The 112519-nt window shown below is 41.8% G+C and overlaps 8 protein-coding genes across 9 annotated transcripts; 6 read left to right on the top strand and 2 right to left on the bottom strand.

The window, feature by feature from the left end:
* The first annotated feature begins 13744 nt into the window (after positions 1 to 13744).
* On the top strand, positions 13745 to 30597 carry LOC131890701 (uncharacterized). The gene is made up of 27 exons (XM_059240108.1): positions 13745 to 13842; positions 13907 to 14285; positions 14436 to 14608; positions 14805 to 15257; positions 15331 to 15777; positions 15834 to 16304; positions 17029 to 17487; positions 17559 to 17787; positions 17849 to 18102; positions 18167 to 19096; positions 19152 to 19616; positions 19692 to 20165; positions 20240 to 20695; positions 20765 to 21685; positions 21750 to 22205; positions 22282 to 22734; positions 22799 to 23257; positions 23319 to 23768; positions 23829 to 24278; positions 24347 to 25258; positions 25325 to 25765; positions 26403 to 26870; positions 26934 to 27365; positions 27426 to 27881; positions 27950 to 28408; positions 28704 to 29162; positions 29226 to 30597. The coding sequence occupies exons 1-27, from the start codon at positions 13786 to 13788 to the stop codon at positions 30456 to 30458; spliced, it is 13296 nt and encodes a 4431-aa protein (XP_059096091.1). The 5' UTR covers positions 13745 to 13785; the 3' UTR covers positions 30459 to 30597.
* Positions 30588 to 32449, bottom strand: LOC131889773 (axoneme-associated protein mst101(2)-like). The gene has a single exon (XM_059238947.1). It carries the CDS (start codon positions 32343 to 32345, stop codon positions 30621 to 30623), a length of 1725 nt encoding a protein of 574 aa, XP_059094930.1. The 5' UTR covers positions 32346 to 32449; the 3' UTR covers positions 30588 to 30620.
* A 1895-nt stretch (positions 32450 to 34344) lies between these two features.
* Positions 34345 to 72815, bottom strand: LOC131889772 (roundabout homolog 1-like). The gene is made up of 7 exons (XM_059238946.1): positions 72549 to 72815; positions 54564 to 54890; positions 51186 to 51339; positions 49836 to 49966; positions 46155 to 47266; positions 41472 to 42233; positions 34345 to 35528 (listed from the first exon to the last, which is right to left on the bottom strand). The coding sequence occupies exons 1-7, from the start codon at positions 72643 to 72645 to the stop codon at positions 34659 to 34661; spliced, it is 3453 nt and encodes a 1150-aa protein (XP_059094929.1). The 5' UTR covers positions 72646 to 72815; the 3' UTR covers positions 34345 to 34658.
* A 15953-nt stretch (positions 72816 to 88768) lies between these two features.
* On the top strand, positions 88769 to 91930 carry LOC131890544 (uncharacterized). The gene is made up of 4 exons (XM_059239908.1): positions 88769 to 89152; positions 90589 to 90727; positions 90803 to 91097; positions 91157 to 91930. The coding sequence occupies exons 1-4, from the start codon at positions 88848 to 88850 to the stop codon at positions 91558 to 91560; spliced, it is 1143 nt and encodes a 380-aa protein (XP_059095891.1). The 5' UTR covers positions 88769 to 88847; the 3' UTR covers positions 91561 to 91930.
* A 2559-nt stretch (positions 91931 to 94489) lies between these two features.
* Positions 94490 to 96785, top strand: LOC131890449 (uncharacterized). The gene is made up of 3 exons (XM_059239789.1): positions 94490 to 95554; positions 95878 to 96172; positions 96294 to 96785. Exons 1-3 carry the CDS (start codon positions 95489 to 95491, stop codon positions 96701 to 96703), a joined length of 771 nt encoding a protein of 256 aa, XP_059095772.1. The 5' UTR covers positions 94490 to 95488; the 3' UTR covers positions 96704 to 96785.
* Positions 96786 to 97897: 1112 nt separating this feature from the next.
* On the top strand, positions 97898 to 101967 carry LOC131890900 (uncharacterized). Its single transcript, XM_059240346.1, has 8 exons — positions 97898 to 98228; positions 98668 to 98803; positions 98863 to 99157; positions 100149 to 100837; positions 100911 to 101279; positions 101343 to 101468; positions 101541 to 101747; positions 101813 to 101967. Exons 1-4 carry the CDS (start codon positions 97921 to 97923, stop codon positions 100553 to 100555), a joined length of 1146 nt encoding a protein of 381 aa, XP_059096329.1. The 5' UTR covers positions 97898 to 97920; the 3' UTR covers positions 100556 to 100837; positions 100911 to 101279; positions 101343 to 101468; positions 101541 to 101747; positions 101813 to 101967.
* LOC131890901 (uncharacterized) lies at positions 101963 to 103928 on the top strand. The gene is made up of 2 exons (XM_059240347.1): positions 101963 to 102153; positions 103613 to 103928. The coding sequence occupies exons 1-2, from the start codon at positions 101963 to 101965 to the stop codon at positions 103770 to 103772; spliced, it is 351 nt and encodes a 116-aa protein (XP_059096330.1). The 3' UTR covers positions 103773 to 103928.
* Positions 103929 to 108780: 4852 nt separating this feature from the next.
* LOC131890832 (N-acetyllactosaminide beta-1,6-N-acetylglucosaminyl-transferase-like) lies at positions 108781 to 110626 on the top strand. 2 transcript variants are annotated; one of them, XM_059240270.1, is made up of 4 exons: positions 108781 to 109338; positions 109430 to 109727; positions 109787 to 110064; positions 110128 to 110626. In XM_059240270.1, exons 1-4 carry the CDS (start codon positions 108849 to 108851, stop codon positions 110505 to 110507), a joined length of 1446 nt encoding a protein of 481 aa, XP_059096253.1. In that variant the 5' UTR covers positions 108781 to 108848; the 3' UTR covers positions 110508 to 110626. The 2 variants fall into 2 exon arrangements, with proteins under 2 accessions (XP_059096253.1, XP_059096254.1); XM_059240271.1 differs by having other exon boundaries at positions 110156 to 110577.
* The last annotated feature ends 1893 nt before the right edge of the window (positions 110627 to 112519 follow it).

The following is a 112519-nucleotide window of genomic DNA, read 5'->3' as shown; positions in this document are numbered from 1 at the left end:
GTTACCCGTAGCGTTCCTTAAGCCCTGCATAAGGGTTAGAAAGAGTCCAGAAATATGCACCATCTGGTCACTGGATAACTCAACCTAGGGGACATCTCGACCTAGTGGGACATCTCGACTTAGGGGGACATCTCGACCTAGTAGAAAAACCCAAAAGTGAATTTGATGAATTTCAGACACCCTTGAATTTCATCACATCCTTAAAAAACGTACCTCCTCTAAAGAGCCCATAACTCCTTAACAAACTTGATGCTGTTGGAGTGCCTATGGAGTAAAACTAAGAACGAGCTTGATCTGTAGCAGTTTTCTAAGCCATGGTGTAATGTAATTAGTAAATTTCTACCTTGAAAATAATAACATCACTCAGAGTCAGTCCAACAAAACCTCTACAGTAGAGCTTCAATTTGTTCTTCAGTTCCCCTTTACGGTTTGTTTGCTTTTTTCTGCTTTTTTGAAATTATTTGCTTGTTTTTATTTGTTTGAATCCGTTTATAAGTTCGTTTTCCTTGTTTGTTCCCATCAGTACAAGGTAACAGTGATGGGAAATTGATACTGATTTTTCATCTATTAGCTCTTGAGCCACACACTTGAGCCGATCTTGTCTTAGATCGAATGGAATCAGAACCGATGCACTATTCCTGATGTATGTATATTTTTTCTTAAGTGTTAGTACACTTTTAATTGCAAAATTTGTCGTTAGAATTCGACCAAGGTATTGAAGGTGACCACTCCTGTTTTCATACTCGCGAAGACAATACTGTAAAATGCAATAAGGCTTAAATGATTACGCCAAGCTTCAATATCAGTTTTTATTGGAACAACATTTTGACAAGAAATGATAAAGTGTTGGGAGTGTTTGAGCTTAAAAAAATGCCGCTGCAGATCCTTGGACAAAAACACTCATGTATTGAGAAATGCCCCAAAACTTTTTAGGGTTCTCCATACATCAGAATAAGAAAAGTTTGCATAAGAAATAGCAGAGTCTAGAGCAGTCCAAAAATGCTAATGTATCATTTTGCACTTTTTATGTTATTTGCATAATTTTGTGCATTTTGCAAATTTTTGCATTTTTCATCATTTTGGCACAAAGATCGAGTTTTTATCATCGATTTTACTTGAAAATTAAAAAGTAAAATCAAATTCCATTCGACTATTTCATGATATTTGCTTTTTTGCTTCAAACAACTTTCTTTTACAAAATACAGTGATTATCTTACTTTTTTGGACAACACAACCGTTCAAGAATACGTCTCTTCAGCTTTCAAAAGCAAATTGCCCTAAATGCTTCACTTTTTTAGAACATAGCCAAGGTATCCAAAAACAAAAAAGATTGATTTCCGTTCCAATGGGATACTTACTTGCAAGCACAGCATAGTTGATACACCGCTTAAGCACAAATGTTTTGCCAAGACGCGAGCTTCTTTTCTCCAAAGCACATACAGGCTTAAGAGTTTATTTAGTAACCTAGCATGCCCTAATCTGTTTGGCTTTGGCTGTGCGGCTAACTTTAGGTAAGAAATAAGGCCTGCTACAACCATTCAGTAGAGTATAGTGCTTATAGAAAAAGTTTGTGCGCCCTGTTTTTGATATGCTCTTGAATTTTAGCCTACCATGCAGGGGCAGGTCAGACAAGGCTCTCCGTTTGAATTTCGAGCACTTTTTATGACGCCAATCTACAAGCGATGTCCTCCTGGAGACGCAGTTGCCTTCGAGCCAATTTTTGTTTTAAAATTTGGAAAAAAATGCGAAAAAAGTGACAAAACTTGAAAAAAGGTGAGAAAATGCAAAAAAGGTATAAATATGCAAAAACAAGTAGCACTAATGACAAACAAAATGTTACAAAGAGGCAAGAAGAACTCAAGGAGGAGCTCTTGAATGAGTAAATGGTCATTTTTTGCCCATTTTAGCCTCTTTGGCTCATATTTAGCTCTTGCAAAATCGAGCCACCCAACTGCATTTTCCAGACTTTCTATTGTGTTCACAAGAAATAACTTTATCATATGTTCCTTGAAATATGCCATTTTGAGGGAATTTGCCTAACTGCCTCAAATAGAAAAACCGTATTCTCAGCCATGACATTATTGGTCATTTGAAGCAAAGTCATTTTTTATTATTATGTAATAAATTTCAAAAAAACTCGTGTTTTGGTGATTTTGGCAAGAGTAGTGTCTATACTATTATTTTAAGATTTTTTCAACTCACAAACCCAACAATATGAAGCTAAGTTGGCTACGTTCAAGTTCAAATATTGATCTATTTTCAATGCTGAAAAAGGAATCGTCCATAGATGTAGCCTAAGACAAAATGATTCTAGTTTTTGAGGACGTCTGTTCCACTTCACTTAACTGCTGGGATTCCAATTCCAGTAGCGGTAAGAAAGTCCGCAAAAAAGATACATGAAGTCTTGGACCTGATCAATCTAAAATGAACTGTAAATTATGATTTCATTATAAATTGTATTGCTAATGGCACTTTTCTTCTTAGCTTTGAATAAATGACAAGAATTTGCATAGCAAAGTACAGGTATTTGTTATTTTCTCAGAGTAGATTCATGTTAATGAGCACTTTTTCATTAGTTTTTTGAAGTGTAGCAATGAACATAGCTACATCATCAGCATAAGAACTACTGACATTACAATAAAGCTTCTAAAGTGGAGCAATAAAGATAATGAAAAGAAGACGACCTAACATGGAGCCCTGCGGCACTCCTGACTTGACATCATACAAGTCACTAAGCGACCCCTAGGCCATCTCCTAACACCCGAAACACGTGCTGACTAGGAGAGAGGACTTCATCAACTTTATCATATTCTTTAAATTTGAGACAGGATTCGAGCTAACGCAGTAGCTCGCATTTCCCTAGAGAGTTCAAATAGATCAAGTTAACTTCCAGCTCGTAATCCTGAGCGCAAAAATGTCAGTGGTATGATATTGATCCTGACCCAGGCCTGTCGTCCGTCATTTCTTAATAAGGATGCACCAAATGCGAGTAGTACATAGAGTTCCTTTTCGTTGCCATTGGTTCGATCCCACTAGGATCCCCTGGACTAGGGTCCAGGGTTAGCTTCTTTGTAACGTTCGATTACGTAACAAGCTGTTGCATAAAAACCGATTGAATGAGCAAATATGCGCTCTCTTATGGGGTTGGTGTGGTACTTCATGATGCTTATGCTAAAGGAACGGTCAATATCTCTGTATTGGGACATTCATTACCAAATGAAAGTACAAGAGAAGATACTGCCATCTGACTCTCCAACCAACAAAATAAGGTCACAAACACGTATTAAAGTGCCAAAACTTCCAGCTTGTTATTTTCGTAGTGTTACAGGCGAGCAAGCTAATACTTCGAATTTTTTGGATAATCAATCGTTTTGTTGGGTACAAAATTTTGAAAATCTTATTCCATTGCAAGGGGGTGGTGGTCCAACATACGATTTAAAACACTTGCACACAACTTGTGCAAGTCTTTGTTTACTAGCTTTACATAATGGATTGCTACCTCTGGAATACTTTCATGAACTTTTCCTTTTCTATCATAGTTATCGCTTTATCCAGCACGCAACATTTGCTTATGATTACAAAACCTACCATAATCTCTGTTTCTAATTTTTAGTAACAATTACGAATTTCTAATAGCTCCCTGAGTCCTGAAAAGATTTTTTTTTTTATCAATTAACGTTTCTGTCTTTTGTGTTTTAAGGCAAAGAAACGAAAATAAAAAAATCAGAGATGTACCTTGAAATACAAAATAGTGAATATTCAATGCCTGGCCACAGAATGAAAAGGCAATAATAAACCCTAAAAATCACTCATTTTAAATTGTTACTGAAAAAAATACGGTACATTTTGATACCACATAAAAGATAAGCGCTAATGTGTGTAACCACTCAAACGGGGAGTGATAAACAGACCACGAAAAAATTTTTCAACTTTTTCGGCCTGATTGGTTGGAAAAAAAATTGTTTGAGCCAAATTTCCAATTTTTTCACTTTTAAGCCTTTTTCTACTTTCTCGACTCTTTTTCGACAGAGCTGTTGCTTGTTTGGGGACCTTTTTCAATAGAAAACCTCAAAAAAAGCTATAGCCTGAAAATAGCTTTTTAACTCTTTTGGGCCTTTTTGGCTGAAAAATTATTTTTTGAGCAAATCTCAATGTTTTTTAACTTTGAAAACCATTTTTCACTCTCTTGATTCTTTTTGACTTTTACTTACTATTTTTCATACTTTGGACATTTCTTGTCTTGTTACTGTTATTTGGGTCTATATTTGCTTCCCTCTCAACTTGTTATTCCTTTCTTGGGACATTTGCAACATGGTCAGATAAAAGATTAATCCTCAAACGGAACCTTGTTGTGATTTGGGTTTTCACGGACTTTACTAACCGCTGCAAAGGATGTAATCCCCGGCATAATCAAAATGAAAGGTTATGGTTTGTCTAGCTGTTGCCACTTAAACTCTATACAATATTTGGTCTACCAACGAAATGGATACATCAAATTCAACTCTTTTTTTTCGGTTTGGGAAAGCCTGCAAAAAAGGAGAGCTCGCATTTGATCCGTATATGCTGTCATGGGTTTGATCCAATCCAAAATTATTTTGTGAACAAAAGCACCCTTAGCACAAAAAACAATAAGCCCCAGAAGAGAGTCAATTGTTCACCATGACATCTTTATCAATTGAAGACGTATCCTAAAGTCGAACATTGCAAGAAAAACATACCAATTTCTTGTAAACTCAATGCATAGCCTAGAAAATGCAGTTGGGTGCCTAGATTTTGTAAACAATGAAAATGCAGCAAAGATGCTAAAAAGTGCCTAAGCCGACCTTACCTTTTCCTCATTGTAATGATTCTTTTTTCATTATTACAATTTGTTTTTGCATATTTCCACCTTTTTCGTATTTTCCTAACTTTTTTCCAAGGTTTGATAACTTTTTTCTTTTTTTCTCAACTTTTTTCCTATTTTTCTCATCTTTAAGGAATCATTTTGGCTAAAAAGGCAACTTTTTTCGCGAGGTCTAATGATGAAAGACAGCAACAAAAAAAAATCGAATTTTGAATAAAGATGTTGAGGGGTAACTTGTCCACCAGCACTAAATCCTTTTTTAGTCAATTTACCCCTCGTTATATATGAAATGTTGATTGTTTAAAAAAAACTAAGCAATTATACTTAATGAAATGAATTGTTCGTTAGGACTGTTTGGCACAAACATTTTGGAACATTTTGAATAACTTCTTCCCCTTTTTTTTAAAGATCAAGACAGGTCAAACTTTGGGTGAAAAACAATCATACTTTGTGTTGGTTTAGGTTAGTTTCCTGCCATTCAGGATTGCCTGTTTTAAGGAATATGATGTTTGACTTTTAACAACAGTCCTATGCAGTTAACGCTCTGCAAGAAAACTCGAAAACAAATCATGGAAACCATCATTTCCATCTTCTAGAAAACAATCAACCTCCACTAAGTAATACAAATGCAAATCTGCCAACTCTAATTCTTTGGTGTATCAGATATGATATGAATATAAAATGTATTAAAATGAATACCATTTTCGTCTTGAACTTCTAGGAATTCCGTTTGGAGTAGCGGTAAGGCAGCCCGCTCAAAAACACGTCCGATACCTTTCAGGAGCTGATTATTTGTTATATGAAAATGTAGGCTAACATTATAACTTGTTAGGCATAAGTCCTCTCGAGATCGGTGGCTATGGTTAGCTAATGAGGAGTTTATAACCTTCCGCTAAAATTCAATTGCTTAAAGTTGCCATAACTCTGTTTCAACATTCTATCAAATATATACAGTTTATTGTTATTAAAAACGCTCGAGTTAAGGATAGCTATCACTCAAGAATTCTCAGCTTTTCCCGCAAAACTATTCAATAATGCTTTTTTTTCATAGCTAATGCATTCTAATTCATTTCCATTCCTCGTTACTCAAATTGGTTTTGTTGGTCTGACTTTACAAAGTGGTGGGCATCGTTATCTAGGTATAAATTCGCCCGATGTTGAATGCTCATTCAAAAAAACTCAGGTAAGTTTCCTATTAAGAACAAACGATGAAATAAATACAAAGATAAATAGCAAAGACGAAAAGGATAACTCACAAACATATTGGGCCTCACATCTTAAAATGGCGAAAGGTATGAATCTGAGTCAGATGAATCAACCGAATCAACGAACACTTGCTCAAAAGAGCACGTCGAGATATTGAGAGGGGCACTGCCTTAAATTTCCGATCTTTACATTAGGTATGAGGCCGGCTAAAACGGCAATGAGGCCCGCAAAAAATGGGGAAAAACAGAGAGTCACCACGCCCTAAAAAATAACAATAACACAAGCGTTCTCGTTGAGGAAAAAACTTGAGGTTGCGAATTATCAGTTATCGATTATAGTCTGGTGCTTTGACGCCCATCTGTGCCTTCACGTCATCCTCACCGACTTGTTGACCCCTCCCCAGCGGCTTCCCGATCAGTATTCATCTATCTACTTCAATTTACCAACACAATACAATGGTTTCAGGAAACTAATACTGGTTTCATTCCCGAACAAGTGCCTCAAAGCAACCCAATTTCCGTATCATGGGCAAAACAATGTTTTTTTTCCTCACCCTTGGTTGGACCCGCCTTTAGAATAACTTCAGCCTAAATCTATCCATCAATAACGGAGGCACATTTGAACGCTCCCTATCATCATCATCATCATCATCAGAGCTCCAACAATGGTTTTCCTCTCTGATGTAAGACATCAGAGTATCAGAGTACAAGAAGGAATCAATTCCATCTCAGATCAATCCCATCCCCTGTCTTGCTTTCGTGAGAACGGGAATGAAGTCAACCCAAAGAGAAGGAGGGTGCCACCAATGCAATGAGCAGGGCCATTCAAAGGTGTCCCTTCGTCGCAAAACGAGGGTTGAGTGGGAGTAAAAGAAGCTGACGGATACTTGTCTTGGGAGATTGGCACGTGCTTCCCTCAATCAAACCACCCCCTCATCGAAGATCTGCGACAGAAAAAGGCACCACCATTCGACCAGAGCTGAGCTCAAGTAAGACCTCAGCTTACATCTGATCAACTTGTCGCCATGCCTTGATCATAGAAGGGAGTCCAACGAGTCCAACGAGTCTAACGGAGGCGGTGGAACATGTATGTATCATAGTATTATAGGGGTGTAGGTTGTAGGTCTGAGAACACCATCCCGCTGGTCCCAAGGGCTGGCTGGAGAGCGAGCGACTTAGAGCCTTGATTAATCTGGATTCCCATGAAAAACTAATTTCGGGCGATTTACTTCCGCTAGAGAAAGTCTGGAAAAGGAAAAGAAGATAGAAGAATGGAAGCAAGGAGAGAAGTAAAGCAAGCAATCAAAGAGAACCTCCAATAATAATTACATCGATTGAGTAAAATATGTGACTTTGACGTTACCTTATTTAGAAAAAAATGATGCTTTGATTTTACGTATTATATGGAGAATTTGAACCAACTCAAAAGGAGACGATATTTCAAGGAGCCAGATCAATTCATGTTGTAATGTTTACAGGGATAAAACACACATTGATTCCATATTTGGGAATTGAAAACTTTCCAGCCCTGATTAGATGCACATTTGGTTTGTTGTTTTACACTTTAAGCACAAACACATCGGAGCCAATGATGAATAACGACCAGATATTTCATGACTTAAAGATAGCCTCTTTCACAAACATTGTCACAAACGAATTTGAATCCATTGAATGCGATTCGTGCTCAAGTGGTCAATTAAAAAAATCCAACTCATTAACGTTAGGACTATGAGACAGGTCGAGATTTAAAATCTCATTTTTTCGAAAACGAGCCTTGTCTTCGGCCTTTCTTCTTTTGGCACTTTATGTATTCTAATTTCAGGAAGCAGGAAAAGAGGGCAGAGAGGAAGGCAAGGTTCGTTGTTCCATTTGGAATCTGATTCAAATGTAATTGCCAAGAGCTAAGAAATTCCTGGTCTGTCCTTGGGATGTGGAGAAACAGACACCGAAAGAGAAAGGCACAACCGGAAGAGACGTGCTTGAAGAGAGAGAGAGACAGAGAGAGATTTGAGAATCTGGGAGATTAGATCTTCCACAAATTGCTTTCTAAGGGAGGAGAACCAATCTCATTGTGAATTCCAAATGTCCCCCCGTCTCATTTTTGCTCAACTGCTCCGTACCAATAAAAGACGACGACCACGGCGAAGATGTGCAGCCACGTTTCACCCACAGAGGTCCAATTACCTTGGCCCAATCAAATAGTGCTGCCGCAAAGAGAAACAAACTCGAGGTAGCCAAGTGTGAAATGTATTCACCAGAACGCTCAAATTAACGGAACTGATATCGGGCCATTCCTGTTGGAGAAACACGTGTCACACCGACCAAAAAAAAACAGCCTTCGACCGCTTGGCTCTACCTTGTGTATTGAGATATCCTGGAAACAAAAACCTCGGATAGAGGTACGATATGGTCACGCCGGTTAGAGTGGAGAAATCTAGAATGGAACGAGAAAGTTTGTTTGTTATTCTCTATAAAGGCCAAAGGCCGGTGTGAGGCCAGTGCGAGCTATCAACATCAAGGCCAGCTTGAATAGGCTCCATTACTCACGCCCGATTTAACTTAGGCACGCTATTCTGATCCTTGTTGGAACACTGACAGGGCTCCTACCATCCGTCCCACGAGCCCTTTGAAGGTTGGATCATCTACAGACTTTGTTTGAGCCTGGCTCCATATTTGAAGACCCTTGAAAATGATCTTGGGAAAATGTGAACTTTCACGTCTCAGTGGCGTTGGTAACAACAACGAAAAGCATGAAAGATCGGTCATTGCCACTCTCGCTTGGGTTGAACCAACAAATGCAAATGGTTTGCCCACATATGTTCCACAGAACTCTTGCACCAACTGATTAATCTCAGCCAAATGTTTGTATCATGCTACAAAACTCCTCGATTTGAATCAACGAAGAAGACAGAAGAGCAATGTGAACTGTAGCGCACCGAAATCGAATCGAACGAATCGCTATTCCTCCCCTCTGATAATATCCTCGAACATTAGCAATAAAAGATGAACCGTCCCATCCCCTCTCACTCACTCCCCACTCTATTTCCTGGTAGCGCTACGACAATGAAGAGGGAAACCAACAACGGGCACACCAACCAACCAACCATCTATGGATGGAATCGCGTGATTCACGCGGAGCCAACCCAATCAGAGTCTTCCCTTTGAAGCAACGAAACGAGCAATGGTGACAGCTTGGCTTAACCATGAGCAACCTACGAGTACGTATCTACGAGCGACAAAGCGATTCAGGACATTCCATCTGGGTTGTCTTAGTGCTGTACTGTACACATGTAGGATGTATTGTACTGTACCAGGAAGAGTGTCTGGAGTTAATAGAAGAAAAAACAGAAAGGGGCCCTCGCAAATGTGTACTGTCCACGTGAGAGTTGAACTATGATAATGACATTATAGAAAAAGAAGATCGACAATGAATAAGAAGTTCGAAGTTGATTATTGAGCACATTAAAGAACCCGATTTTAGGGAAATAGAAGAACATTTTCTTCGTATTTTACTGATTAGATGCTAAGATCATAAAAAAAGGAAGAGCGCGTTACCTAGTTAATGGTATAAAAGTAGGCTTAGGATGCAACTGAAGAAATTCGAAGAAACGCAACTCATTACAACCTTTTAGTGATAGATTGCTCATCGCTATTAACCTTGACTTTCGAAATTTCTATATGGTTTGTTTGTTTATTTGCAACATTGCGTATTAGACGTCATTATCGTTGGTGTTAAGGCATAAGTCGTATATCAAGTGGTAGGGGTGGTTTGGTTGAGAGCAAATCTTTCAAATGCATAGCTTATAATAGTAATCGTGTTTGGCAGATTTGGGCTGCTTTGAGGGGCCTAAATCTGGTGATGCCATCAACATCATGTTGATGCAATTGACGAACAACTTCAAAATACTTCAGAAAATAAAAAGTGAATGTGTTCACCATTGAGTATGTTATCTAGTTCCTCAGATCTTTTGTCAGCATCTAAAACGTTTGGCGTCCAACAGAAAAGCGAATGTGGAACGAAATGTCGCCCAAGACCTGTCATGGATGGTTACATAAACAACGCTCACTTCCTCAAAAGGCTTTTCACTTTTTGTCTGTCTCAATGGTTCCTTGTTTTGCTTTCTTAACCTTACACAAGCGCTCACAACATGCTAGGAAGATCCAAACATCGAGCTCAATGAGCCATGTCAACCAGACATGGCCCATCTCAATCTCGAACCTCCGCAAAACCATCTCCATGTCACCGAAGGAACATGCCTGACCTTTTTTGAACCCTCATTGGTTCAGGTTCTCAAAATCTGTCACTCTCGCCAGAGATGCAAACTTGATCCAAGTCAATGGAACACTTTTGCCATCAATACCAAGTCCATGGTACAGAGATGACACATCCCACCAAGGAACCAAGGAACTGTTCCATTGTTTGGCAGGCGTGGGGGTTGGCAACCAGGAAGAGTTCCTTCGATGACTCACACTGCTCCAAATTTGATCAGAGAATGACTTCCATCATGCTCAATGCACGAGCACCAAAACCTCATTCGATAAGCCATATCCTCGTGTGTTTTCTTATCCACAGCCCCGAGTTCTAGAAATAACAACCCTCTATCTTCAAAGTCTCGCATCCTTAAAACCAGACACCTTGATTGGGTTCCAAATTCTAGATTGGATCGATAATGTTCGGAAATATTCATGGAAGTGTCACGTAACAATGATTCTGTCCAGCCAAATAGATCTGGTCATGTGTGTGGGCTCTTCGTCACTAATCCCCATCGGATTTCGAGCGAGCTACTAAAAAAGAGTCGTAATTTTGGTCGCTTGACATTAATCTGTTGACGATGCAAAACCAACGACGTGGGACGGGACTGAACTGATTACGATACACACATGTGTGTGAGTGTGTGTGTGCGCCATTGTTGACATAGAGAGCAAGCAGCAAGTGTATCTCGGAAAAAAAACGTAATCTGATAGTTGACTTTGGGACACTTTGGGACCAACTTAATGACTGGAGTTCGTATCTATTCATTACTGCTACAGAATGGTGATGGTCTTTTGCAGGATGTCGAGGTGTTGACTTAAACCCTAAGAGAATGTCATTGTATTGGTACTGCAATTCAAAATACTGAATAAAAATTATAACCGATTATGCAACGATCAATGGCGACAAACGGCCTCCGAGGCATTGTGAACCAGGCCAGAATCTTGTCTCCATGTACCGTGGGTTCAAACCCGGTACCACCCTGTAAAAGAAAGGACCCAGGTTCGATTCTCCTCCTCGACCTTTTCCGGGGAAATATTTTTAGTCTAAATCCACACCTTACCTGATTTAGACTATTGGCTATCGGATAATCTGACACTGGGCTTGGCTGGTCTCAAATAAGATATTTGAAAAATCTAACAGAAAAAAACCTCACTAAAAATCAAACCCAAACCCGGAAATAATTCAGATTGAATTGAACAAATCCGCTTTGTTACGAACGTTTGAAGAGTGATATGAAGGAAATAGGAGTGGTTCCCATTTTAGCCGAGAACAGTTCAATCTTGGTTTCTTTGAAATACAATCCCATCCCCTCGCTTTGGTTCTTCAGTGAGAGGCTACTCGCTAACAAAGGGCAAATATTGAACCATCTCTAATTAACCCCGCCAAAGTTTGCCGACCATCTTTGATCCCTCTCATCCAAGATTCTAGACACAAAAAACATTTTAATGAGCCCCACTCTCCAATGAGTAATGTTGTCATGGATTGGAAACGGTCCCCGAAAACCCTCGAGCATGACCAATTTAGTGCTTGATTTATGGTTCTGGCATGCGCCGATATTGTTGGGAATTGAGGAATCTCGGGGAGAAACGAACGACTTTCGAATTGTCTTGCTTTTACTCTTCAGACAACTTGGTTCAACTCTTTTGACTGTTCCACCAAGATATCAAGGATTAACGAATTCCCTTTTTTGGCGGCCCTTCGAGACCGTTGTTCCCCGTACTACACAGACGTCGTATACTCTATATCATCAAGGCAACGCGTCGACAAATCTCAAAGTTCCCCTCGTCTCGTCTCTCTCTTCTTGCTGTCCTGTTCCCGAAAATGGACAGTTGGGAGACGGGACCATGGACCAGGGCTTCTAGGTGGAATGAGATGAAAAGGGAAATCGCAATTCTGATCCCAGCTCCAAGCGAGCCTTGCCGATCATTCGTTCCAAATACGGACGGACGGAAAAGTGGAAGTTGCTCACTCGTGGTGAGAGTGAGACGGAATGGACGGGAATAGTACATAGTACTATGTTAGAGTTGCAAAGGGCCATGGGGGTGGCTCGATAGACTCGAGCTTTTCCGTTAGTTTTCGTACTTTCTGAGAGACTCGTTTGGCCAGAGCCTTGAATAGTGATATGAATGCATTTTGAGTCATTGGTTTTCAACCGATAGCTTTGGGAAGATCTCGGGTCATTTCGGTTTTTTTCTCAAAGATTCGAATTACTTTCAAATACCTTCCTTCTCATAAAAGAATTAACTTTTTGGCTGTACTTCTTTTTAGGCAAGGCAAAAGACATGAGCCATGCTTCAACATCTTTCGTTTCCTAAAGACTCAAATGACTGACACTATGCATGTACTTTTTATTTAAATTTCAAATGCCAAAAGACTCGGGAGACTCGAGTCTCAGTTTCATGACTCGTTTCAACCCTACACGATGTACAAAGGGGTTTGAAATGAATTGGACGTGAAACGTTAGCGCCTTTCTTCAAAGAGACTCTAATCCCATCCCTCAAAGTCGGGATGGTGGGCTGACATTCGTCTTGCATTCAGGAAATGGAGAGTAATTTCATGAATGATACATTTACGTACATCTGGTTTCCAACTCGTTCAGCATTATGGTATTTCAAGGAAAAGGAAAAAATTCCGTCTTCTGATGTATTATACAGAACCCTAATCCTAGTCATAAAGCTCACCGATTTCAGATTCTAGTCCGTAGAAATAAGCTCATAGGCGGAAGTTCTTGCTTTTATTATGTTTAATCTCGGTTGAAAATGTCATTTCAATTTGGCAGACATTTGCATAAAAAGAGAGGAAAAATTTTCAATGCACAAATCCAACTCGTGAACCTTTCATCCTTAGTCTCCACGTGAAAGTACTAAATGTGAAACGAACAAAAGGCATGAGATTTGATGCGATGGTAAAACGATTAAAAGTGGAACTCTTGGCTAGGGCTTAATTTAGGCAATCTGTGTGTCTTTCTATGCTACTTTTTAACGACACATCCCCCCCCAAAACCCGTCTTGATATATCAAAATGAACCCGAACCTGGCATCATCAAAATTCATGCTGAGCAATGGCAATTCGTCCAGTTGAACGGCAGATCGGCATTTTTCAAATAAGACATTTGCCATTGAAATCAAGCAACCTATTGCAAAGTCCCTTGTTTCTCTGTTGCCACGAAACGAGGGGGAGCCATAAATTACGATGCCATTGGCAAGAGTTTGCTTGTCAAAACGTTATTGCCAATAAGTCCCTTGATAATTACGATTACACCCTACCCTCTACAGCATACGCACCTATCGATTAAAGCAATTAATGAATGACTTTAATGGTCCGTAAGACGAAAATTTGATCCATGGCCTCCTCGAGACAAACATAAACATCCCAGTCAGCTCTACGATTGTTTTTTGTTGCCCTATAAATGGACCAGGGCCTTCAGGAAAATGTCCAATTCCAGCTTCTTCTTCCGGAGAAGTAGGAGTTTCCTTCCAAAGATGGAACTCAATATCAATCCACGATATTTGTTTCTTTTCTTAGCCCTTGTCGCTTTGGTAAGTGTTCCCGGAATCTCTCTTCATCAACCTAGATATTCGAAATATGCCCTTAATACGACAGACTCGCGGTTCTCGGAGCCCCTACACAATCATGGAACTGAGACATGATTGCTCGGATTCGAACCCGAACCCTTTGATAGAGAAAGACCTGTGGACCACCGTGGTCTATCGGTTAAAAGCACCCATTTTGGAGAAGTGCCAGGGCAAGATGGACCGGCAATTCACTTGGCGTTTTCGACTTGATCCGGACATGAAGTGTTTGGCCATGTTGGGATGCCACGAACTGGACGGCATGTACGACCAAGTCCTGGGCAAGGAGGTCTTCGACGTGAATGTGACCGTTAACCGTGTGGTTCGGGATGATGTGACCGGGGACCATGAGCACTTGGACACCTTCCAAATCACCCAGGATGGCCATCAAAAGTTTTACAGTCTCACGGGTGAGTGAGGCAAAGATATTGTTGGCGAGAAATGTCAAGGGCCGTTAAGGTTGATTGTTATGGCCTCTGGGAGAAGGACATAAATCTGGATGGCCGAGGCTGTTTTAATAACTGCTGTGTCGACAAATTCAGGCCATTTCATATTTCTAGGTGGGGAATCGATCCAGATGAATCTCCAATACCGACCTGACGTGGAAGACCAACAAAAGCCTACCGATTTGCTATGTTTTGCTTGGTGTAATGAGGATTTTGACAAGAAGGCTCCGGTTCGAACCACAACGCCTACCCCGACCACGCCATCTACCAATTGGATTGAGGACATTGTAAGATTAACAAGACTTTTATGACAGGTTAGATCAAGATTGGCGACAGAATGTCTTCCGAGTTGAGGATTTGAGTCAGACCTTTTTTTCTCTTTTCATTGAGATAGTTAAAACGAACAAAATCTCCAAATGTCAAGGAAGCTTTGAATCTAAGCTTGATCCCAAATCCAATGAATTATTATGGATTAATTTACAGGAAAACAGCGCAGAAATTACGATGGATTTGGGGCACAAGAACGAAGATATCCAGGTCTCACCCGCCGCCATCTACAGAATGACCGAACCCAACGAGATCTGTCAGGATGAGCAATGCCAAATCAGATATTCGTTCTTCTGGTTGGCTGAGAACTCCACATGTTATTCCAAGTTCCTTTGCACCAAAATGGAGGGCCGAGTTTGCGACACGTTCGGGGTCAAGTTGACCCATGCCAATGCTGATGAGTCTGTCATTCAACATGACCAGGTTTGCCAAGCCAAGATGCTGATCCGTGGATCTCTGACCACTTCCCAGCGAGCTCACATCGACCTTTGGTACCAAAAGAAGAACCCCAACTATCAAGCCGTGTGCTTCTTTTGGTGCACTAAAGATGGGCAACTACCCAATCCAGAGAATGACAACGACATTGACCACGAGTTGAAAGGACGAATCGTAAGAGGATTGCATCCATAAATACAATCCTATGACCTTCTTATTGATTGATTGGCCCTTCCCTGGGGTTTAGGTTCAAGGCCAATGGAAAACGCACTTCGTTCAACCCCAAGTTACGACAAAGACCATCCTGATCTCACCGGTGGCTCATTATAACATCACAGAGCCGATTACTGGCAACCAATGCGATGAAGGCCAAAAATGCCAAATGGAAACAGTGTTCCGATGGAAGGGATCCATGCAATGCCAAGGCAAGTTCATCTGCTCAACTTTGGGTGGAAACATTTGCGGCCAATATGGATTGAAGGCCTCTTGCCTGAAAGCCTCTGAGGATATTTGCTACGAAGCTCAAACGCATTCGTTTACCTTGAACAAGGATGAGACCTTCAGATTGAAGTATTGGTACACTAACAGCGCCACTACCAACAAGTTAGTCTGCCATCTTTGGTGCAATGAAGGAGGCGAGGAACCGGTTCCTTTGCCCGAGTCAAATGTTCAAGAAGGTCTCATTGACACTCTAGTGAGTACCAAAATAATTCAACGAGATTTGTATCAATTGTCACGTATTCCCATTAGCTTTCTTCGACCCATCAAGTCCGGTCCATAGACTTGAAATCCAAACCAGTGGAGTCAGATATAGTCCCGATCTCTCCTAGTCTCATCTACAAGTTCAAGATTGACAGCCAAGGTCCAAATGAGGATTGCAGGGACAAGCCATGCAGGAAATCCCTTGGCTTGTCATGGAAACGAGACTTCCAATGTCAAGCCAGGTTCATCTGTACTCTGCTCAACAACAACGTGTGCGGCGATTATGGTCTCAATATTGACATGGATGCCAATTCTGAGCTGGACAAAAGAGGCGATATTTGCTATCGAAATCGAATGCAGACCTGGACTATGAGTCAAGGGCATAATTCGACCCTGGATTTGTGGTGGTACCTGGACACTGAGTTTCAAGCTACTTGCTATTTGTGGTGTTCCAAAGATGGAAATGCGCCAATGGCTCCCAAAAATGGTCCAATCAGTAAGGAATTGCTACAAAGCTTGGTGAGCAGAACAAGTTATTTCAATTGGAGTAATGGAGGCAGAGTTGCGGATTTCCCAGACAAAGTTTTGCCATCGGGAAAGGAAGATTCGCCAAAATGTTCACGTGAAATCTCGAGAAATCCAGAAATATTCAAAATACTTAAAAGACGAACTTTTTGATGTTGAAAGCATTACAAATTTTATTCCTATTAACTTTGGCGAGCTATCGACGTCAAAACGAGTACTTGCTTGAATAATAGGAACATAACTTAAAATGTCAACCATATTTTGAGCATCGTAAAAACAGGTCTCAAGCTTATTGTGGGCTATATAAGTGCAGGAGGTTGGAATTATCAGTTCGAAACTGTAACGAAAATATAGCTAATTGGTCTTGGAATTTTATAAAAGTCATTTAAAGGAAGTTTTAAAAAACATGGGACCAACCTGGGCTCAATATTTTTTGTTCTTTTTTTGTTCCGAGAAATTCTCGGGAAAGTTGAATCCCAGTGGCAAATTCTCGATTATGACTCGGACCTTTTAATCTTTATCGCTTTCCCGCGAATAAAAACTCGGGTCAGAGAACAGAATCTCGACCTGCCAACGAAGCCAAATATCTAATGGTCCGAATCAATTTTATCATAAGCCGGTATCAGATTGGTTCCTCATCTGTGGGTGTGGATTTGGCTGTAATTGAGCCGATGTAAATTTTACCATATTCAAAAAGTGTTTTCATTTGCTTTCGCAGGCCAGTGGAGAAACCAAAATCGTTCAACTGCCTAATGGCTTCACCAAAGAAATACCAAGACCAGAATCAAAGTCTTTGTCCTTCATCTCGGTCTACAGCTTAAACTTTGGCTTGACCAACAGCAATTGCGATCAGAGCATTTGCACAAAAACCTGGAAGTTACAATGGATGGGAGGACACTCGATCTCGATGGGTTTCTTCATAAGCTCTGTCACAGGGTTCATCGGTGGCAACTATGGCCTCCAAATCGGAAACGGAAACTCAGATGAAGATTTGGAGGCTTACTTTGTAAACCGGTTTCACGAAGTCAACCTTGAATCCGGACAAACCTTCACAATCACTTTGTGGTTTACAGAGGGTAGTTCCTTCAGTTTTCAGCTCTATACGTGGGCCCATGCCAACGGCAACTTCCAAAGAGTCCCCGAGAAGAAGCTCGAAAACCAGTTGCTCATGAATCTCGTAAGGTTTTGCTTCATGAACAACCAATGTGACTCGAAAATTAAGTGCTTTTATGAATATTTCTTGGATAGATCAATGGGTCGCTTCATATTGAATCCACTACCTTGGACAAACCTCACGGCGAAGACATTCTGAACGCAGTAGCATTTTCCAAGGTCTACCATTTCAGTATTACTAGCTCGGATCTTCAGATCAAGGACAAGACCCATTGCCATGGAGATCGTTGTCACATGGATTACGAATTCACTTGGTTTGTCAGCCAGAAATGCTACTCGAATTTCCTCTGCACCAAACTTGAAGGTATTGAGGAAGAAATTAATATTATGGGCGTTAAGTTCAAAGTGAGGCTGTCACTTTTAAGGGAACGTTTGTGGAAGTTACGGCATTAATCTCAAATTTGAGAGCCAATTCAAGGCATTGAGCGTAGATCAACATGTTTGCTACAACAACCATATTTACTCGGACCATTTGAACTACCAAGACAAACTAGGAGTGGATTTGTGGTACATGGATGGAACTGGATATGCTGTCGATTGTTACTTGTGGTGCACACCTGATGGAAAACTTCCCACTTCCATCAACTCTAGGGTGGATGCGAATCAAATATCTTCCTTGGTAAATATAGGTATAATGGTGAAGCATGTCCACTCAGATGACTCGATGTTCCAATGTGTTTTAGGTTGGCGGTGGTGGAACATTGTACGAATTCTCTCTCGTGCCTGGATCTGATTCAGGAAATGCCAAGGCTCTGTCGCCTGTGGTCGTCTACCAGACAACCATTGGCAAAGTTGACTTCAGCGGGTGCAAGGCTGACAAATGCTACAGAAGTTTCATGTTCCAATCACGATCCAAAGAAGGCTGTCAATTCGCTTTTGTATGTTCCCGCCTGGAAGACCAACCTTGCGGGAATTTCGGGATCGATCTCCAATATCCGGCCATGGGTTCATCAGTGGATCAAGTCTGTCATTCTGGAGCAATCCACCGATCAAATATGGAATCTGGAGACACCGCCAATATCACCGTATGGCACATGGCGGATGCCAATGTGGATGCTCAATGTTTTGCCTGGTGCACCCCTGATGGCCAGATCCCGTTCCTGCCCGATTCCAATGGACAAGGAGCGTCAGCATTGCTCCAAGATTTGCTGAGCGCCACCGAAAATGTTGTTGAAGTCGAGTTAAAAGCAAATCAAGAGTCGTCAACCCTATCGCCTGTCAACATTTATCACTTCTCAAGCCAAACGTCTGAAGTCACTTGTTCAACAGATGCGGGCAATGAAGAGAGATGCTCGATTTCCAGGAGGTTCACTTCAGTCAACGACATGCCTTTGAAGCTCTCTATTATTTTCAGCCAGTTGGAAGGTAATGTTTGCGGGGATTTCGGCATTGAAGTCTCTCGTGGCAATGGTGCTATCTTGGAAAGCACTCGAGACGTGTGCCAACAAGGCCAAATCAAGGTTTTACGGATTGGTGAATATGACTTCATAACCGTTACCTTGTGGTTCTACCGCGACTCATCGGTGGCTTTCTCGGGGTACTTGTGGGCCACAAGTGATGGCAAACTACCATCAACTGGCGGCACAACGAATGACCAGACCTTGCTATCCATCGTAAGTGAATAATTCAGAGCTTCAGATAATGCGGTACAATGACATCTAATCATAGGGCAACCGAGATAATCAAGTCCAAATGGTTCAACTCGGTGGGGTTGAATCCGGCACTACCTCATTCTCACCCGTCCAGATCTACCGCTTTTCTTCCAACAATGACGACAGTAATTGTACGGAGACGAAGTGTTTGATGCATCATAATTTTGATTGGTTGTACTCGGATGAGATCTGTTTGGCCAACATTCTTTGCTCGAAATTAAGCGGCAATGCTTGCGGGGATTTCGGGATCCGGATGACGGCCAAGAATATGAACTCGAAGCAATCGCAAATCAGAGAGATTTGTTACCCGGATGTCATGTATCAAACCATAATGGAGAGCTCAAAGTTACTTGATGTGGCCCTCTGGCACACAAAGGGGGCTGAGTTCGAGGCCGAATGCTACCTTTGGTGCAGCGACGATGGATACTTACCCGATGAGCAATTGCAAGACAACAGGAACGACCTTCTCGTCCAATCATTGGTATGTTAATATGTCCGGCGAGTACGATCGATCATTCTTGAGCTTGTAGGCTAAGCACTTATGATCTTGCTCCAGATCAACGGCTCAACTCTGATTCAGACTATCAGCTTGACCACTATCCCTAATGGTCGGGTTGTTTCCCCGGTGTATGTGTATCACACATCAAACGCCAAGAGCACTCTTCCATCTTGCTTGCACGACCGGTGTTCCGTCTCCTATTCCTTTACCAACATGGGGCGTAAACCTTGCCAAGCCTCCATGATCTGCAGCTCTCTCAACGGCAACGTTTGTGGAGATTTCGGCATGTACTTCAATGTGGTGAACAGTGATGCCAATGGCAATCCCGATCCTGGGCCAAAATTTCAGGTTTGCCAAAAGGGACAACTATTTAGGACTTCCCTCCCGAAATCCTCAAGTGTGGAACTGAACTTGTGGTACGACGGAGATGCGGATCTTTTGGCTAGTTGCTTCTTTTGGTGCACGGCAGACGGCACCCTACCCCAAAGACAATCCACCAACTCCATCAACGACAATCTCATTCTTCAATTGGTCAGTTTGATGACTTGAATGACATGGTGTAGATAAATAGTCTTGCTCAATATTCAAGCTCTCATCCTTTTTAGTTGAGAGGCCGATTTCATGTCAACAGGATCCAAATGGCATCATCCAACGAAACCCACTCCGTCTCACCACAAACCGTGTACTTTACGAACCAAACCGCTTCGGACAAGTTTGATTTCTGCGCCAATGGGAACTGCTTCCAACGGTACCGATTCGACTACCACGGAGAAAGTACATGCACCTCCAAGTTCATTTGCACCAAATTGACCGAAAATATCTGCGGGGATTACGGCCTGACCTTGCTCTACTCTCTCCGCAACCAAGGCGATCAAGTCAAAGATCTGTGTCACGAAAACGAGCTTATCGTTCAACAACTCAATGAGGGTGAATCAGCAGAGCTGATCTTATGGTCTGTTCCTGATTCTGACTATAACATGCAATGTTACTTCTGGTGCACAAGCGACGGCGAACTGCCTGGTGTCCGACCTCAACCAGATAGTAGGCTCCTTGAATCATTGGTGAGTTCAGATAGTTGATGGGAAGCTTTTTATGGTTATTGATGATGTGATGGGGTAATTGTTGCACAGGTGAATGGTACTGCAAATGTCAAGCGATTTGACTTGGTAGAGGATGTCTCGACCAAACCATTATCACCTGTCCTTGTTTATTCTACCCTACACGATTCCACGGACCAAACAGTGTGCTCAACCGACAAATGTTACCAATACTACAAGTTCCAATGGAACAACGACGAACCTTGTCTGAGCAATTTCATCTGCAACCAATTGAACGGTAACCCTTGTGGAGACTACGGATTGGTTCTGAGTTACTCCAATGACGAATCTGACCTTCAAAGCTCATCTGTTTGCCATAGAGGGCACACCTACAGACAAGAACTCAAGCCTTTCCAGCACTTAGATTTGACTCTTTGGTCAGTCGAGAATGCGACTTTTTCTTATTCATGCTATTTTTGGTGCACCGGTGATGGTAGCATTCCAAGAAAGCCTCAAACTTATACAATCCAGAGCGAGACCTTGGAAAGCATCGCCAATGGTTCCACATCGGTTCAAACGGTTAAAATATTGCCCTCTGAAGACCAATCACCACTCTATGTGTCTCCAACAACCATTTACAAAACCATCCAAATGCAGAATGATACCTCTGGCTCTTCTTGCCAAGGAGATAAGTGCCAATTAACCTATCGATTTTCGTGGTTAGGCGAAGAGCCTTGCAATTCTTCATTTGTGTGTCACAAACTCGATGGAAATCCTTGTGCCGATTATGGCCTTCAACTACGCTTTAATGGCCAAGAGGACAGGGTGCCAGTGTGCTATGAAGGCCAACTCCATATGGGACAGCTGGATACAAATGATTTTATTGACATTTCACTTTGGCATCTTCCCCATTCAATTTTTGATTCCAATTGTTACCTCTGGTGCACCGACAATGGAAAACTACCACAACCAAGAAGCACCTCTGAAGCCTATGAAGACCTTGTCTTGGCCTTTGTAAGTGCAATTAATTGTTTGTTCTAACTTTGAATACTTCTTCACATGATGATTAATGTTCTAGATGAACGGCTCAAGGACCATGGAACAACTTAGCATGTCTCAAAGTGACGCCCCTGACACGAAATTTGTCTCCCCAAATATCGCTTACAAGATTCAAGAACAAAATGTCCTGAATGAACAAGATAGTAAGGATACCTCAATTTCCAATCGCTCTTTGAAGTTTGGATGGTTGGGTCAAGAAACCTGTTACGCCCATCTGCTGTGTTTGGTTTTGGATGGAAACATTTGCGGCAATTACGGACTGAGCTTCAGTGTCAATGGGCAAGATGAACCAGTTTGTTATGAAAGAGAGATCTTGGAAGGAACCATGAACCAAGAAGAAACGACCGAGATCTCCTTGTGGCACGCCAATAACGCGGAATTCGGGACAGACTGTTATTTCTGGTGTACAACAGATGGTGACATTCCAAATCCTGAACCTGATACGACCAAGAACGACGAGCTTGTCGCTCAATTGGTAACTCATAATTTGCATCATATCTTGCCTAAACATTAGTCGGAGTTAATACATAGGGTTCGTGCATTATTTGCAGATCGAGCAAACCAATCCGGTTAAGAAACTGGAATTGTCTCTTATTGAAGACACAACTCTAACCATCTCCCAAGTGAATGTGTATGAGCTCAATGTGGTCCAAAATAGTTTTGGAACATGCAAAGAGGAGGATCGATGTAAAGCTACCATCCAACTAGACTGGCTCGCCAAAGAACCAGAGCAATGGAACTTCATTTGCACCAAATTGAAAGGCAACATCTGCGGCGATTATGGAGTCCAAATAAATGAAAACGACGGCACACCCATAGATATTTGCTATGAGGGCGAAATCCATAAAGGCCGAATGAAGAGTCCCAGTTCCTTGAACATTTCCGTTTGGTTTGCGCCTGAGGCTCTCTACGAGGTTCGATGCTATTTCTGGGCCACCAAAGATGGTCATTTGCCCAAAACTATATCCAAGGGCAATAACAACGAAGACATTATTCAGGCTCTGGTAAGCTTCCCTAAAATACAGTTTCATGTGAACGAGCTTAATCTCTTTGGGTTTCCATTTATAGGTTCAAGGCAGTGACATCTTGAGAGAAGTGAGAATTGGAGCACAAGAGACCACATCGAGTTCTCTCTCGACAGCTTTTGTCTATCGCTTATCAGTGGATAGCTCTGTCTTCAAAGCAGACCCGTCTACTTACCAAGATGGCACATGTTCCCACTCATTCACCTTCAACTATCATCGGAACCATTTGTGCCACCTTCACTTTATTTGTCCCACCTTGGGAGAAACAATTTGCGGTGATCACGGATTGGAATTGGAGCATTCAGGCTCAACCCAAGACGTCTGCTATCAGGGTCAAGTGTATCGCGAGGATTTGGAACAAAGCGACTCTCTGGAAATTGAAGTTTGGTACAGACGAGGCATTGAGCTTCAAGCCAGTTGTTACCTATGGTGTGCTCAAGAACCGGATTCTCTTTTGGTAGTGGATAACATCGAAGAGGATGATACAGTTCTAATGCAAGTGGTAGGAGCATTCTGAATTAGTCCTCTCATTGGATACATCTAATGAAAATGACCTTTCTTAGATCAATGGAAGTACCAGAGTCAAACGGAACGTTGAAGATTTCGAAGGACAAGATCAAATCATCTCGCCCAATATGATCTATAACATAGATCTAACGAATGACATGTTTGACAATTCCTTGGAGGGTCAACAATCTTATGATTACACGTTCCAATGGTTCGGAGATGAGACCTGTGTCGCTTCGTTCATGTGCAGCGAGCTTACGGGGCACACATGTGGAGATTATGGATTGGAATTGACCTCTGGCAATGGAACTGAATCAGACTACTGCTATCCCAAAGATAGGCGTCGAGCCCATCTAAGTTATAGAGAACGAGCACGGATCACTTTGTGGAGGATGCCCGAGGCCGAATTTGGACTCAAATGTTTCTTTTGGTGCACTGGTAAGGGAACACCACCCACTTTGGATCAGAATAATGAGTCGGTGAACCCACAATTTATCGATGAAATGGTAAGTACTTTGACCTTGAGTTGGAACCATGAATGTATTTTGGACATTGTTTTTTTTTAGATTAACTCCGCTCTGATGGTCAAGATTGATTTGGAATCTTCTTCGTTGCAAGACCATTATCTCTCCCCCGTTAATATCTACCAAGGACAACTGACCTCTGATAACCTTCCAAAATGCGAAGAGGATAAATGTCGAGCATCATATCAATGGAAGTATGCCTATCCCAAGGATTGTCACTTCAAGCTCGTTTGCACTCTTCTCTCCGGGAATCCTTGTGGAGACTTCGGATTGGAATTAGTCGATGATTCGTTGAATGAGATTCAGATATGTAGTGCAAACTCAATCTACAAAACCACGTTGAAATCAGGCCAATCTCTGGACATAAACATGTGGTGGATCTCTCAAGCCGAGTTTGAGACCAATTGTTATGCGTGGTGCTCACATCGAGGATCTCTTCCTGCCACCAATGGAGAAGACACGGAGTTAGACGACATGATCATGGAGAAGGCGGTTAGTTCGGATGGAATTTTTGCTTTGATAGTACCTTACTACTGTAAATCAGTTATTATCTCACATAGATGTCTGGCAGCTTGAAACTAGAATCCACAAACTTATTGGAGACGGCTTTGGAGCCTCAAGTGATCTCATTTGGCGTGGTTTATCATTTCAAAGTCGATGGAAGTGTTCTCGTAAACGAGGAAGGTAACCTTGTTGAACGTTCTCGGGACTTCTTGTGGCTTGGAGAGGAAAGATGCCAGGCTTCCTTGGTGTGTTCCAAGATGAATGGGAACACGTGTGGGTCTTATGGTCTTTCGGTCAAATATGGAGACTCTGAAGACAACATCAATATATGCTCTTCTTCCAAAATGGTCTCGGGATTCTTAGAACACAATCAGAAGGCCACCATCGGCTCGTGGAATATCGCGAATACTCAAGACATGGAAATGACGTGTTTCTTTTGGTGCAATCCAAATGGAACTCTCCCTATGATCTCGTCTGATAGTGAGGGGGGAGATGAGCTGATCGAAGAACTTGTCAGCTCCACCCATAACGTTAAAGACATCATCTTGACCAATGATCTGAAACAAGGCTCGCTTTCCTCAGCACTGATTTATCACATAACCGGAAAAGAGCAAGAGTTCCAGGACTGTTCCACTGTCAAATGTCGAATGGCTTTCCGCTTCCAATATCTCGCGAGCAGTTCTTGTGACTATGGTTTTGTTTGCAGTAGCATGAAGGGAAATCCTTGTGGATCTTATGGTATCAAGCTGAAGCCCTTGAACGAGGACCAGACACCAATCAATGTTTGCCATGCTGGCCAAGTTGCTCTTGGGACCTTGAGGTTTCAAGAGGAGCTCGAAGTGAGATTGTGGCACAACCATGAGATCAAAGAGAACCCAACTTGTTATTTCTGGTGCACGGAAGATGGTTCCTTACCACAAGCTAGAGATGCATGGTCCAAACCCGACGACGGGATCCTTTCAGAACTGGTAGGGTTTTTTTCATTTTAAAAGTGTTTCTAGATGTTTTCTCACAATGTGCCCTTTAACTCTCAGACAAGTGGAACATCAAATACGAAGATCTTGGTCATCAACGGAAATGGATCCAGTCAAGCCTTGGCACCTAGTAACATTTACCAGGTTCACGTTGATGTGCCAAAATGCTCGCAGGATAGATGTTCCGTTTCCGAGTCTTTGGAATGGTTTGGGGACCAGACATGCCAAGCTAAGTTGCTTTGTTCCAATCTGAATGAAAACGCGTGTGCTGAGTTTGGACTCAATCTGAGATTTGGACATTCAAAAACACTTAAAGTGTGCCAAAATGATACCATCTACCAAGCCAGTCTGACTTATCCCGAGAAGTTGGACTTGGAATTCTGGTATGTCGGTTCTGCCAACCCTGGTGTATTCAATTGTTACTTTTGGTGCACTATGAATGGGAGTCTTCCACAAACAATTTCTGGAAACAAAGCAGAAGAGGAGCTCATTGGGGCTTTGGTGAGCAATCGTTTTGCAATTTTACGCCAACATTGATACACCACTTTATATTAACATTTGAATATCCCTTTCCTAAATAGTTTTTTACTTACTTTTGTTGATTTACACATGAAATTTTTAAATTTGCAAGACTTTTAAGAAAGATAGAAACCAAATAGGTCGACTGTTTTTGCTATCCAAATGAGCCTCGCTCGGCCAGCGAAATTCTACCACACCATTTTTGAATTTGTAAATTTTTCCGACAGACAATGCCAAAGTTCAATATCATAGTGGTTGTTGGCCTGTGGGTGTGGATTTAGCTTTAAAAACTTTCATGTGAAAATAGGGAGGAGACGCGGCGTAGCGGTTTGCACAGATTCCAAGCATGACAGAGGTCCCGGTTCGGGCCTCCTCCCCGACCTTTCTCCAAAGAAACTTTTCAGACGCTTTGCACACTCACAGATGGAAAACCATTCTGACACCGTACATGACACTGCCTATCGAAACTAAATTGGACGATGTGATGGCTAGATTCGCTGGCCGGGTGAGGTTTAACCCTTCGACCCTAGTACCTTAAATATAGAATAAAAATCCTACGCTCCAGGACACTAAACAAACCATAACCTATCCTAAACCCGATAATTTAACCATGTTTTAGATCAGTGGAGCTAAAAATGAGCGGAAAGTCTCTTTCGGACAAAGTGGTTCCGGCAATGTCTCCAATGTGATCATTCCACTGGCCCCCAATTACATCTATCAAGTCAATGCCAACAGCCTCGAAATCAACCATAACTCCAACGACACCCAAAAAAATATCACGAGTCTCTCGTTTGGTTGGCTTTGGCCCAAAACATGTCAAGCTCGTTTCGCCTGTCAAACCTTGAACGGGAATCCTTGTGGCGATTACGGCCTGAAGATATTCACTTCGAATCAAAACCATAGCGTTTGTCAAGCTGGTGACAAGTTCAAAGACCAACTAGACTTTAATGAGATCCTTCAGCTGAGGTTATGGTACATGAGTGAGGCCCAATTCGATTTCAAGTGCTTCCTTTGGTGCACTGAGAATGGACAACTGCCCGAAGATAAACCCTCGGCCACGGTCAAGAAAGAGCTGATTGTGAAAATTGTAAGAAAAAATACATATCTTGGGCACCAACCACACTAACATCTTTTTAAATCCCAATCGTAGATGAATGGTTCTGAGATCACCAAACAAGTGACTGATGAAGACACGCCAGTAGCACCCAGCACCATCTACAAAGCAATTGGAAATTCGTCCCAGTTGCAGGTTTGTCAGGAGACAACATGTTCCAAGACTTTCAAATTCACTTGGTATGGAGATGCCATTTGCCAAGCCAAATTGGTTTGTCCAACTCTTACCGGGAATACTTGCGGAGACTACGGAATGAGCTTGACTTTCCCCGACAATCAACTAAAGGTTTGCCAAGAAAGCTATCTCTACGAAGGAGACTTGACCACCAATCAAGGCCTGGAACTCGAGTTGTGGTACTCTCAAAGCAGTCTGTTCACCTACGAATGCTATTTATGGTGCACCGAGAATGGCGTGGTTCCCCAACCTCATCATGACAGTCAAGACTCTTCGGTCCAAATATCCACCTTGGTACGCATGTGCACCTTTTTTTGGTATTCAGACGACCTTGACTGGATTCATGTCTTTCAGGTAAATGGCTCTTCAAATACGGAAGTTCTGGATATCACTCAAAGTAAACCAGTAATTGTGTCGACCTCTAAAATCTACGCCGTGGGTTTGAACTCGAAATCCCTGGAGACTTGTGACACCATCAAGTGTTGGCTAAGCCAAAGGATTGAGTACTTTGGAGACGAACCGTGTCAGACCCAATTCGTGTGTCCATTGTTGTCGGGAAGTCCTTGTGGAGATTACCAATTGACTCTTCAATTCCCCAACCACTCGCAATCAGTTTGCCACGAGTCCACCATTTATGACGGGGTCCTGGAATTCAACACTGATTTGGAGCTGTCACTTTGGTACACGGAATCCGCTCAATTCGACTTGTCCTGTTACATGTGGTGTTCAATCAACGGTCAAATCCCAACCACAACCTCTTCCCAGGCATCCGATCAAAGTGATTCAACGAGCTCTTTAATTACGGATTTGGTGAGAGTAACGAAGCCATAACAGGAATTAATCCTTGTCAATCGGGATTTGTTGCGATCTTTTTCCAGATCAATGGGAATGAGACTTCGGAAACTCTGGATCCGCCCATGGAGAACGGAGACTCCACCCCGTTGTCACCCACTGCCATCTACCACTTTAAGCTCAATGAGTCAGATTTGCCCCAATGTCAGGATCAATTAAGATGTGATGCCCATTACCAATTCCAATGGTTGTGGGAGGAACCCTGTCACGTCATGTTCGTTTGTAATCAGCTGACCGATAATATATGCGGTGACTATGGGCTAGAGCTGGAGCAAGCTGATGCCTCTGAAAACCGAGAGATCTGCTTCCCGCAACGGATCTATGAATCCCAGCTCGGTTTTTACTACAATCTCAAGGTGTCCTTCTGGTACTTACAAAAGGCAAAATTCAATGTCGAGTGTCACTTCTGGTGCGCTCATGAAGGCTCGACTCCAGCCAAGCCTGGTCCAAACTCGACCATCGAACAAGAAACTGTGGATGCGTTGGTAATATTTTTGACTTGGTTCAATATTCTGTACAACAAAGGTCAAATTGAAAGATGACTTCCATGTGCCGACTGATATACTAAGCTTATATCTATTGTCGTGCATACTGGGCTTGTTGTTCATTATAGTAATTCACACTCCAAGAACATTGGAGTATCGTTTTTTTTTTATCTATGTACTCAATTTTTTTCAGAGTCCTGAAAAAGCTGATTATGGACTATTTTTCTAGTGCCTTTAACTCATGTACTTGCACCAATGTATGTAACAGTCGACTTATTGAGTTGCTTTTCCCCAGATGGAGGCTACGACTAATATGAGAAAATTGGAATGCTCGGTTGGCATGAATGATACCGTCCCAATGGCTGCCAACAAGGTGTACAAGATCAAGCAATCTCCAAACACCTTCCCGAAGTGTTCAAACGATAGCAAATGTTCACTTAGTCATAATTTCGCGTGGCTCAACCCAGACACCACTTGCAACTTCACAATGGTTTGTGGCGAGATGACCAGCCAACCTTGTTCCAACTATGGTCTAACGATCAAAAGATCCGAGGAAGATCAAGAGGCCAAGATGTGTCATGCGAACGAGAAGTTTTTCTTCCAACTCAGAAGTGGACAGGTATTGAACTATAAACAATGGTATGTGGGGACGTGGAAAGCTTCAGTGACTTGTTATGCATGGTGTACATCCAATGGAAAAGTTCCGACTAGATCGTTTCCTGGAACTGTGGATGAAGGATTATTTGAGTCCATGGTGAGGTTACTTCAAATATCATCAAGTTATTCCAATTTTCTTGATTCAAAATATTTCCGATAGTTGGATCGAGAAGAGATCATCAGTCAAATCAGAATTCCGTCCACTAAGTCCAGCGTCAGAATTAATCCTAACAAGGTGTACCATATCAAGCAAGGATTGCAAACCTGCCAAGAAGGCGCTATCTGCCAGTCTCAACTCAATTTCCGATGGGATGGTCCGGTGAATGGTTGCAATGGTACCTTCATTTGTCCCAAACTGAATGGTCATCCTTGCGGGGACTATCAGATCTCTTGGCGACCCAATGGATCAAATACATCATACCAGGCTTGCGAAGTGAATCAGGCACAAAACAGTTACCTTGATCCAGGACAAAGGGCTCATGTGAATTTGTGGTATACGTCTCGGTCTAGTCAGGAGTGGGAGTGCTTCTTCCAATGCAAAGAAAACAGAAGGACCACGGATAAATGTGATTGTGGAAGAAACAATGTCAAAAAAAGACGCGAGGAGGATTCGTCTTATCCTTGGCAAGTCCAGATCATTCGACAAGAACGTGATGGTTTTGAATTCGTTTGTAGCGGGGCTCTTGTCAGCAAGAACTCGGTGATCACCTCAGCTCACTGCTTCGGTTCTTGTCCTGAGAGTATTCTAAAGAATGGCACCAATGCGTTCAAGGTTGTCATCGGCAAGTCCCGGATGAGCGATCCCAAAGATAATGAAGTCATCTCCAATATCAATAGCCTGTATATCCATCCCAAATTTCAATTGCAACCCACTAGAAAGAGGTATTTCCATCCTCAATACGATTTGGCCATCGCCATCCTAGAAGAATCCGCCACTCGATCGAAACCAATCTGCTTGCCAATGGATGAGCATGATCATATGGATCTGAACCAAACCATGATGGTTGGTTGGGGTGCCCGAAACGCCGATCAAGGATGTGGCTATGCCTGGTTCGATAAGCAAAGCAATGAATGGCTTCACACTCCATCCAAAGTCATTTACTCAGACGAAGTCAGAGGTGTCCCCATGGTGCTTCACAAACCCAATCGATCCATCGGTCCCGATGTGGTTTTGGGACAAGTCAAGTCTCGAGCAGACATGAATGAATTTGGCTCTTGCCAAGGAAACAGTGGATCGCCGTTGATGACTCGAAGTCCCAATGGGAAGCTTTCCTTGGTTGGCATCGCTAGTTTTGGATCGCCAAGTTGTGACCCAAATGAACCAGTGGGCTTCATCAAGATTGCTTATAATATCAAATGGATCGAGGAGATACTTGGCCGACAATGCCCTTGAAGAAATATAAGTACAAATTAATGTTACGCCCAACGGCACGGGGTAGTGTCTCTATTTCTAACTGAAATCCGGACTCTACCTTGTCCCTAAAAGATTTATTGCACTTAAAATAAAATTAGCACAGGAATATGACAGAAGATCAAGTTGGTTTTATTTTCATAATTAAATCTCGTAACAGATTTCAACAGGAACAGGATAAACCATGGGCGTAATCACCTCCTCGCAGACCTCTTCCGGCATCATGTCGCAGGTTTCCTGGGGAACATCATGACAAATATCGGTACAGACCTCCTTGGGCACTTGCTCGAAGACTTCCTTAGAGACATCCTGGCAGACCTCCTTGGGCACCCAATCGCATTTGGTCACTTGGACGGTTTTGCAACTCTTTTCCTCTTCATAAGTCGTGGTCGATTTGGGCACTTGTTCGCATTTCTCCCGGTGTTCCTCTCGACACTTTTGGACAGTGATATCTTCACAATGCTCCTTGGCGATAGTTTCGCACTCTTCCTTGGTAGTTTGCTCCTCGACGTAGCTCATTTGATCCTCACATTTCTCGACAGGGACATCGTGACACACCTTCTTGGGAACCTCCTCGCACACTTCGGTCTGGAAATATTCGACCTTGTCTACGTAGACCTCGGTGCACTCGTTGTGAGGAACATCATGACAGACCTCATGGGGCACGGTGGTACATTCAGAGTGGTAAACAGTTTTGCAGACCTGGACATCCACATAGGTGATGACTGGCTTGGAATAATCCTCGCATTTCTCGGTCGACACGGGTTTGCACTCTTCTTTGGGAACGCTTTCGCAGACATAGGGCGTGTAAGAGTCAAACTTACTTCCAGTGCAAACTTCTTCGTACACAGTCTTACAGATGGTCGATTCCACGGTGTGGCAAGCCGTCTCGGTCACATGGGTGGTGGTGGGCTTGGAAATGGTATGGCACTCCTCTTTGGGAACATCATGGCACACCTGCTTGCCCACATCCTTACATTCCATCTTGTAGACCTCCTTGCATTGCTCAGTAGGCACTTGGACCACCTTGGAATCGTCCACTAATTTGCAGACATTTTCCGTAGTCTCCGTGCATTGCTCCTCATACTCAGTTTTGCAGACATTGTTCCAAACGGGCCTGCTCACGGTATGTGGGACATCTTGGCACACGACCTCATCGTACCAGTTGCAGACAGGCGACGTCTCATTATGACACACTTGCTCGGTGTAGGGGGTGCACTCTTCAACATGAACCACAGTGGTGACGGGGACCCAATCAGTGGTGCATTCCTCGGTGGGAACATCGTGGCACTCCTCCACGTACTCAGTCTTGCATTCCTCTTCTGTGGTCCAATGAGAGACGGTCTCGTACTCGGTGGTGCATTTGGGCTTGCACTCACTCTCATAAGTGGTGGTGCAATGCTCGTTGTAAATGGTATCGCAAATGGTATCCACTTTGTCTTCAGTTCGGTTCTCATAGACAGTTTCGCAGATGGGAACCTCGTAAGTCGCGGGAGGTTCGTAGGTATCGGGAAGCTCGGGCACCTCGGGCACATCTGGGATCTTGGGTGGAACACAAACATTGACGCAACCATCAAAGCAGCAAGGGTCCGTGGATTTGCAATCCACATCATACGAATCAGGAGACCAACAGGTTGACTTTCGCCCAACACATTGATCTTTGGGCAACCTGTAGATTACTGGGCACAAAGTGGAGGCTTGGTTGGGGTCGGTTTTGACGAAAGGGATGTTGGGTGAATGGAGACTCTGGAGTTCGTCCTCATGGACATTACTCTCAATACGGGTAGCGGCCAAAAGATCTTTCAAGCTGGTGGTAGGAAGGCCTTGGCAGCCACAAAGAGCCAACAAGATGGGAATGAGGACCTGCATGGTTGTCGATTTGGGCAAAAGATAAAGATTGGACAGCGTTATGATGGCTCAATGTTATCTTGTGATCAATTCAATCTTAATATCAAGAAGTGACTGAAGCTGACCCGGAAGCTGACCGCTATTTATACATGTTGATCAATCCCTTCTTATCCCTCCCCCTTCCCTCCCCTTATTCGGCTCAGCTGGTTCTAGTCGTTTGTTGGTTAAAGGTCCCTAGAGAGAGTGGTCAGAGGGTCAGCCTAAATAGAGACATGTTTGACATAAACGTTTCACCCGACGCCAATTCATTTCCAAGAATCGCAAAATTCAGTTGGCTAATAATATGATTGGAGGACTTCTATTGATGTGGACGGTTTTTGATGAGATTTTTAAAGACAAATATCAATACCCAACGGGAAAGGATCTCAGTAGAGTTGCAATCAAAATGCCTAATTCAACACTGTTTTTTGGGAAGTCTTCATGTCTTCCAAAGGCAAGGATACTCATCTTCCGTCGGAAATTGTTTATTTTGTAACATGACGAGTATCACCTTAAAACAAAAGATTGATGTCCACAGTACCAAGATGTCCCTTGAAATAATGTCACCCAAATTTTGTTGAATGGTCTCATCTTGTAATCATATGACCATTGGCTTCTCCAGATTTTCCCTCTTTGTTAAATGGACGCTTCCGTTCAAATTATTTCCGAATCAAACAATTCTTCGTGTCCACGTTTCGTGTTCGATCACGCTGGATAAACCATTTTAAATCTGCCTATTCATGTTAGGCAGGTGGGATAGAAACGAGGCATAATAACAACTCTTTTGAAGGCTCATGGAAGAATTGCGCAGTGGGTTTGCAAAAATCTGTGTCACGCAAATTCGGAAGTTTTATCCATTCGAAGGCGTTTGAAATAGCAGCCCAATATAAATTCCAAAGCTATTAGTCAATATTCGAAACTCATCCATTCTGACACGCCATGATCATTAGTCCAAATTTCAGTGGGGCTCTCAATTGTTCTGTAAACGATGCATCCATCGTCGATCGAATCCTATCCTACTGTGTACAGGGTGTAGGGTCACACTCCTCAAGAAGATAGTTGTATTTATAAGACCAGAAATGACATGAAAAGGTTGACCGTATTCTCTGTCAAATCTGACACACATTTATTCTGACCACAAATAAATGCATGCATTTCCTTTTTGAGGCACCCTGATGTGCATATACAAGCGTTCACACCGATTATATGGATGAGCTCAAGAGTGGAAAAGCAATCGGAATTGCTTGGCACTTGGAATATTACGGCAAATTGGGCCAACAGCAGTCTCCTTCCCTATTCTGCTCGTCCTTATCCTCCTCTGTCAATGACAGAGGCCGCAACATCCAAGACTCAACGAAATGGATGTCAATTGATTGGATTAACATGATCTCCAAGGATTGCTTCTTCTTGCCCTATTTTGATAATGATTCTCAAGACAACGAGGAAGGCAATCCTCAAGATCACAAACATCTGGGACGTCTTCTGCTAACCAGGCATCCAGTCAGATGAATTGCCACGAAGCTCTCCAATATACTGTAGGCCAGAGCTCGATTATTTGTAAGTATTTTTGTTTTATGAAGGGAAGACAATCCATAACATAATAAGCTTGAGTGATTGGTTTTTCATTATTCATGTCTTGAATTTTTAAGGCAATGGAAAGAAATATATCATGTAATTTACAATTAAATACAAATCTATTTTGACACGTTTTGTGCTACCTGTTTCAACTGAACTAATTTAGTGGCCAGAATATTTTTCAGTGTCTTTTTCTCAAATATTTGTGACGTAATATCATACGAATAAACAGACGGCGAATTATCAATAATATGACATGTCCCCTTCCTTCTCCCCTATTATGACCTTTGATATTGCCCAAGAAACATTTCTTTCTTTCAAAAACCTTGCAATGAGAGGTTGAGATTGACATGATGAATCATCGTTCAGTTGCAAGCGTAATAAATGGCAGCACTAATAATTGAGAATCATTTATTATTGACAAAGGTAACATAGTTCGTCGAGGAAATTCCCTAAGGATGTAATATTTATCAATACTGGTGAAACACGTGTGAGCATTGGGTCGTCCGAATTGGATCCTTATTGAAACGAGGGTTGTTAATAATTATCATCATGATTTGGTTTAGTATCACAAGAACCATGGGAAGAGAGTCAGGGAGAGGGAGGTTACAGTTGTTAGTATTTATGCATTAAGTATTGCTTTTCAGTGAAGACATAAAAAGGTTTGTTTTCAACCATCACTATCATAATTATTGTTGTCACATGTATCATGTACTGATATTATCTCTCTGATAACGACGAACCCGACAATGGGTCATCTCCTCCGTGATTTTGGAGTGAGGGAAGAATGAGCGGCTTCAATTGATTCAATGACTTGGGCGACTCGTCCTCATCCGAACAGGAATGACTCAAATAAGATTCAGGGTCCGAATCCACCGAGTATTCATGGCCCTGATTAAAGCTTGTGACGCCTTCATTCCCCCTGGTGGAGGGCTGCAAGGACTCATAGATACCCGAGGGCTGACTAGCAACATGATTGGTAGACTCATTCAACAGGAATGGCGTACTCTCACTATTAGAAAAAGTTGAACATGACGATCGGCTATTGCGGTTCTTCCTTGGGTGAACCTGGGCGGTGACAGCCTGCCCAGGGAGGGCCGGATAGGCGTCAGTTAGGCGCAGGGGCGGAGGCAGCTGATGCGTCAGCTGTTGTTGAAAAGCTGACCCTGCTGACGGGAAGCTGTATTCCTTGGGCTGAACGCGGTGGCATTTGCCCGGACTCATCTGACCGGTTTGAACTTGACGGGAGAGGTTGGAGTAAACCGTGTTACTCGCCTTGGGTTGGAATAGGTATTGGGGTGAGGGGACGAATTGGCCTTTGCCGTAAATATGAGAGCCTTGGTAGTTGGGCATAAAGCGGTCGTTGGTCTTGATCTTGTCCAAGGATACTTTGGCATAGGCCTGGACTCCGTTGTTACCGTATCGATAAGGGGATTGGCCATGATCAAGTTCGTCGATATTGTCGCAACTCCTGGCATCCCTGGCGTTCCTTTGGTAGATTTTGTGCCGCTTGTCACTTCTCGTGGTCCTTGAATGTAGCATTGGAGTCACGGACAGAGGCATGATGTACCGTTGGGATTTCAGGTTGACCTGCAATCAGAAGTGAGTGTGTCTATAAGATGACGAAGTATGTCAAGTGATTCCCAGACAATGCTTCACAAACGATCAAGCTCATCCATTTTTATGGGCGCCTATCGTAAGTGCCAAGTTTCTCGCTCCCCTCTTTTGCTTTTGTCATCATAATCACCAACCACTTTATGATTGGGAGCTTCCTCAAGAGTTGGCACATTTTCTTTAAAGAATCTCGAATCAATCAGGTAGCATAAAAACGAGTCAGAAGATGATTGAAAAATTCCTTTCTTAAAAGACACCCACGACACCTTTTTTTGAGTGTCGTTCGTCACCATGGCGTGAGCACAAAAAGTCAATCAAATCCTTCCCAAGTTTGAAGAGCAATAAGAATTTCATGAAGAAATAAAAATGGCACTTCAGAGCTCATACAAGCACTCCCGAAACGTAGTCGTCGGAATCATGCATTTTGCTTCAAGACAACCGAACTTCCTGCATTAGTCGAGGATTATCTCTCATGGAATGGTTCGACTCTCGCAGTGAATGGTATTCTCGCCACGTTGATCCGTCGGGTCCGCTTAAGAGAAGCGATTTACTGATCGGAATGTCTAACCTGGATTTGAATCTGGGGTAGACAACCCCAAGGAATGGTGTGAAATGAAGGGTTAAAGGTGATTTCAAGAAAATCATCCACCACATGGGAGACAGTCTGGTTTAAAATAAAAAAAAGTAGGCTACGAGTAAGCATTGCAAACTCATAGCCATTTAATCAGGTTCGTGAATCAGAATACTCGAAAGTGTTTTCATGCCGAGCAGCGATGCCAAGAAGCACTTTATCGCCAAAAAGCCAGCCGGAGGTTCGCATTCATGTGCAAGATGTTAATCTTGTCGAATGATTAAATGACCATTCAATGACTATGCAAGGTAATCATATTTTTTGGCAACCTCTGAAAGAGTAGATCTCCACGTGATCGATCGAGGGCAAGGGGAAAAACGCGTTTCCTGAAGAGAGGGAAAATGGACAATTTTTGCCTGAGCAGGGACATATTTCCTCTTGGGCTGACATCGACACACTTTCAGGGGTCTCTCACGTAAATAGCTTGCCAAACTTGATTGCGTCCAAGATGAAGATAAAGAAGTCGATATTTTGTGAGTTCCCGCTTCAATATTAAGATGGGTCTCTCTAAGAACACCATACGACTTACGAGAGCTCGATGGGGCTATCTCGATGGGTTTTCCCCCCCATAAACAAAGCTTGGGACAATATCGAGCTTGCAAACTCAGATCTAGACATAAAATGCGGGTATGGACTCCTTGAAACTGAATACAGCCCCAAAATTAGCGTCTGTCTTGTACCAACACAAGCATATATGACCTATTCTGCACGAGCGTGCTGACTTTTCTCATGCGCTATGTTTGCCATAGCATTATCATGGGATCCCGTTTTAATTTGCTACTTGTCTTTCCAACTCGAAACAATGAGAAAGACAACAAACGTATGCCATGTGTACTACAACGAGTCTACCATAGGATGGCTTTTAAAGCAAATTGTCTAGTTTGTTTCATCCCCTAAGTACTGGCTTGGCTGTTCAGAAGCAACCCCTTGTTCTAAGCAGTCCATGTTGGTGGGGGATCATGATCAAAAGAAAGAGCCCAGCGTACGTATTGCAGTAGAGTGAGAAGATGTGCAAAATCTGGGTCGTTATCAGCGAACCAAAACGAGTAGTAGACGTACGCACAGTGTGTATGTAGTCTTCGTCTTCGTCCTCCCTACGTCTCTGCATTTTCGTTCCATGGCTCATGGGTCCTATTTAGCCTTTAGATGCGCTTCCAGTTTGATACATCCAGTCAAAAGGAAGAAGGAAGTAACGTGGAACGTGGAACACCCGCGACCCTGTTATGCTTGATGAACTTGTACCCATCTCTCGTGGCAAAGGGAAAACGTTCCAAAGGGAGGTGGTCTCCTTTCTGGTTGTTCAAGATTCGTATCACTCCAAAGGGGATGGTTAATGACTCCTACTTCCTGAACTCATGTTATCTTCATATTTTTGGCCATGGAATAAATACTCCATGTTCGTTTAGCAATATTTTGATGCTTTGTATGTGGCTAGGGAATCGGCATTCCGGTCCAGAGAGCAGGAAGTCCTGGAAACTTTTCCATGGAAGGTGGCAAACTCTCAATCATCGTCAACGTTGCTAGCAACGCTGCACCTTTTTATGTGCCAAATTATGGCTAATACAAAATTGGGCCAGACATGTCATTACCCAACTTTTGAGCTTTTCTTAATTTGATGTGAACCCACAAAATGCGAAGCGTTCCGTCTCAACTCAAGGTGCATCACAAACGCAAGCGGATAAAAAAGGAATGCATTTTTCATCCGTTTTTCCCACCAAATCGATACACCATTCTAGTCGGGAGGTCCCTCCCTGTTACCCGCTGAAAAGCCCTATGAATGCATTTTGAGCTACCTAAAAAAAGCAGTATTCAAGACACACGTGGACAAGAGTGGGATCTAATCGAATTCCATGGATGTACGCGTACATCCAAGAGATGAGAGAAATTTTCCACTCCTTAGAGCAAGTTATTCTGCGCTTGAGGACCAATTCCAGCAGTCTTGTGCATGTCTTGAAATCTGCACTGACACCTTCCACCAGAGCATTTATCATCATAGAGCCCGTAAAGTCTCAAAATTTGTGCACAACTTGACAAGCAAGCTCAACGTTCGTTCGTTCGTTGGTAGGTTCGTTCACTAGTTCGCTCATTTGGGGTGGAGTCCCAATAAAAACTCTCATAAACCTCACATGCAACCCCTTCGTCTTCGTCGTCTTCTTTTGTCTCCAGCTTTTCGTTGGTGGTGGTTGCAAATGCATCATCCGCCACAATAAAGGCATCCAAATTTTAGGAAAATGAGAAAACTTGCTCGTCCCCGGATTCAGCAGCAGTGCCAAAGATTACTTGTACCAACATGGAAAAGTATTCCACAGTCAGCCCACATCTAACATTAGAATATCAATCACAGTGGCCATGGAAATATCTTATAATTTTACGTTTTATTAACAATCTATTCGCCAGGTAAATAAACATTGAAAATAGCCTCAAAATGCTTCCAACCAAGGTAATGCACCATAGCGCCTAAATTAAATTAGGGAGTCCAGATTGGCCACTTTTCCCTTGGCCTAATACTCGGGGATGTAGGAAGTGAGACCATTTTGGGGATTTATCTAGAGAAGTGGGGTAGTTCCTTCAGGGTCGAACTTCGACGACCATCGAACCATTACAAGGGTGGTTGGATAAGGGAAAAAAACTTCATGATTCCCCCTCTCGTCGTCCGTTCCCGATCCCCCTTTAAACAAAGGAGAAGAAATAGCAAAGCTGAATCTGCAGTTCCAACTTTCAAAGTTATGGAATAAGGAGAGCCATGGATCACCCGGGAAACGAACACGGAGAATTTACTCTACCGCCATATGTGGATGCGTTTAACTCTCATAGGTGGGCATGTGAAACTAAAAGGTCAATTGGCTATGTAAATATTTGGATTGCAGCACTAGTTTCTGGGACAATTTCCGGATTTTCACGCATCACTTCTTTTCATTTCCTACTTCTTGAAAACTATGCATTTTAAGAGTCTGCTTTCTTGAATTGCTGATTTCATTTTTACAACAGAATTATGAATATGCCACAGGGATTGATTTTTTTCATGCCTTAATATCGGTAAAAACTCCTTTCGTTTACAGTAGATTTTGATCTTGCTTGTCGAACTATGTTTCACAAGAGAAATGCCTCTCTTTTTTTGGTTCTGGACTCTGGGGGCATTTCTATGAATAACGTTCGTGGGCGTTTTGAGAGTGAATCCCGGACCAGTTGGTCGGACTTCGAGACAGAGAGTTAGGACCTCGAAATTTCCTGGGGTTTCTGGTTTCAATCAAGTTAACGACCAAATGGTGGCAAGCCACCCTCGCCCTCCTTGCTTTCCATGTTCCTCCTCCTTGCAGCTTCCTCCCTATTCTGGCTGCTTCTTTCTTGGAGCACTGGAACATTATATATCGGAAACTTTCCCCGAGAGCGAATTGAAACTTTCGACGAGCGAATCCGTCCTGGGAACTTCAAATCTGGGCCTCCAGCTCCAAACTCCAAGTGTTAACTCGTTCTTACCCAATGATATAGGAATAAGTTTGAACACGAGATTGGCCCCTCGAGGATCTTGGATTTAATTAGATTCATTGAGTGTGGAAGAAAAACCACCTCTTGCGATGTGATGTGATGTGATGGAAGAAGCCATTTCAAACATTGCACGGATCGTCTTGGGTGTTGAGCGACTCGATGGTTGGTTTGGCCCTCGTCCTCGAGGCAATATTTGGATGCGGGTGTTATACCTTCATCACTATCCCCCTCCTCATGCCTCCGCCAACCAGCAACCAGCAACCAACAACCAACTACTCCCCCCTTGAAAGACATATGGAGCAAAAGATATCTCTGCACGTTTGGAAGCGTCTCTGGATATAGGCGAAAAGACACGACCGAACCTGAAGTCCAGCTACACCGATGATATAAGATCTGGGGTAGATGTAAATTGAAAATGTGACATGCATCAGTTTCTGGGCTTGGGCTTATATTTAGATTAGACTCCGTTGAAACCCTTTTCGTTTGACGTTTATGCTGTGAATCTGTGGTTAGAGATAATGAACCAATTTCAAATGTGTGTGGCGGGAGTATCGTGTTGATTGAGGTGGAGGGGAATGAGCATTTTTCCCATTAGCTGGTGCGCGCTTTAGGGCTAAAAAAGACATTACTCCGAGCAATAAATTAATGTTGGATCGCGAGATCTTGGACATGTCTTAAACGGGCTCTCATATTTAGTTACTCTATCTCATAACCAAGCTTCTACTCAGTACAAAATTCTCGCTTCCAAGCAAGTAAAAAGAAAATCTAGTTTGCTCGTCGCAAAAGGCGTTAATTACATTATGAGCACCTTTACGACAAAACAAGATGGAGGGAGCTCTCAAAAAAAGAGTTATAAAACCAGTGGAATTGCCCCTGTTAGACTCATTTACGATTTTGTGGAGGAAGCGTGCTGCAGTGGGTATATCTCTTTATCGAGCTACAACGTACAGTAGAGTCCTACTTCAAATGGCTGATTTAGGGGACTTCGCAGACTTCGATGGGACCTGGGAGGGACGTTAGACCTCAAGAGTTGGGCGATTAAAACCAGCCCAAACTTTGTTGACGTTTCAAGGTCCAAATTAGATCCATTTCACGGCCTCTGGGTCCACCATTCCGTACCTCTCACTGCCAAAAGTTGCATATATTTATTCATCCATCCATCCATCCGTTCCAACCTAACCAAAGAGCATCATGTACTCAAGATCCAGGCAGATTTAATTGAAGGTCTGGATTTCACGGACGTAGCAAGGAAATCAAATTCAGGAGATTGGGAAGTGTCACCCTGGGTGGATCCAAAGCCGGGCTGTGCAAAGATCTAGGCCATCAATTTCATGCTCTGGAGAGCCTTAAAATTGGATCTCATTGCAAATTGGATCCCACCAATCTGGGCCGTGGATTTGTTTTGATTCGGCATAACTATCTCTTTTTTTCTATTGCCAGGGATCAATAATGTCCCAATTTAGGGCGCGATCCTTTTACTGAAGAGCGATCAGGCCCAAGTTCCCATCAAGACGTTCCATCTCACTCCCAAAAATGTCCTATTGTGGGGGAAGGCTCGCAAATCCTGCCTTCCTTCAACGCAAAAAGGCCAACGACCTTGGCACGATTGAGGCCAATAAATGCCAAAAACATCCCCTCTTCCCAAATGAACGGCAATCTCAAGGGAGTCCACACCCTCCGAATTGGAAATGAGCCTCGAGTCATTAGGCGAACTTCCCTTCATTTGTTTCCCTAAATATCATGAATATGAAACTATCTTGTGTACAGTATATAGTGCGCGATACAATGACGAATCTACTCACTGGAACGTTTCCGTTGAAGGCTTGCTGCCGCAGAATGTCCGTACTCGCGTAGGGCTCCAATTCGTCCATCCCATTATTGAGTGCATTCATTCTTTGCTGTTGTTTTACCAGGCCTTCATACACCGACGAGTTGCCCGAATTGAAAGTCCCGAGTTTGTGACGATCAATGTATGCATATTCGTTCTCATCCGAGTTGGAAGCAGACCCATTTCCGCTTCCATTCCCAGGGTTACGAAGGGTCGCCAGAAGTTTCTTCTCACTGCCATTCGAGCCCACGTCCTTCAGGGTTGCCGTTGGCCATCGCCGATCAATCCACAAGGGTTGTTGGGCTTTGGACAGTGAATTGGCCGTGCTCGAGATCATCATCCGGGATTGGGACACGGATGCATCATCAGCCGTATTGGCTGCCAGATAGCCTCCTTTGGCATGGGTGTGGGTCTTGGTGGCTCTTCGATGGTAATAGAGCATAACGCCCGATATCAGAATCAGGACAAATGCCAATGATCCTAGTAGAACAATCAGCCAAGTGTATCCAATGACATCAGAGGACGACGAGGACGAGGACAAGTGCCCGACCACCATGCTCGGGTCGAGCCTCAATTTGGCCGAAGTGAAGGGTCCCGCGCCCATCGTGTTGACAGCGGCAATTCTGACCGGATATTCTCGACCAGGTAGCATCCCTGAAACGAGCAGAATCACCTCGGAGACGTCAGGTTTCACCGTCACGTTGGCTTTGGACGTGCTTTGGTCTCGGATCTCGATCTGGAAGTGGACGAAGAGAAATAGGTTATTTTCTGTTTGAAAAAAAAGGTAACATGTCCATTGACACATCAGTCAATAGGTTCATTTCTCAAGGTAGATAATGATCACAGCCTGAGAGAGCCATAAAATATCGGCCCTCGGACCTCAGGTGTTGGAGTTCTCACCTTTTGGCTCGTTACCAATTTTCAATGGTACCCTCTACCATGGTGCTGAGTTGGATTCGAGTTTTCAGACCGATGTAGTCATCTTTGTAAATTTCTTGTAAGTGGAAAGTGTTGTGACAAGTCAATTCAAAGCCAAAGGAGGGAAACCCTCTGAGAAGCTCATTTAGAATTCCTTTGATTGAGTGGCAGGCCATAAGTTGTCGTTTTGTGTTCGGCCGACCTATTCGGTCCAAAAACTCAGGAGGAGCCGCTCATAAATTGGCTTAAAGGGGCAAAATTATATCTTTCTCAACATGTCTGGTATCCAAGAAGGAGCCAACTTTTCCCATCCATCTAGTACTAGTGTGTTTAGAGCCCTCTGTACCGATTCCTCATCAGCTCATCCTTTGTTAAACATGCGGCATGACTCGTGGGCAATGGGCACCCTCTCATTCCCAACTTCCTCCCCTAATCTATTGTCCAAACAATCCCCTTGACTTCAAAATCAGAGGCCAGTTTCCACTTTCCACCCTCACCCAAAACAATCCACCCCACTTGCCTGTCTCAGTTTGTCCCCTTATAGAGCCTGTTCGTTTCAGGGGGAGGGTGACGTCGATGACACATGGCTTGCCGCCGGAGAAAATGGCGAAAAAAAGCATTTGCATTTTTAATGAAAAAGGGATATTCCCGGATGATATGATCAAAAGTAGGCAAGTTCTTAGCAAATACTTGTTCAACTGGGGATATTTATACGCAGATATTTACCCAGCCATTAGGAATCCAACCCTTTTTTAGTGAGCTAATCCTAACAAAGATGACGATGACGGCAAAAAAGAAGGCGATCATCAAATATTCAATAAAAAGCCGAATAATATGCCAATGGAACTTGTGCCCAGTTCTCGTCATCTTGTGCTCCTTCTTCATCTTTTCCCTTTGATCAGACCAAACAAAGGGAAATGCAAATCAACATCGAAATTTCAGACGAGAATGGAGGGAGCAACATGAAATTTCAAATTTTGCCTCTGTTCACTCTTCCAAATTGAATTTCTTTCCCACAAGGCCCTCCCAAATTGAAACCAAAGGGAAGTAGATTCTGGAGTTTTCCAAATACATGCAATGAATAATCCATAAGCTCCAATTGATCCTCACCAGCCCTTATCATGGTCCAGCGGTGTGAGTGGTATGTTACATGGCAAAAAAATATTGGTGTTATAATTTGCAACGATCCCGCCCCAATGTCAAGTGGCCGTCATTTTTGGTTGGTAAAATACCGTTCGTTGCCTTTGGATCTCAACTTGCCAACTTATGAGTTGAAAAATATTTGGCGAAGGCGAGACGTGTCTTCAATAGAGAGCTGTTCAAAAAGAGAGACAGCATTCTTAGATTCTTTTTGAGAGCAGTGGTACAGTTTTCAAGAATCAAACCAAGATGAAAGTTCAGACTGAATTACTTTTCAAGGGAATCAAATTTCGGTAGTCAATAGTGCTTTAAAGAGCACAGACCTGTGTTACGTTTGCTTCTAAGGCAATTCATTTTTATGACTTGGTTTTCTAATGTCCTACACCCAATATGGATCTGTTTAATAGTTTCATTACATTCGCACTTTTTCAAGTTATTTGTGTCTTAATTGCTTAACATCTTAACAAAACGAGAACAAAAATGAAAGCTCTCCTTTGGTTCTCATGTTAACTAATGCATAAACAAGATCAAGATATACATGCCTCTCTCGTTTTGTTAGACCTCTATTTGTTGTTAGTAATTAAAGATGAAATGATCTAGCCCTGCCTTCCTAACTCATGCTTTGCTACACATCACATGAGATAACAAAAAATCGCCTCAATGGTAACGCTTTTCAAGCAAACACAATGAACAACTCTGAACAAAATATAAAGTTGATTCAGCGGCTTCGTTTTGAATTTTTGCTCAGGGCCGAGTTGAATTTTGCATTCCAATCATTGACATTGAGTTCGATAAGACTGGTCTTCTCCAATGAAGATGTTTATCAGCCACACCAAATTCTGGCGAATGAGGGCGTTGGAGGTTGTCTTATTTTGGCTTTGTAACGAGAACAGTCTCATCAATCACCAAATGTGCCTCATTACCGTACATTTACAATGAACCACCTCGCCTCGCCATCATTTGATTGATTCCCACCGCAATCATTTCCAATTTGGTGCTTTTAGCCGACTGGCTCTAAAAAGGGATCTTCGTACCTTGTATCATGATCCCAAGCAGATTCGTCTATGAGTGATGAAGTCATGAAAAAGTATGCTAATGAATATGAAAATAAATCACTCTTATGTGGTCATTTATGCTTTTGTCATGGAAATCCTGGCAAAAAAGCCTTACGGGCTCACTGAGCTCAGATGGCAGGCGCAACACTGATAGAAAAAGTACAACTTTTATTTCCCTCTTTTGTCGAGGATAAAGCGGCAAATTCAAAGGACACAATTGAACGTTTGCACAAAGACGATTGATTTTTAATGCTCAGGGAAGGTTATATATGCCATCATACTTACTCGCCAATGAAGATGACAACAGTCAACCGGAGACCAAAACTCATCAGTGTGGATTGCGCTAATACTTAAAATTTGGGCCGAGAGGAGGCTTTGTTTTTAAAGAATATTTTCAACCAATCCACCTTCACGAGCTTGACAGACAACAAAAGAAGCATTATTTTTTCTCTCCTCCTTCTCATCTTGTCTCTACGTTGATTTGGAGGCTTGATGAGCCAAGACGAGGCAAAGAGGGATTCTTCACATTTTTTTCCGTCTTTTGAATAGAACTGACTCTTCAAAGAGCGACGGGCGATGAATAGGGACCGACAGCGTTTAACGTCGATTCTAATTGTCCACATTTCCAACACCCAGAAATTACATTTCTGAGATTGACATGAATGCCCTGAAGATGATAAGGGGTCTCAATTCCATTACGAAAAGTCGAGCCTCACATGAAAATGTGCTGTGAATTCCTTTTTCTACATCGAATGTAGTGTTACAATTTGTTGTAAACGGGGCCTGTTTTCCGAAGCTGCCATTTCTGTTCGTTCATCCCATGTTCTTGGCAAAACAATTAAAAACCGTACAATTTACACGATTAGATTGCACTTTTCTTTTTTAACGTCAGCTCAAATTGGTTCTTCGTTTCGTTACATTTTTGTCATTTATCGATAAGTGTAAATGCATGGCTGATAGTGGACGAATACATGCACGTTTTTTATCATCCTTCCTCAGATGGGCTGATACTTACCTACCTAAATGTCTTGGCCAGATTAACCATTAAGAGAGATTAGGCATTTGAGAAGCTACCAGTTCGTCCCCCAAGTGGTTCTGGATTTTTTTTAATATCTTTATTGGCTAGTGATGCTCCTCATCAAAGTGTATTTGAATGTTATCGAAAGAAAGGTCGTTTGGGAGTCAACATGTTGTGACAAAGGCGACACGGCGACAAGAGAAGGCAAATGTTCCCTTGATTAGAACCATCTAGGTCAAGGCTCGAATGAAAGATCATTTATTAAGCTGAGAGTTGTTTCCCCTCCTCCCCTCTTCCCGTTTCGTCTTTTTTTCCTCGCAACTGTTCCACTCGGTCCTAGTGTTCCCAATCTACTCGAATGGCCTTCAGGTCTTCAAGCCAAGAAAAGTAGGGACAAACATATGGAAGAGTCATGTCGCAGTCAACTTTGCTTTGGCCCAGTTTTGGCCTTTCCAAAGGTAGGATACATGTAATATACTGAGTCTATAGAGCCATCCTGTCCACCTTGTCCGTGAAAGATTCTTACCTGATAACCCAGGAGAAGGCCATTATGATCCTCATTGGCCAAAGGACCCCAGACGAGGAAGGCCGCGGTCGCATTGACCATTTCGGCCTTGATGAGCGTGGGTGGAGACGCGGGCACATCTTGATGAGTCCTGACCCTGGCCATATGGGACGGGAGGCCGACCACATGGTCATAAAAGGGCTGTATAAACACTTCATACTCGACGTACTCGCCCAGGCTGTGGATGGCAAATGAGTCTTTGGTGGCCGTCTTGAGGCGAACCACTTCAAAGTCTTCATAACGGTCCGTGCGTCTTTGCCGATAGAACAGTCGAATTCCCTCCGTGTACAACTTCGTGGCCGGAAGTAGAGGTGAGAGCTCCCAGTTGACCTTGATCGAGGTGGGTCCAAGTGCTATGACCTCTAATGATCTCACACTTTGCTCAAGCAAAGCCAGTCGTGCTTGATCTTCATCGGTTCTCGGCTCAGACACGGCCAGATATTCTCTTGTGTGGTCCAGGGATGAGGTGTCGTTAAGATCCAGTGGATCATAGATAACCACGTGGGCTCTGGCCATAAACGACCCCACTACATTCACCACGGAGCACACATAATGGCCACTATCGGCCACACTGGGCTCCTCGATCTTCAGGGCTCCGTCACTGGTCACGTACATGTTGTTGATTCGCATCCCGGGCATGATCATGACCGGCTTATTACGACCTTTTTTCATGGTCACATTGCTCTCGAGGGTCCAGAACAAGGCCGGTTTGGGAGTACCAGTGGACAGACACTCGAGGGTGACGGGCTCTTTGCCCTCGGCGTTGACCACGTGGGCTTGAGGTTTGACTGAGATGACCGGTTTCTCTCTCACTGCCAATCTAGCCGAGGTCACGATCTTACCCATGGCATTGGAGGCCTCGCAAATATAGGTGCCTTCGTCCGACGGATGGACACTCTCGATGCGAAGGCCACGGCCATGAACGATCTTGACCTTGTTGATGTCTATGTCCTGGCCTTCGCGACTCCATTGGATGTCGGGAAATGGATCTCCTTTAGCTTGACAGGTTAAAAGCACATCTTCACCAGCCAAGGCGTCAGTATTCTGAGGTCTTGTCAAAAATGTGGGCGGCTCTGTAATGGATGGAAAAAGAAATGATTATTTCACGCCCTTGGTGGCCGTACACTTGCCAGAGAACGAAACCATTGAATCGTTTCTCGAATGGGGTGTTCAAATTTATGAGGCCTACGTAGGGCTTTGGCTAATACCAAGGCATATTTCTTCCCCTTTACGCACATTCTTCGGGGAGAGGAAGCAAGGCCAGCCAACTTGTTCCGAAGCAAAATGATTAGGGCTCCATGTTTTAGCAAATTCAGCCAAGGGCCAGAATTTGATTACAGAATTGGTTTTGTGTACTTTCCCTTTGAAAATATAACACGAATTGTTGTGGTTGGTCAATCATACCACTGTAAAATAACTTGACGGGTAACCCTGGTTTTTCCATTTTCTGCTCTTCTCCAGAAATGCCGCGTTGGATCAAAATAGACTCAGCCAAGTGGAACGAAATAACAAGGTCAAAACCTCTCCATTTTATGTAATAGAAAGTGGCATACCCTCAAACCCAAGTAAGGAGAAGGCACTTAAGCTAACAATTTCCTTACAATGACAACTGGGTCTTGGAAACTTGTGATCCCACCAAAGAGAACCCCCCTCAGCTGGGGCCTCCTTGGGACAATAAGAGACCCATCCATCTCCAGAGAACTTTCTCTTGAGCGAAAGTGTTCCATCCAATGAACTGACGGAATCTCAAGGGTGGTTACTGGCTAGTAATAGCTAGCTAGTATTCTTCCACTATCATCAACTTTTAGAATATCGTTTGGCTTTCGCAAGGGCATTTGCAAATTCACGAAGCCAACATCAATTGGAAGTTGTGAGTGGGGCTCAACCCTCTCAATTTTAGCATCCCGGGGTTTATCACTGTACTAGAAGGACCCCAATGGGCAGTCTCTCACTGGCCTTAGTTGAGAATGAAGAGAGTAAAAGACCTTCTTTTTCATCCTCTTCCCTACTTTTCACGATGGAAGTCTCTTGGGGTCCATGTCAAGTTGGGGCAAATGGCCAGAAGCCAGCAAAAAGAAAAAGTTTCATTCGATCTCCAGGGAAATACTCCACTTTTTGGACCCACTTCCTGGTTCCTGGTTCATAACTCGGTCCGACTGACTCGACAACTGTCTGACTGTCTGACTGACTGGTTGTTTCGAGCTATTTGTCTATTGGAGTTACCCAAGCACTTTGGGGGGTCTTGCTCAATCTGGTAGTTTGAATGGATTTCCCGATATTTGGGCTTGGGCAAAGTCCGAAAGACGAGCGAGAGCGAGGCTTGTGTCATCAAAGTGCTATTATGTAAATTGTACTTGAACCCCGAGGCATGACGAGGTCGCCTCTGACTTTGTTCTCCTCAAGATATGCATGAAACTCAATTTTGAGACAGAAGCATGAGTAATGAACTTATCTCTTGTTTCAGTACAGACAGCACAGAGTGGCGAGGGGAGTTCTTTTGAGCTCAATTTCTTTCAACCATCCACCACTCCTGCAGAATGCTGTGGAGTATCTACACTTGGTATTGTGCAGTCCGTGCGAGTACCGAGATAAGTAAGAGGGAGGGGCGAGGGACTTCTTGGACAACTCAATTGAAACCTGGAACTTTTACACCTCTTTCAAATTGGAATTACATGGACTCAGCCCTGAAGCTACGGAGCTTTGGAAAGGGATACGGAGGCTTGGGAGTATTTGCTCATATCATGGAGTACGTATGTATGTGCACTTCGACGAAAAAGAAGATCAAAAGACTTTTTCCCCCTTTCCGCCATTTAGCACTAATGCTGGCTGGATAAAAAGTCAGACGGACTTAAGGTGTTGGAACCTGAAACCAACACCCTCTCGTTAATCAATGGAAGAAGAGAAAAAACATCGAGGTAATGTAAGTACAATGTAGTTATTGCTAAAGAAAGTTTGTTCGATAAAAGTTATCCGAACGGTCAAACTTGATAAAGATAATGAAATGGCTAGCTGATATGGTTCTTGAGTATAAGGTTGGTTAGGAATAATATTGCAGTGATTACAAAGTTGCATAAGTATGCTTTGAGACTATTAAGTGGATCGTCTAATAAGTAGAATCGTCATTACAAAAACTTTCAACTCAGCATTTTATCGTTTGCTTTAGATTTTACGGTGACTTCGAAAGCTATCCCACTTGTTGGTCATAACTGTGAAAAACAGTGTTTGCCTGAAGTTTAGACTGAAATGTGGATTAACAATTTGAATGGGCGACACAAGACATCACTTTATGGATTTGCCATTAGAATTAGATAAGACCATGGAGACTGCTAATAAATACTATTGAAAAATGTCGAGCATTAATTAACTATTTACTCCCGTCATTTGATTTACTTATTTCCAAACTCATCGGTATCTGAGCTAAGATCGGCAAGATCCAAATTAAGATAGCAAAAATCTCTGGGAGCATTTTAAGCATTTATACATGTGAATGCATATGCAGCTATTGAATATTGATGAAAGTGGTTAGCAGTCTAATCCAATAGGTAAAAGAGGTTTTCTAAGTAATTTAGATCTTCCAAATGAAAAAGTGGTCCAATAATACTTTGATTGACTTAGAAATGATCCCCAAAGAATTTGTCTTACCATAGACTTTCAGGTGAACAGTGTCGGTTTCTCTGACTGAGACCTTATTGAAAGCCGAGCACTGGTATTGGCCTCGATCTTCCTTAATTATGGGCGAGAAAATCAAATTTCCCCATTCATCAATCCGGATCCTGGAAGCAAAAAGGGGGAGAAAATGGTGCGATGAGCAAAGTTAGTTTGGGTATTTTTTTCTACCGGGAACCGAACACAAGGGGAGTGTTGATCCGGATAAATTGGATCAGAAAATGGCACATTGGAACTTGGGCCGTCTTTATTCGTTTGTGCTCAGGAGGGACGGGAGCCTCCATAAAGCATTGAGAGGTACCCAATAAAACCAAAAGAATGTGATGGAAATTGCTCCGAAGAACACGTCTCACGTGGATTAAGGTAGTCCAATTATCGTGGAGGCCCTTTTTGTGGGCATCAATTGGCCCACTCAAAACGTTTTTTGTGGCGTGACTGTGAGATAATTTGATTAGGAAATTCCTTTTTCTTCATCTTCAACTTTGGAGGGAGAAATTGGAAGGGACAATTTGAAGGCTCAAAAGGGCAGAAGTTTGCCTTCTTCTTCTGGTGGTCCTCAATCAGATTGGGAAAATTATGGTCTTGTTTGGAACCAACAAGAAACCATTCTTGGATTTTTATGCCTTTTTCAAGTCTTAGTCTAGAAATTGTCCTAAGACACAATTATAAGTGTTCCCAGTCCAGATGAAAAAAAAACATTGTTCCAATTAAATCGTGGCAAAGTTCTAAATAACGACATTCTAAAACAGGAGCAGAATGATCGTTGGCCAAGCAATATATAGTGCTCTTTTGAGCCAAGGCATTTCATATAACGACGTTATAATCGAACCATTGGTTTATTTATCTCATCCTCTAACCGGTCTGATCCTCTGGCTTTGTGCCAAGAAAACCGAGAAATATTCAATGCACAACAAATGTACCTTTCCAAGTTAGAGAAGAGATTCTTCGTGAGCTCAAAAGTAATCCATTGGCCACACTCGGAGACACAATTTGAAGTGCATCCCAAGTTAAGAGATCAAAGCCCGGAACCATTTGCCAGCTAGGATTGCGCCTCGTACCTAACAAGCCTTACTTGGGCACAAAATGACCGAAAATCGTGCCTGATCCTGGCAACCCTGAGGCAGCTAGCTCCGAACTTGAGGCCGATTTGGATGCGGAGTCAATGATCGCAATTTGGCGTAAATGCATTCGGCAAATCGATTTGGAGACTCTTTGAACTCGTCGTCCAAATCAAAACAAGCGATCTCGTATAGCCATTTTGTGTGTCAAGATGCCATTGAAATATAAATGCTTCGGCGTCATGCATCTTTCAATGTTGGCACTCACCGTTTGGACGAGGATAAATCCAGCATCTCTCCATTCTTCTTCCACCGAATCACCGGGTTGGGATTTCCCTTGGGAGGTGAGCATTTCAGGATCACTTCCTCGCCTTGGCTGGCATCCGTGTCCGATGGACTCACTCGGAAGTCATCACGCAAATCTATGGAGCGAGAAAATAAACGATGCTTCAGTTCACTTTAATCCGTGTTTATGCATGGAATGACATCAAACATCATCAAACGAACGAATGAACAGCATCATCTCTCGTTCCAGCCTCGCTTGAAAAACAGTTTTTTCAACCCAGATCGGAAAAAGGTCTATTTTGCATTTCCTCAGTTTTGGAAAACAAAATAGAAAAGTTGCGAGTTCATTGGTCAAGACTGATCGATGGCTGAATTCGACTTTTGAAGTAATTGCAAGACGTATGTATAAGTGCTGATAAGAGTTATTTTTTCTTCTTAATTTCTAAGTTGAGAGCAATCCGATCTCGGTTTCTGCTTTGGTATATAGCTAATCATTTTTTTCTTTACTCCTTTCTTTCATTAGATACGAACTTAAGATTAGTTTCTATTTTGTGGAATGCTCTCCCTTCACTTATTAACTGATTTGTTTCTGTCTTTAAAGTCACATCAATCAATTCCCAAAAGATAGAAGGACCCTACTCTCAGTGTTGCAAAAAAAGTGTGTTTATTTGCACCCACGTATTTCCGCCATTAACTGGCATTTTTGTTAAGGATCGCTGTAATCTGTTTTTTGTTGCTTGGTGACAACCAGAAATGGTTTGTCGGTAATGCTTTACTTCACTGCTTTACTTCATTCCTAAAAGGGGACGATGATTTACCTTTGCTAATCCGTTATATATTGGAATTTGAAACGGTTGAAACTTACTTTAATTACAAATATACAAAAAATGCGTTAGTCTGAAAGCAAAATACTTAGAGCTCGGAATAAAGGTAGAAAATATCAACAAAAAGGTAGTAAAATTAGCCATAAAAAGTTAAAAACATTAAAATTTGCCCTAAAATGTAAACATTAGTGAGAGCAATTTAAATGACAGATCATTTTCATTAAGATAATTTCTTTTCAAGTTGAGAGGTCGCTCTGAAAGTATATAATTGTAGCATGAGAGGGAGCGTTTCTACATGAACGTTTACTAGGGAGCAAAGCTTTAGCTTCTCTACATCAGCAGGAATGACATCACTGGGTAATGTGCACCCTTTACCTAGAAATACGGCCTATTTTATCTTAACGCTTTTCACAAAGGGATTCTTGGCCAACAATAAATTCATCTTTCGTGGTTTGCAAATCAAAAAAAAAGATTCAATCCTCCCAATATTAAGCAAATTTAGACGGGTTTTATTGAGGCTTGGCTCCTTTTTTTTCATTGCAATGCCTGTTTTTTTTTGTTTTCATCCGGGATTTTTTTCCTTTACTCTATTTTATCTAATTTTATGCTTGAGTGGACAAAAAAAAAACCATAAGCCTGAAAACCGCCCAAAAACGGTAAAAAATGAGGTTTGAGGTTTTCAACTTGTTTTGCTAGCTCTAATCTCGGCCTCTCATTTTTAGTCATAATCTTTCACGCGACGGAAGCGTGGATCTTTGAAAGTTGTCATATCTTTGGATTATGCCATTCCTTAAACAATGCATTAAACATAATTAATCGTTGTGTCATGAATCTTTGCCAATGTGATTTATGCTTGCCGTCCCAAGAAAAAATCACTCTTGGGCAAATTAAGTCGGCTATGGTACAAAAACAAAGATGCATATATGTAGTACAACATTAATTTCATAAAGCACGGACAAAAGCGAGGCCACCAGATCCATTTGCGCTCGCCAAGTCAGCTTCAATTCCATCTCTGATCTCGTTTTGGACATGTAGCAAACAATTCATGGCCAATAAAAAGTCGACCCATCCGATGAACACACAATTCTGACTTTTGCTTTTGACCGTTTTTTTGGGGGGGTGGCCCACCAATCGGGCCAGAAGAAATGCATCACTGCACATTCATTCAAGATCAAGTCGGACTGACAACTTTCCCGTTCTGCGAAAGGATCGGCCTCACTTCCAACTTCCAACTCTCTGTGCGTCTTAAAAAAAGGCCAATATTTCCACCAACACAGTAATGCACGTGCAAAAAAATGGCCAGAGTTTCTGCGATTCATTTTGCACGCATGACTTTTTACCACAGTTCTTTCAAGAATAAGGCTTCTTTCATCTAGGTCGACCACGAATTATTCTGACTTGGAAAGAAGGTGCGATCTCTAAAATTTGGCAAAATACCTTATTGGTCCCGACAATCTGGTTTGACCTGACATTCCTCCAAACTAGGACCTTAGAATTTCTAAATCAGGTTTGAGTGATTTCGAGCATCTTTTTTCGGGTATAATAATTGAAGTTGTCCAGATGGAATCGTGTTTGGGATTGAGAAAAACTAAACGGGATCATTTATGGGTTTTTAAAACCTCTCTTCCATTGTTTGACTTGTCAATCAAATCGTCAGTTCAAAGGCAGCAAATCATTGCATGTGTCATTGTGAGTTTTCTCGATAAGAAGGGCCCATTTGTGCACTGTTTATTTATCCCGGAGCTCAGATTCTCGCTCAACAAGGAGTTCTCCTATTGTTTTGAAGCCATTTGCACCCAATGACAGTGACCAGAATCAGGGGTTTTGACTTGAGCTCATATTTGCCGAGCACTTCTCAGTTTGAACTGGGAATTCTCGAGTGCATGCCAGCAGAACAACTTACTGATAAGGGCTTAGTCAATCATCGGCAATCGAGTTCGTAAAGTTGACGCCAAACGTGTTGATCCGTAATTTTTAAAAATGTTTATAGCTTCATATTCAAAATGAATCGAACAATTTATCAGATGGTAATCAGAACAAAATGGCAAACATGATTAATTAAATATTATTACTTCTTTCAAAGGCCTCTCTGTATCATGAAAGTTAAACAAAATTATAATTGCAGCAAAAAAAAACAATATCGGAATTTTCAACTTTAATTGAGCCACTATGCTGTGAATGAATGCAATTGACCTTTTTCCGTCAGTCAGCAAAGTCGGATGTACGGTACAGCAGCACTATGCTGTGAATGAATGCAATTGACCTTTTTCCGTCAGTCAGCAAAGTAAATGAAAAGTCGGTCGCTCGTAGACATTAAGTTGTAAAAGAAGGTAACAATCGATAATTGGTTATATGAATGTGCTGAGTAACAGAGAACACAACACTGACAAATGCTGTTTGAATATTATTCTCTAATTCCTGTTCAACGTGAAAATCAAATGATAACCGGATTTATCAACCTTTATAAGCAAAGTAGAATATACATTCACATCAACATAAGTTGGAACTGTGATGTACGTCCTTGAATAATAACTCACAAGCAATGTCCATGGTTGCATTCGTGCTTCGTGCCACGCCCTCGGTGTTCTTGGCCACACACCAGTACACGCCCCCATCTTGTTCCTTCTTACTTTGGACCGCTCGAAGAAAGAAGAGGGATCCATCGGGTAGAAGGATCCGATGGGAGGACGGATCTTGAGGCGCGGCCAAGACGCGCTCACCGTTGCGGAACCACTCGATAGTGGGTTTGGGCACGCCTTTGCCCTTGCATTTTATGGTCACGGGTTCGTTTCTCTCCACTGTGATGTCTAGTGGATGTTCCACTATGATTGGTCCTTCACCACATTGGACCAATTGGAACAGACCTGCAAGAGAGATGAAATGTGCATGTGTACATATAAGGACGTTGGAACACTCGGTGCCAAGAACCCGGGGATGTTTGAGTATGCAAAACCTCTTCTCATTTCCTTAGCAAAACATTAAACACATATCTTTTTGGCAAGACTTTCACTGGCGTTCTTTTCCCCCAGGAAAGTTTGGGCCCATCTTTTGGCAAGTTTTGCTTGAAATGATGTTGTTTTATTGACACTTGTCGTGCTTAAGTTTGCAAGAGAGTTGGGCTCTCAGAGAGACAATATGAGGGAAATATTACGCATTTAAAGCTTCTCTGGTTGCATTAAGAGAACTTGATCCATTTTAAAAGACTTTTGGTTTCTCTGAGAACAACAACCTTGGCCGCAATATGAATGTGAAAGCTCTTAATAGGTCCAGAATAAGCATAAAAAATCATCTTGAGAGCAATTCTTCATAATCCCCCTTTTTTCTTGGTTCTCTCTCTTTTTAGGTGCTTTTTTCACGATTAATTGATTGTGCTACTTCTTCACGAACAGAAAGAACATCTCCGTTGTTATATTTCATTGCCCAAGTAGTATGCTTTTTATAAATGAATTTTTTGTAAAGAAAAGCGGAATGAAAGTAGAAAGAAGTTTCGCCTTTTTAATGAAACGTTTGAACGCTTCTTAACAAGTTCAGATTATGTTTAAGGGTGGAATACATCTACAGATTCCAAGGCAAAAATTGAAATTACGATGAACTTAAAGCTGCCTTTGAATTAAACCATAGAACTTTTAATATCAGCAATGTTTCCAATCGAAAAAGAGGCAAAAGCAAAAAAGGGGTGTGCTCCAACGTGCAAACATCATTTTTTTTTTTTTTTTTGAGCATCTGTCAAGCTATTGATTGAATGCGCCATTTTAAGATTCTCCTCAAAGAAACGGGGAGAGGGCACAAAAACACGTGCTTCATTTGAAGTAAATCTCGAACCATTTTCCCTCTCCAAAGCATCAAAGTAAGGCCTCCAAGTCTCTGGCGGGTTCTTGGACAAAATGACCAGGGTGGCCACAAAAAGGACAACGCTACCACCCTTACGTATACGTACGTAGTATACATTCTACCCACTTCAAAGGCAAATGCACAAAAAAGTCCCCCAAGGAATTTTCTCCTTTCTCGAGACTCAAAAAAGAGATTGTGAGCTTTGATTGACAGCTCCCACTTGATGACTTGACGAAAGTGCCACAAAAACTCAGTGACATGAGATTACCAAGAAACTCGGGCGTCACGTCAAAGTCAAGTGGCCTTCGACAACAACCCAGCCACGAGAAAGAAGGATGGGCTCGCTCTTGGGACAGACACAAGGGACCAAAATCACAATCCAGTTAAGGGGATTGTGGAAATCGATGGAATACAGTGAACAAGAGTCCAGAGCTTCTTTGTTCATTGAATGTTATCCTTTTTTCTCTTCTTTTAGTTTGATGTAGTTTTGATTCGCACAGCAATTTGATGATGACTTATTAACATGTCTAGGGTTTATACATGAGTTTTTATTGTCACCACATCTGGCAATTATGACTTCCGACAACTCAATTTGAACACATGGCTTCTCCGTTTGAGGTTGAGTAGTCCTTTTCATTGAGCGGAGACAGCGCCCTCTGCTTTGTCTAGGTATGGACAAACAAACGTAGAAACGAGAGAACACGCTCTAAGATGCTAAATTTTATCAAGTGATCGTTCGATGAACAATTTAGCGGTAAAGTATCGTGATACAATGAATAATCCAACAACTCATCTGGGAGACCTTTCAAATCCTCTATGGGTAACATTCCGAGTTATTATGACATGATAAATAAGAACTAAAGAGGAAGCTGCATACTGTACGGTTGATAATAGAAGAAGACGCATGCAATCATCATTTCTAACAAACTAGGAGCACAAAGTTCTTGATGACTAACTTTAAAAACATCTCTTTCTCTAGATTTAAATTCAGTTTTAGGGCACTTTAATGAAAGAAGGTGACCACAAAAAGTCGCTGGTATGCTACAAGTATTCAATATATAGCTCCTTGTATATTTCAATCTGGAGGTAAAACTTGTCTATAATTGTACTCTTTTAGGATTTGAAAGGTCTCTCAGAAAAGTTAGTGGTCCATTTATGGTGTTGGAATGTATCAAGAATTAGTTGTTCAAATCAGACATCTTATGGAGAGCGTACTCTCTTTGCTTTTACGTTTGTACCCGTATGTCCGCAAAGAGAGAAGGTAAAGGAGAATGAAGAATGAAAAGGACTGTATGGTTTTATCATAAATCATCGGTCGTAGTTTTTGCTTGTGATATCATTTCAAATCATTGCAATAAGTATCTACTGTCATTTCATTGAAGAACAATTCCATAAAGTTGTCATGTGAAATAGTATCAGGGTCCACACACGTCCAGAATATGAAAACAAAGCATATTTCTCTTCGCTACTCAAGCGCTAGTTAGGAAATGTGCCCGTTTAAACTCCTAATGACATTCATTTCTAGTGTTCAGCTCATACAAAGTGTGTCCATTAACAACTAGCGTGCAGTCCGCGCTCACTCGGAAATGTTCGCTATTCTTTTAATGATCTGCAAAGTCATTACAACTAGGGCTTCCCCCTTCATAATCCCACGACCACTTGAACCCCATGGAAAATATGGTTTTCAAACACATGTTTTCAGACATTCCGCAGAGCTTGATTTCTATGTTGCCTCATCGTGGCAAATCGGCCTGACCTTGAGCTGGTCTTGGTGCTTTGAGGGCTCAAGAGTTGCTGATGACAAGAAAAGAAATTGGGTGCAAGCCACAGGCCCCAATCCCAGAAACACAGACTCCCCTTTGAGGGCATTATTGTTATTATTACGGCGAGAGAAAGCCTCTTTGTGTCTGTGCTGACGAGATTCTGTCCAAGTCAGACCCCGATCTTTGCAACTCCCACACACATTCATCCACATCATGAGCAAAAGCAGCCATATAAGACACCAGATGAGAACCTCGGGATGGAGACTTATTTCATACACACAAAGGATGGATCAAGGTTGATCATATCGATGGGGGATTTACAGATATATCAAACTATATATCTATGTGAAGCTTGATACAATTAACGAGAGTAATTTGCATTTTTGGTTTGTTTTTTCACGGGCTTTTCCCAAACCGCTACAGAGAATGTAATCCCCAGTAGATTGCAGTGAAGAACGGGTATCGACGACCAGAGAGCTTCGAGAACTGATATTCAGAGTACTGTACGAAGGCGATTTCTGGTTGGAACAAGATCTTGAGTACTTAAGTATTCCCCCACATTCCAAGTAACTCCTATAAAATAGTCACCCTTAATTTGAAGATCCAGCCACTGAAATGCACATTTTGGGGTTGATATGTGGTGGTGTTCAGAATGGAATGAAACGAGATTTCATCCCAAGATCTCGCCAAAGATGGCTGGAAAAGAGCTCTTCTTGGGGCTGAATTAAAGTGCAAATATTTTAGTTTTTCGAGTAGAATTCGAGACCGAACGACGGTTTAGTCGTTTTTGGAGTTGTCTCTTTTAATTCGATTTGGAACACTTTCATTCGTCGAAATCGGCATCGTATTGGGACTAATCTAAAGCAAAAGCTCTGAAGGGATTGCCCTTTTTCATCATGGAGGATTCTAGTAATTGAACCAAGTATTGGAAAACTGCAAAAGCCTTTCTTCAACAAGGCAACTTTACTGGCCCCTAAAGTGAAAAACCGTGCCCTTCTCGTATTTGTAGTATAAATGCATTTCCGTTCCAACGTCGTGACTTCTCGCTGGGAGATGAATGATCTTCCTTGTTTCCCTGATCTAATTTTCTATCTCCGAACTACAGCGTGAAAGTCCTTCAAATGGCCTTCCTCTGACCTTGAAAGATGGGACTTCAGGGTGGTTTTCGACACAAGATTTGTCTTAGTTTTCTCACGCCATGATGAATGGACCAAATCTGGTTGCGAATTTTATTCCATTTCACATGCAACTACTACTCCCAACTACAGAGTGTTAGAAAATGGAAGAAAGAGTGAAAATCCAGTCACATTGTAAATTTTAAACTTTCCCTTTCAAGATTGTCAAGTTGCGTTCCGAGTTCTAATTCCAACCTATGCGCCATGCTGTTCTATCTGAAAGAAAAAGTTTCCCCTGAAGGGAAAAGACGACGGCTTTTCAAGTCCGGACTTGTTTTAAGACCCAAGTCATCACGAAAAACGAAAAACTTTCTCCCCCAACAACTGTTTAAATGTTTATGGAAGGACCCAGAATCTCTTCGATCTTTGGTCCTTGGCTAATAATATAGAAATTTGGACCCAAAGGTGATTGGGGAACAAAGTCCAGGGGACCCAGGAGATTCTCCAGAGTGATATCCCAGGAACCTTTGTCTCCAAGCCCACCTCTGAGGCAACTCCTTACTTCTACTACTACCAATACTACTGCCACAGAGACTCTTGAGTTCCAAAAGTGGAACTGATCAAGACTTGGTGAACTTCTTCTTGTTCTCTTTTCCTCCCTAGGCAAGCACAAAACCCGTGGCAGTTGATAAAAAGCCCTCGTCTGATAAGGAGGGGCATTAAAACAATGGGATTCGGAGGGTAAAGAACCCACTGCACTCAGAAAAGACCCAAGGGAGAAGATTGCCTGGTGGAGTTTTTGTCGAGCCACGCACTACTACAGCATAGTCGCACTAGAATTACAATAGGTTGGAGAGGCTTGAACAGTAAAAAAAACAACGCACCGTATACTCATCTGTTTTTCTCATTTCATCAGCCATGATAAGAGTGTAATTTGGTTCGTTCTAGATACCATGTTATATACAATATCCTGTTGAATCTGTCGCGAACCGGTTTGGTTTGGAGGCAATGTTGTAGTTCAACAGTCACTCAACCTTAGTGCGTGTATGTTTATTTCAAAGTGATCGAGAGAGGGTGAAACAACGACTTTTATGCAAGTTAAGGAGGAAACTTTTGACTGACTCAAAGTTAACCTACCTTTTTGTTAGAATTCTCAACACTTGGACGTGAACTTTTATTTGGTAGGGGGGCGTTTCTTTCAAAAACGTGTTTGGAACTTGTAGTTTGTCATAGTACAGACATACAAAAGAAAATGAGCGTGGTTGTATTTTTGCTTAAACTGGTGGCGGAGACGCAATTTCAAGCTACAATAGCGCCAATTCAAACTCAAAGAAACCAATACCACGCCAAAGAAAGGGAGAAAAAGGGAACAGGAATGGTTGGTGGTTTCCATTTTGCTCTCGGGACGGCTTCCAGATTGTCCAAATATTGTCCTTCAAGAAGGGAAAGGGGGGGTGGGGAAGAGTTGTCGATAAAGTCAAGGCGGGATATTCATCTTCCTGTTATGAAGGCCCTTCCAACACCTTCTTCATTCATGGTTGAAAGAGTTTTTGGAACATATCCCCCTCGAAAGTCTGCCTTTGCTCCCCTAACGTGCTTGGGTCGGCCGTGTTCCATTTCTTGCACATGGCTTGACTTCTTTTGAAACCAATTCGAAGTGATCCCTGTTTCCTCTCTCCCCCTTTTCCATCGTGAGAATTGTTCCTGGGCTGCCAATTGAGTGGTTCTGATCAAACTTTCCAGGGCTCGAGGATCAACATTGAGCAAGTCTTTAGATAAATGTCATTGATAGGCATGTTCCAAATGGCTTTGGAAGCACCTTTCTCTTGATTTGTTGCTATTGTGGAGCAATGGCTCTTTGGGAGGGAATGAGAACGGGTTCCAAACCTCTTCTTGTTTCCCTGGAGCTTCACCAAATGAATGAGTGGGTTTACGGGGAACCAAAAGAATATATCAATTTAGAGTGACAATGCAAGAGGAAGCCTCTTTTTGTAGCATGCTATTTTTGCCTCTAGAGCAAATGCTGGGAACCATTTGTTCCAAATTGAGCCGGAATGGGGGAACCTCGGTTAGAACGTCTCTTTCTTTAACCCTAACAATATTGAGCTACTTCCAACCAACGAAGACTTGTCTTCTTCTTTGTGTCCGAGTTTTTTCCTCTTTTGAGGTTAGCAAAACCAAATGGCTGCTCTACCGGAGCATTGGGTCCATGTTCCTATTCTTCGAGATCTTCAGTAGTGCGGTTCTCAGGAACCACAACTTCATTGAAAGTCCTTTGATTCAAGTTTATAATCAATGTACTACTTGTAACTGGAGTTTTCTCTTTTTTTAATGCGTTCCACCTCAACTTTTGCCAAGGTATGACATGTTTCTTGTTGGTTCTAAATCCCCCATTTGTAGCTTCTCGTGTGGATGGGAGTATGTTCCACAAATTGCCAAGGGCTACAAGACCAAGTCGACCACGATGCTTTTGTCATATTTCTTGTTCTGTTCCTCGGTAAACCATTTCATCTGTCGACAACAAGCTTAACCTGAGGCTAGCTACTCTAACCACTCTGCTGCTCTAGTTCAGATGATATAGAAAAAAAAAGAATGGGGACCACATGCGAAACTGAAAAATGGATCATGCGGAACGCTTCACTATCTGGTCTTAGACCGAGGAAGTCCCTTTCGGATTTGGTTTGTGAGGCGAGTAAAAAGACGTCATTTATCTCCAAAGAGAGCAAAAATGGAGGTCGGTTTTTCGTTGCTCAATTACATGTCCTGGCCATTCAGGAACATAGAATAATGGCCAAATCCCATTTCGGTAACACAAAAGGCCAATGGAAGAATGCCTCTAGAGCAATCTTGATGCTCTTGTCAATGAGCTGATATCGCTTCTTGGCAATCACAAAGACTTGTCTTGATTGTTTTCCTCAGAAAGATGCTTTTATATGATATTGAAAATAAACTAGCATTACCTTTTTGTAATACCTTTGTTGGATTTTCATCTACTAATTAAGCGTTTTTATTAGGTAAATGTTCCACCAAGAGCCTAGGGCATGTTGTTTTTTGTCTTCCGTTATTTTTGACCCATGTGAACTTACGTTTTGTCAGAATGCTCCATGTTCCAGGGTCAATCTGGAAAATCGAGTGTATTAATGGTCGGCAGCAATGAGCCAAGGCTAAAATGAGACCCTGTCTGAAGGACAAACGACTGGATTGCATGACTTGGACTCCGTAATCGTCTTCAAGATGGTTGGGCCACTGTCTATAATTCTTGGCTAACTTCCCTTGGCAGTTTGAAGGATTTGATTTTCGCCCCTCAAGAAACAACTTTCTTGAGGGGTCTCAAACGTGAATTAAGCGGTCCTTTTTTCTGGATTAGGAGCTGTTCTCCAATGTTCCAATGTTCCAGTCATTCAGCTTGAAGGAGGGACACGTAGGAAGTCCCGATGAGCCATCATCGTGATTATGGTTCATTAGCCTATTCATGATTGATTGATTGCCAGTAGTCACGAAGGGTGGTGGTAAATGGCACCATACGCCTTCGTCGGTATCAGCTCTGGAACTGATCGTGTTGTCTGGAGGTTCCAAATTCTTGACTTGATTACATTTGAACAACCAAAGTCTGCGGTGCTTTGTGACACAAGAGAAACTCATTTTCAGGCTGAAATGAGCAAACTTCCTCGAGGATCGAGTCGTCCACAAAGTAGTAGTACTACAGTGTATGTACGTAGATGTGGAGAGAGGGAAGCGGGAATCTGCACCATCTTCAAGGACTGGTTCCCATTCTGTTCCATTGACAACAAGCCGTTTATTTCTGAAGTTGACAAGAGATCCACTCTCCACTTCTTGAGCAGCTACAGCTACCTTCTCCTCCGTTTCCAGACTAGGACATTAAACTCCGGATTGGGGCCCTACAATCCTAGATGAGCTGCAGTTTATTATGCCGCAGGGTTTTGGAACGAGGACGGTGTTCGTAATGTTAGGTGCACCATTGGTTTTGGAGCTACTGGAAAACTTCACCCATGTAGGACTGTAGAGCCATGGATTAACTTTCCATGTGTAATGTTGTGACAAGATTACAAGAATGTCTAACTTTCTCAAGGATATTGCAAAGCCCGGGTTTTTTGAAGTGGAACAAAGTGTTTCACTTACGGGGAAATGGATCGGAACCGTCTTTTGCAATGGAGTTTTGATCATAGCTCTCTCCGACAAAACCAGAGACCTTTTTTCGGGTCAATTTGGAGGGTTCTTTGTTCACTCTCAAACCTGAGATTGAGTACAGTGGCGGGAATATTGAACTTTATCTGCATTGGCACCATTTTTCCAAGACTCGGTCGGATTGTACTTTACGTGCTAGAGTGGAAAGTGGAAGTGACCCTGATCCAAGTGAAAGTGATAAATCGCCGGCGGGAGAAAATAGGGATCGTTTGACAAACCAGAATCTGATCGCGTGCTTGATATTCAGGATGCATCGTGTCGCGAAAGGTCTTCCAAGAAAGCCGGAGAGAGCCCTAAATTTCATCGAAAGCTGAGCCGAAGCGAAGATACTTCAGATGCATTTTCAACGAGAAATCGAGATTTATCGTCTCAAGCAGATTTGGAGACGTTTCCCAAACGGAATGTCTTCATTTCAGGGATAAATCTCGACCAAAGGGATTTATGTGTTTTCTAAGCTGTCCCTGAAAGACCAGATGAACTTTTTTTTGACCCAGATTTCCTCCCTATCATTTTCTCGCATTCTCGCATCTGTGATCTCTCGATGATAGATTCCAGACCATCGAGAAAAGCGATCTTGGTGATCATTCCGTGTTCCATGATATCCCAGGGTGGCCAAAATTACCTAAATCCGACTAACAGTAAGGCTACTATTACCCACTGGTTTCACTACACCCCTGATATACGTAGGTAGTCGAGGCTGGGTCCGAACTTGGCAGCCCTGATCGGGAATGTGCCAAGATCAGCTACCTCCCTTTGATTCGTACCACCTAATCTATTACTTCCGATTTTCTGCCGCTTTGAACGTGTTCTTATCTTTTTGTGAGAGTTGGACGTGATCAGTATTGGGAGTAGAACTTGGATCCTATCATCCGCCTTCATCTGAGATGGCCTCAATAAAATGAACTACTCCCTGGGCGAGATCAACCATGTCTTGCAACCTTGCCCAAGGCATTATGAGCCATTCCCTACCATCGTTCTTCAATTGAGCGGCTGTTATATCCCATTCCCGATTGATTAAGATTGAACACACCACAACACAAGGGTTTTAAATGAACTGACTGTCAAAAAAAAAGAACCGCAAAAATCGATTGATCTAGGTGAAAGTAGCTCTCAGCTTTCCAGGATTGGTTTACCGAGCACCGCAAAACTGATTCTTCAAAGTTGAAACAGAGTCCTAAAGCGAGATTATCTTCTTGAAAGACGTTTATGGTATGATATCATTTATCTTCACTGGACACCGTCAAAAGGGACCCTGAGTGGAGGAGAGTGCTTTTGACCCATTTAAGTCCGGATATGAGATCCATCTACTGTGTGTTTTCCCTCCCTTGGGTTCACTGCTTGTAATGAGGAGGGATTACTTTGAACAGATTGACTGGCTTTCAAAGGAATTTGTCGCCTAATGACGAGATGGAATTCCGGCTTTAATCCCAGTCTGAGCCAAAATAGCGTGCCACTCATCTTCCTTGAAATGTCTTTGTGGCTTGGGAATTGTAGGTCTAAGATGGAGAAGACTCGTTCCCCAAAAGCCGTATATCCTCTCAATCTCCAAATGTGGAAACCAATGTGCCAAACCACGTCCTTTCCACTGTTCCACACACCTTCCACAAAAGCTTCATCGGGAGCTCCAAAGACAACCGCTACACAAAATTTAGGACTCCATTCGCGAGGGTTCCTAGGATCGTTAATACCTGCATTTGTACTGGGACAACATCCAGGCCAAAGATGTTGGTTGGGACAATCCAAAACACGAATTATGAAGTTAATCGTCAAGAAAGGCCAGTAAAGCCCATTGGTGGGAATTTTCCATCGGTCACTCTCGCAACCATGTCCTCATCCTCTTTGCCGTTTAAGCCTTTGCTTTGAAGGTTCAAGCCCCAAAAAGTCACCGCATTTAGACCCTTCATGTCGTCTTTGGTAACTAATTGCTGAGTAAAGAGGTTGATCCACAACTGTTTGTTGTTCTTTATGGGTAGTTTGAGAACTCCTAATCCTTTGTTTGCCAGTGATTCCGGAGCTTCCGTTGTTGGTATCTTTCTCTTTGGGCCCTCACACGATCCTTTGGAGGAGCCAAGATGAAGAGACTCGGAATCGAAGAAATAAATCCTGCTCAGAATGGGAACATTCTTCGGATCAAGCCGGTCCCATTTATAACAACGGAACATATTGGAGAGAAAAGGAACGCCTTCGGTTCCTTTTTCCCTGGGCATCTGTTTTTTTTTTGTACCTTCTTCAAAATCGAACCGTGATATTGAATTGTACCGCACTAAAACCAAAGTAGGTGGGATGGAAGTTTTCTCTCGGATCGATTGAAAAACCTCCATAAAGTTTACTTCGCCCACTTGGTCAACTTAAAAAGCTCTTGAAGTGGTCCAACTTTCCTCTCGCTCTCTCTCTCTCCTTTCCCTCTGCCTTTGAAAGAGAGTTCTTGTCCTGACCAAAAGAAAAATCGTTATCCCAGATTTCGTTTTGATGTATGATTCTAAGCGAGGCCGAATTTCAATCTGTTCCACGTCTCTCTTTTCTACATTCTTTGAATTTGAATGAGAAAACCCAAACTATTTTTCCCATTTCTTACGCCAAACAGATTATATGAGTGAGTGGGCCAAAAGATGCGAGTATGAGACAAAAAAGGGTCAAAACAATTCAGACTGTTCTCAGCCACAGTTCTTCTTACTCTAGAGTTCTCGTCTTAGTACAAAGAGTCTTTGTTCCAACCTGATGGTAGATAAATGGCCCGCCATCATATCCCACCCCTTAATTTCTACACCCTACGAACCTCACAATAAAGTGGGCCAAGACCGATTCCCTCATCAACTGTACAAGAGGACAGGGAAGACTTGAAGCATGGAAATGCCAAAGACTATCTATTAATTTGTCAAAATCTGGTTTGTTCGAGATCTACGCAATAAGTCGAAAAGCATTACCTTAAACTGTAAGAAATACTATTCAGGTATTGCTACTTTGACAGTCCACCTGTTATGATAAAGAAATATCAATGTGGGTCATAATTATCGAGTGCCACCTTTAAGAGACGACTTAGATAAGTTTTCAAACACAATTCCAGAACAGCCTTATGTACAAGGCCTATCTCGAGCTGCCAATTCTAATTTATTACAGGATCAGATATTTTACTGTACTTGACCTTGCCCACTACCTCAGTGGGCAATTCATGAATTTTAATATTTTACCGGGGATTCCATCCCCTGTACCTGTGGAAATCTGAAAGTAGTTAAAAAATATTTCTACAAATTGACCAAAAGTGAGGGATTCTTGGGGCAACTTTTTTTCGAGGTTTGAAAACAGAGTAGCAAATCTATGACTCCAAATGAAGAAATAAATCAGACAAGTGCAAAGTTCAAGCAGAATTTCAATACATATTGCGACAATAACCTGAACTTTGTAATTGAATCTTAAATTAATGACGTATATCATAATTACTACACGTAGATCAATCGACAGTATTGGAAAAAGAAAGGCACTCGGTCTAAGGACAAACAGCAAGGCAAAATATGTTCCAAAACATTCTGATAACTGTCTCTAAGGCTAGTCATTTATCACATGGATGTGGCCTTGGGGTTTCGTGTTTTCAGGGTATAGGTCTTCCATGTCCAAGTGAAGCAATGACAAGTTGTAACTTTAGAGGCAAAGGAAAGGTCTCGTTTGTGGGACACAGGTGACACTCCCGCCTGGATCCAATTTTCGCGCGTGCGCTAGTTCCGTGTTCCATTTCATGGTTGCTTCAGGGACAAAATGATCCCGGAAACGTGAAGAGGAACGACCCAAAACTGAGGGAGGGTTGTAGAACGAGACTGGTGGTGGAACGAGCCTGATTTATGAAGAGGGTTAATTAATTGCGTCGCAGTAGGAGTACCAGATTGGAACCACCATCCAAATTGAAGACAAAGGAGCCTGGTGCCCTAATACTTCTTAGAGGGAGGGGAAACCGAGGGTTCTGAAGGAGGAGGAGGAGGAGGGAACCTGAGTAACTGATTGGCTCAATATTTGTGGAACCAACATATGGATTCCTTAGTTAGGTACTTGCACACAAAACACACCCTTAGGTTACCGGTAACTAGTGCGCGGAAATCTTTCCCAAGAGAGAAAGAGAGAAGGAAATGGGGTTGTGAGCACGGAACAACTGTATCTGAACCAAACTGCACGGCACATACTGTACATACTACATTACAGGAAAGACCCACCACCCTTTGGGCCATTTGTAACAGCCAACAGAGGCACATTTTTTCCAATGACTTAACAATGGACCACCCTCAATCCTCTCAAGAAGGCCAGTTACACCAGAGTAGGGCGCTTGCTATACTCTTGGACCACTTTTGGAACGTCAACATTTTTGCTGATCCATCAATAGCGAACTCTCCCTTGTCCCTTTCACGTCTGCAGATGATGATCGCTCTCATCCCTCTTGACGTACCCGAGAAAGGGTTTCTTGATGGTGTCCCGACCATCAACTCACGGCCAAAAACCATCGACCATCAGCCAACTGGGACGAAGTACCCTTTCTCTTAAAGCCATTGCTCAAGCTACCCCAACCTGGGAACGCTCAAGTCTCTCCATGAGGGAATCTTTGAAGTGCCAAAAACGAGGAGATGCGATGAAGGTTCCCTTCCCTAACACTACCTTATGGTAGCCCACTATCCAAACTGTACACTTCTACAATTTCCAGGTTCAACGAGGATAACTGCACCGTCAAATAACCAATATGCATGGACACCATGGTGCTCATGAGCCAGTTTCCTTGGAAAATGTTTTTGATGAGTATGAGACATCGCCCAGATGGTGTTGAACATTTGGTTATAATGGGTCCCAATCGCCTCAACTGATCCCGAAGAGAATCTTGCCAGTCACCAAGTGGTAATGGTGTCTGGTGCTGAAGGTTCTCCCAAGGGATTTGACGCGACCATTTGTTGTCAATGACACTCGCTGACTCTCGGAGGTCTCCAGTCCATTCCATCCAACGATTGGATCGGTTTACAAGCTCAAGCATTGCTCTCCTACCTCTGGCTTGGGCTCTTCTATTCAAATACGGCATGGGTGTAATCTGAGTCAGGCCAGACCAGTACCATATTTTATGTATTTGATGGCCCTGGTCTCTGTGGAATATGAGGAATATTGGCTATTGGCATGACCCAATTACATGCATTTCCTCCCTGGGTTTTCTATTCAGAGGACTTTCAGGAATCATTGAGCGTGAAAAGTGTTTGAGGATCGGGACATGTGAAATGGGATTCCATGGCAAAACAGAGGATCTCTCAGACAAGCTTGCCTGTGAAGTTTAATCTCCAAAGGAAAACTAGGTCTGATCCCAAAGGCTCAAATGCAGATACCACCTCAGATAAAAAGCTAGTTCCACTGAGGGGAAACACGCATGAGCAAATGTCCCTACTTATGATGTTCAAGTGGTCCCTTGGAATCAGGTATCAGGTTCTAGAGCTCTAGATTCACCCCGGTGTCTTCGTCTGTTTGCGTGGCGGAATGGTTTGAAATATGAACCCCACATTTCGGTGTCACTCTCAGGAAAAGAACCGGAGAAAAAGCTTGATCCCAAGGTTTGTTGGATTGTGTGAGAGGCCAAGAAAAACTTGTTCCAAAAGGAAGGCAAATGTCATGGTAATGGCTCAAAGGTGTCGCCTCCAGATTGGCGCTATACCCAACACGATAGATAAACTTTCATCTCTACGTGGAACACAATCAAGACCGGTGGCACAAAGTTCTCAAATTCCCAACAGAGCATCGAGACAATGAGACGGAAATTTTCAATAGCGCCTCATTAACCTCGTCTTAATGTGACCTTTGATGCTATTTTCGAAGATCCATTTATTGGACCTTTTCCAAGTTCCTTTCATGTCCTTGGACTTCTTGAAGGAGTAATGAAAGATTTTAGACCATGTGATTTTTTTTTCAACGGGGAGAAACGTTTTGCGTTGAATTTGGTTTATCTGTGATTTTGTCGTGGATTTGTTTAACGGGGAGAAACGTTTTGCGTTGAATTTGGTTTATCTGTGATTTTGTCGTGGATTTGTTTGGTTCCCAAATGGTTATGCCTTCCAACCTTAGCTCAGTGGTTCAAAAATGATGACAGACGAAAGCAAGGTTAATTAGATCTGCTTCACGCAACGGCAATCCGTCTTGGAAAGCTCCAAGTTCCAAGTTCCAACCTCGATTCAGTCTCTAATTTTCAATTATTTATTCTATCCACATACGGTCGTAACAATTGGTCCACTTTTCTTGAGGTGCAATAGAACATTTTTGCAAAGCCTTGGGAACAAATGTTATGGCTTGGAAGTGCCGGGCTCCAAGGACATTATATATATAAAATAAAAAATGGTAAATGGGAAGGAAAAAGATTATCCAATTTTGAGGAAAGATCCCTTATTCCTTACTTTATGGGAACAATGGAACTCTAAGCAATTCAAGTTTAAATATTCTGGTAAGGGAGAAAAATGTAGCAGAGCCAAAGTTGAGCTCAAGCCGAAAGCTATTTCCAAAGGATACATTAGGATATAAAGGATATTAAATGAAACCATAAAATATTGACGCTCAGTACTTCGAAGACCATGGTTGTCCAAATTTTGGCCATTTATACTGAGATTATTTCAGGGATAAGAATATGTGAACGAACAAATATGGATCCAGCCTCGCAACTCATGATATTGGTGCTGAAGGCAAAGTGGATAATGCCAACCATAACATTGAATAAACCCCCCTTTCGTGCACAAGTCATCTGACAAGGGGTTGTCTTGAATAGCAATAAGCATCATAGACGTTAAAGCCAAGTGGATTTTTAAGGCCAGATCCGTCCACTTTTCTCACAGGGCTTATCATCTTCCGTCCTTTTTTTACTTCTAAATAGGATAAAAGACTAACGTTTGCCAAATTTATGCCAGCTATGTCTGTGATTTGAGTAGACTTCAGTCAGGAAGAAAAGAGACATAAATGTACAAGGTATAAGTAGGGGATAAAACTTGTCCCAAGTTGGAACGAATCGTTGAGTCAGTGTGGTTTCGACAGAAGAAACTTTCTGGCACACGAATAGACGAAAAGACCTCTGTGTCTGTCCCTCAATAGGGTTGGGGCAAATTGAAATATGTAAAGAGACGTGTGTGCCTTTTGTGCGTTCGTCATTTTTGCTTGGTCTGCATTTCCTTCTCCCAAATGTCGCTTCCGCCTCACTCTGTTTCACTTTGTGAGTGTGACTCAACTCTATTCATTGTTCTATGTCGCTGGGTAGGAGAGGAAACATCGGAAGAAGATCCCACTAACATTTTTCCAAGAGCATAAAAGCATCCATCCACACCAGGAACAACACGATGGGTGGTGGTTGTCGTGGCGGTGGTGGTAGATGGGTGCCCCGATGGTTTTGAGACGAAGGGGCGCGGGGCTTTCTCTTTTCAACCCTCCAATTTCTTTCTTTCTGCATGGAAGCATCCCCATTGGAATGCAGGGCTGCCCCCATGAGGAAAAGGCCCAGTTTCAGATATCTTTATCTTTATTTTGACATGGTTGAACTAGTTGTTGGCACCAGGCACTAACTAGAGTTCAAAATAAATCATGTCGATCCAGCCTAAGCGAAAACAGAGGTCGTCTGTCGACATTTTCAGACTCATTAATCTTGGGACAGTAATTGATGGCATCCCTGATGCAGTTTTTGCTCATTCATGAACAGGCGCGAGTTGGTTGGTGTCCCTCTTGTAAAGAAGAAGAGGAAGAGGAGGAAAAGGAGGAAGAGGAGGGAGAAAAAGAAGAGTATGGAAGCTGTGAGCTGGGTTCCATCTCTCTTGGGACCATTGGAATTCCTTCCTAGATTAGAGGTACAACCATGAGGAAGCAGCGGCACATCCTTTTATATAGAGTAAATGGTATATGTGAAGAGACTGGAATGTTGGCACTATTGTTTGGTAAAATTGGCTCCAAATTGGAGCATTATAATTGAGTCGGAGCGCGAAGAGGAACAATAGGCGGCAAATTGGGCCCCGAAAATCAATACTTCACACTCAGCAATATGATATTTCGTGTCATCTCCTCTCAAGAGAGAATTACGGTCTTCTGATTGCTTGCCCTCGACACTCGCCCACTCAAATACAGACTAGCAGTTGTCAATTTATATTCATTGGATTTCTTTTCGGGATCGAAAGTGCCTCCAATTTATGTCCACTCACGATCCGTCCTCGAAAGAAGAGAGGAAGCCTTGAGGAGGATCTATCCGGTCTATAAACTAGAAGATGTCAAGCCAATAACCCCAATTCCATCCACCAACCACCTCGTCCCTCCACTTTCAGCCTGTCCTCCCAACCATTCCATCAAGTTGCCATTCAAGGAGATGGTGATCCTACGTCTTGGGGTGGAGGAAAGTGACCCACTGAAAAAATGGCAACACTTGTTGCCAAACAAACCCAGTCTCTGATCCATAACAACACACGTATGTGTCCAGGTGCAGCCATTTTCGTATTGCATGATGGTTCAATGATTTCAGATTTCAAATGCACTCTAAATATGAACATTGCAACTATTTAGGCAGTGTGTCCATTCAGGCCTCAAGCTATCTATCAGAACAGGGGGGATGAGTATGCAGTATGCAGTATGTATTCACTGGATGGAGGGTAAGCAAAGAGGGACAGGATAGATCTATGTCTCATACCAGACAGATCTAAGAGATCAATTAAAGAATGCATCATTTTTCATGTCCCAATTTATGTGCTTGGTGATGTGGGAAAGAGATCCGAATGGAACATGGGTCCAACTCAAAGATCCACGAGAAAGGCTCATTTCCATGTGGAGAGCCTTTGTGGTTGCTCCCGGAAATCTGGGGAAGTGGATTTGCTTTTGTAATGTCGTTACTGCGGTCAGGCATGGGAAACCTCGAAAGGGGGAGGCCAATCTCCCAGGCAATACTCGCTTTAAGTATGTGCAATCAATCAATTATATTAAAAAGAACGGAGAAAGGAACCTGGTCCAGGGGGGTTGAGGTCTCTACGTAATGTATGGATGGATGTGAAACTGACATTGTACCCGATTTATGGTTGGCTGGATAAAGAGTTAGGAACTCCCAAATCGATTGCTGCCCCTCGGGAAAGGGAACAAGAATGAAATGTTCCAATTCTTGAGGGCTTTGATGCAACCCAATTTTTAGATGTTTGAATACCAATAGCGGGAATCGTTTGATGTGTTTGAGGATTATGGAACAATTGCATGTTGCCTCACTGACTGGCATTAAATAACATCCTGAAGGAGTTTTGAATTCCCTATCTCTCATTGAATGGGAAATGTATGTGTTGTAAGTGTATCTGTGAGCCAGATTTATATGGAAATTTTAAACTCTTCGATTTCGATTGCTCCAAGCTAAAAAAGCTCGTCATTATTTACTAAAGAAATATGCTTGGCAAATTCTAGAGACAAATCAGATTTTGATTTATGGAATATCTCTAATTACTCGAAAAGTGTATGTCGCAAAGCAATGGCACAACCAAAACAGTCCTGACATGAAGCGAAAATATTTTTTTGAAATTAAAGTCATGGAGAAAAAATGACTTATATGTTAATAATGCAGATGTTTTAATATAAGCTCTTATTGTTAAAACATCAGGAGCCATACCTTGGATGACGAAGAGAAGCACCACCAAGATGGAATGAAATTTCAGTTCCATTTTTGAGCTCTGTTCCACGTCAACGCCAACTTGACCATGGTCCATAAATCATTCAACTTTTGTCAGCCCTGGCAGACACATAGCCAATTTATTTCACTACACAACTGCACTCCAGTTGCTTTCATTGGCAACTTGACTGCCATTTTAGGTGATTGGGGATTGTTTCACAAGCAAAGAATGCTCACCTCAAAGCTCAAAGTTGCTAAAGTTATCTCGCACAAGACACTTGTCGTTCACGAACGAGCCCTCAAACCAAACTAACATTCAGCAATCGGCTTTCTACTTCTTTTTGGGGCATGAGGAAAACGGAAAAGACGGAAAACTTGGATGCTAAACTCAAAGTAGACGAAGAAAGAGCGGCAAGACAGAAAGGAGTCAAACGGCGGGAGCCTCTCGAAAGCCCCTTTTTGTGGCTCGAGAATGGAGAAGAAGATCGAGGAGAAGGAAGAGGAGGAGGATCAATCGACGAACGAGAGCGCCGGACGTTTAAGAAGATGAGCCCATTCGGTGAAGCAAAATGTATAATCAATTTGATTGTTTTAGTAATAATCATGAGTAAAAAGAAGCAATGTGTAATAGTAAGTACTGATGATAGGCAATATTTCATACATTTTGAAGCCTAAGGTTTGAATATGAAATAAGAAAAGCTGAAGCAAAATCGCATAAAATGCCCTCGCAAGTTTAGTCCAAACTCCGCAACCTAGATATTATTTTACTGCGATGAACATCCTGGATCGCGAAAGACTATTTTGATTTCTTTAATTTCCCCCAACCTATCAAACGGTTTTTTTGTAAATAGGATTTTAAGTTTTGGCCCATAATTTCCCTGAGAACAAAGAAGCTACCACTTCGAAAATAGCCTCCATCTATATTAAACATTCCACACTCAAAAGAAAAAAAATTCCGAAATTGCGGGGAAACTGTAAAGGGCTATTTTGCATAAAAGGACATTATTTTGCAAGTTGACAGTAAAGGGCAAATTTTGGATTCGTGTGGAAAGGGTTTACAAATTGGAACTCACAGACCTATCTCAGGGCTCTCAAAGCGGTTTTCGTTAAATGCGCAACCGATGAAAGTAAACTGTCAGTTGGTTTTTGAAAATGGTTTTGTTTCCGAGGGGGCCGAACTACCTTGACTTCTTCACAAGGCATAGGTCACACTACACTGGGTAGTTTTTGCTTCAATTGTTATGACTGGGCACACCTTCTGATGTAGCAGAACATTTTAATGATTCTTCATACACACGTTCATAAAACAAGAGGTTTCTTCTATTGCTTACTTCACAATTTTCCGGAGGATATTGTTGTTCCTGTAATTGTTGATTTTAGCGGTTGAATTAATTTGTTTTTTTGGTAGAAGTAGCAAAAATTATTTAGGTTGTCGTAAAAAATAATGCTTTTTTTTAGAATATAGTGAATCCAAATGGATTCATGGCAAATAGTTTTTGTGCAAGGTGAAATTGTGCCTAGTTTTAGCGCGAGTGGTTATCCGAGAGTGACACTTGTTCGGAAGCAAATTCATCAATTTGCTTTGGAACAAGTGATATTTAGGCCTAATCGGTCGGAACGGTTTCGTGATCCAAAAAAGTAATGCTTACTTGATTTTGGGTCCTCTAAGCAACAGCAGTGTGATGATAACCAGCCTCGGATAACTAAAGAAATTTGTTTTCCTTTACAAGGTAGGTTTTCAGCCGTTTAAAGTTCCCTCTCGGGGAAACAGAGGAAATCAAACGCCACCACTAGAAACCTTATTTTATGGCACTGTGTTCACGAGTGGCCAGAATCTAAGTTTCCAACCACTCGTGAAGAAAATAGACATTCTCTAACGTCAAATTTAGCTTCGACTGGTTTCGAGGGAAAATCAATACCTTGAAACCCGGTATTTGTAAAAGAAAACTGTGTGTTCAATAGCGGCTGGCTGCTTTGCATGGAGTTTATTTAAGTGCGGATTTCAAAAAGTTGATCGGTCAAGACCAGCTTGAATGCGTGGCCATTTCAACATGACTCTCTGTGTCAAACGGACTTTCCGAGTCCGATTTTGATACTTTAGTTGCGTGATTACAAAAACGTGCCATTACGTTGGATGGAAGGTTTTGAATGCACACCCTGACAGTTTTCATGAAGACCCATCTTTGTTCCTTTCAATATAACAAGGCCAAGCCAAACCAGCCAAAGGCTAAAAGGAACCGAGGGGTCAATAACTTTGTTCCATATTATGGACAAGTTATTTGATTTAAAGCTGAAGATGGCATGTTCAGTTTCATACATGTGTACCATGTGTACACACACAACAGCCATACAATAAAGCCCTGTGAACTTATGAAAAAAGCTTTATACATCTTGTTCCTAAGGCAAAGGTCTTAAGATATGTTTGTTCATGTAGCAATGGTCAATGTTTTTAATAAGCTATAATACTATTCTAAGTTTAAGAAATGAGTAAAACTTAATTCAAGTCAATTCACAAAGATAGTAGGTGGTGCTTGTCACATTTTATAAACATTTGAGAGAAATTCCAGCTGTCTGTTTCACTTATTTAGATACTGGTCTTACTTAGTTTCATTCTCTTTGCACTTAGTCCTAGTGCCCTGTATTAAAAGAATGCAACAGTGAGGTCAGAGTACCATAGCAGCTAATTTTGAACCTTCAATTTTGTTCCAAAACATTGAGTAAACCAATCCAAGTCACTCTTCAGGCATCCTTATCTGCAATCGCAGCAACACCAGATTCAAATTAGGTATTTTTAAATAGAAATATTAGAAAGTGGCTCAACAACTTACATTTGGAGTACGTTACAGGGTGCCTGAAGGGTAGCTAAAGCCGTATATGACACGTAGAATCAGAGAATATTATGTAAATGTGTTTGGTTTGAATATGGGACCCAGGTAAACTCATTGTTTTGGAAAGGAATTAAATTAAATTGATATGGTTCAATCCATTCCTATTTAATCAAAAACGAGACGCAGGTAAGGCAAGGGTAAAAAAGTCTTCATCTTCTTTGGATGAATCATGGTGTTGAGGCAGTGATGATTCCGTAACACAATGCTCCAAATTGATAATCTCGCAAGTAAAGGGTAAACGTTTTTCTCCACCTATTAGTTAGCGGTGCTACTTTTTTAAACTTAACCTAACCTAACCTTAACTAACCTAACACGATATTAATAGCCTTTAAGGTCTCTCTCCAAACCTTTCTAACAGTTTGTCACAAAGTTAAAAATGAACACCGCCTACTAATCGGTGGAGAATAACGTTTATCCAAGTAAGGTACCAAAATCGGACTCTGAAAGTCCCTTTGACCTCTCGTGTGAATAGAGGCTCGGGTAAGCCCTCGCACTTTTCTTCCAACTCGACTGCACGAAATAGCGAAGGCATCCAAGGTGTCTTGACCTTGTCAACTTTATTCAAGCCTCACTTTAATAAACTCCACGCAAAAAAACCCTCGCTATTGAATAGATAGCTATTATATGACGGCAGCAGGGCTTGAGTAACGCCGTTTCAAGTAACGGCGTTACTTTTTCTGAAAAGTGACGGTAACGGTAGTGTTACTTTTTTTGGTAATGGTTCAAGCCCTGGATGTCAGTGAACACTTTTGCAAGGTCACTAGGCAAATTTTAAAATCATTCCCATAATGCACCTGAGAATTATCATCCAAAATACAAGCCAAAATGCTATACAAAAAAGACTCCTCACAATTTGAAAAATCAATTCTAGTAAAAGCACAAATCTTGCATATGCCTCGCCCATTTGGGCTCCAATGAGCTCAGCAGGTTTGCAAGAGCTTCTAGAGGTCCAAAGATGTTTTACTAGGAACATTGAGGATATGTTTTGGACAAGTTTTTGACTAAAATTCCCGATCAACCTAATATTCAAGGGTTATCCAGATCAGCCAATTCTAATTCGTTGATCGATCAAATAATATACATAGAAATAAAATTGAAGCAAAATGAATAAATTTCTCGTGTTGTACTGCTGGGATTCCAATCCTAGCAGTGGTAAGGAAGTCCGCAAAAAAAAGAAAAAAATAATAAACAAGGAAATGGCCAATAGGGGATGTCAAGTGAAGGAAATTCAAGGAAAAATGTGGTCTGGCACCCTGATTGTGGGCATTTTGGGGAGGGAGAACTAAGACAAACATCACAGTCAACTCGCACCATCCACCCATTGAGTTTTCAATAATTGAGTGATTTTGAATGAGTTGTGCTACAAAACCCAACAAAATGAATATATTTGTTGTAATTCGGTGAACGCATCACCAATTTGGCTCAATACTATGATGCTATTTGCGTAGACAAGCATGTAAAATGAAAAAAATGTCAAAATCCAATGCATGCACAGTGCGGTTTGGCTGGGCATGTTGTCTTCAATTTTCTCCATGGAATTACGTCAGCTGTTCATGGACGCGTTCACTTTACGAGCCCTATTTGAGCACAACAGTACAATATTCTACTTTTTCAAGGCAGCGTGACCGCCTCAATTCACGATGCGAAGTGAACCATACATTTACAGGAAACTGTCGCTTTTATGTCACATATTTATTAATATCACACATGTGAGCAAGAATCAGTCACCTTTTGAACAAGAATCTGGTCAAATTTTCAAAACAAAGGGAGGTGAATTCTGTTCGTTATCCCTAGCGTAGCGCCTTGAGCCATTAAAAAGCGAATACTGATTAGGGGAGCAAACCATTGAAAGAATTGAATAAAGGGGATCTCGGGCATTCATTCACCTGCAACCAGGCGTTGTTTCACTCATGGAATTCCCATTTAAAATGAAAATGTTTTTTTCTCAATTTTTATGGCACGAATCATGGTCACAGGACAAGAATGGTTTTGGTAAACCTGGTTTTACGGTCAATGGTTTTTTTTCTTTTTGTGCGGACTTCCTTACCGCTACCGGGATTGGAATCCCAGCAGTTCAAGACGTGAAGATTATTTATTTTACTTCACTTAAAGGTTGGTTTAAAGTTGAGTTTTGTTCTTCCAAAATACTTATCAGAGTCACCAACCAAAGCTTTGGGGATCAATCTGAATAAGACTTGATTGGGAATACTGAATCACGAAAATGCTTGACGTGATATCCATACATCAAGACTTGCAATGGTTTCTAAATAACGCCACAAATGTCCGATTCTGCAAACCTGAAATTCGGGACCAGCTACTTCAAAAAAACATAACAAAGTGGCAGCCTCAGATTTTACATTACTTAGTGTCCAACGTTAAGGTATTAATCTAAAACTCTCATTGCCGGTTCATTGGCATGAAGAAGCAAAAGTGCAAGACCCTTCCAACAAGACAGAAAGAGTTGGAATGCGTAATTGGGAGTAATTGGTACGTTGCAGACGCAACCCAAGCATGCAATCCACGGGCATTTAGTTCTTCAGCCTTGATTTATATTTCTGGTTTCGAAGGTTGCTTATTTCATGCACAATCATTCGTCTTGAGGTCAGTTTAAGATCTGGCTCAAATAGCTTTCCTCTTCAGTTACAAGTATGGCCTTCTCCAATGCGCCTTCGTCACAGTAGGGTACACAAGTTAAATAATAGCCTCAACATGACATTACCTCAGTCTCAAATATTCGTTGACACCCACTTCTTGTGTCTCATTTTATTGACCTCGCCAACTAGCTGAAGATTGTGGGCCAGGCTTGCCATATATTTCGCGAGTGGTAACCAGCATGGTTAAAACCCTTGCTTTTGGGGTTGATGTTATGTACATGCGTTTAAAACTTTATTTACATACATTGATGGTCACTATTCCTATGATTTTGTTAGTCCTGCTTTGATGGGCGAGTACAACATTTGTTCCGAGAAACCCTGATTCCAAAGCATTGGCCACAATATGAGGTTTTTCAAAACTATTCCTGTCCAGTGATCATGATTCGTGCCATGAAAAATTGAGATAAAAACATTTTCATTTTAAGTGGGAATTCCATGAGTGAAACAACTCCTGGTTGCAGGTGAATGATTATTTCTGTCAATGGTTTTGCTCCCCTAATCAGTATTCGTCTTTTAATGGCTCAAGGCATTGTGCGCCGTTTAAGACGTCGCCTACACTTTTGACTTAGGGATAACCACCACAGAAGGTGAAACCCCATCCCTAGAGCAAGCCAACGATTCCCTCTTCAATAGGGTCCAATTCCTGGAGCAAGCCNACTTGAATATTACAGTAAAATTAACTCAAACTTACATTTACTTAAGTATGAGTATTTCGTCCTTATACACGCACTGATCATTTTAATATTTTTTTTTATGCTAGCCAACCCAAAATCTTTCTGTGTGCCAAAAGTCTCGTTACAAACAGAAATTTGGCAAAATCTCCCTTTGAATTGACCAAATTAGATTATATCATTTTGCTTCCTTAATGTAAAGTAAACATTTCAATGGAAATCATTTTGCGGCTACAACGTATCAATTTCATGGAATGGGATAGGGATCCAATGAAAGAACCGGAAAGATCGTAAGCCAAGTATTTAAAATGTATGTATAATTCGGGTGAGATGGGAGCACGTGTGAACGGGTCAATGGACAATTCCAGAATGATGAGGTGGCATAGAGATGGAGGAAATAACCGGTCATGCAAGAACGGAATAAGCTGGCTATGATAACTCAACCTCTAACGATCATTACAAGAACATTATTAACACCGCAAAATGTTGTTGCCTTGGGAGATTTTTTTGCTTTTTTTTCTTTAGTCACTTTTTCATTGAAATAACGCTAGGAAAATGCTAAGATGCTAGACAAGATTTCACAATGCTTGGACAATGCAATTAATGCTAGTCTAATGCTAAAAAACAGACCAATGCTAATAAAAAAATCCAATCCTAGTGGCCATGAAATAATTTTCAAAAATTAGCATCGAAAAATGCTACCTGGTCAGATAGGCTTTGGGAGTCCCACATTGCTGAACCAATTCAACAGAGCGTTGCACATGGTTGTTGTGGTTGTTGAGGTCAAACGGGCGATAAACGGAAACCCGCTGTAGCGGTCAACAATGATGAGGAAGAACAATCCACTTTGCTCAAAGATGTCGACTCCAACCCGCTCCATTGGTGACATAGCGGTGTTGGTTTGGATGGGTTCGTGGGCCTGGGACGGAAGAGCTTTGAGGCATGCCTCGCATGCTGCAATCCTCTGACGAATGTCATTCACCGTGCCTGACCAGAAAAAGCAATTGCCTTGCATGTTCGGTTGTTTTAACAATGCCTGAGTGGGACAAATGGAGGATATCCACAATGACCTGGACGGAGGCGCGGAGCATGAACAAGCAAGTGCCCTTGCGAATTATGCCATCCTCCACGCTGATCTCGTCGAATCCCGGACGGAAATGCCCAACAGCAGGGTCATCCAGGATTCCTCAAGTTGCACAATCCGCAGATTGCGATACTCCTCATCAATATTCTTAACGATGATAGCCATAGTCAGATCATGGGCGTCAATCCTCTTGATTGCCATCTCTATTGACTCATCAGAGGGGAAGAATGGAGGCAGACTCAGAGCATCAGCAATCAAGTGGCCCTTGCCAGTAGCCATTTTAACAATGAAGCTGTACAGGGTGGCAACTATTTTTTAGAACGGAGAAAACAGTAATTATATAACTAATTGTAGGTAGTATAAAAATTTCATTTAATAACTTAATGATCACAAGTTCATATTGTACAAAAAAGTTCACTGCATCATTCGCAATATCCTCCTTGGGCCTTAATTACCACATTCAACCTCTTCCTTGCTGCGCCACAAGATCTACGTATGACCTCTTCATCAAGATCAGCCCATGCAGCCAATAAAGCTACCTTGAGGTCCTCCACATTGCTGTAGGTTTTGACACCCACTTTCCTCTCCAGTATGGACCATATGGCATAGTCCATAACATTAAGATCTGGAGAGGATGGAGGCCACATCTCCTTGGACCAAAATTCGGGGAAAAATTTCTGACACCACTCCTGGACTTTATTGGCTGTGTGGCTGGGTGCCCCGTCCTGCTGGAAACAGTAAGAGTGGTCCCAGTGCTGGAATTGGGCCCAAGGAAGAACTTTTTTCCGTCAACATCTCCAAATAAAGTACTTGGTTCACTTTTACACCCTCTGGGATAGAGATGAAGGGGGTTTTCTTTCCACATGACGTCACTCCGGCCCAGACCATCACTGAGGCTGGGTGTTGCCTCCGAAATATGGTTTTGTTATTGACAGGAACCTTCTTAATGTCCCTGGCCAAGATTCTGTCATTGTGGCTGTTGTATGCTTGCTCCACAGTGAAAATTTTTTCATCTGTCCAAATGATACTTTTTTCCGGCCAAGCCTTCATCCAGTCTCGAAGAACTTTGGCTCTGGATAGCCTCTTTGTTACCGTGGCAGCACTCTGCAATTGTCTCTTCTGGAGGTGATATGCCTTCATCTTAAGGTCCTTCCTTATGACCTTTCTCATACTTTCTCAACCCACTCCAGCTTCTGAGGCCAATTTTCGAATTGAGCATTTTGGATTCCTTCTGATCTTGCTCCGGGTAGCTTCAATGAACTTCCGGGTTCTGATGGACCAAGGTCGTCCTGACTTTGGCCTATTTTCCACACTTCCTGTGTCCTTGTATCTTTTTATGGTGTACCAGGCAGTACTCTTCGTCACCTTCAAGCTGGAAAGGGTCCTAGCAATCTCCTGACAAGTTTTGCCCTCAGAATGAAGGCTGAGGATGACTTCACGCTTCTCCATTATCTGCTTTGCAGTTTGAATAGTTCGTCCAATTAAAGACTTTGTTTACAAAAAAATGTTTAGAAATGTAGGTCCAATCATATCATTTCATTAAGTCACAACGGGAAATTAAAAAAAACCATAGTTATATCTTGCCAAAGCTTGCGTTCTAACACATAGTGGTCGCCCTGTAGATGCAGTTTGAGAAGCTCAAACAATTAAAGACTTTGTTTACTAAAAAATGCTTAGAAATGAAGGTCCAATCATATCATTTCATTAAGTAACAGCGGGAAATTAAAAAAAACCATAGTTATATCTTGCCAAAGCTTGCGTTCTAACACATAGTGGTCGCCCTGTAGACGAAGCAGAGGGCGCTACTTCCGCTCAATGAAAAGGACTATAGGCGATCCGTCGTCCAACGTCAACCTTCTCTCTCTTGAAAGGTGGATGGCGACCAATTGCTATTGCTTACTATGGATGCATGAATTGCAAGACATTGTGAGATGCACCAATCAATAACTTACCTCTGTAGGTTTGATACATCAAAAACAGCGAGACATTCCAATTGATCAAGGAGGGTTGTGGCATCACAACTGAAGAAATGTCCCACACGAATATTGAACATGGGATCCAAGTTCTCAAGCAGGAGGGTCTTACGATCATTCACATCCAATGTATTGAAATNTTATTGACTTGTCAAACTTAAGAATTTCCCAATGCACTAAAATCTGTCTCACGGAACCTTATTCCGACGATTTATTTCTCGTACTTGTTTTGGGTCGCACATTTGCCTTTCCAAATTTTAGAGGTTTCGTGAGGCGTTCGACATCAGCGGGCAGTGCAAGTCCAGCAGTGTCCGCCAGATAACCACAGGCTAAAACCGCCTAGTTTCCTCGAAAAAAACGCCCATTCAAGACATTCACAGCCAAATTTGCTTTAAAAAATGCCAGATATCCTCTTAGTATTTTAGGGTACTTTAATGTACAATCAGATGCTTTTCTACTTGATTTGAATTTACTTGACTTACATTAACTAAATTTTATTTGCGTCATGCACAACTCAAAACTAGCCTTTGCCATGGACTATCATAACCAGATATTCGAGAATATGGAGTGTAAAATAGGAGAAATATTACCCAGCCATCAGGATGTTATCAATTAACTACTATGAAACATTGCCTCTCAAAAAGACGAACGAATCTTCATAGTTTCATTGATTCATTGCCCCGCTTCAAAAGCTTGGTATTACTGCCAGTCACTCCACTTATGCTGACGATACAAAGGAATGGCCAAGGTTCCACAAGCCTGGCAAAGGAACTAGAAAGAATCTATTCTTGGGTTACAGAGAATAATATGGCCTGAATGGAATGAAATTCCTCTCAATGACCTTCGGGGTCAACTCCTTTTGAATACCCCACTCGTAGATAATGAAGGTAAAGATATTGAGCAGGTCTCATCTATGAAAGATTTAGGTGCAAAGTCCTCCAAATTAATGGAAAGTTCCATGAGCATATCCAGTTGAAGGTGGGTAAAGCTTTTCAAATGTGTGGTTAGATATATCGCACGTTTAAGTCCAGAGATAGTATCACGATACTAACTCTGTACAAGTCTATTGTCCAGCCACATCTTGAATATGCTTCATCCATTTGGGCTCCATTGGCTTCAACAGGTTTGCAAAAGGTCGAACAAGTCCAAAGATGTTTCACTAGGAACATCACAGGAGTGAGAGAGCTCTCGTATTGGGCGAGACTAAAAAAGTTGGAACTGTACAGTGTTCAGAGAAGGATACTGTACTGTGAATTGTCAGCTGTAAAATATGTGTTTGTGAGCAGTCTCCAAATCTGGGAACGGTTTTCGCACTACCAGCACACCAAAGGCTTTCATCTCATCATCATTCAATAAGGTCCGAGAAAGACATGGCACAATAAGATCGAATTTGTATCACGGAGAACATGTCGAAATCAACTTTGCGTTTTCCAAGAAGAGTTTTCATTGTTGATTGACCAACTGTCGAGTTGTTGTTTCTTGTTAGCTGACCTTGGACATATACTTTGTTATTGAGGTGATCGAGAGTCTTAAGTGAACCAAAGAAGATCGTAAAGATTGAATTTGAAGCAATTACAAAACCCAATTGTCCAGATGACCAAGTAACACACTCGGACCGAAGGGACCAGTGGTACCGTTAGAACCGGGAAGCGAGTCAATGCTTCTCCACCATCGGCAACGAGAAAGGGCCCGAAGAATACCCGCAGAAAACGTGAGGGGGGGAACTAATCCTGACTGATGGTTTTGATATTGATGAGGACATGGTCCAACCCATGGAAGATCGCGGGTCGGAGGAGGAAGAAGAGCAAGATGAAGACTACATACTGCTAAGTGAGGATAGAGCAAGTGTCGATCCTGTTCTCGATCAATTCGGCGAGATTGAGAATGTTTTCAAGAAGAACTGAAAGATGAAAGAGGGCGAATTTCAGAAGGCATTTTACTTGGTGTTTCGTGCTATGTACGGAAAGCTCCGCGTGGAGAATTCTGTCCTTAAGGACGAAATTATACAACTTCATGAATGCATTAGGGTGTTTGAGAACGACAAATTCCACAATGATTGTGAGGAGGCTAAGCGAGGTGTTATTTATGATTTGGCACTTTTCTCCCATCCTGTCGGATGATCAAGAAGTGGACACGTCAGAATCCCTTCATCTGTACCTTTCTAAGGTTGCGAAATCGTCCGAGCTTGGGAATGAGGCTATCAACTCGGCTCGTAGGATTCCACCGTCGAGAATGGCCTTAAAGAAAGCTCCTGCTGTACGGCCAAGGCGGATGGGCCAACCCATGGAAGATCGCGGGTCGGAGGAGGAAGAAGAGCAAGACGAAGACTACATACTGCTAAGTGAGGATGGAGCAAGTGTCGATCCTGTTCTCGATCAATTCGGCGAGATTGAGAATGTTTTCAAAAAGAACTGAAAGATGAAAGAGGGCGAATTTCAGAAGGCATTTTCCTTGGTGTTTCGTGCTATGTACGGAAAGCTCCGCGTGGAGAATTCTGTCCTTAATGACGAAATTATACAACTTCATGAATGCATTAGCGTGTTTGAGAACGACAAATTCCACAATGATTGTGAGGAGGTAAGCGAGGTGTTATTTATGATTTGGCACTTTCCTCCCATCCTGTCGGATGATCAAGAAGTGGACACGTCAGAATCCCTTCATCTGTACCTTTCTAAGGTTGCGAAATCGTCCGAGCTTGGGAATGAGGCTATCAACTCGGCTCGTAGGATTCCACCGTCGAGAATGGCCTTAAAGAAAGCTCAAAATTCCAAGTCAGGGATAAATTTCAGGTCTTGAAAGGACTAAGAATGGCTGAATTGAAAGGGGAAAAATACTCCCAGGAATATCCTTTCCACCTGAAAGAGAAAGCGCTGCTTCTAGAAGGAGTTGCTTATGCCATACGACAACAGAAAAATGGAACTAATACACGGGTCTCGTGCTAAAGACCAGACCCAAAGGTGACAAAGATGTTAAGGAGCTTCCCCAAAGTCAACGGCCAATTCAATAAGGTTGTTATATCGGGCTAATCCTATTCTTTTTGCTTTCCTCTCTCTTTTTCCTATGATCCATAATATTTTACTCTGATTCAAACTTCATGTTACTTTGATTTTCTTTTTTAGTACTCAATGTATATAAATTGTTCCAAATTATCACCCAATTCTAAAAGTTACAATTCAGTGGGTATTGCCTCGTTTATCGTTCCCGGATTGTTGTGGGTCTTTTTTCAAATGAATTCGGTTGTGATGCAGATTTATATCATCGGGTGCAGAGATCTTAGGGGGACGATGGGTTTAGATGATTAATAGAGTGAACGGCAGCCATGCTAAGGAATTGATAAACGCATTATGCAATGTCGGAGCGCTCAGTCCCAAATTTGCTCAAGTGAAAGAGTCTATCGAGACCAATCACTTTCACATCTTCTGCATTCAAGAAATTTGGACATTGTCCCCAGTTGGGAATGATACCGTGAGTGAATTGCATCCCCTACTGTTTAAACAAAGAGAGAAAAGACGTGGAGGTGGCGTTGGTTGGTGGATTCATCAAAGTTGTGATTATGATGCAATCGGCTCTCCATTTATTGAGGGGGTGATCGTTACACAGGCTGTCCGAATTCAAGCAACAACAATGCTGAACGTGTATCGTCCTCCGGATGGATCTTTCCATGAATTTTTAGCCGAGCTAAAAAGGTGGTAGACTTATAGTGATGGCGACGTTTTGGTAACTGGAGATGTTAACGTCAATCATTTGTCGCGAAATAAGATTCGCTCTAAATTTGAGCAACTAATGCTAGGACATGGTTTAAATCAGTGTATAGACTTTGCAACGCAAATCTCTCCTCTATCTGCCTCCTTGATCGATGTTGCTTGCTCGATGATCCATGCATGTTCTATTGTAGCCATCCTACCCTAAAAAACATGGTTTGGATTGCGCTGATTGAAATGAGTATGCCCAGAGTTTGCAAAATCAAAGTACCACAAACTCACCTACTCATTAAACAAACTCCAGAGAGATTGGAAAAGGTCCGAATGGAACTAAGCCAGAATAATTGGTGGCGTTGATGGCAGGACGTTGAATAAAAAAACTCAAGATCTTACTGACAAGATAACTAAGTCTATTCAGCATCATTGCGTACCAAAAATAAAAGTGAATCGAAAGAGGACTAAACCATGGTTCTCCGAGGTTTTGCTTCCGTGGAGGATAAAAAAGGAAGTTCTAGAGGACTCAACATGAAGCCGATCAAGACAGATACTGTGTACTTCAACGAAGTCTAACCGTCGAAATAAGGAATGCGAAGGCGCCATGCGTTCGTGCCAGGGTCTTGAGAGCGGAAGACGGTCGAAAAAGATGGCAAATCTTACATGAAATCTTGGATCGGAGAATTTGCAACGATATCCCCATGAAAATGGTGTTCGATGAGGAACCGTGTGAGGGAGAGGCGAGGTCAGACGCTTTTAACAAGTACTTCAAACACAGAGGGTCAAACATTGACCCTCAAACAAAAGATGCACCTACAGATGAACGTGTTGGATCGATCAACTTCCAGAAAGCCTCGGAAGTTGAATTACTCACGGCAATAGAGATGCTTAAGAGCAAGACGAGTGTTGGACCAGATATGGTCGCAAACAAGATATTAAAATAAGTTAAGGATGAACTCTTCAGACCCGTCACTCTTTTTGTCAATGAGGCAATTGCCACCAGAATAACCCCACCGTATTGGAAGCTTGCAGGAGTGCTTCCACTATGTAAAGGAAAGGGATCAAAGAACAATCCTACGTCTTAATGTCCGATTTCCTTGCTACTGGTTTTGTCCCAAGTCTTCGAAAAGCTGTTACACTCACAACTTTATGCTCAATTTAGTGATCATCTTTCCAAATGGCAACATGGTTTTTAGAAGTCTCCACAACACTGAACAAGCAATATTAGCATTGGTCAGATAAATTTAAAGCGGGAAATCAAGAAAACTTTGTTCACATTTTTTTTGTGACTCGATCGCACATTGCTATTGCGGAAACTTTCGCAATGTGGTATGATGCGATCGTCAGTCACACTAATGGCAAGTTACTTGAAGAATCGAAAGCAAGCCGTGGAAATAAATGGATGTGCGACCAATGCTATTGAACTTTCGTGGAAGGGTGTTCCCCAAGGGAGTATCCTTGGCCCATTGCTTTTCATCATCTTTATTAACGACCTTCTAAAGCATTGTGTTGGAGAATGCATCATTTATGCCGACGACACCGCAATTATTGCCCATGAGAAAACTCCGGAGGACCTTCAAGACATCACGTGTCAATGAATGAGGGATGTTTTAATCTGGTTTGAAAGAAACAAGCTATTGTTCAATGCTGAAAAAAAACTTTGTCATGAGTTTCGGTTGTGCCAAACAATTGAATGTGCCCTTCAAAGGTCACTTCTGGAAGTTAAAGAGGCGAAATATCTGGGTGTCATTGTTGATTTTGGGTTGACCTTTGATGCCCACGTTCGTAGTGTCATGAAGAAAACGAATTCGGTGGGTGGTCTTCTAAAGGAGGCCAGGAATAGTATACCTCTTCCACCAAGGATTATGCCTGTTAAGGCCTAAGCCCTACCTGTCCTACTGTATGGATGTTCAGCGTGGATGCCACTTTTGACCAAGGGTAACTCACATCGTTTGCAAGTCTCTTTGAATAGAGTCCTTAAGATCATCTTCGATAAAAGAAAATGCACTCACTCCGCTCCTCTTTTGAAAAAAGCAAGGATTCTTCGTCTTGAAGCTTCTTTAAACATGAGCCAGCATCTGATGGTATCCAAGGCACTAGTGGGAGTTGGATCGGAATTAGTCCGAAATGAATTAAAAATGAGATCATGCATGCTTCACTAGATCCAACAATACGGTTGAATGTACTGTCAATCCCAGTGTGATTAATGCTGCATGTCAGATTTACAGTAAAATGAATGCACGAGGAGCATCTTCAAAATGCTAGTACCTGAAATCGTATGAAGACAAGTGCTCGGTGACAAATTGCAAGGTTTACCGTTTTAACTCAAATAATGCAATTCATTAAGTTACCATAAACCCATCGATCCCCTCCCCATCTCTGCACCCTGCACCCTGCCCCATTCCATATCTCTATTTACACCATTATTATTATCATCTGTTTCTTCTTATAGTCAGCTCTGTATTTTTTCCTTTTTTATTACCTCTTAGGTGGCCGTGCCATGTATCCTGTAAGTATTTTCGGCCCCCTGCAAAGACTGCAGTATTTAATGAAATTTTCCCTATAAGAATGAATGCCAACCAAAACTATACTTTGCCCTTGCGAAATTACTTACTTACTTACGTACGTCTTCAAAAGCATTCATGAGCTTTGTCCCAACCCAGGATTTAGGGTCAATTCTAGTGACCGTACTCAAAAAATCAAAGGACTCGCCCCAGCATTGATGTGTACGTATATCTTTCTAGTTGTTATCAAATGTTCAAAACAAAAGAAGGTGGATCCGAAAATGGCCACCGTAAGGTTTGATGGTGAGATAAGTACCGTACCTCTACTATTTAGGTTTTAGTTCAATCATCTTCAATTATTAGCCAAAGTAGGGCAATGACTGGAACTTGAATGATTGGCCAAATTTCAGAGGTACTATCAGTACGACCGTGACACGGCAAGCTAGGCTACATTTGGATTTCACATCACTATAAATCTATGAACAAGAGGCTGAAAAAGCACAACTGAAACATCATAAATCAAATTACCGGAGTTAGAATAAAACTGCTACAACTTTAATCTGACACAGAAAAAAAGAACTTAGTCTAGAATTTGATGGCTATGGGTAATCTATTCATTAAAAATATATTGTTCGTGAAGCATGAGTCAAAAATATTCGCTTATTATCATACTTGTAGCAAGCAATCAACACGTGAATGACTGGAGTGGTAGTTCATGAACCTGTAATTGTGGAATAATTTTCGTAATTAGCTATAGGACGCACTCACACACCACCTATTATTCAATTTCCCACTCATTTCTGCCTTTGGCATAACATTTATGTCACACCATGGAAGTTGTCATCAGAAGAGGTTGTCAGCTTTGCTTGATCTTATACTTTATATATCATCTGGCTCTGTCCATATCAAAATTGCGAAGTGGCGAACTTGGAACATTGATCACTCACGAACCCTCGAAAACCCACGAATTCCCTTCAATTACAGTGTGCCGTCATCCCATCTCGATCGATAACAACACAAGTGTTCCAACCATGGCTCAAGCTTACGAGCAATGGGAAAAGGATAGTTTGTTAATCCTGGACCGACTGTCAATTGGAAATATGCTGAAATGTCACGCAGCAATTGGATTAGAAACGTAAGATTATTTTCAGGCCGATGGGGGGGGATGAAATAGAACGTGGCCATTATTTCAAACTTGAAATCAGTTTCGTTTTCATAACAAAATAGGGCACTTATTTGCGGTGGTCAGAGCAGTTCTTTACCAGGTTCGAGTCTCCTTCCATCATTCAGAAGGAAAATAGTCCCATAGAAGATATATCATGTTAAGAAAGATGTTCCTGATTTTGATCACATCCTGAGAATCAGGCTGAAAACGGTGGTGAAAGTCTTATCAATTTTCTATGGTGCCCAGCCAAATTAAGCCATCCTTGGATAAAATTTGACAGTACTTGTTTATTGAGCGGTGATAGTAATGTGATTTCAAAGCTGCCTCAAAAATGACATTAATTTGGATTTTGTAAAACAACTCTTCCAATAATTGAAAATTAAGTCAGCTCACGTTTACGTTGGTGGCAAAGTTTGTCTTTGCTCGTCCCATAAATGATAAGACACAAAGCATTAAATCAGGGCGTTAGATTGTCGTTTGCCTTGCTTTCCTTCATTTTATAAGCGTAATAAAGTAGGACCTTTTCACATATTTCTTTTGGCAGGATTTTTTTTATTTCAAAATACTTCAACGCAATCAATGCTTTACAACACGAGAAAAACTTGTCTTGAAAGCCATTGTTATAAAAAGCTTTTCCGAGTATTTAGATACTTACCTAAAATCAAAAGCGGGAATTTGAATTTGAAGGCATGCAATCGGCTATAGATCTTACATACTTTCTTTGTCAAAAGTTTTGCTGAATCAGCCCAAAAACATATTTTTTCAATCTATATTTATTCTGTGCTGAAATACGAATGAAAATGATGTTTTTTTTTCTCTTGGCCAAAATGGAAAATTTGACCAAATAGTATGGAAAGAACTTTTAGACCAAGAGGGCTAACTTCATTCTACTCATACGAGTACGTATCTTAAAAGTTAACTTTTCTCCACAAATATCTTATCTTTTCTTTCCTCTGCATTTTGTAAGTTACTGTCTTGTTCTGAGAAGTTCACGGCGGAGCAAACCACTCGACAAGTTTTATCTACCTAGCTTTGTCACTCTGATTCACACCAGATTTTGTGGAAAATATAACAATGATAAAACTATTCTTACATTTTTTCAGGTTGGCTATGGGCTAGTTCACATTTTAAACTGCAACGGTACATTGTTGGTTTGCAGACTTCTTAACCGCTTCTGGAAATGTAATCCTCACACGTTTGACAAGAAAGGCTCATGGTCATGATTCTTACTTACTTTCATCCTCAGCAATGAATTACAATTGACGCCTCTGGTTGATCTTTAAGCAAATTTGAAAAATGATTAAATCTATCAAAGTGAAGACAGAAATTGAATATTGGGATCAGCCTATTTCAACCCCATTTTGAATTGAATAATTGAACACGAACCTCTACGTCTTAACCCTTAGAAACTATTTCGAAACCACCGCGGAAGAAAAGGATCAAATCGATTTCAAAGTGGATCGAACTTTTATAGTTTATCGGAAAGGCGACTTGTTACCATGTGAAACACTATCCATTCGTCAAAACGTAACCATTTCCAATGTGGTAGGTCTACTCGTTGGACCCCATTATCCCCATTATTGACTAATTAGTAATTACCCTGGATGCCATGGTGCTTAGATCATTCTGGGTTACACACCATTGGATGAGGGTCTCGGCAGTGTCTTCCATATTCACGAAAAGGATCAAATCATCACTGTTGGCGATGGGTTCCTCGGAGGTGACGCTTTCTATGGAACCAACTTCAAGGCCAACTTTGAATCCACCATTGACATCAAGGAACAGGTCTTCAACGCCAAACCTCGCGATGGAGCCTCTTGTGACGAGCAGAATCGAATGAAAATGAGCAAATGTATTAATGAATACATCTCACGAAGCATGACCTGTCAGCTCCCTTGGACTAAGAGGAAGCAAGGTTAGAAAAGAGTCGCATTTTTTCAAGCTCAAACCGGCTAATATCCTGGATTGGTTTAGGTTCTAAACGGCTCTGTGACAAGTCAACTGATTGGGATGACTTCCGATTCGTTATGGACAGTTTATCGGAAAATGTCACTCTTAACGAAGTGGCTGTGCAAACTGGTTGCCTTCCGAATTGTCGATACAAAAAGTATGACATTGAGGTGGTGGAAAGAAATGCCCAACGCATAATTTGGTCACCCTCCAATCTGACCCACACCTTTTTGTTTCAAATGAAGCAAGCTATGGTGGAAGTTCACGAGGAGAAATATTTCTACGATACCAACAGCTTTGTTGGTGATGTGGGTGGTTTTCTAGGCCTTCTACTGGGACTGAGTGTCATGGACTTGGTGGATTCAACCCTCTCCTTAGTTTACAAAATGACTTCCAAAGTAAAAACCAGGGCTAAAGCTTGGTTATAGAAGCAAGGTGTTGTCGTTGCTTGTTTTCAAAGGGCTGGGCTCAACCTTGTCGTCCGTTGGTAGGTTTGTTTTTGGTCGTCTTTAGTCTTCAGTCCACTAAGCAACTCTGAGACATGATGGTTGTAAAATTTGGATGTCAGACGATTCTGCTTTTCGTTTTTGTCTATCAAATAATAAAATCGTTGAATAAACTGCAACACGGGGAATTGGGCACTTCTATCGTCGAGCAATCCATTTCCTCCCACCAGTTGCCAACTATTGCGCTATGCCGAATGCCAACCCTCCGTAAAGTACGAAGAATCCACGAGATTTCTATGGAAAAGGCATATCAAGAAATGGGAATAGAGGATCGTCGGACCATCAATAGACTAAGCATTGGCAATGCCGGGAGTTTGCAGGATTTTGAGGCACTGAAGAGGTAACAGTATTTCAAACGGTTTTTATTCAAAAAGCAAAGGGAGTCACAATGAAGCAGCTTTTTGAATTTTGTTTAAATGTTCTTGAGCATCAATTTTTCATGAAATAAACCATTGCATGATACCTTCCCAGCCCAAGCTCTTCAGTGCTTTTTGGGTTGTAACACTTATCATGCACCCTGTAATAGAGCCAGCCTTAAAATCACAATAAAGTTGTAAACATTATGATTGCCATTACCAATGCTTAAAATTAAAAGAATACGACAATGAGGTCAAAGCACTATTACGGTTGAATCAAGAACCTTCCATTCCGTTCCAAAACAATGAATTTTCAAATGTGTCCCAGATCCAAACCGAACACGTTTAAATTTATACTTGTGGTTCTACGATTTAGGTACGGCTTTAGTTACCCTTCAGGTATTTTAAACGATTCAAGCACCACTGCTCAGGCCACTTTTTATGGTTTCTATCGAAAAATGAATAATTTGAAACCCCTGTTGTTGCGATTGCAATTAATTATGCCTGAAGAGTAGCTGAAGCCTTAGAACTATCCCTTAAGGCACAAAGATTTACAAAGATATGTTGGGTTTGGACGTGGGATCCATGTAAGCTCATTTTTGGGAACGGAATTGAAGGTTCTTGATTCAACAGGATTAATGCTTTGACCTTACACTCGTAGTCTTTTAATTTTAGGCATTTCTTTTTTTTATGACATTAAGGCTGGCTCTACTGCAGGGTGCGTGATAAGTTCTAAAACCCAAAAAGCATTGAAGAGTTTGGCTGGGAATCGTCTATTTCCTGAAAAATTGATGCTTAAACACATTTAAACACAATTCAAAAAGCTGTTAAACACAATTCAAAAAGCTGCTTCATTGTGACTCACTTCGTTTTTATCAAACCTCCTAGCTGCTGAGGGATTTGTCTCCCTAATGTGACATGAAACATCACGCATGAGAATTTGCTTAATCGTCTCAGGGACTTTCTTGATCAAATCTGAAGTATCTTTGGTCTTGGAAAATTTGTTTTCATTAGGATTTCCGAGAACATTTTATCTCCTTGTTGCATTTCTCCCAAAACAAATATTGCCAACAATATTTGTGGCTTATTCCCTTGACCTCTTGACCGCTTTGGCCTATGCTTCAACCAATCTGAGCTGAGAATTTCGGTCGACGCAAAATTTCACTGATTCTTGTAGCAGTGAAGTAGAGAAGCGACGACACGAAAATATCAGCAAGTAAGTCTGACGGCCTTTCATACCCACTGGTCTATTTTAATAAAGACGAGTACCCAAATCTTTCAAACTGATTGAGAGGTCTGCGCGTTCCAAAAATTGCATTGCAGAACTTATCATGCACCCTGTATCAGCAAATAAGCATGCCTCCCAGTGACAGTGATACAAATTTGGGGCTTCAAACTTGTTTGCAGAGCCAAATGTGCGTCACTGGCACTCGTACCAGCAAACAAACAAGCCTGCCAGAGTTTGTCTCAATTAGAGACTAAAGTAATGTCCTCATTATTAACTGGCATGAAATTATATACGAACCAAAACGTATGAGGAGACAAGCTGCTTCTAAAGGGTGGCATAAAACGGGCACACCAAAAACGGAAAAGGCACATGAAAGTTTTTGAACAGCACACTGATAAATCTAAATGGATTTATTGCGAGAAGCATGTCTCATTGGATACGTATATATAAGTGGTACATGAATGGCAATTCGATTAGAGTCACACATAGCGATTTGGGGCCCATTCTGGGTTCAAGGGTTGCCAATCGAGGCAAATATCCACTAGAGAAGCAGGGTTTGCGTGTGGGGGGAGACCTAGAATCGAACCCATGAACCCGAGATCAACTCGGTCCCGCATTAGTCAAATGCGCTACAACCATCTCCCTATATGGCCCATGCACGGATAAGGAAAAAAAAAGGCACAGAAAGAAAAGAGGCCCACCAAAACAGATATTGGTACACCGAACTGTATTTCGGCGCACCCACCTCAACCATGAAGGCCAGCAATAGCAAAATTCGACTTTCAAGGAATTTCTACCATTTTCTGCCACCTGGTCAAAAATGGCTTTTAATGATTTCTCATCCCTGATAAAGGCACACAGATAGTATTTTGGCACACAAAAAGAGCAAAAGAAGCACACAAACCATAAACACTGACTGCACACCGTAATGTTGACCGGCTGATGGTTGTTAGCTGACCAGCTGACCATGTGCGGGTACGAGACATACGTAAGCAAGGCGGATGACTATGATTAAAGAAAGAGCTCAGTTAATTGATGCTCAAGGTTTTTTCAAGTATTCAACTCAAAAAGGTATAGTCGCGGTTTCGAAAAATTTACTCAAAGATTCCACCTGCAGTAGGACGTACGGAGCCGCTCAGCACTTTTTTTAACCAGATCAGCACGGACACACATTTGTTAGTCCCTCTTTGCCTGGTTAGACCCAATCGAGCCCTTTGTGTAGACCCAGTTGAGAGTGGAATGACATGTTTCATCTGCCCAAACAAAGTTGGGTTCGGGCCGTCTTCAGGTCGAGGTGCTTCAAGAAATTGGTGGAACCCTATATTGCTAGCTTCTGTTTTATAGCTTATTGACAGAAGAGGTTTTGAGCAATTTGAAACGGCCAATGTGATGGCTGAGTTGACTGGCTGAGGAAGGCTCGCCCCTATGGCCCAAGCACTTCTAAATTTTTAATGTTTTGCCTTATTTTTCGGAATGGCTTTTTACTTTTAAATGTTGCTCTTTAATTTTGGGTGTGCTTCAAGCCTTTTTGGATCGAATGTATTTCTTTTTTTTTTTTTGGAGGGCCATTTTTTTCACTTTGTGTGTTCAGTTTTGAAATTCAGTGTGCAACTTGATTGTTTTTGTTAGCCTCTTTCTACATTTGGTGTGCTCGTAATATCTTTTTGTGAGTGTGTCAGTTTATTCTTTAGGTGTGCCGATTTCTATTTAACCCATTTGTAAGCAATAAGTTAATACTTTTTATGCATCGTGTTAGTCATAATACTTTAAAAAAACGTCTCCATTACGTCTTGAATATCTATTATACTTGTGATGTCTTTTAAATATTTTCATTCGTTGTTTCTTTATAGTAATCTACTTCCCTCTTCTCCATTTGATTGCAAATCACTTTTTAGCGTCAAATTTTAGGAGCCCCTGTGCTTTAGGCTGGTAAGTGAATTTAAAAATGCTCCCTTATAATTTTGCTGATCTGCAGAAGTAACTTTTCTGTTGCGACTGTCAGACCTTTTTTCCCCTCCAAAATGACGTGTTAATATATGTTTCACCTAAATTTATTTCGTGAATGTCACATTTTCCACTCTTTAATTACATTTAGGAGGGTACATTGCCGTTCCGCATGAATTGCCCATCAACCATTGCATTTCAAGATGCCCCTGTGACTTCACGTGAACAGTAAATCCCATGTTGAATTTCCAGGAATTACTTGGATCCAAATGAGCCTCTGAACGCAGAAGCATCTATTGAAGTCCATAACACATTCTTACCAATGGAAGGCGAGTTATTCCCTTGTGACGTGGTGACAATTGCCACGAACTTATCCTCAACTGAATTGGTATGTTCGCACATAGAGCTGGAGTTGAAAGCTCAAGCATTTCCATACCACGAAGGCTGGAAAGGTTTGATGAAAATGTCAAACTAATTCCTATGATTTAGCTAAATTCAACTTAAATCTATCTTTGTCCAACAAAATCATTAATTTTTCTTTTAAATTAAGGTGAAACTTAGCAATGGGTTGGAAATTTCATCACACCTTCCCAGCCTCTCATGGTGTGGATATGCTTCAGCTTTCTTCCACTTCAGATTATTAAGTACTTTATAGTACACAATAACATTCATTTCTCCACCAAACATCATGGCCTGTCGAATCAACTGTAGGTCTTCGTGGAGTTTATCCCATTATCCCCGAAATGGCACACGATGATCCGTTTTGATAATCAACATCAATTTACATCCCAGGGAAACGAAATTTTTGGAGGTACAGAGCTTTTAGCATCGAACCTCTTGCCAGAGGATTCTAGTCTATTAGTACTGAAAGAGAGGGTGATGTTATCGAAATCACAACCCAGTCGTATTTGTACTGACAGCGGCCAAGCGAAAATGTTCCAATGCACCCAAGATTATTTAGTGAGAAATATGCCTTGTCATTTACCATGGCTGCCTAAAAATGAAGGTAATGTAACATCTTCATCTCCACATTGCACAGGAGCTCAGCTTTGAATATAACACAGAGATATTTTTTCAAATCATTGGAGATGATAGTTGCCCAGGTCGAGTATTGTTCCATATTCCAGATTCACAAAAGAGACCGTGTAACGAGACACATGATTGGATTGTTTGGAAAGAAGTGTGGGAACATCTATACAAAGATGTAACCTATGAGAAAATTGTCAAAACCACCGGATGCGTGCCCAATTGCTTTTATAGGAAATACGAGGCAAACATGGCCAGTGTCTCTATTCCTCCCGTTATAGACCCACTAGTCAATGGCAGTCACTTGTTGGTACTTCAAATGCCCCAAGGGATTGTCACGTTCCAAACGGAAAAGTATTTCTATGACGCTTCCAGCTTCGTAGCGGATGTCGGCGGGTTCCTTGGGCTCCTTTTAGGCCTCAGTGTCATGGATATCGTGGAGATGGTCATCAGTGTTTTCAAATGGATTACTGAAATCACATTCAAAACCAAAATCGATCCGGTCTCCTAAGTCATGAATTCGCACAGTTCGGCGGACGTTATCATTTTTAATTGATCCTAGGCATTAGTACTTCTTTTTGTACGTTGCTTCACTTAGATGTCAAATCTTACTAAATGCTATAACAAACGTTTATTTCTCATATGGCGAATGATTCATTTGTTTAATAGAACTGCACATTAATTGAACAAATACCTTGTCAAGAAGAACATGTGTCACATTTTGGTTACAAACCCAAAGTCACAGCTAGAAAAACGACTGACGTTTAAGGTCCTCAAAAGCTGATCCTATATTTACTTTATTTGTAAATTATTGGGTGACTCGGGTGTGTCCAATAGATGGCGTGATCTTGGTGACTTTAATCTTTTCAATAATTTATTGGATGACGTCGAGCGCTTGAACTTGTTCAAAAAGGTGGACGGTTCGAAAAATTTTGCAGAGCTGAAAAAATTCATGCCAGTGCAGCATGGCTTGAAAATGAATAAATAAAGAAATGCCATCGTTCCTTTTTATTGGTATATTCACAACAAAGAACGACATTTCATAAAACAACCATTTACGTCACTCCATAGAGGTATATAGCTAATCAGGGTCAATTGCTCAAAACCATAACACTTAAAGCAGATCATAACTGTTGAAGGACAACTCGACCCAATGAGCCCAGTTCATGTTTGTGGAGCGAAATTGTAATTTGTAATTGTAATTATTTTTTGCACTGGGTGTTCTCAAACTTACACAAATAACATTCATTTTCATCCTGGGCCAACAATTACGTTATTTTGTATCCCGAACATTAATTTGCAGCTATGGTCCGTTTTCACATTTTTCTGCATTTTCGGCATCTTTTGACTGATGTTGTTTTTGTTTTTTATGGTTTGTTTTTTTCACGGGCTTTTCTAACCGCTACAGGGAATGTAATCCCCAGTACCATTAAAATGAAAGGTTATAATTATTAAAGCATCTCTGAAGTTTATTTGCACCCTTATTTGCATCCTGGGCTTGTTTTTTTGCATCTGTATTTGCATCGTCAGGTCCTTTTTTACGCATAATTTTGAGGACCTTAGTCGTGTCGTTCAGTGAGTTGACATGTCCTAGGTCGAGTTGTCTGGTCACCGCGGAAAAATATTAGACCTTTCTTGTAACGCCTTCTTCCTATTTGTTTTACTAGGTTTGGCTCTTGACACCATATTGTAGTCAATCATCAGTCTTCATTCGCTTTTGTATCAGACATGTATGTAGCTGTCGTGAAGTTTGGATGTCAAACCATTCTTTTAATTGTGTTTGTCTACCAAGTTGTGAGTTCATGGAACAAATTACAACATGGCGAATTGGGCACTTCAGTGACGGAGGAGTCCGCCATCTCACGTCAGTTGCCATCCTTGACCGTGTGCCGGATACCCAGTACTCGTAAATTACGAGGCACGAATGAGACCTCAATAGAAAAAGCTTACCAAGAAATAAAAAAAGAGGATCCTGCCGTCATCAGTACTGTTATCATTGGCTTGTATAATGATTCACAAGCTATAAAAGTGGAGAGGTTTGGAAAGAATAGATATTGAAAGCGGAGATCTGCAGAGACCGTCTTCCAATATCTGTTACCCTTTTTAAGCTACTGCAATTGTCAAGAGCAAGTACATTTCTTTACCCAGATGGAAGGTCGTTAAGTTACTTCTAAAATTAGATAAATAAGTTTGTGTCGCCGCCTTTTCACAAGTGAAAACATAATAGGACTCCTGCGGCTGAAGTTTTAGGTTTGCAAGAAATATAATTAATCAATTGGTATTTTCAATGGTTTGTCATCGTCTTGTTCAATGTACAATTGAAATTAACCAAAGTGCAACCTTGTGGCAAAATACTGTTTAATAATATTTTGACAATTGAAATCACCAAAAGAAGACTGCATTATAAGTTACAAAGTCACCTTATTCTCGCACATTTTTGCATATTTGTTTCTTACACACCTTTCATTTTTCAAGGGACAACTTGCCCCGAAACGAACATCTTAAACAGGAGACTCGGACCAGTTTGCAAAGTACATACACAGTCACGAACGGGGAGTTATTTCCTTGTGATGTGGTGACAATTTATGCAAATGTCTCAACTTCAGAAACGGTGCGAATCATGAGTAATGTTCGAATTGCTCCACTTTTCAAATGAACAATGTCTTTCAGACCAGAGTAGCGTTCATACCATCAAACCCGAATTGGACCACATTGATCAGTTTTGATGGTACAGATCAATTTACAGCTCCGGGAAATGAGATCTTGGGAGGCGCGATGATTTTAGGATCAAATTTTTTGCCTGATAACTCGAGCGTAATTTCGTTGGAAGAGAAGGTGATGTCGTCCAAATCGCGACCCGGTCACATTTGTGATGAAAGAGGACAAGCGAAAACGTTCCAATGCACGCAAAAATATATAGCAAGTAACATGCCGTGTCATCTGCCTTGGTTACCCAAAAATGAAGGTAATACCAACATTCCAGAGTTACTTTTGGAAAATATAATAATCCCAATAAGGTTCGGATGTACTGCTGGTTTGCCATTTATTTGGGGCAAATTAGTAATTCTCTGGGGAAGGGAGGATAGCTTGCCTATTTTTTTGCGATTACTTTTGTTTTTGGCACATGTTTGCTCTTTTTTTTTGATGGGGGAAAATTGAATTGACGAGGTGGCAATTGAAACCTTCTCTTTTTTAAATCATTTGCGGTGAGAGGTAAATCACGGCAGTTTGCCACATGACGGCTACCAATTTACATTTCGAATGTTTTTGGATGTGAGAAACCCGCTAATTAACCTCAAAATGTGTTCCCTCTTTTTCTTTTACAAGCACCGGTTATCAGCGGTATAAAGTTCGCTCTCCGGCACGCAGAGGAAACCAAACGCCACCATTAGAAATCTTATTTCTTGTCGCTTTGCTCACGAGTGGCCGGAATCTGAGTTTCCAGCCACTCGTGAAGAAAATAGACATTCTCTAACGTCAGATTTGGCTTCGAGTGGTTTTGAGTGAAAATAATATCTTGAAAACCGGTTCTTGTAAAAGAAAACGTGGTGTGGTAATTAGCGCAGTTTTCAAGAGTGAGACAAGCTACGGGGTTCGATTCTCCTCCCCATCTGTCTCCAAAAAGTAAACTTTTTGATCCTAATCACGCCCACAGATGGAGAACCGTACTTATGTGAGCTTTGAGACTGTCAATTTGCAAGAATTGGATCATGTGATAGGAGCCTTCATTGGACTGGGCAAGGTTCACCCTTCGACCGTGACACCCACTTAAAACAAAACAGTGCAGTTTCAGATATTTTAGTCTCTCTTTGGGGAAATGAAAGTGGCAACACCTTTTCGTACATAGCAATGAACAAATCCGGCAGGCAATTCACTTTTGCATGTTTTACGGCACTTTGGATTCGACAACCTTTGGAAGGAATGTCTTACATTTTAGCCTTTATTTTGTATTTTAGCTTCACCAAAGAGACCTTGCAACGAGACAAAAGACTGGACTTCTTTAACGGTCATGTGGATGGATTTATACAAGAATGTAACCTACGACAAATTTGTTAGAACTACGGGATGTGTGCCTAACTGTCGTATTAGGAAATACGATGCGAAAATAACGAGCTCAAATATTCCACCCCTTTTTGACTCGTTGCCATTCAATCATAGTCATACGTTGTTCATTCAGATGCGACAATCCATGATAACGGTGCAATCGGAGAAGTTCTTCTACGACAGTTCTAGTTTCATTGCCGATGTTGGTGGTTTCCTCGGGCTTCTTTTAGGGCTCAGTGTTATGGATATCGCGGAGATTTTGATTGATGTTGCTCAGAAAGTAGTCGGAGTCCCAACTAAAACCGACCCATTTCCCTAAGCCTAAGCCATGAACTTCAAAGGATCTTGGACGATTCCTCCATTTTTCAAAGATATTTCGCTTTGATTAGTTGCATAACTCTCTCGACCCGAAACACCAATGTATAGTTACAATCCAATCTCATATCAGTCATAAATCTTGTTATGATTGATCGGACCATTCGTCAAACTTGTTGCGTGAAATGAAAATGCATCCTCTAACTTGACAATAAAGTGTCATGACATCTTCTCTTTGGTTCCTACTCATCAGCGTTGTCTCCATCCATGGTCAAGCACAATATTCGTACGCAAAAATAGAGAGCTATCAAAAGTCAACAAATGGCGTTGGCACTCATATCTTATCCCACTGTACGTAGGTCTGATTCAAACGAATTCGAGATATCAAGAGATCGCGTGTTCGATTCCCATGAACAACGTCAAGACGACTTGGAACTGGTTGCACCACGGGAGCAACGTTTTGGATCCAATTCCGATTCCAGATGTCCATCCTCGTGTCACTATCGCCATCAAGACATTGATCAAGTCTGCACCGAAGACCAATCTTGTCGACGAGGTTTGGTGTGTTCAATTGCCAATCTTTGCACCACCAAAGGGCTTGGAACTCAAAAACAAGGCGCCAAGTGTGTCCATCAAACGGATTGCTTTGAAGGTCTGTCGTGTTTAAAAGGTCGATGCGACAATTTTGGACGTGAAGGAGATCCATGCCATTCCAGCAAGAGCTGTCGGTGAGATTGCAGGTCACAACGAGAAGGCTTAAGTTAGGATATAAATTGCTCCTATAATTCCAGGGGAGCCTTTTTTTGTCACACCAAAAGGAAACTGTGCGTCCCAAGAGCAAAGCGAGGTCAGTCTTGTAGAACCAACTCGCAATGCTTGAATAGCCTTTGTTTACGTGCTCAAGGCCACCAAATATCGTAAGCACACAAAAGTGAGCTAAGAATGAAAATGAACAAAGAAAATGCCTAACGCCTTTTCGGTGCTCTCAGTAAACAGAGGTTTTGTGCCATTATTGGAGTGGCTGAAGGCAAAGAATGCAATCCAAAGTCGTTACATTGTCGTCGAAACCTTGATTGTGTTCCAATGAGGCAATCTAGTTTGGATCAACAACGCCAGGCTGTTCAATCGTTTCAAAATGCTCAACCTGCGGGATTGAGGAGGCAACAACGGCCAAGGTTTAGAGAATATGGGAGAAGGTGACTTGAATTGGCCATGAGTTTTTTTTATGGAATTGATGACATTGATGCTTTCCATAATTCAGAGGACGGAGATTCAAGCGCCAGAATTCCTTGGTTAGCCAAACTGTTAAGTTCATTTGCCAAAGTGTCATTATCCGTGCAGATAGCAACACACCATGCGCAAGTTTGATCCAATGTCCTTGTGGAGAATACTGTGACCGTGGAGGTGGAAAATGCCGTGCCAGAATTCCTTGGTTAGCCAAACTGTTAAGTTCATTTGCCAAAGTGTCATTATCCGTGCAGATAGCAACACACCATGCGCAAGCTTGATCCATTGTCCTTGTGGAGAATACTGTGACCGTGGAGGTGGAAAATGCCGTGCCGCCAAATGTACCGAAATTGGAGGCGAATGCCCGGCCTACGGGTGAGTACATAAATGCTTGAAATGAAATGAATGACGGCGTTATGATGCATAATAAAAAGGATCGTATTTGGATCGCTGCATGGCTTTCTCGATCAAATGAGACTAACCCCAGGGCCCAGTTTTTCAAACCTCAATCATAGGCAGGCTGCTGTCAATTATGTACTTATGCTCTAAAATGTAATTAATTGCGTTTAAAAACACGTCCGTTTCAGGTGTAATGCACTACAATCACCATGACTTTGGTTTGAAATGTAATTCATAGCGAATACAATTACAATAAGTTTCAGCAATGGAATTGAACTTCATGTTCAATTTACTTCTTTTGCGGACTTCCTTAACGCTACTGGGAATGTGGCATCAATATGAAAGAGAAGATCTATCAATCTCATTTTATTTAGCTTTCAATTGATATCATATCTGATCTACCAACAAATTAGAGTTGGCAGATCTGGCTAGCCCTTGAATTTTGGGTTGATCAGGAATTTTGCTCAAGAACTTGTTCAAGCCTGACTTAAATCCTATAACATGATTCACACCTACGGTATTCCCCACAAATACTTATTGGGAGAATATTAAACAATGAAGGAGCCCGAGAAAAAAGAGAGATGTACGGTACTTCATTGTTCTGACTAGCTTGGATTCTCGAGGACTTGAAGGTGCTCTCAAACAGCACGTTAAGCCTCTGAAAAACATGCAAGTGACCCTGAATTCTGGGTTGGGACAAAGCTCATGAATGCTTTTGAAACCGTACAACATCAGATACCATTCGTACCTTCTTTGATTATTGTACAGGCAACACTTTTTTAATCTCTCCCAATACCAGAGCTCTCTCTACCCCCCAATCCAGAGTTTTGACCATTCCTACCGCAAAATAAGTTTATATTTACTGACATTGCTACTTCTAAGCTTCTGAATTAGAGCTATGAAAATGATGAAACAGAATGGACCTAAAATGAAGCCCTGAGGAACACAAGTATAATGTTACAATGAACAGATCAAGACCTTGGATGTGACTAACCATAGATTTCTAGACACTGGATGTCGGATGACCAACCACTCGTCTGGTAAAACAGTACAATGGATGGTCTCCTGGGAATTGATCGCGAAATGGTTAACTGAACTGTTAAGCCAAGAGAGTGGTCGATCGTCCGCCAACCAGTGTCTAGAAATATATGAACAAACTAATTCCTCTTCTTCTTCATTAGACATTTAGACATGGCTGTCGTGTTCCCATGATGAGATCAATGAAGTGACTAATCTATTGTTGACTAGATCGGTTTGACTAGATTAGTGAAGATTGCAGAAAGTTAGCGGAGGTTCCAGGTCCAAACTGTGAGACTGTAAAGCGCAGTTTTATCGACCCTTGGTATGAAAATCGGCGTCGTGTAAATGCGCATAAGTGAGTCCACCCATTCTTGTCATATGAATTTTTTATCGAGTTAAACATTTCTTCTTTCAGTCTGCCTTTCAATTTCCGATGTCACCACGGAGTTTGCATGTTGCCGCAAGAAGACATTCAGGCCTCAATCAGCCGGGTCAATAAAGCAGCCAAAGCTGCCAATCGAAGCCCCAAGGGAAAGGGAAAGGGCAAACTGCCTAAGGCTAAATTGATTGCTTGATGGTGATATTTCGAGGGAGACACATACGTTTAAGAATGGTATTGACACTGCTTCAGAAAATGGTGCACATATCAGAGTCCCAACTTCAAGCTGATGTAGCACTCTAGACGAAATTAAAGAATTGAATGTTCAATACCTGCAGTACTTCCCGCCCAATCGCAATAATGTCAGTCTACAATTTATTTCACAAACAAGGTATGTTGGATGCTTTAAAATTATAAAATTTATAGCTTTATAGCTAGTGTACTTCAAGGAAATGAATACGAATCAAATTATTCAACCATTTAAAGATAAGTTAAAAAAATAAGCATGCTCAATAATGGTAAACAAAAATATCTTAAAAGTCTAAATTGCTATTTGAGAGTAATTTTCAAAGATAGTATGATAGTCGTATTTTTACATTGGAAGAAACAAACACTTTTCATTTTGTCAGAAAAGCGACCCCAAGTTTAAAACAATCATGAGGATAAATACAAGATTATTAGTTTCACGGGCTAGGAGACAAAACTACTTGGAGCGGTTATTAAGAGAAAGAAACAAGTTCAAAAATAAATGGAAGATCACTCAATGTTTGTCTCTCTTCTAGCCACAAGTTAAATACCGAGTCAAAAAAGGAACAGAAATGGCCAAAGAGAACGAGCAGATAATGAGAATTGTAGAACTTAAAAAAAACTCAAATATTACGAACTATGAAAAGCAAAAGAAGAGTAAGCTTTTGCTTTTGAAAATGAAGAAAACGAAAGGGAAAGAAAGATAATGGAACGCGGGAAGAAGAACACAAATGGGTGAAGGAGAAAAATATTAGAGAAGAAGAAAAACATGAATGGGCAAGAGAAAGAGCAAACAGAGAAGTAGAAGCACATGAATGGGCAAAAGACGATAAGGCACAAGATTATCGTTGAAGCCTAAATGAAGATTTGAAAATTACATAATGATTGTAGATTTGCATTAATTCATTTGATTAGTTATGGATCAATGATGATCAGAACTGTCTCATTACGTCTCAATCAATGTGGTTACAAAGTATTTGAAACAGTCGTTCTCATCAAGCAACTCCCTGAATCTTCTTAACGGCCTCTGTTACATGTTCTCCGTTAATATCATTGGTTTCAATGTGCGGTCTTTCTTCTTGCTCCGGCTCACCCATTGCATCCTCCGGCATTGGGTCGTTCAACACTATTGCGAGGTTGGGTAGCATTCATGTGGCCCGGATGATCTTCCGGGACCTCTCCAGTTTGGTCCTCAAACCAATTTTCAGACAAGGATGTCGCCTTCTCCAAACCCCAGTTATATTTTCGTACAGGCAATTCGTAATCCACATAAGTGTTGATTAAGTCAGCTGTACGGATTTGCGTGTGTTTCTTTTAATGGCTTAATGAGAACTGGGCTGATTGGATAAGCAGAATCGCCAACAATTAGAAACTCGCTCTGTTGTACCAACATAATCTTCGCAGGCGATTTTTTTCCAGATCCGAGAACCACGCGTACTTCCAGCCTATTTCACTTCCAAGTCTCGAATCAGAAAGAAACCATCTGAAATCAACTGGAAATTGACAGAATAAAACTGTTTTCTGCACCACAAGTCTTGAGTGTGGATACCATAAGGTTCAAATGATTTGACTACCAAACGTTCCAAACTCAAAATCAGCTGTTTTTAGGCTAAACAAACAGGGAAGACGCACGGTAGATTGCTAAATGTAAACTAGTGGTGAAATGCTGTGAAAGCAATTTCTTTTCCGGACATTATGTGACCCAAGTCATTAATTTTACAAAATATTTTGAAAGAATTTGCCAAAGACAACATAAACTCACTATAATTCAAAAAAAAGAAATCGGCCAATTTTGCTCTTTAATTGGTAGAGGCTGACTCACAAAGCGCCCTCTGATGTGCAGAACGTAAACCATTTTTCGTGCAGCGTAATGGCGCTATCATATGATTCCAAATGTCGGCGCACCCTTCATTTTGATTTCCGTCCTATCCCAGAAGTCATCCGGCCCTAAAAGACGTGGCAATGAATTGGGAGACACCATCTGAGCGGCTCATCCACAAGTGAAAAGGACTAATAATATGAAGATGAAAAGATCCTCTTTATGAAGGTGCAACCGTCATAATAGGGTTTGGGCATTGATTTTACCTTGCTCTGAAGACTGCTAGTGGTCCGAGTTTGGGGATTCCGAGTCTCTCGAAATATCGAATTCTCGCCATTTCGCCTTTCTTTCTTGTTGATCGTGGTTAGAACTGATTAGTTGGCTGATAATAACCCGGGTGACTTGAAGAAAGTAAAGGTTGTGTCTTGTGGTATTGCGTGCAGGAGTGATCAACACGAATGGTATTCTCAGCTACTCTACGTGTAAATCTTCGTTGGACCCTCTCCATTCTTTGAAGTCCTGTGGACCTCACTGGTGCCCAAACATGAGATGCATGCTCCAGATGAGGTTGGACATGAGATTTGAATAGAGTCAGCATAGTCGTTGAATCGTGGGATTTAAATGTTCGGTATATCCATCCGCATGATTGAAAGGCCATAGCCACTTTGACTTCAATGTGCTCATCAAATTTACCTGTACAGTCAAAATCGGCTATAAGAGCATCGGATTTAAGAGAAAATCGGATATAAGAGCAAATCGGATATAAGAGCAGGATTGTGAATCCCCGAATCAAATTATACAGTGAAGTATAGTAAGGTAGCATTGGATATAAAAGCACAAATTTTTTGGCCACATCGGACATAAGAGAAGAATTGAAGGCGGCAAAATATGTTTTTCTCCCGCGCTCCACAATGAAGTTTTCGATGGAAACTGGTTAAGCCATTTCACAAAATGAAGTTTTCAGTGCTTTCTCATAAAAACAAACAGTCATATATAATGGCTTCTGCCAAGAGAACCCCTTTTTCCATCAAGGAGAGGCTAAAAGCTCCCTGCCGATTTTGACAAGCTGGCCAAGATAAGTCTGACCGAAGGTGCCACAAAGTTAGGGGTCAAACGTGCTTCCTTTGGAAAACTCTTGGTTTTTTATCATACTTCAAAGCCAGTATGTAATTCTGTGACAAAATAACTACGTATTTGGTGCGTAAACATACAGCCAACACACTGGCCTCCATACATTTTGTTTCATTTTTCTCGATTTTTATGGCTGCCTTTTGTTTGGACCGTAAAACCTAGACTGGAGCATTGGATATAAGAGCACATCGGATATAAGAGCAGAAATTCACGGCCCCAAAGCGGCTCTTATACCCGATTTTTACTGTGTTTTGAATAATATCCCCCAGGTATTAACTGGCCCAACTTGCTGAATGGGATCGCCCGTGCTATCCATGTATTTTGAAACAGTGGGGACATTACCGAATGTCATAAGACGAAATTTGTTACTATTAAAAGCCATATCATTTGCCAAAACCCATCTGTAGGTATTTTCCAGATCGTCATCCAACCCCGAAGTGCAATCATCCGTTCTTCCATAGACCAACTTGGTGTCATCTACGTAACAAGACACAGTGGAGCTTGTTGCTAGATGCTGTAGTGGCGATATTGAAATAATGAAGAGTATAGGCCCAAGAATGCTGCCTTGTGGTACGCCTGATGATACATTGGACACGTTAGTTAGCAAATTATCGGTTCTAATATATTGTTTACTCTCTTTCAAAAACCTCTCTATGAAGCTTAACACTTTCCCTTCGACACCAGTTGAAACTAAACGCTGGAGTAAGAGTCCGTGGTCCACTTTGTCGAAGGCCTTCGCAAAATCTAGATATACTACATGCACCGAGTCATGAGTTTTTAATTTTGTGCAAATGCTGTCGAAATGCTGAATCAGTTGCGTGATGGTACTGTGACGAGAGCGGAAGCAGTGTTGCCCCGAGTTTCAAGTACCTTGGCAATATTGCACGTAAGTGATATAGGTTGGTAATTGGCTGGGTTGGATTTGTCACCCACCTTGAACATCGGTGTGAAGTTCGTCACTTTAAGAGACGAAGGAAATTCTCCCTTGTCCAGCATGGATGTCATTAGATAGGCAAACACTGGAACCAGGACCGTAGAGCATTTGATAAAGCATTGCGAGGTCACTCCATCTGGACCTGGCGAGCTAGAGACTTTCAAGTCTTTAATCGCAATTAATGCATCAAATGTCGTAATATTAATATCACTCAAACCATTGGGGTTACTGTCAGTTGATATAGGACTTGTATTTTGCACTTTCTTAGAAGAGGTAAACACTTTAAAAAAGTGATCACCCAGCATATTTGCCAATAGCTTTGGTTCGTGGACAATTCTATCTCTGTATTCGAGTATCTTTGTCAAAATGGGAAAAGCTATAGAAAAACAATGGACTTTGTTCATTACTTATAAGATAACAAACCCATAGGTTAAATTTTACGTAACTTAAAATATTTTGATTTATCTTACCATACTCTAGTACAAAAATGAACATTTCTATCTTAATATTTAACTTGACAAGTGTCCTCAAGGACGTTCTGTAAACTGAATTTAATTTATCATGTTCAAGTACTGTGCTCCTTGATATGTCACGAGAACTAGTATCTAATATCTATGTGCTCCTTAATTGTAAGCCCCTGTTTTATGTCCCTCTGTTTCCGTGTTTTTCCCCCAATAAGTTTCACTTAATTCAAATATTAATATTATTGTGGTTGAGGAGAGTTTCATTACAAGGTCACCTAGTAAGGTCAAAAAAAACTCGCACTGGTACTGAAATTTACAACTCTTGCCGCCTAGTTAGATGCAAGCGACCTCTCGCGTCACAGATCATTTCTCTCTAAACAATGCCAACAAAAATATGCTCCAGTCCCAGATCGAAATATTTTAATATGAGTAGGATGTTAAATATGTCTCAATCACTTTTAACCAAACTTAACTTCCATGTTGTTCAAGGTATCAACGATAACTAAAGCCCGTCCTTATTACTAAAATCCTCTCCTCGCCTGCATTTCATTCCCAGTATCATCAAATCTGAGAGCCTCACTTGTGCAATTTTGAACACTTGCCATTGTTTCATCACTCCATTTTTATGCAGAAACTATATTTAACGCTTTTTGGCGTTCGTGAATCAGACTTACTTACATGAAGATTCGAGCAAAATGTCAGAGACTCGCGTGGGCCATTCGGAGGGCTTACACCAAAACAATACGCTCAAGACGGTTGTGGTTCGTCTTTCTCTTAGCCATGGCCCTAAATGTGTGGAGAATATCGTGGTTATTGGCAAAATCCAGAAATCCCTCTTTGGACACCATCCTGGACTCTTTGAATTGTTCAGATGCAAACTCAGTGAGCGCTGACAAGCCTTGGCTCAAGAACTTTCTGAGTGAGAGGAAAATGTTGGAACGCACGATTGCAATGGAGGAATGCGACAGCTATTTTACAATGATATCGAGCCAAGCACTCCATCAAGTGACCGAGGAGGAGACGAATTTCCCATTGGCATTCTCTCATCTGATTCATGAGAACGTTGGGATCCTGGAAATGTTCCTCAGCACTCATTTCCGTCCCACAGACACGCATTGTATAGTTATAGATCAAAAGAGCACTGTTGAAGTCCAGAAGGCAACGAAAGGTAAAGTTTTGGTTCGATTTGATTAAGGGTAATTTAGGATTCATAGGGAATCTCTCGCTCTCCTTCAAAAACGTTTTTTTTTTGTTTCCAGCTGTTGTGAATTGCTACCAACGGCGATTTCCGAGGAATCCGATGTTCATTGTCGACAACAATATTTCTGTATACAACGGTCATATCTCCATTCTCCAAGCTGAACTTGACTGTTTAGAAGAATTAGAGAAGAGGAATAAGGAGTGGAAAATGTTTTTGAACTTGGCAGGGAACGATCTTCCATTGGTGTCTATGACAAAAATCAGAGAAACGTTATCGAATCACAAAGACCAAAACAATTTTGATCTGGGCTTCACTCCAACCAACTCACATCAAAAAATCCGCTTGGAAATAGTCGAGTGAGAACATGAAAGCACTTTTTGGCGTTTATATTATATTAACAACCTATTTCAAACAGTAACGGAGAAGGTCACCGCTCTTTGCGGGAATACCCAGACACAGAGAAGGCTGAACCTCCTTGCAAATTATTCATTATGAAGGGATACAGAAATGTGGCCCTTACCCGAGATTTCGCCACTTTCCTCCTCAAAAGTCATATGGTCAAAGTTTTCCTTGAGTGGATTTCAACCACAAGTCACCCTGCAGAACATTTCTATGCCACCATGGGCACAATACAAGAGGCCGATGGACCAGAAGATGGTACAAAACTCATAACCCAGAGGTTTGACATGCAGAGTAAGTTTCAACCTGACAACTAATAAGATCCAAGTCCTCTGTAAGTTTCCTGGTCAATTACAGAAAGTATTGCCTCCCAAATTTGCTTCAGGGAGCATCTTTGGCGGCCTTCAAGTCATTGCATGCTTCGAAAAAGCGGATGCAATGTCGACCTTCAAAAAAGTCCTCTCATGAACAACATGAGACAGGAATATATCGGCAATAACTGGTTTGCCGGGTATTGCCTCCGCAAGTCCAAGTGGAGCAATTGCGCTGGGAGTAGCAGGGAGCGAAAGTGCCTGATTACTCTTCAAGACTCACCCGAAATTCGCGAAAGCGGATGCCTCTTTGCAAACGAGTTCCATGTGGACTTAGATCCAGGGGCAATCATGTGCCAGGTGAAATATGTCAAAGCCCAAATGGCAGAGAGTGATGCCCAGAGCAAAGACTTGAATCCGATGTAACGTTGCGAGCACGGGAGAATCAAACCTGGCGGAACTGCTAAAAATAAAAATAGCAACCTCTCACTCAGGAATCTGACTTTATTTCATATTTTGAACTGATAGTCAAAGCTTAAAAAATGGCAAGAATCTCAATCGCAATGTAGTTAATTAGGTAACACATATTTTGTCTCACTCGGGGTCATATGGCAAAGAAGCTAAAGATACACAGGGATTCGAACGCTTTATAAAAATACCCAAAGAGGATGTTAGTCACCGGAGAGGTTCACACTCCAAGTTAACACTGAGTTACTTTGATTCTTCAGGTTGGTCTCAAGCATTGATTGGGCTGATCCCAAAACGCTCTCTCGTTTCGGCATATTTGAGAGGCGTGCCAAAGAACTCGTTCAAATACTGTTCCAAAACAACCAAGACGTTTTCCTTGCTGTCTGCCTCGTAACCAAGGGAGAATTTGTTGCAGGTAACCTTTTCTTCCCGTTGGCATCTCTGGGTGCCATCGTCAAAGAGATATCGATCAGGACACCTGTACACTTGGTCGGCCAGGAGCTTTCCAGGGAGGACTTCTTGGCAAACGTAAAATTCGTGGCACCCGGTTTGGGAACCAAAAAATCCGGGCTCTTCACATTCGTAGACACTATGAGGCAAATTAATGAACCCTTTGTCATTGGGACTGAAATTGGTGGAAGATATGTCTTCTTCATTGTCAGAGTCACCTTCCACCAACTCAATATTGTTGTTGTTCTGTTGATTTCCTGGGTTTTCATTTGATGATAATATGGAACCAGGGGTTGTGAATGGATTATCAGATATTTCAATGTTCAAGTCATCCTCGTCATTTTCCTCGTCTTTGGCAGGGATCAGGTCAGTTTCAACCTCAGGGAAATCAGTGTCTTCAAATGATGGTTTAGGGAAATTTACCGGGAACCCATCCTCAATATCAATACCCCCAGGAGCTTGGCCTGGTTTGCCAATGTCTGGAACGTACTCGCCATCTGGAAATGTGTCTCCAGGTCCTCCAGGAAAAATTTCCGGATTCGCGTCGACCTCAATGGGATTGTTTTCTTCAATTTGTGGAGGCTTACCAACGATAAAGCCAGGTTCTGGGTTGAGAGGAAACCCATCGGGATATCCTTCAGGTTGATACTCAGGGAGTTGTTGTCCTGGGAATAAAATGTTATCAACATCGTTGGCTTGTTCGGAGGGGTATTTTGGAGGATATTGCCCGGGGTTTGTGGGTTGAAGCTCTGGATAGTCATTTGTCATTTGGCCTGGAGAGCCACCTACAGGAAGCCCATCGGAATCCGAATCTGGCTTATCAATGACTTCGGGGTATTGATTATTTTCGGCAGTATCAATTGGTACTGAATCACCAGGATTCTGTTCGATCGGTTTCTGAGTTTCTGGGATTGGTCCAATTGGTTTCGGGTAACTTCCTCCCAATATCGGACGCCCTGGAATTGGCCTGTGAGGTCTGTTATCTGGGGTAGGTTGGAAAGGTCGATTGGGTCTAGTGGGATGGGCGGGTGGGGGCCGGAAGGGTCTGATTGGACGGCCTTGGCCAGGGCGGTGTTGACCCGGGCGAGGCTGGCCTGAGAAAGGAGGACGATGGCCACCTGGGATGGGCCGAGGTTGGATGGGTCTGGGTTGGCCAGGGAAGGGACGGAACGGTCGGTGAATCACGCCTGGAAATGGAGGAATGAAACCTTGGCCGTGTTGACTTTGAGGAAAGCTTTGAGGATGATTGGGATGTCCTGCAAAGTTTTGTCCCCCGTGTTGATGGCTTGGATTATTTGGGAAATGCTGATGGTCTGGCTGGTTTGGCTCTCCTGGGAAGTGGTGGTCCACAGGATGAGGAGGATAACCAGAGAAGTGCTGATCATGATCTTCTTGAGGATGAAATGGTCGATTAGGACCTTGATGAGATGGATGATTTTGAAAATGTGGATCCTTTTCTGAACTAGGTCTTAAGGGAAGGCTCGGAAAATGCTGTTGATCATCATGACTTTGAAAAGAGC

Source organism: Tigriopus californicus, chromosome 11, assembly GCF_007210705.1.
Source record: "Tigriopus californicus strain San Diego chromosome 11, Tcal_SD_v2.1, whole genome shotgun sequence".
Lineage (NCBI taxonomy): Eukaryota > Metazoa > Arthropoda > Copepoda > Harpacticoida > Harpacticidae > Tigriopus > Tigriopus californicus.
This window is presented reverse-complemented; position numbering and strand designations above follow the sequence as displayed.

What these genes read in the sequence shown, in the direction of transcription:
- LOC131890701 (XM_059240108.1), top strand. Translation starts at nt 13,786, where the DNA reads ATGGAACTCAATATCAATCCACGATATTTGTTTCTTTTCTTAGCCCTT. An exon ending in CCTCTGCACCAAACTTGAAG is followed by an intron (nt 17,788 to 17,848) that starts GTATTGAGGAAG and finishes GTCACTTTTAAG; the next exon opens with GGAACGTTTGTGGAAGTTAC. An exon ending in ACCAGACCTTGCTATCCATC is followed by an intron (nt 19,097 to 19,151) that starts GTAAGTGAATAA and finishes ATCTAATCATAG; the next exon opens with GGCAACCGAGATAATCAAGT.
- LOC131889773 (XM_059238947.1), bottom strand. Translation starts at nt 32,345, where the DNA reads ATGCAGGTCCTCATTCCCATCTTGTTGGCTCTTTGTGGCTGCCAAGGC.
- LOC131889772 (XM_059238946.1), bottom strand. Translation starts at nt 72,645, where the DNA reads ATGGACCATGGTCAAGTTGGCGTTGACGTGGAACAGAGCTCAAAAATG. An exon ending in TGTTCACCTGAAAGTCTATG is followed by an intron (nt 47,267 to 49,835) that starts GTAAGACAAATT and finishes CATCCATTACAG; the next exon opens with AGCCGCCCACATTTTTGACA. An exon ending in CCTTCAACGGAAACGTTCCA is followed by an intron (nt 35,529 to 41,471) that starts GTGAGTAGATTC and finishes TTCTGATTGCAG; the next exon opens with GTCAACCTGAAATCCCAACG.
- LOC131890544 (XM_059239908.1), top strand. Translation starts at nt 88,848, where the DNA reads ATGGAAGTTGTCATCAGAAGAGGTTGTCAGCTTTGCTTGATCTTATAC. An exon ending in ACGTAACCATTTCCAATGTG is followed by an intron (nt 90,728 to 90,802) that starts GTAGGTCTACTC and finishes CATGGTGCTTAG; the next exon opens with ATCATTCTGGGTTACACACC. An exon ending in TTGGACTAAGAGGAAGCAAG is followed by an intron (nt 91,098 to 91,156) that starts GTTAGAAAAGAG and finishes GGATTGGTTTAG; the next exon opens with GTTCTAAACGGCTCTGTGAC.
- LOC131890449 (XM_059239789.1), top strand. Translation starts at nt 95,489, where the DNA reads ATGGAAGGCGAGTTATTCCCTTGTGACGTGGTGACAATTGCCACGAAC. An exon ending in ACTTATCCTCAACTGAATTG is followed by an intron (nt 95,555 to 95,877) that starts GTATGTTCGCAC and finishes AATCAACTGTAG; the next exon opens with GTCTTCGTGGAGTTTATCCC. An exon ending in ATGGCTGCCTAAAAATGAAG is followed by an intron (nt 96,173 to 96,293) that starts GTAATGTAACAT and finishes TCCATATTCCAG; the next exon opens with ATTCACAAAAGAGACCGTGT.
- LOC131890900 (XM_059240346.1), top strand. Translation starts at nt 97,921, where the DNA reads ATGTATGTAGCTGTCGTGAAGTTTGGATGTCAAACCATTCTTTTAATT. An exon ending in CAAGCTATAAAAGTGGAGAG is followed by an intron (nt 98,229 to 98,667) that starts GTTTGGAAAGAA and finishes TCATTTTTCAAG; the next exon opens with GGACAACTTGCCCCGAAACG. An exon ending in ATGTCTCAACTTCAGAAACG is followed by an intron (nt 98,804 to 98,862) that starts GTGCGAATCATG and finishes AATGTCTTTCAG; the next exon opens with ACCAGAGTAGCGTTCATACC.
- LOC131890901 (XM_059240347.1), top strand. Translation starts at nt 101,963, where the DNA reads ATGCCGTGCCAGAATTCCTTGGTTAGCCAAACTGTTAAGTTCATTTGC. An exon ending in GGCGAATGCCCGGCCTACGG is followed by an intron (nt 102,154 to 103,612) that starts GTGAGTACATAA and finishes TTCTTCTTTCAG; the next exon opens with TCTGCCTTTCAATTTCCGAT.
- LOC131890832 (XM_059240270.1), top strand. Translation starts at nt 108,849, where the DNA reads ATGAAGATTCGAGCAAAATGTCAGAGACTCGCGTGGGCCATTCGGAGG. An exon ending in AGTCCAGAAGGCAACGAAAG is followed by an intron (nt 109,339 to 109,429) that starts GTAAAGTTTTGG and finishes TTTTGTTTCCAG; the next exon opens with CTGTTGTGAATTGCTACCAA. An exon ending in ATCCGCTTGGAAATAGTCGA is followed by an intron (nt 109,728 to 109,786) that starts GTGAGAACATGA and finishes TATTTCAAACAG; the next exon opens with TAACGGAGAAGGTCACCGCT.